Genomic DNA, 144179 nt, shown 5'->3' with positions numbered 1-144179 from the left:
TGGGCATCCAGCCTCGATTCAAAAGCTTCCAAGGAAGGAGCTTCCCCCACACTCCAAGGCAGAGAGTTCCACTGCTGAACAGCTCTTGCAATCAGGAAGTTTTTTCTAATGTAGCCATGCAAGACTATTTTTATTGCCTCCGTGGATCATTAGGGTCCATTCCCGGTCCCCCACCCCAAATGACACCAAAAAAGGTAAAGGTAGTCCCCTGATATTAAGTCCAGTCATGTCTGACTCTGGGGTGTGGTGCTCATCTCCATTTCTAAGCCGAAGAGCCAGCGTTGTCCATAGACACCTCCAAGGTCATGTGGCCGGCATGACTGCATGGAGCGCCGTTACCTTCCTGCTGGAGCGGTACCTATTGATCTACTCACATTTGCATGTTTTCGAACTGCTAGGTTGGCAGAAGCTAGGGCTGACAGCGGAAGCTCATGCCGCTCCCCGGAATCGAATTTGCAACCTTTCGATCAACAAGCTCAGCAGCTCAGTGCTTTAACCCACTGCGCCACCAGGGGCTCCAAGGACCGTCTAAATCAGAGTGTCAAACATGTGGCCCTTCAGAAGTTGTCCAGTGACAAAGAATTCTGGAGGACTGCATGTTTGATACCACTGTTCTAGATGATGGGGAACAAATTTACCAAATTTAAGACTACAGACACCTCTTTTTTAAAACAGTAGACTTCTGGGTTATTTCCTAAAACACTCTTGAAAACATATAGTGAAATTGCCTCCCTCACTTATAATGATGGCTGCTATAGATGTGGGCGAAATGTCAGGAGAGAATGCTTCTAGAACATGGCCATACAGCCTGGAAAACTCACAGCAATCCATATTAAGGATGTTCAGAAGCATTTAATGTAAAAAAAAAGTGAAGCATTTGGTGGAGCTCAAACCCCCAACAGTTGCCTACCCCACTTTAACCCCAATTTCCCAAACTTTTCCCTCTTGTTACTGCAGTGATAATCTGATTTTGAATACCAAACTATATTTCAGAGGAGGAAACTGACAAACAGTATTCATTGTCTAAGAAAACCCTATAAAATTCATGGGGTTACCATAAGTCAGGGAGCCCCCGGTGGCACAGTGGGTTAAAGCACTGAGCTGCTGAGCTTGTTGATCGAAAGGTCGCAGGTTCGATTCCGGGGAGCGGCGTGAGCTTCCGCTGTCAGCCCTAGCTTCTGCCAACCTAGCACTTCGAAAACATGCAAATGTGAGTAGATCAATAGGTACCGCTCCGGCGGGAAGGTCACAGCGCTCCATGCAGTCATGCCGGCCACATGACCTTGGAGGTGTCTACGGACAACGCTGGCTCTTCGGCTTAGAAATGGAGATGAGCACCACACCCCAGAGTCAGACATGACTGGACTTAATGTCAGGGGACTACCTTTACCTTTTTTTACCATAAGTCAACAGTCAACTTGGAGGTGTGCATTCATCTATATTACATACACATTCCATTCTTCTTTCAAAAGTCAAGAACTCGGTTCTGTTCTTTAACCCTTATCTTTAACCCTCATCTAGGGAGATGACACATTGTAGTCTCTGAGGGTCATATTTTGTCACAAAATGAGCAGAGAACTAGACCTTCAAAGCGAGCGTTTTATAACATCGCCAAGTGAAGAGTTGTTAGTAATACCCTCAATTTTCAGCCATCTGCTGTCTACAGATGTTGTTTTTAGTGCAGAGCAAAAATGCCTGGGAGAAAATTGTCCCTGCACATCTATCCCATTTACGTTGGTTACAGTTTTCTTGTTGTTTGCAGTTGACAATTTCCACCATTTCACAGAGAACATATTTTCTGGCTCTGGGAATGTGGTATTCTAAAAATGCCTTTGATTTTGCACCCCCAAACAGTCCTGTGTGCACAAGGTGCTTTATCTATCTATCTATCTATCTATCTATCTATCTATCTATCTATCTATCTGCTCTGTGCATAATGAGTACCTTAAAAACAAACGAACCAATGAACGAAGTCACACCAAATTTGGCAACAAAACGTCTCACAACACAAGGAGTGACCATCACTCAAAAAATTATGATTTTGTCATTTGGGAGTTGTAGTTGCTGGGATTTATAGTTCATCTATAATCAAAGAGCATTCTGAACTCCACCAACAATGGAATTGAATCAAACTTGAACTCCCATGACCAACAGAAAATACTGAAAGGGTTTGGTGGGCAATGACCTTGAGTTTTGGAATTGTAATTCACCTCCATCCAGAGAACACAGTGGAGTCAAACAATGATGGATCTGGACCAAACTTGACAGGAATACTCAATATGCCCAAATGTGAACACAGATGGAGTTTGGGGAATACAGACCTTGACATTTTGAAGTTGTAGTAACTAGGATGTATAGTTCACCTACAATAAATGAGCATTCTGAACCTCACTAACAATGGAATTGGGCAAACACCCCACACAGAACCCCCATGACCAACAGAAAATACTGTTTTTGGTGGTCTTGGATGACCCTTCTGACACCCCCCTGGTGACCCCCCCTCCGGGGGTCTTGACTTTCCAGGTTCAGAAATGCAGCCTTAAGGCCATCCAGTCCAACTCCCTTCACCAGGGCAAGAAAACATAATCAAAGCCCTCCTGACAAAGAGCCATCCAGCCATGCACACACACACATATATGTTGTTGTTGTTCATTCGTTCAATCGTCTCCGACTCTTCGTGACCTCATGGACCAGTCCACGCCAGAGCTCCCTGTCGGCCGTCACCACCCCCAGCTCCTTCAAGGTCAGTCCAGTCACTTCAAGAATGCCATCCATCCATCTTGCCCTTGGTCGGCCCCTCTTCCTTTTGCCTTCCACTTTCCCCAGCATAATTGTCTTCTCTAGGCTTTGCTGTCTCCTCATGATGTGGCCAAAGTACTTCAACTTGGTCTCTAGTATCCTTCCCTCCACACATATATGTACGAGGGGTATTTCTTAAGTAAGGTCCGTTTTGTTGTAGACACTAGTAGTTCGCACACATACTGCAACGAGCGCGTGCGTCGTGTACCAGCATGCCTCGGGAACAACTGTGCTCAGTTTCCGCTCTGTAGCTAACCTGTACGGTTCTGTTCTGTGCTTTAAAAATGTTTAGACTATCAACTCAACCTCCGCATGTGAGGTTTGCTCAGTGATACGGTTTTTGTCAGCAAGGAACCTGCCTGCTGCAGAAATTCATCGACAGATTTGTGAAGTGTACGGTGATACTGTTATGAGTGAAAGCAAAGTGCGAAAGTGGGTATGACAATTCAAAGATGGCCGTGACAACGTCCATGATGAGGACTGCTCCGGCCACCCTTCTTTGATTACAGACGGCAGTGAACTCTTGGTTATCAGAGCAGGTGGCAAGTTTTCATGAAGAGGGTATTTTAAAGGTATGATAAGCGTTTGAACAAACTTGGCAACTATGTCGAAAAATAGAGTGAAGTATGTACTTTCTGAAAATAAATTTAGTTTTTTGAAATAAACTTTCGTTGTGTACTTATGTTCAAACGGACCTTACTTAAAAAATACCCATCGTATTTCAGCTACACCAGTGGTTCACATCCTTTGGTCCTTCAAATGCTTTGGACTTCAAGTCCCAGAAGTCCCAGCTAACTTACCAACTGTTGGAATTGTGGAAGCTGAAGTCCAAAACACCTGGAGGACCAAAAGTTGAAAACCACTGATTATACCAACAGTCTAACACCTTAGGGACATAAACATAAGGGACATAACATCTGAGGGACATAAGACAGAAAATATTTACTTTCTGAAAATAAATTTACTTTTTTCGTTGTGTACTTATGTTCTTATGTTCAAACGGACCTTACTTAAAAAATACCCCTCGTATATGACAGATGCAGATGCAGTATCAAAGATTTGAAAGGGACCCCTAAAGAAGGACAACGATGTGTTGCATGTTCCAGAGTAGGCAAACCAGACACTCTCCACATCAACACTGGCAAAGAAACAGCAAGAAAAACTGTTTACCCACAAACATCAAGACATTACATATATTAGAAACCAACACTTTCTCATTACTTTATTTTCCAGATCACCAGACTGGGCCACAGCAACTAGGGCTGGTCAATTCGTTTCGTTAATTCGTATTTCGTTAAAAAATTCGTTAATTTTTGAATTACGAAACGATTACAAAACTTATTTTTAAACCTGGAAGTGTTTTTAAATATCGAAACGGCAGGCGCCAAAAATTTTTGTATTTCCGTCCATTTCGGAAATACGTAAGATGGCCGCCTGGCTTGCTGGGAGCTCTCCTCTCTCGGCGCCGGCTGAGCAAGCAAGAGGGTGAGCGAGAGGGCGAGGGCGAGCGGCGAGCGAGAGGGCGAGTGAGAGGGCGAGCGGCGAGCGAGAGGGCGAGGGTGAGCGGCGAGCGAGAGGGCGAGCGAGAGGGCGAGGGTGAGCGGCGAGCGAGAGGGCGAGCAAGAGGGCGAGGGCGAGCGGCGAGTGAGAGGGCGAGTGAGAGGGCGAGCGAGAGGGCGAGCGAGAGGGCGAGAGGGAGGTCTCCTTCTCTTTCTTTCATTGGCTCAATGCTGTAGCATCCTGGGAGTTGTAGTTTGGCAGCCTGGGAAAAAGAGCCCCTCCTGGAAGGAACCCATCCTAGCGAGAGGGCGAGAGGGCGAGCGAGAGGGCGAGCGGCGAGCGAGCGGCAAGCGAGAGGGCCCGCCAGAGTGAGTGCCTGCCTTCCCTCAATAATAATTTCTCCTCCCTATTCTACTAAATTAATAATTAAATTTAAAAAATATTTAAAAAATATTGAAAAAAAAGGGCGCCATCTTTACAAAATGTTTTGTAAATATTTACGAAATTTCGTAAATACCGAACTTTTTTTTTTGGAAAATTTTGTAATTATTTTAAATATCGAAACAAAAAAACACCCCAATTACAAATCGATTTTAGAAACAAATTTTTGCGTTGTTACCCAGGCCTAACAGCAACGCGTGGCAGGGGACAGCTAGTATACTAGAAGAACCTGGAATTCTCACTGTAGTCAGTAAATGTCTGCCATTAAGATATAAAAGGGAAAGTGGTATTTCTTCTGTTTTAATATCTGTCAGGATGAGGAGATTATTCTTTGCACAGCAATTACAATTCAGCAAACACTCCATCTCACCTCCACCACCCTGACTCTCTAGCCAAAGGAGGAAAAACTGGCTGGAAATAGAGGACAGCATTTATTATACAAGCTATGAGATCATAGGGCAAATGACACAAGCCCTGGTGATTTTTTTTTGTTTGAACAAACAAAAGAAATAGAAATGAATGGGGAGAAGGAGATAAGGAAATTGCCAGTGACTTTACAGAAATAGGAGCCCCCGGTTAAAGCGCTGAGCTGCTGAGCTTGTTGATCGAAAGGTCGCAGGTTCGATTCCAGGGAGCGGCGTGAGCTTCCGTTGTCAGCCCTAGCTTCTGCCAACCTAGCAGTTCGAAAACATGCAAATGTGAGTAGGTCAATAGGTACCGCTCCGGCGGGAAGGTAACGGCGCTCCATGCAGTCATGCCAGCCACATGACCTTGGAGGTGTCTACGGACAACGCTGGCTCTTCGGCTTAGAAATGGAGATGAGCACCACACCCCAGAGTCAGACATGACTGGACTTAATGTCAGGGGACTACCTTTACCTTTACCTTTACCTTACAGAAATAAAGCAATCTAGGTGGGAAAGGTGCCAGAAGAAACAGAAGGATATAATTTGAGAGATTTCGGTCTAATAGCCCAGGAACAGACTACACATGACCCACTACTGGTTCAGAAAGAAGGCTTTGAGCACAAATGTAAAAAGGCATTTGTAACTAGTCTATTTGTCCCTTCTTAGCAGTAATTTATAACTATAAATATGACCAAGGCACAATAGTAAAATTTCAGGCATCTGACAACTTTCAAGAAGCAAGGAATGTGTAACAAAAACTGATATAATGCAAACATCAAATAACTGGGTTATTGTAGGTTTTTCTGGGTTATATGGCCATGTTCTAGAGGCATTTTCTCCTGTATCTATGGCAAGCATCCTCAGATGTAGTGAGGTCTGTTGGAAGTAGCAAAATGGGTTTATATATTTGTGGAATGAGCAGGGTGGGACAAAGGACTCTTGTCTGCTGGAGCTAGGTGTGAATGTTTCAACTGGCCACCTTGATTAGCATTTGATGGCATGGCAGTGCCTGGGGGAATCTTTTGTTGAGAGGTGATTAGATGTGCCTGATCATTTACTCTCTGTTGTTTTGCTGTTGTAATTTTAGAGTTTTTTTTAATATTGGTAGCCAGATTTTGTTCATTTTCATGGTTTCCTCCTTTCTGTTGAAATTGTTCACATGCTTGTGTATTTCAATGGCTTCTCTGTGTAGTCTGACATGGTGGTTGTGAGAGTGGTCCAGCATTTCTGTGTTCTCAAATAATATGCTGTGTCCAGGCTGGTCCATCAGGTGCTCTGCTATGGCTGACTTCTCTGGTTGAAGTAGTCTGCAGTGCCTTTCATGTTCCTTGATTTGTGTTTGGGCAATGCTGCGTTTGGTGGTCCCTAAGTCAGTCATAGCAGAGCAGAGCTATTTAACTTTTTTTCTGGCTGCCAGGGAAACTGTTGCTTTCATCGTCTATCTCAGTGTTTCTCAACCTGGGGGTTGGGACCCCTGTGGGGGTCACGAGGGGATGTCAGAGGGGTCACCAAAGACCATCAGAAAACATAGTATTTTCTCTTTGTCATGGGTGTTCTGTGAAGTTTGGCCCAATTCTATCATTGGTGGGGTTCAGAATGCTATTTCATTGTGGGTGAACTATGAATCCCAACAACAACAACTCCCAAATGGAGTTCACATTTCGGCATATTGATGATCTGTGCTAAGTTTGATCCAGATCCATCACTGTTTGAATCCACAGTGTTCTCTGGATATAGGTGAACTACAACTCCAAAAACTCAAAGTCAGTGTCCACCAGACTCTCCCAGTATTTCTCTTGGCCATGGGAATTCTGTGTGCCAAGTTTGATTCAATTCTATCATTGGTGGAGTTCAAAAGGCTCTTCGATTTTAGGTGAACTATAAATCTCAGCAACTCCAACATTCCCAAATGACAAAATAAATCCCTTCGAACCCCACCAGTTTTCAAATTTGGGCGTATCGGGTATTTGTGCCAAATTTGGTCCAGTGAATGAAAATACATCCTGCCTATCAGATATTTACATTACGATTCATAACAGTAGCAAAATTAAAGAAGTAGCAACGAAAATAACGTTATGGTTTGGGGTCACCACAACGTGAGATCCTTTACTAAGGGGTCACGGCATTAGGAAGGTTGAGAACCACTGGTCTATCTGCAACACTGATGAAGTACTTCCACATTCCCCACATGCTTTGCTGGAGTGCTTTGCTTGAATCTTTTTATGGCCTCATAAATTAGTTAAACTAGCCTCACCACACATAGGTGGTACCTAATTTTCCTACTTGACAGATGTAACTGTCTGTCGGGTAGCAAAGGTTGACAACAAGCTACACAATTGGTTGGAAGCTCACTCCAACCCGGGCTGGCACTTTTTGGTCAGAAGTGACTTAATGCAGCTGACACTCAGACAGATGCGCCACAGTCCCAGTACTGTGGGCAGCTCCTACGATTCTTCCATCATTCCTTCCTTATCTAATATATTAATACTAAGAAAACAAAGAGGAATTAAACAGTGGAAATACAGGATTATAAATGTCAGACAATATTGCTTGGATTAAAAAAATTCCTATTAAAAATGCGGGTTGATTGTAAACTATCACCCACCCCTGACTGAGCTGGGAAATCTATCATTTAAAATACAGTCTTTTCCATTCACTGAATATAGAAGATGAGGGAAGAAAGATTTTTTTTCAAGCCCAGCCAAACAGACCTTGCTTCTCAAGGACTGACTGATGACTCATTCTTTCCTTGAAATGATCCAAAAGCAGCAAAGCTGATATAACTAATGATTTCTGGAATGATTTAGCATGCATTGTATAGACTTCTGAAGGAAATTGGTTAGAAAATTTAAAAAGCAGTGATTTATAATTCCAAGCATGTCCTTCAGTAGCAAATTGCCTTTATAACTGCAACATCTCTGCGTGGGGGGGGAGGGGGGGGCGGGATCCTCCAAAAAATTGGGTGCCCTAACAAATTTGTGAACATCCTGCGGCTCCTCCATGATGACATGATGGCAACAGTTTTGAACAGCAATGGCTCCCAAAGTGACCCATTTAAGGTGGAATCAGGTGTCAAACAGGGATGTGTTATTGCCTCAACTTTATTCTCAATCTTCATCGCTATGATACTTCACCTTGTTGATGGGAAGCTTCCCACCGGAGTGGAAATCATCTATTGGACAGATGGCAAGCTATTCAACCTCAGCAGACTGAAAGCCAAAACCAAGGTTACAACAACATCTGTTATAGAACTCCAGTATGCTGATGACAATGTTGTATGTGCGCATTCAGAAGAAGATCTACAAGCCACTCTAAACACCTTCGCAGAAGCATACGAGAAGCTCAGCCTGTCATTGAACATTGAAAAAACCAAGGTGTTGTTCCAGCAGACACAGGCCAATGCCTCTCCAATGCCAGAGATACAGCTTAATGGTGTAACATTAGAAAATGTTGATCATTTCCGCTACCTTGGCAGCCATCTCTCCACCAAAGTCAACATTGACACCGAAATACAACACCGCCTGAGCTCTGCGAGCGCAGCATTTTTCCAAATGAAGCAGAAAGTGTTTGAGGACCAGGACATCCGTAGGGATACTAAGGTGCTTGTTTATAGAGCTATTGTCCTCCCAACCCTGCTATATGCCTGTGAGACGTGGACTGTCTACAGACATCACATGCAACTCCTGGAACGATTCCATCAGCGCTGCCTCCGGAAAATCCTGCAAATCTCTTGGGAAGTGAGGCGGACAAACGTCTCATGCTCAGGGTTCAGAGTCCATATATCCATTCCATTCCATTTGTCCTTGTCTATCGTCAGATCCTTAAGTTAGTTGTCAGAATGACCAAAGGCTTGGTCCCACACCCAGGTCTTCAGTTTTTTCCTAAATGCCAGAAGGGAAGTCGCCGATCTAATCTCCCCGGGGAGTGAGTTCCACAGGTGGGGGGCCACCACTGAGAAGGCCCTGCTCCTCGTCCCCGCCAGCCTCACTTATGACAGTGGCGGGGTCGAGAGCAGGGCCTCCCCAGAAGATCTTAAACTACGAGATGGGATGTAGAGGTCCTCCGTCATCAACTCCGCTGGACCAACCACGTTGTCCGGATGCCCGACCACCATCTCCCAAAGCAGTTGCTCTACTCCGAACTCAAGAACGGAAAACAGAATGTTGGTGGACAGGAAAAGAGATTTAAAGATGGGCTCAAAGCCAACCTTAAAAACTCCGGCATAGACACTGAGAACTGGGAAGCCCTGGCCCTTGAGCGCTCCAGCTGGAGGTCAGCTGTGACCAGCAGTGCTGCAGAATTTGAAGAGGCACGAATGGAGGGCGAAAGGGAGAAGTGTGCCAAGAGGAAGGCGCGTCAAGCCAACCTCGACTGAGACCGCCTTCCACCTGGAAACCAATGCCCTCACTGCGGAAGAAGATGCAGAGCAAGAATAGGGCTCCACAGCCACATATGGACCCAGAAGAATACTGGAAGACAATCATCCTCTAAAAACGAGGGATCGCCTAAATAAGTAAGTAAGGGGGGTGGGGTTGGGGTTAAAAGCAACTTTCTGTTTCTGGACAACAAGTTAAACATGAGCCAACAATGTGATGTGGCAGCAAAAAAAGCCAATGGGATTTTGGCCTGCATCAATAGGAGCCTAGTGTCTAGATCTAGGGAAGTCATTCTACCCCTCTATTCTGCTTTGGTTAGACCACACCTGGAATATTGTGTCCAATTCTGGGCACCACAATTCAAGAGAGATATTGACAAGCTGGAATGTGTCCAGAGGAGAGCGACTAAAATGATAAAAGGTCTGGAGAACAAGCCCTATGAGGAGCGGCTAAAGGAGCTGGGCATGTTTAGCCTGAAGAAGAGAAGGCTGAGAGGGGATATGATAGCCATGTATAAATATATGTGAGAGAAAGCCACAGGGAGGAGGGAGCAAGCTTGTTTCCTGCTTCCCTGGAGACTAGGACGCGGAACAATGGCTTCAAACTACAAGAGAGGAGATTCCATCTGAACATGAGGAAGAACTTCCTGACTGTGAGAGCCGTTCAGCCGTGGAACTCTCTGCCCCGGAGTGTGGTGGAGGCTCCTTCTTTGGAAGCTTTTAAACAGAGGCTGGATGGCCATCTGTCAGGGGTGATTTGAATGCAATATTCCTGCTTCTTGGCAGGGGGTTGGACTGGATGACCCATGAGGTCTCTTCCAACTCTATGATTCTATGATTCTATGTTTACTTTTTTGGTACTTTTCAAGATATCTGAATGTTTTTGATTAAGCATCACCACACACAGCATCAACAGATACCTGAGCCATGAGAGATTGCTTCTTTACTACAGTTTGAGTGTTAAAATTATCCCTTGTTGAGTTACAAATTTAATCTAACATGGGTACACCTAATTTCTGGGGAAATAAATTAATTCTAAGTAACGTAGATTAATATGGAAATGTATGAAGAAGAATTCACTTCTCGTAGATCAAATGTGGAAACAGAACTGCAGCACGTAAGTGGGCTACTTTTCCCATCAAGCTAAAGTGTCAGCAAAACCCATCAAGCAATGTTACGGTTCATTTGAGTGATTGAAAACAAAAGAGCATGCACTAGGCTCATGTCTCTGAAATGGATGGCTCCTCTGCTCTGCCTGTTCTTTTCGATTTGCAAAAGGAGTTTGTTCAAATAAAAATTAGAATTGCCAATGAAGCTTCAGAGGTCTACGTACAATAAGTGTTTTGTTTTTAAAAAGCTTTTTGCCCTGCATTTTCACAGAAGGAAAACACACAGATCAATCTTTTTAGCCACTTCAACTGATTGCAAAGATTCTTTCTACAAAAATCACTCCAACGATGTGATGGGCCGCTTGATGTTTCCAGAAATAAGCCCAATCTGTGAAGAAGGGCAGCCTTAAGGACTGGCTGGGAAGACTGTATGTCAAAGTCCTGGTGGATATACACATTTTGGTTCTGATATCGAGCTGCTTTTAGGAGGTTCTCCCTGAGAGAGAGATCCCTGAGGACTGCACCAAAGAGAGTCCTTAATAAACCTTGGTGAGGCCAGAGAAAGCCAATTTCAGTGATAAAAAAATATTTAAAATAATAAATCCTCACCAAAGCGGAAGAAGTTTTTTTCAAGCGACTGAGGTGTTTTATTAGCGATTCAGCTGATATCGGATGCATTGCAGGAATCATTCCACCACAAGCATGCCAGAGCACACTGATGCAGGCATATTTATACAATTTTTGAAAACCCAGAGTTCAAACCTCCCGCCCCGGCTCCTCCGATGTTCCCTGCTGTGATTGGGTGATGGGCGGACACCTGGGAGGCAGCCCTCCCGCCCCCGGGGCCTCTGGACCAATCAGGAAGCTCCAGTGGTCTGTAGGATCCAATGGGGAGACCTCTGCCACCTGGTGGCGACAGCCAATCAGGAGAAATGGAGGCGGGATGAGGGAACACAAAGGAATCTGGGAAAGGAATCTGCAGACAAAGGAATGTCATGTGCTCTGAGACAAAGGATCAACATGTGTTCTGATCCTTCCTGGTTGTGAGACAGGAGAACAATGATGGCAGCCTGAGGTTAATGTTAAGTAAACAAAAGCAGAGGGGAAGATTTCCCCTTATGTTACAGAAACTTTTGTCAAACCATGCTTTACTCTAGTGGACCATCTCCCGAGGCTAGAGATAAGAATCTCCTTCTTTTATCCATGCAAGTGTGTCTTTGGCAGGAGGTTTCAGTCTTTTGTTTCTGAAGGCCAGGGGGTTCCCTTACATAAACATAAAAACCATATAGAAATTATACACAGGGAAATCATATGCAGCTATCTTCCCATCCAGGACCCCAGAGAGAGATTAATAATACCAATTATAAAAATCAGACGATATCAGGACACAGCATGAATTCATAAGTTGTTTTGAAGAAAGTTCATGGGTCCTTGAAGAGAGTGAAGTCCAGGAATGTTTGGGGCTTTGTAGTCCCTTTGGTGGAGTTGCTTCATGTATATAGGGGAAACAAAGGTCAGAAGAAAAGGGGAAAGGCTTCTGCCACACAAAGAAATCAGAAAACACATTTCATATATCTAAAGTTCATAAAAGGCAAGATTTCATAAGGTTTGTCCATGTGGGGGGAAAGCGTGTCCATAGGGGATGGCTAAAATGCATGGGTGTTGCACAAAGGTCCTGGCAGTCTCTGGAAACAAGCTTTGCTCCCCGTCCTTGGAGAACTACAGCTCCCAAGAGAGGCAGAGACCCCAAGGTCTAGCTATTCCCGAAGTTTCATGGGGTTCTCATTGTTGTTAAGGCCTTGGCAAATTGAGCAAGACTTAACCCCTATTGTGCAGTCTGGTACCTTTGTCCTTTGCAGAACTATAAGTCACCATCCCTTGTTTGGGGGGGGGGGGGGATGCTCGACATCAGTTCTCCTTTTTCTATTAAAATTGTCTTACTCAAATGCTAATTCAAGCTTGCTAATTGAAACATTCACATTTGCTTTAAACAGAGAAGAGTTCTTTCTTCCACCCTGGACATTCCACAGGTATATATAAACTCCACTTGTCTCACTACCTAGTGGGTTAAACCCCTGTGCCGGCAGGACTGAAGACAGACAGGTCGCAGGTTCGAATCCAGGGAGAGGCAGATGAGCTCCCTCTATCACTCCAGCTCCTCATGCGGGGACATGAGAGAAGCCTCCCACAAGGATGATAAAACAACAAAAATCATCCGGGCGTCCCCTGAGCAACGTCCTTGCAGACGGCCAATTCTCTCACACCAGAAACGACTTGCAGTTTCTCAGGTCGCTCCAGACACGACCATACACACTGCAAACAGAACTTCTGAAGATGCCTGCCACAGATGCAGGTTAAACGTCCCAGCTATGACAGGCGCTGTTCCTCGTCCCCACCAGATGCATTTGCAAGGCTGGTGGGATTGAGAGCAGGGCCTTCCTGGTGAATCTTAAACTACGAGGCGGAACGTAGACATGTTTGGACAAGCAAGCTGGACCAGAGCCGTATAGGGCTTTATAGGCCAAGACCAGCACTTTGAATAGCTGCATGATTTTCCACATCTTTTCTCTCTCTATATAACACTGTTCTACAAATTTTCAGTTTTTCTCAGTTACGGAAACGAAATGTGCCGTTTCTTAATAAATTTAACATGCTGAATTCAGATATAATAATTAAATGTGTTAATTGGCTCTGGTTTTTATGCAACAGCTATTTCAATTTTCTCCACAATAGGTAATTCGTTAATATTATGATAATTCGCCTAACCTTACTGCATGTATATAAACCGTGAATATTTACTACATTTTAGTCCAATTATATTGCCAATAGTGTATGCATGAGAAATATTTATTTAATTGGTCTATTGTTTATGTTTGTGCAGCAAGAAACTATATTAGTAGGCCTTTGAAAAGTCTGAAAGTTTAAATGTCGCTTTAATTGTGACTTTAGTTTATATCCTGTTTGCTTCTCTTGACTTTTCTTTTGTATTCAAGGAAAGGATTGTCTCTTCCAATGCTACAGCAGTAGTCTGACAGCATTGACGGAGTCCATTGGCCTTGATATCTTTTTTCCATAGTGCTTTATTTACACACGTGCGAGGCATAACTACAGTAAAAAGAACAATGTAAAATGATGTTTAACGATACTGTCTCAGTCTTCATCTGACTGACCCTCACCATTCAAAAGTCTGGCCTTATATAGGGCTTTCTGGCTTTTGCACACGGCACTAATTCTGCGTCATAAAACTTTCTAGAATATTCTATAATCTTCCATAGTGTAAGTCGCAACATGCATTTTTTCAACCATACGTGATCACGTGATTGCTTATATCATAAAAACTAGAGCCAATATACATTTTTAAATGTCATTTTCGTTTTCAGCACCCCAAAATCATAAAAGAACAACTATTTTCAGGCACAAAACTTTTTCTCCGTTGAACAGTGTAATGGATGCAGCTATAGGTAATTTCATGCAAGTCTTTTACCATAGCATTTCCCTGGCACAATCCAAGGGGGCTTTACGTCGTGTCACCCCCTTAACCCCCCTTTGATTTTCCAAGTGAAGAGAAAGGATGGCTGCAAAGTGACTTATTGCTGATAGCGTGATAAAGGCCTCATTTCAAACCATCTGCAGAATAGAGGGTGGGAGGAGGAGGAAGAAAAATCAGTATTCCACAGGCATTTCTACTGCTATAGTTGATGGCTAAAATTTAAAAACCAATGCAACAGAATGTTAAAGGGGAAGATTTTTGTGCCTGTTGTAGCAATCAGAGTGTCATGAGAACGGCATGGAGATGAAAAAGAGAGGAAATTGCAGAGGAATTGACAGGTGAGAGAAAGGAGGGGCAGAGCAGGGAGAAGACAGCGCAAGACTGACAGGCCTATTCAGGTTTAGTGATTCCAGCCAAGAGAACAACAGGAAGCGGTGTGCACTGAATACTAAAGGGCACCACTATCTTCTCTGAAAGCCCGTGACTTTGCAAGAAGAATAAATAGGAGTACACAGGTTGCCAAGGGGAAGAACAGCAGGAAGCATGGTGCACACACAGATGGCATATTGGTGGAGAGAATATTCAATGGCTAACCTACCAACAGGAGTGCTGCTCATTCTGGATCAAAACATAAATCTATCCAATTCAGTGGTATTTTCACACTGACAGCCAGTGCAGCTTCTTTAGGATCAGTGTTCTCTATAATACCGCAGTTCACAGTCTCAGTACTGCATTCTGGGCTGGCTGTAGCTTCTAAGCCATTTTCAAGGGCAGCCCCATGCATTGAAATTATGATAGGCATTGTAATAGCCTAACTGGGATATATCTAGATCAGGGGTCCTCAAACTAAGGCCCGGGGACCAAAAACGGCCCTCCAAGGTCATTTACCCGGCCCTCGCTCAGTGTAGAACCACCCTCTGTCATGTGTACTTCTACCCGGCCCTTCTCAACCCCCGAGGGGGGACTCAGGGCGGCTTACAAAAGGCACATCTTGGTGCCTACACAAATACAATAACATATAAAACCAGCAATTAAATGGTCAACAATTAAAACAATTAAAAACAACAATATATCACACAATCAATAGCCAATCTCAGACACAGCGTTTGCCAACTCAGAGTTCATATTTCGTTCCACCTTGTCCAATTCCTATCCATCGTCACAGTCCCTTATTCATCTGCCAGATTGCCCAAACGCCTGGTCCCACAGCCATGTTTTTAATTTCTTTCTGAAAGAAAGGAGGGATGTTGCTGATCTGATCTCCCCGGGGAGTGAATTCCATAGGTGAGGGGCCACTGAAATGGCAGGGAAATAGGTTTTGAGGAAAGGAGAGATAATTACCAAGAGACATCCTTTCTGGAGATCAGAAAAGAACGACTTTATTTCCAGCTGGCGACTCTGGTGTGGACTCATGTCCCAAAAGTAAAACCAGAGCCCCGATCAAGGTGCAGACTGGCCTTTTATAGTCTCCAATCGGAATGAAACAAAGAACATACGTCTTCATACAATCAGCATCATCCCTACGTCATCCTGGCATCATAAGAATATCAGGTTCCTCCTCCAACATGCAAAAACATGTCTCTGTGTCTTGCTGAAACCAGAGCAAGCATGGAGTATCCCTCCTCCCTCTTGGCTGTGCTTACGAGTCATCCATCAAAGACCACTTTGAGATGTCAAAAGGCTTCTTACTTAGAGGGGAGGCGGTGGGCTTTCTCGTACCAGCCTGTCTTATCTCTCTCTCCTGGAATGTTTAGATAGTATGCTGGACACAGCTTGCTTTTCAGCTAGGGTTTCTTACACACACAGAGAGATTTTCCTATGCATTTTAGTGCTTGTAAGATACATATGATTTTATGCATAGATCAATCAATAAATATCTATATTTTCCCAATATCTCCTCATCACCACCACTGAGAAGGCCCTGCTCCTCGTCCCCGCCAATCTCACTTGTGACAGAGGCGGGGTCAAGAGCAGGGCCTCCCCAGAGGATCTCAGACTCCGAGATGGGACGTAAAGGGAGATGCGTTCGGACAGATATGCTGGGCCGGAATCGTATAGGGTATCGTATGTATTTGTCCCATCCTCTTCTTTTTTTAAAAAAATATTTTGTATTAAGAAAGTTTTCAATATAATCAAAATAGAACATAGGTAAAAGTGGGAATGGGGCAGAGGAATATTAGGGAGGGACAGAGGTCTGGGGAGAGGTATAGGAAGGAGGGAGGGATTTCATCAGGGAATGGTAAGGAAAGAAAAGAGTGGGTCAGGAGATTGTTGACTTCCCTTCTTCTTCCTTTCGTTTATTTCTTGTTTTTTATACAATGAATTCCTTGTCAGAGTGAGACACCTGGGTCATGCACAGAGTACTTGAGGTTTTCAGATCAATTATCACACTGCAGACTTCTTAAGTTTCAAAAACAATAAAGTTTGAAAGCATTTCTATAAGCGACTACATCTTGATGGCTGAAAATGGCGACTCACAAAGTACAACACTAAACACACAGACAAAGAAACATCTGCCCTCTGCCTTATCTGTCTTCTAGCCGGTTAACTCCCTTTTCTTCTCAGGGCAGAGGAATCCCTGTTATCTAATTTCAAGGACTCTACTCTCTCTGCCTCTAGTGACTACAATTCTAGCACACAGCTGAACATAACTGAATCCTAACACATTGAAAAACATACATATAATACTTGCAATTATCCTGACATTCTTAATACTACTGAGGGTGTCCCCTTCCTCCCTCACCACTCCATGTCCATGAACTGTGGTGCAGCTGGCTGGGAGTCAGCTTCATTAAGATCACTACTGACAAAACAGCATCCACAAAAAAGCATCCATACGGGGGAAAACATGATCTGGATTCCCCAAGGTGGCTAAGAAGGTGGTAATGACTTTATAAATGGAAGCCATTTACAAGGCCATAAGAAATCTCCAGGAAGTATGCAAAGCATGAGGAAAGAACTTCATCAGTGCCACAAACGGACGGTGAAGCAAGAGCTCCCCTGGTGGCCAGAAGCTGGAATGTTAAATAGCCTCGGAGTGTCAGTCATGAGTTCGAAGCCAGCCCAGGTCGGAGTGAACTTCCAACCAATTTGTGTAGGGTGCTCGTGACCTTTGCATCCCGAAGGACAGTTTCATCTGTCAAGTAGGAAATTTAGGTACCGCTTATCCGAGGAGGCTAATTTACGACGCCATAAAAATCTCCAGCAAGCATGCAAAGAATGAGGAAGTACTTCATCAGTGTCACAAATGGACGGTGAAGCAACAGCTCCCCTGGTGGCCAGAATACCCTCATGAAAAAAAAGCTGGAATGTTAAATTGCCTCTGTGTGTCTGTCTATATATGTTGTATATATAGGCACAATTCAAAGTGCTGGCGTTGGCCTATAAAGCCCTAAACGGTTCTGGTCCAAGTTACCTATCCGAACGTATCTCCGCCTATGAACCCACCAGGACTTTAAGATCTTCTGGGGAGGCCCTGTTCTCGATCCTGCCTGCATCACAGGCACGTTTGGCGGGGACAAGGGACAGGGCCTTCTCAGTGGTGCCCCCCCCCCCCCCGGCTGTGGAACGCCCTTCCCATGGACATTAGATCAGCCCCCTCGTTAATAGTGTTTCGAAGAAGACTGAAGACCTGGCTGTTTGAACAGGCGTTTGGATAAACAGTGCAATGAATACAATGAATATAGGAAAACGGAATTACGGATGACGAGTTGGATCACGATTCTAGTACGAGATGTTAATGTGTTGTCTATTGATGTGTAATTACTTAGTATACTACGGTGTTAATTGTTTTTAAATAGTGTATGTTGTTGCATTGAATTTTTGCTCTTGTTGTTAACCGTGTTGAGTCGCCTACGGGCTGAGAAACTGCGGTATACAAATAAAGTAAATAAATAAATAATAATTGTGTGTCTATGGCATTGAATGTTTGCCATGTATATGTACTTGACAAATCTACCCTGAGTCCCTTGCAGGGTGAGAAGGGCGGAATATAAATACTGCAAATAAATAAATAAATAATGTTCATCCCTTCCGAAGCTGTGTGCTCGGTGGAAGAGGACGACATCCCAGGTATAGAAGGAGTGTACCGAGGTCTCCATTCTTCGGTGTCAGGTATACTATAGCTGCGCTCCCCAGCTAGAACCTTCAAACAAGCTCAGAATCCATCGTCAAGAGATAGTTTGAAGACAACTGACTTTATTTAGCTACAAGACACTTGTTAAATAGAAGAATACTATGACTTTCGTCTCTTCCAGACAGGCCCTCTATCTGATGATCTGATCTCAGGTTTTCTGCTTTAAACTGGATTATATGCGTCCACACTGCCAGATAATCTGGGATAAACAGAAAACCTGGGATCAGATCCTGGGATATAGGGCCTGTCTGGAAGGGCCGTGTGTGTTCATTAGGCCTGGGTAACAACGCCAAAATTTGTTTCTAAAATCGATTTGTAATTGGGGTTTTTTTTTGTTTCGATATTTAAATTAATTACAAAATTTTCCAAAAAAAAATTTCCGTATTTACGAAATTTCGTAAATATTTACAAAACATTTTGTAAAGATGGCGCCCTTTTTTTTTCCAATATTTTTTAAATATTTTTTAAATTTAATTATTAATTTAGTAGAATAGGGAGGAGAAATTAAAATTATTATTAAGGAGGGAAGGCAGGCACTCACTCTGGCGGGCCCTCTCGCTCGCCGCTCGCTCGCCCCTCTCGCTCGCCGCTCGCTCGCCCCTCTCGCTCGCCGCTCGCTCGCCCCTCTCGCTCGCCCCTCTCGCTCGCCGCTCGTTCGCCCCTCTCCCTTCCAAGGAAAAGTAAAAGCTCGCCCTCTCAGCAAGCATCGGCAGGCAGCCATCTTACGTATTTCCGAAATGGACGGAAATACAAAATTTTTTGGTGCCTGCCGTTTCGATATTTAAAAACACTTCCAGGTTAAAAAAAAAAGTTTTGTAATCGTTTCGTAATTCAAAAATTAACGATTTTTTTAACGAATTACGAATTAACGAAACGAATTGACCAGCCCTAGTGTTCATATATGGCAGTGGCTTGGAATGAACTAAACTTGTGGTCTCTTCCAACTCTATTATTCCATTCCACTCCATTCAGTTCTATTTCTTTCCTCTCATTTCCTATCTTTTCTGTTCTATCCTATTCTGTTATATTCTATTCTATTCTATTCAATGGAGCCAATTTAGACAGGCAGATTTGTTCACTGGTCTTTTCTGAAACATTGTTTTCTCAATCCTTTTTCTGCAATTTAGTATGAATCTGAACGCCACCCATTTTCAACAGCAAAAAAAAAATTGGCAAGGTCAGCACTACGTGTTGTTTCAGTTAAGCAAATGAAATGACTTGACAGAAAGTACTGTAATACTTCAATCACAACAATTTGGGAGTGTTAAAGAAAAACTCACAGCCTTGTCAGTTGTAGTCATTTGGTAGTGGAAATAAAGCCAGGAAAATACATATTATACGAGGGTTGAATGAAAAGTAATGCCTCCACCTTCGTAACTTGGGTTTGGATGGGAATATTTTAATTAATCAAAAGCGGAAATAATCTTAAGAATGTGCTCTTTGACTACCACTATTCACTTTTCCACATAATCACAAGACAATTGGATACATTTCTGCCAATGATGAATAAGTTTTCTGAAGCCGTCACGGAAGAAGTCGACACTCTGGTTCCACAACCAGCGTCTCACGGTTCTCTCAACGTACCCATTGTGCACAGATCTTCCAATAGCCAAGCAAAGCAATAAAGTGACCCACACGTTCTTGTGAAATGCCGATTGTGCTTGGAATTTCTCTCTGAGTGATACTACGATTGTCCTGAATCAATCTGTCAACCTTTTGCTTGTGAAACTCGGTGGTTGCTATCACAGGATGTCCAACTCTTTGTTTGTCATGCAAGTCAGATGTTCCCACCTCAACATCTTTAAACTTACTCACCCAACAATGCACAGTACTCACGTCAACACAATCACCATAAACAGCTTGCATTCTTTGATGGATCTCCTGGGGGTGACACTTTCTGCTGTCAAGAATTCAATGATTCCAGACAACACCAAATTGGGAGGGATAGCTAATCCTCCAGAAGACAGGAGCAGGATTCAAAACTATCTTGACAGATTAGAGAGATGGGCCAAAACTAACAAAATGAAGTTCAACAGTGACAAATGCAAGATACTCCACTTAGGCAGAAAAAAGGAAATGCAAAAATACAGAATGGGGGACGCCTGGCTCGTGAGCAGTACATGTGAAAAAGATCTTGGAGTCCTCGTGGACAAAAAGTTAAACATGAGCCAACAATGTGATGTGGCGGCAAAAAAAGCCAATGGGATTTTGGCCTGCATCAATAAGAGCATAGTGTCTACATCTAGGGAAGTAATGTGACCCCTCTATTCTGCCTTGGTTAGACCACACCTGGAATATTGTGTCCTATTCTGAGCACCACAATTGAAGAGAGATATTGACAAGCTGGAATGTGTCCAGAGGAGGGTGACTAAAATGATCAAGGGTCTGGAGAACAAGCCCTATGAGGAGCAGCTTAAAGGGCTGGGCATGATTAGCCTGCAGACGAGAAGGCTGAGAGGAGATATGATAGCCATGTATAAATATGTCAGAGGAAGTCACAGGGAGGAGAGGCTTTCCTGATCTCTCCAGATAATGAGTTCCAGAGTCGGGGAGCCACAGCAGAGAAGGCTCTCTCCCTTGTGCCCACAAGATGAGCATATGAGATTGGTAGGGGTGAAAGGAGGGCCTCCGCCAAGGATCGAAGGGCCCGGGTTGGTATGTGGAGAAAGATACGGTCATGAAGGTAGGCTGAGAGGAGACATGACAGCCATGTATAAATATGTGAGGAGGGAGCAAGCTTGTTTTCTGCTGCCCTGGAGACTAGGATGTGGAACAATGGCTTCAAACTACAAGAAAGGAGATTCCATCTGAACATTAGGAAGAACTTCCTGACTTTGAGAGCCGTTCAGCAGTGGAACTCTCTGCCCCAGAGTGTGGTGGAGGCTCCTTTTAAACAGAGGCTGCATGGCCATCTGTCAGGGGTGATTTGAATGCAATATTCCTGCTTCTTGGCAGGGGTTGGACTGGATGGCCCATTAGGCCTCTTCCAACTCTATGATTCTATGATTGCACATTGCTCAAGTCACATTGACCAACTGTCTGCGCAGGGTTCCATACTTCACACTTTAATAACACAACCGTTCAATGCTAAGGCTTCCCGCCAAAATGGAACTGTAGAGGAGAATCTACTGAACAAGCCAGTACCTGCCGCATACCAGTCCTGCCATCCGTTGAGGAGTTACAAAGCTGGAGGCATTACTTTTCATTCAACCCTCGTAAATCTGCAGGAAAAAAGGAGACTGGTCTCTGCGTGCTTGTAGATGGACTGAATTTAGCCCAAAGTAATTTTTTTCCTGCACACAAATTAACTGTCCTCCTTCAGGGCTATATCAAGATAAACAGAAATGCATATGTTTACTTAAAAGATTTTGTAATGGAATGGCACATAAATAAAATTATCTTACTATGAAGTTAATAACATTAAATGCACGCCATTCACCAGCAGAAATGTGTATTGAATCAGACTGATAAGTTAGAAAGGAAGACATCCTCCAGACTATTTAATTATTGATACATTTGCGCAGATGGTCAGAAGTGAGGGAGGAACTAGGGAATTTGGTGTGGCTGCTTCCAAGAGCATCTGATGCAGTCTAGCTGGAGGGTTTGCATGTTTTTTGTCCATGCAAACCCTTATAGTAATGCAAGATGATTGTGCAGATAATCCTGATTCACTTCAAATAGGTGTATATGCTGTGTCGATGTTACCCTATGCTTGACTAAGCTGGCTTAGTGCTAAAAGTGGAGTTGCTCATTGAGTACTTAGTTTGCATCACCTGTTTCCCTCTTCAAGGCAAAATCCAATGTTTTCGAAAATATGTCCAGTGGTATCACCCCTGGGAGGAAAAATATCTTCTTCCTAGCTACTTTACCAGATGGAGCCCCTGCATTAGCTCTCTTGCTGCAGAGTGGTTTTATATAAAGCTAAGCAAACAAGGGACCAGCTGTTGCAATTTCCATTTCCAAGAGAGCCTGGATTGCGAGTAATAATATCGGTTTTGCAATGATTTACACATAGCCAGAACCTCAATGTCATGGTCTGCTGCCACTTACCAGCTGTTCTGTGATCTGAATTATGTTGTTCTTAAAGGCCAAGGTGAATAAGGAATCTGACTTTTTCTATAGTCAGGGAAGGCGTCAGATGTGAAGAGATACAGCATCATCTCTATAGCAAGCTCAGCAGTGTAAGTGCAGAGGACAAGGAAGTTACTTTTTTGGACAACTACTCCCAGGCCCCTTGTCAAGACCCAGAAGCCTTAAAGGAGCCCAACACACAATGCAGGGTTATATTATTCACAAAATAGTCTTTGGAGCACTTGCTTCAGTGCTAAAAGTGCAAAGAAAGAGTTGATATCAAAAACAACGTGAAAAAAGCAACTGAAATATAACCCGGATTATCCTGGCGTATAATCCGGTTTAACTAAGGTATTCAGCAATTCGCTTTAAACTCACACAGTTCACAGAAGATACAAAAGCAAACTAGAAGCAGGCAAAAACACAGTTCCCAAAACGGTCTGAAGTTGTAGCACGATATAAACAGGTAAACAAAGTCCAAGAAGCAAAAGCGCGTTGTCCAAAAGCAGTCCGGAATCAAGCTGTAGAGTAGAAGTTGTAGTTTGCAGTCACAAGAAGTAAGCACAGGAACACAGGAACCAGGGACACAGGGATACTAGGACACCGGGACACCGGGACACCAGGACACTGAAACACCGGGACACTGTGACACTGGGACACTGCGACACCGGGACACTGCAACACTGCAACACCGGAACACCGGGACACTGCAACAATGCAACACCGCAACCCCGGAACACTGCAACACTGTGATACTGGGACACTGCGACATTACGACACTGCAACACTGGAACACTGCGACACTGCAACACTGGGACACTGGGACACTGCAACACTGCAACAATGGAACACTGCAACACTGGGATACTGCGACACTACGACACTGCAACACAGTGACACAAGAACACTGGAACACTGCAACACTGCAACAAGCAACACTGGGACACTGGAACACTGAAACACTGCGACACTGCGACACTGGGACACTGTTTCAGCCCCCCCCCCCCCGAAATTCTCATGGTGGTTCGCGAAAAGGCCTTACTGGTGCATTATTTAAACTGCTATGTTTATTCATATTATTATCTGATCACCCTACTCAATATATCTCAATATATCCCATATCCATGGGGGTATTGGGGTAACGATACAAAAGGTTTGCTAGGGTAGACCCTCTTTCACTCGGACTCAGCCCCCCCGAATCGAAATCCTGGCTACGGGCCTGTCTTGGTGTTTCTTTGTCAGTGATGATGTGGAGAGTGTCTGATTTGCCCTATGATACTATATCTTTGTGTGTGTGAATCATATCTATCTATCTCTATGGCTAGATGGCTCTTTGTCAGGAGGGCTCTGATTACGTTTTCTTGCCCTGATGAAGGGAGTTGGGTTGGACGGCCTTAAGTATTTTCTGTTGGTCATGGGGGTTCTGTGTGGGAAGTTTGCCCCGATTCTGTCGTTTGTGGGGTTCAGAATGCTCTTTGATTGTAGGTGAACTGTGAATCCCAGTGACTACAACTCCCAAATGTCAAGGTCTATTTTCCTCAAACTCCATCTGTGTTCATATTTGGGCATATTGAGTGCTTGTGCCAAGTTTGGTCCAGATCCATCATTGTTTGAGTCCACAGTGCTCTCTGGATTTAGGTGAACTACAACTCCCAAACTCTAGATCAATGCTCACCAAACCCTTCCAATATTTTCTGTTGGTCATGGGAGTTCTGTGTGCCAAGTTTGGTTCAATTCCATCGTTGGTGGAGTTCAGAATGCTCTTTGATTGTAGGTGAACTATAAATCCCAGTAACTACAACTCCCAAATGACAAAATCATAATTTTTTGAGTGATGGTCACTCCTTGTGTTGTGAGACGTTTTGTTGCCAAATTGGTGTGATTTCGTTCATTGGTTCTTTTGTTTTTAAGGTACTCATTATGCACAGAGCATTTTTAGATAGATAGATAGATAGATAGATAGATAGATAGATAGATAGATGGATGGATGGATGGATGGGTGGGTGGGTGGGTGGGTGGGTGGGTGGATAGACAGACAGACAGACAGACAGATAGATAGATAGATAGATTTGTCTTTTCTTTACAATAAAAGGCAAATGGCAACATTCCCCTTTAAATTCTAAAAAGACAATTCCAGTGATGACCTCAAAGTGCATCACCATCAGCCATACAAAGCATATACAACATGAGTCGCAACTGATTTACTTCTGTGGCTCATTCAGTGAGCACACAAGTGGAGATAGCAAAGGCAGATTTTCTGCCAGAAGCCTCCTACCCTCAACCTTTAAATATCATGCAGCTTGTGCCAGTTTGCAGTGAATCAGATTATTATTTTTATCTAGATAAAAATTCACAGAGCTTCGGCTTCCAGAGACTGTTGTGTTACTTTCTTCCACTATTATCTTACTTTCAGCTATCAACAGTGAAAGATATTATTCATTCATTCATTCATTCATTCACTATATTTGTATACAACCCCTCTCAGCCCGGAGGCAACTCAAGGCGGTTTACAGTCAGCAGTCAATGCCCCCAACAACATAAAATACAATTAAAAACACTAGAATCATAGAATCATAGAATCAAAGAGTTGGAAGAGACCTTGTGGGCCATCCAGTCCAACCCCCTGCCAAGAAGCAGGAATGTTGCATTCAAATCACCCCTGACAGATGGCCATCCAGCCTCTGCTTAAAAGCTACCAAAGAAGGAGCCTCCACCACACTCCGGGGCAGAGAGTTCCACTGCTGAACGGCTCTCACAGTCAGGAAGTTCTTCCTCGTGTTCAGATGGAATCTCCTCTCTTGTAGTTTGAAGCCATTGTTCCACGTCCTAGTGTCCAAGGAAGCAGAAAGCAAGCTTGCTCTCTCCTCCCTGTGGCTTCCTCTCACATATTTATACATGGCTATCATATCTCCTCTCAGCCTTCTCTTCTTCAGGCTAAACATGCCCACTCCTTAAGCCGCTCCTCACAGGGCTTGTTCTCCAGACCCTTGATCATTTTAGTTGCCCTCCTCTGGACACATTCCAGCGTGTCAATATCTCTCTTGAATTGTGGTGCCCAGAATTGGACACAATATTCCAGGTGTGGTCTAACCAAAGCGGAATAGAGGGGTAGCCATATAAACCATATAAAAGCAATAAAACAATAAAAACCTTAAAGCACAAGTCCTCAGTGTCTCATCAATAAAATCATTTTTCCATCGCATCGTCCAATTGTTCAGAGGATCTCAATTAGTCTATTAACATCTAAGTACAGAAATGTTGTTGTGACAGCGCGAGTGGCACCACCTATGCATAGAACTGTTAGTTGTAAGACTTAAACTGTTGTTGTTCATTCGTTCAGTCGTCTCCAACTCTTCGTGACTTCATGGACCAGTCCACGCCAGAGCTCCCTGTCGGCCGTCACCACCCCCAGCTCCTTCAAGGTCAGTCCAGTAACTTCAGGGATGACATCCATCCATCTTGTCCTTGGTCGGCCCCTCTTCCTTTTGCCTTCCACTTTCCCCAGCATAATTGTCTTCTCTAGGCTTTGCTGTCTCCTCATGATGTGGCCAAAGTTCTTCAACTTTGTCTCTAGTATCCTTCCCTCCAGTGTGCAGCCGGGCTTTATTTCCTGGAGGATGGACTGGTTGGATGTAGGTGAACTACAACTCCCAAACTCTAGGTCAATGCTCACCAAACCCTTCCAATATTTTCTGTTGGTCATGGGAGTTCTCCAGCAAAAGATCACCGCCTTGTTGTGGCGCTGGAGCTTGAGCACCTCAATGATGTCATGAGCGAAACCGTGAAGGGTCACCCAAGACGGGACGGTCGTGGCAGAGAGGTCAGACCAAGTGTGATCCCTGGGAAGGCAATGGCAAACCACCCCAGTATCCTTGCCAAGAAAACTAAATGGACTTAAACTGTTGTATCATGCTTAATCCTGCCCCTTTTTACACTGCTTATGTATAGTTGTATGGATTGGTTGCTTGTAGCTGTCAATCAGTACTGTTTGGCTCCACCTCTTCCTGCAAGAGGGGAGAACTTCCTTTTTCCTTTCATTCTGCCTTCAGAGTTCGTACCAGATGGACGTGAGTAAGAGACCTGACTCTAAAGGACCCTGATTTAAGTTACCTCTTAGCACCAGTTCTGAGGTTTTTTACCCCTGGGACTCATGCTTTATGTCCAGATCGTCCTGGACAATTATTGAGGAGACCCAGGCACCTTCAAGCCGGTTCTTTTGGCACCAAAGGAAGATCCTGAATCTTCAAAACATAGGCCATCTGAACTGGGGTTGTGGTTTGCTCCGGCATTCACAGCCATTGAGGAAAGAGGAAACTTGGTGAGGCTTCTCAGCTTCAAACCCCTTGGACCCAGGACTAATTGAGACTGTAAACGATGTTTTCCTTCACTCCTCTAAAGTTTTCCAGCTCATTGCTTTGAAGAAATGACTTTGTGATAAATAAAACTTATTTTGAGCTATTTATAGTGTTTTGGGTTTTTGGGAGTTCCAGTTTCCTATAGGAGGGCAAGAAGCAATCCCCTGGGGGAAAGGATGCCACGTCCAACCCTCCTTTCTTGAGAATAATAGCCCCCAGGCGTGACGGCACAGTTGTACATCATTGGGTGGTGTGGGGAACTTGGTGCCCCAAGCCCTGCATTGCCTGGCTCCAGCTGACAGTGATCTCGTGGGGGGAAACATTGATCACACAGCTTCCCCCCATGGATTCCAATGGCAACACAGGAAGCCTCCCACGTTACTGCAGCAGTGTCATGCACCAGCTCTGCCCTACTACACCCATGGAGCCTCACCGGCATTGTTTGATGGGAGCCGGTGGACTCTGTGGGTGAAGTAGGGTGAAATAGGGCGAAGGCGGTGCATGCCACCGAAACCCGCCCTTTGTGATGTTTATTTATTTATTTATTTACTATACTTGTATACTGCCTTTCTCAGTCAGTACACAGACATGTGCCTTTCATCTCAAGAACAGAGAAGCATCCCGAGCTCTGAAGATCACCTGGGAAGGAATCCCACTGGAGCATTGCAGCGCACCCAAATACCTGGGAGTCACTCTGGACCGTGCCCTTACCTACAAGAAGCACTGCCTGAACATCAGGCAAAAAGTGGGTGCTAGCAACAATATCATACGAAAGCTGACTGGCACAACCTGGGGATCACAACCAGATACAGTGAAGACATCTGCCCTTGCGCTGTGCACCTCCGCTGCTGAGTATGCATCTTAATAACAGACAAGCATCCCGAGCTCTGAGGATCACCTGGGAAGGAATCCCACTGGAGCATTGCAGCGCACCCAAATACCTGGGAGTCACTCTGGACCGTGCCCTTACCTACAAGAAGCACTGCCTGAACATCAGGCAAAAAGTGGGTGCTAGAAACAATATCATACGAAAGCTGACTGGCACAACCTGGGGATCACAACCAGATACAGTGAAGACATCTGCCCTTGCGCTGTGCTACTCTGCTGCTGAATATGTATGCCCAGTGTGGAACACATCTCACCACTCTAAAACAGTGGATGTGGCTCTTAATGAGACATGCCGCATTATCACGGGGTGTCTGCGCCCTACACCACTGGAGAAAATACACTGTCTAGCCGGTATTGCACCACCTGACATCTGCCGGGAAGTAGCAACCAATAGTGAAAGGACCAAGGCAGTGACATCTCCAGCCCATCCCTTGTTTGGGTATCAGCCAGCATGTCAATGACTTAAATCAAGAAATCGTTTTCTAAGATCTACATAAACACTTGCTGGAACACCCCGGCAAGCGAGAGTCCAAAAGTGGCAGGCTCAAACCCAGAATCTCCATCAATGGCTGATACCAAATGAGAGACTCTCCCCTGGGCACACAGAAAACTGGTCGACTAGGAAGGTGCTGAACAGACTGCGCTCTGGCACCATGAGATGCAGAGCCAATCTTAAGAAATGGGGCCACAAAGTGGAATCCACAACATGCGAGTGTTGAGAAGAGCAAACCACTGACCACCTGCTGCAATGCAACCTGAGCCCTGCTATATGTACAATGGAGGACCTTCTTGCGGCAACACCAGAGGCACTCCAAGTGTCCAGATACTGGTCAAAGGACATTTAATCAACTACCAAGCTTGCAAATTCTATGTTTTGTCTGTTTATTATTTTTGTCTGTTTGTTTGTTTTTGTTAAAAATGTAATACAAATGTCTGGTTGCTGATGACACAATAAATAATAATAATAATAATAATAATAATAATAATTATAATTATTATTATTATTATTATTATTATTATGTTTGTATGGGTCATTTAAGTTTTATCTTTCATAATTATGTATGTTATTAAGGTTAAAGTTAGACTGCTTATATATTGCTTGATGTGATCTGTTTTGATGTAATTTGTATGTTTTTCCTTTTTGGCATTGAATGTTTGTCATATATGCTGGAAACTGCCTTGAGTCCCTTCGGGGAGATAGGGTGGACTACAAATAAATTGTTGTTGTTTATGTTGTTTTTGTTGTTGTTGTTGTCGTCATCATTGTTATTAATTCATTCCAGATTGGCTGCTGATTTGTTTTTGATCCAGATGAAAAATGACAGTTACAACCTTTAATGTCCCAAATGGCGCAGGTACAACAGATCTAAAGGACAATTCACTCCTACATGATTACACCCACCTGCTGAAATTGGTGAGGGACTTTTCTCTGGGCCCTGGTATTGTTGTGTGGTTGAGCCTTGGAGCTGCTTCTCCCAGGAATCCTGGCTTTTTCTTGTCAGGTTTGAGAAAGGGCAAACTGTCTCAACAGGCATTTGACATTTAGTTCATGATTCACTTTTGAAATATTGCTTATGAAATATGCACAAACCTGAGCCTATATACTCTAAAGGCACCAGATGCTGTAGGATCGTGGAAACTGAGCAGGGTCAGCCCTGGTTAGTATATGAATGCGTGACTACCAATGAGTGACAGGTTCTGTAAGATATATTTCTGAGTATTCCTTGCCTAAGAAACCCCTATGAAATTCATGTTTGCCATAACTTGACAGTCTACTTGAAGTGACATAAACACAATTTTCATCATCATCATCATCATCATAGATGATAGGAGCCCCCGGTGGCGCAGTGGGTTAAACCCCTGTGCCGGCAGGACTGAAGACCGACAGGTCACAGGTTCAAATCCGGGGAGAGGCGGATGAGCTCCCTCTATCAGCTCCAGCTCCTCATGCGGGGACATTTATTTATTTACAGTTCTTATATTCCGTCCTTCTCACCCCGCAGGGGACTCAGGGCGGATTACAGTAAACACATATATGGCAAACATTCAATACCAGTTTTGACAAACAACGTTTAACACACAAATACACCAAGGCTATTTAACTTTTTTCTGGCCGCCAGGGGAGCTGCTGCTTTTCATCATCCATCAGCGACACCGATGAAGTTCTTCCGCATTCCACATTCCCCGGAGTCTTTTTTCTTTATGGCCTCATAAATTAGTTAAATTTAGCCTCCCACACAAGGTGGTGCCTTATTTTCCTACTTGACAGATGCAACTGTCTTTCGGGTTGCAAAGGTCGACAACGGGCTACACAATGGCTGGACACCCACTCCAGCCCGGGCTGGCTTCGAACTCATGACCTTTTGGTCAGAGTGATCTTAATGCAGTTGACACTCAGCCAGCTGCGCCACAATCCCGGTGCATGAGAGAAGCCTCCCACATGAGAGAAGCCTCCCACAAGGATGATAAAAACATCAAATCATCCAGGCATCCCCTGGGCAACGTCCTTGCAGATGGCCAATTCTCTCACACCAGGAGTCACTCCTGACACGACAAAAAAAATCATAGATGATAATTCATGGCCAAGTATTATTGTCCTCCAAAAATAGGGTCTTTTGTTGGTTTTTGGAAGACAACTCTGCAAGAATTTGTTTTATGTGTGGGGATTGGCGCACAATACACGATCATAGAATCATAGAATCATAGAATCAAAGAGTTGGAAGAGACCTCATGGGCCATCCAGTCCAACCCCCTGCCAAGAAGCAGGAATATTGCATTCAAATCACCCCTGACAAATGGCCATCCAGCCTCTGCTTAAAAGCTTCCAAAGAAGGAGCCTCCACCACACTCCGGGGCAGAGAGTTCCACTGCTGAACGGCTCTCACAGTCAGGAAGTTCTTCCTCGTGTTCAGATGGAATCTCCTCTCTTGTAGTTTGAAGCCATTGTTCCGCGTCCTAGTCTCCAAGGAAGCAGAAAACAAGCTTGCTCCCTCCTCCCTGTGGCTTCCTCTCACATATTTATACATGGCTATCATATCTCCTCTCAGCCTTCTCTTCTTCAGGCTAAACATGCCCAGTTCCCTAAGCCGCTCCTCATAGGGCTTGTTCTCCAGACCCTTGATCATTTTAGTCGCCCTCCTCTGGACACATTCCAGCTTGTCAATATCTCTCTTGAATTGTGGTGCCCAGAATTGGACACTTCAAAGAAAGAGTGTCTAATCCAATGGTATGGATACCATGATGACTGGTAGCCTCTTTTCTGTTGCAGCCTTCCTCTGCCTTCACAGCTGTTGTAACTTGCACCATGTTGTCATCCGCTTGTTCTGCCACTGAGGACTTCTTTGGAACATTCTGTGTAACACACAACACATGATGTAGCTGTGTTTTGCTAGCTGCCTCAATCCCATTCAGGGGCCATCAGAATAGAAGTTGGGGGTTAGTGGGAGAAGCTCACAACAGCTGCAGGATGAGACAAATATATAGACACATCTTGTGTGCAATTAAGGAAATTTAATAATAGGAAGGATGGCCCCATCCAAGAATAGCTAAATTTGTTGCACTTTCCATTACTTTGACACTTGATGCTGTTAAGGATGCAGAGGACATATAGGCTTTTGCCCTCAAGAGATTGAGAGACCTCTTCATACAGGCTGCCCGAATCACCATGTTCTCATTACTATTCTGGAACATGCAATATATAATTCTCCTTCTTTAGGAGTCCCTTTCAGATCTATGACATTATATCTCCCTGTGTGTGAATAATATATGTATATTATCCACACAGAGATGCAAAGATGGGGGGCCACCACCGAGAATGCCCTTTCTCTCGCCCCACCAACCATGCCTGGGACGGGGGTGGGAGCGAGAGAAGAGCATCCCCAGAAGATCTTAAGGATCGTATGGGCTCGTAGGGGAGGATGCGGTCACGAAGATAGGCAGGTCCTGAACTGTTTAGAGTTTTATAGGTAACTAACAGCCCCCTGCCACGCGTTGCTGTGGCCCAGTCTGTTGATCTGGGAAATAAAGTAATTAGAAAGTGTTTGGTCCAGATCCACATTTGTAATGTCTTGATGCTTGTGGGTAAACAGTATTTCTTCTTGTTTCTTTGTCAGTGTTGATGTGGAGAGTGTCTGGTTTGCCTACTCTGGAACATGCAATATACCATTGTCCTTCTTTAGGGGTCCCTTTCAGATCTATGATACTATATCTCCCTGTGTGTGAATAATATATGTATATCTATCTATATCTATGGCTGGATGGCTCTTTGTCAGGAGGGCTTTGATTACGTTTTCTTGCCCTGGTGAAGGGAGTTGGACTGGATGGCCTTAAGTATTTTCTGTTGGTCGTGAGGGTTCTGTGTGGGAAGTTTGCCCAGATTCAGAATGCTCTTTAATTGTAAGTGAACTATAAATCCCAGTAACTACAACTCCCAATTGTCAAGGTCTATTTCCCCCAAACTCCATCTGTGTTCATATTTGGGCATATTGAATATGTTCATATTTGGGAAGTTTGCCCCAATTCTGTCGTTGGTGGGGTTCAGAATGCTCTTTAATTGTAGGTGAACTATAAATCCCAGTAACTACAACTCCCAAATGTCAAGGTCTATTTCCCACAAACTCCATCTGTGTTCATATTTGGGCATATTGAATATTCATGCCAAGTTTGGCCCAGATCCATTGTTTGAGTCCACAGTGCTCTCTGGATGTAGGCAAACTACAATTCCCAAACTCAATGTTCATGCCAACCAAACCCTTCTAGTGTTTTCTGCTGGTCATGGGAGTTCTGTGTGCCATGTTTGGTTCAATTCCATCATTGGTGGAGTTCAGAATGCTCTTTGATTGTAGGTGAACTATAAATCCTAGCAACTACAACTCTCAAATGACAAAGTTGATTTTTTTTGAGCGAAGGACATACATTGGGTTGTTAGGTGTCTTGTGTCCAAATTTGGTGTCAATTTGTTCATGGTTTTTGAGTTCTGTTAATCCCAAATTACAAAATCAATCCCATCACAACCCTACCAGTATTCAAGTTATACGTATCAGGGATTTGTGCCAAATTTGGTCCAGTGAACTAGTGTTTTCTGTTGGTCATGGGAGTCCTGTGTGCCACGTTTGGTTCAATTCCATCATTGGTGGAGTTCAGTATGCTCTTTGATTGTAGGTGAACTATAATCCCAGCAACTATAATTCCCAAATGACAAAATAAATATTTTGAGTGATGGTCACTCCTTGGGTTAGTAGGTGTCTTATGGCCAAATTTGGTGGCAATTCATCCAGTGTTTTTTGTGTTATGTTAATCCCACATACGATCATTACATTTTTATTTATATAGACTGTTCAACAAAATGGTGCTCATTTCCATATAAATCCATCCAGCAGAAGAAAATGGCATTTTATTCTTCCAGTCGCATAGTGCTATCATTCATGTGAGTTTAAAACACAAAACTGCACACACATAAGAGTATGACATTTTTAAATTCAGGGTTGGACCATTTTCCCCCTTGAATATGTCACCAATATCAAAGCATGCATGAAATGGTTGCAGGAAGAAGGGAAGGAGACGAATAATTTTATTTCTGTGCACTTTGCAAGCCTGAATCATGAGACGATTCTCCATGAGACTGTTAAATCTAGCTGCATAGCCTTTAGGGGTGCCTCCAAAGACTATGGGGGGCACTCGGTATGAATATGCAAAGTCCTTTGGCAGGAGGAAGAGAATTGAAGCTAGTGTGACATAGGAGCAGAGCTGCAGCGGCAAGGGAGGAGAGGCACTGAGGGATTGGCATAAGGTATGTTTCGATATTGCTCTGTTATGTTGTAAACATTTTATTTTATTTTACTTAACTATATTAAGGAATACTCAGTCCAGTGTGCTCGATTATGCTGCTTTTAGTAACAGGAAGCCTAGGAGAACGTAACCACTTCCACTACTAAATAGTGCACACAAAATGCAACATAACACCACACTGGCATGTTTTATATGTTATTCTACCATAATATATATATAGCATAAGACACAAAAATGCTTTGTACCAGAGAACACATGTTTACCAAGGAAGATACGTCTATCCAATCGTGAAGGGACTCAACTAAACTGTACCCTTAAAAGTTGCAGTGCTTGGAGCAGGGGTCCTCAAACCTTTTAAACAGAGGGCCAGGTCACAGTCCCTCAAACTGTTGGAGGGCCGGATTATAATTGAAAAAAAAACACGAAATCCTATGCACACTGCTCATATCTTATCAATAATTCAAATGAAGAACAGTTTTAACAAATATAAACTTATTAGCCTTCTCTTCTGTGGCTCCCCGACTTTGGAACTCTTTACCTGGAGAAATCAAGAAAGTCCCTTCACTGGAAACATTTAAAAAGAACCTCAAAACCTGGCTTTTCCGCTGCGCCTTTGGCGAGTAGGTGCTCAGCATGATACGAAGGGTATTTTTTAAGTAAGATCCATTTTGTTGTAGACACTAGTAGTTCGCGCGCATACCGCAATGTTATGAGTGAAAGCAAAGTGCGTAAGTGGGTACGACAATTCAAAGATGGCCGTGGACACGTCCATGATGAGGACCGCTCCGCTCGCCCTTCTTTGATTACAGACGATTTAATTTGATCGCACACTCAAATCTTTTGTTTTTGTGGTCCTCTGTTAGGAGTTTCGGGACCCAATGGGAGCACAGTTTCCTAAACTTTAGGTGTTCAGAAACAATGTTGTAAAGCACTGATCTCGACACGTCAGGAAATTCGTTTGAGAGACCTGTTATTGTGAAGCGCCTGTTCTCATGAATCCTCGCTTCAACTGAAGCCACCAAATCGTCTGTAATCAAAGAAGGGCGAGCGGAGCGGTCCTCATCATGGACGTTGTCACGGCCATCTTTGAATTGTCGTATCCACTTACACACTTTGCTTTCACTCATAACAGTATCACCGTACACTTCACAAATCTGTCGATGAATTTCTGCAGCAGGCAGGTTCCTTGCTGACAAAAACCGTATCACTGAGCGAACCTCACATGCGGAGGGTGAGTTGATAGTCTTAAACATTTTTAAAGCACATAACAGAACCGTACAGGTTAGCTACAGAGCGGAAACTGAGCACAGTTGTTCCCGAGGCATGCTGGTACACGACACACGTGCTTGTTGCGGTATGGGCGCAAACTACTAGTGTCTACAACAAAATGGACTTTACTTAAAAAATACCCCTCGTATTTATTATTTATTTATTTAGAACTTTTATATACCGGTCTTCTTGACCTCCAGAGAGGGACTCAGGCCGGTTTACAACAAAGAGTCATAAACAATAGTTTAAAACATCACATCCCATAATACAGTAATACATAAAATACATTAAAAGCAATCATATAATTACATAAGGCCAAGTCGTCAAAATGAAATCACAATTCATCTCCATCTGTCCGTGTGGTCAAGAGTTATTGACTCACTCATCAAATACTAAATTCCAGAGCCAAGTTTTCACCAGCTTTCTAAAAGTCAGGAGAGAGGGGGCAATTCTAATCTCCAATGGGAGAGAGTTCCAGAACCGAGGGGCCACCACCGAGAAGGCCCTGTCCCTCGTCCCCACCAGACACGATTGCGAGAGTGGTGGGACAGAGAGCAGGGCCCCTCCAGAAGATCTTAACAACCTTGATGGTTCATAGGGGAGAATCCGTTCGGACAGGTAAACCGAGCCGGAGTCATTTAGGGATTTATAGGTCAACACCAGCACTTTGAATTGTGCTCGGAAGCTAATTGGCAGCCAGTGGAGTTCGTGCCCTCCCAATAGGATGTTCTGCCCCACAACTCTGTGTGTTTTATGAGTTCCATTTAAACTTCCTGCTCCTATTTTATCTCATCATGGTCTGTTAATTGTTTTTTATTCGGAATATGTGACCCACCCATTGTCATCTCTATTTTGATTGTGTCCATTGGAATTTTTATTTTATTTTTATTATTACTATCATTATTTTATTATTATTTTAATGTCATTTTGATAAGGTTGTTGTTGTCTGATTATATGCTTTGATTTTATTGCTGTATTATGTTGTCCGGGCTTGGCCCCATGTAAGCCGCTCCGAGTCCCCATCGGGGAGATGGTCATGGGGTAGAAATAAAGTTTATTTATATTATTTATTCGTATTTCAATGGGAAGTGTGGACCTGCTTTTGGCTGATGAGATTGTTGTTGTTGTTGTGTGCTTTCAAGTCATTTCAGACTTAGGTTGACCCTGAGTGAGGGCCGGGTAAATGACCTTGGAGGGCCGTACCTGGCCCGCGGGCCTTAGTTTGAGGACCCCTGACTTAGAGAGACCTCACACTTTGCAGTCCCTTTCTGTTGCTTCCATTTTGCTTATTTACTGTATTTTTTTTCAAGGATTCCTTTTGTTCTCTATGCGAGCAAGCACCTATGTAGCAGAAGAAGTTTATATATTACAGAAGTAGACTATATAAAGAAGGGCCGCATGCATACATCATGTTTCTCTCACATACGTCATGTTTCTGCTATCCCATTTCTACATCTATTTTTGTGTGTATTTTAATGAGTGAAAATTTCCACCTTTTATTTCCTCTTAAACGACACAGTTCTAAACTATTTCCTCTCAAAACATGCATTGGAAGGTTATTTTTCTATAATGAAAAACAGTGTTGCAGCATTGAGAAAGTGCAAAAGCAACTGGAAAGCTTTGTTCTTATCTGCCCATCGGTCTGGTAGGGACGGAAAAGCTCCATATACATTGGAATTCGGAATATGAAAAAAAATACAGCCATTGAGATTTCTTCACTCATATGGATGGAAGGAGGAGGGATGCAGCAGAATCCCCTCCCTTTTGATTGTGTTTTGCACTAAAAGCACAATAATTCTGTATCAGATTCTACTTAGCTAAGAAAGAAATGCAGTCATGCTGGCCACATGACCTTGGAGGTGTCTACGGACAACGCTGGCTCTTCGGCTTAGAAATGGAGATGAGCACCACACCCCAGAGTCAGACATGACTGGACTTAATGTCAGGGGACTACCTTTACCTTTACCTTAAGAAAGAAAAGCATGTCAAGGATGGGATCTAAGTAACTTCTCATGGCCTGACCTTTTCAAGCCTAAGTTGGGGAGGGGGTTACAATTGTGGCAGTAGTGTTGAAATTGTGGAGAAGTAGTGACTGTCAACGTCATCAGCTGTATGACAAAAAGGAGATCTATTCTGCTGATCAGAGCATAGTCAGACTAGAAAAAAGTTAGTTACGAGGGTTGAATGAAAAGTAATGCCTCAACCTGCGTAACTCCTCAACAGATGGCAGGTACTGGCTTGTTCAGTAGACTCTCCTCAAAGTACTCCCAACAGAAAGGACCAAGGCAGAGACATCTCCGGCTCATCCTCTGTTTGGATATCAGCCAGCACGTCAACAACTTAAATCTAGACATAGTTTTATAAGATCTACAGAGACACTCGCTGGAACACCTCAGCAAGCGAGAGTCCAAAAGTGGCAGGCTCAAACCCAGAACCTCAACCAATGGCTGATACCAAATGAGAGACTCCCCCCTGGGCACACAGAGGACTGAGCGACTTGGAAGGCGCTGAACAGACTGCATTCTGGCACCACAAGATGCAGAGCCAACCTTCAGAAATGGGGCTACAAAGTGGAATTCTCGATGTGCGAATGTGGAGAGGAGCAAACCACTGACCACCTGCTGCAATGCAACCTTAGCCCTGCTACATGCACAATGGAGGACCTTCTTGCAGCAACATCAGAAGCACTCCAAGTGGCCAGATACTGGTGAAAGGACATTTAACCAACTACCAAACTCACAAATGTTGTATTTTTTCTGTTTGTTTGCTTTGTTCTGTTAGAAATGTAATATAATTGACTGGTTAATCTGACACAACAAATAAATAAACCCCCAACAGATGGACATCCAGCCTCTGTTTAAAAGCTTCCAAAGAAGGAGCCTCTATTACACTCTGGGGCAGAGAGTTCCACTGCTGAACAGCTCTCACAGTCAGGAAGATCTTCCTAATGTTCAGATGGAATCTCCTTAGTTAGGTCTTCTTTCTATGGACTCAATGGGAGCCATCAAAAAAAACCCTACCTAATTGCCATGCATTAGAGGCACCGCCACATTCTGGGTTCTGTTTCTTGACTCAATTATAGGAAACTTAAGTCACATACAAGTGCAGAATTTTACTTAGCATGTCATCTCGTTTAAAGGACACAATTGTTTAGCTTTATTGTGACCAAGTAAACCTATGGATGTGAGAGCTGGACCATAGGGAAGGCTGAGCGAAGGAAGATAGATGCTTTTGAATTGTGGTGCTGGAGGAAAGTTCTGAGAGTGCCTTGGACAGCGAGAAGATCCAACCAGTACATACTTCAAGAAATAAAGTCCGACTGCTCATTGGAGGGACAAAGATGAAGTACTTTGGCCACATCATGAGAAGAAAGGAAAGCTTGGAGAAGACAATGATGCTGGGGAAAATGGAAGGAAAAAGGAAGAGGGGCCGACCAAGGGCAAGATGGATGGATGGCATCCTTGAAGTGACTGGATTGACCTTGAAGGAGCTGGGGGTGGTGACAGCTGACAGGGAACTCTGGTGCGGGCTGGTCCATGAAGTCACGAAAAGTCGGAAGCGACTGAACGAATGAACAAAACAACAAACTGTGACCTGGCTGCAAACACTACAAGAAGAGCCAATACTCCAGAGGACAGGAGCAGGACTCAAAACGATCTTGACAGATTAGAGAGATGGGCCAAAACTAACAAAATGAAGTTCAACAGGCACAAATACAAGATACTCCACTTAGGCAGAAAAAACGAAATGCAAAGATACATAATGGGGGACGCCTGGATCGAGAGCAGTACGTGTGAAAAAGATCTTGGAGTCCTCGTGGACAACAAGTTAAACATGAGCCAACAATGTGATGTGGCGGCAAAAAAAGCCAATGGGATTTTGGCCTGCATCAATAGGAGCATAGTGTCTAGATCTAGGGAAGTCATGCTACCCCTCTATTCCGCTTTGGTTAGACCACATCTGGAATATTGTGTCCAATTCTGGGCACCACAATTCAAGAGATATTGACAAGCTGGAATGTGTCCAGAGGAGGGCGACTAAAATGATCAAGGGTCTGGAGAACAAGCCCTATGAGGAGCGCCTTAAGGAGCTGGGCATGTTTAGCCTGCAGAAGAGAAGGCTGAGAGGAGATATGATAGCCATGTATAAATATGTGAGAGGAAGCCACAGGGAGGAGGGAGCAAGCTTGTTTTCTGCTTCCTTGGAGACTAGGATGCGGAACAATGGCTTCAAATTACAATAGAAGAGATCCCATCTGAACATGAGAAAGAACTTCCTGACTGTGAGAGCCGTTCAGCAGTGGAACTCTCTGCCACGGAGTGTGGTGGGGGCTCCTTCTTTGGATGCTTATAAACAGAGGCTGGATGGCCATCTGTCAGGGGTGATTTGAATGCAATATTCCTGCTTCTTGGCAGGGGGTTGGACTGGATGGCCCATGAAGTCTCTTCCAACTCTTTGATTCTATGATTCTAAGAGGGAGAAGCATGTCAAGGATGGGAATCTTCTGACGCAACAGATATTTTGAACTATAGACCCTGCAAGCCGTGACCATGCCACTAGGTCTTCCAAAACTGAGACATCTGGAGAGACAAAGGTTTTCACTCTTGATTTGCATGAGATATTGAACCCCATGGGATCCTGAATGAGCCTAACATTGGACATAAATTGACCATCATTCATAAATAATTCTAGTAATAGTGGAGTCTGACGCACACAAAATGTTAAGTGGATAATACAGTAAATAATGTAATGGCTTTTAATATCTTTGGGCTACGGCAATTTTGAGAGAATATTTGTTGGTCAAGGCCGAATGAAAGGAAAGATGCTTATCTTTGAGAAGATATGGGATAATAGAGGCTGTTACAATAATTGAGGTCCCATTTCCATTACTTGGATTTATTAATATGGGAAGAAAGCATTCATCCCAGGCCTGTTTTAGTGCACACGAAGCTGTGATGTTAGCATTACCGTCCACAACGGATGCCAAATTTCCCCCCATTAAAACGTGACTCTAAATGGGTTAGGCTATTTTTGTCCCCCTGTGTGAGTGTGCGCATGTGACCTCCTTACAAAACATTGTTTCAGATGAGATGCTTCCTTTCATAATAACTTTATAAACATTTTGAATCCCTTTCCTGTAAGCTGAGTAGTTGGACGAAAAGGAAAGCATGACACTGATGCAGAAAGCTTGTGCTAATATCCCACAATTTCCACAGGCGGGTGAGGATGGTGTTTTTAACATAGGCACATCATTCACCCTGCTATCTTAAATGATAAACATCCCAAGATGATATATATAATCTCAGAAGTATGTCTGAGACCCACATACTCTATGGGTCAGCAGCAAGCTGCACAAATTGGTCGGAAGCTCACTCTGACCCAGGCTCTTCAGGCTATAGTCTTACAAGACCTACTTGGAACTGAGACCCATAGAGTATGTGGGTCTCAGTTCCAAGTAGGTCTTGTAAAACTATAGCCTGAAGAGCCCGGGTCGGAGTGAGCTTCCGACCAATTTGTGTAGCTTGCTGTTGACCCATAGAGTATGTGGCTCTCAGTTCCAAGTAGGTCTTGTAAAACTATAGCCTGAAGAGCCCGGGTCAGAGTGAGCTTCCGACCAATTTGTGTCGCTTGCTGTTGGCCCATAGAATATGTGGGTCTCAGTTCCAAGTAGGTCTTGTAAGACTATAGCCTGAAGACCCCGGGTCAGAGTGAGCTTCTGACCAATTTGTGTAGTTTTCTGTTGACCCATAGAATATGTGGGTCTCAGTTCCAAGTAGGCCTTGTAAGACTATAGCCTGAAGAGCCCGGGTCAGAGTGAGCTTCCGACCAATTTGTGTAGCTTGCTGTTGACCCATAGAATATGCGGGTCTCAGTTCCAAGTAGGTCTTGTAAGACTATAGCCTGAATACACTGGGTTGGAGTGAGCTTCCGACCAATTTGTATAGCTTTCTGTTGACCCATAGAGTATGTGGGCCTCAGTTCCAAGTAGGTCTTGTAAGACTATAGCCTGAAGAGCCCGGGTCGGAGTGAACTTCCGACCAATTTGTGTTGCTTGCTGTCGACCTTTGCAGCCTGAAAGACAGTCTCTGAGTTGCATCTGTCAAGTAGGACATATAGGTACCACTTATGCTTGGAGGCTAATTTAACTAATTTACAAGGCCATAAAAATCTCCAGCAAGCATGCAAAGAATGAGGAAGTACTTTATCAGAGTCAAAAATGGTCGGTGAAGCGACAGCTCCCCTGGTGGTGAGAATACCCTCAAGAAAAGCTGGAACGTTAAATAGCCTCTGAGTGTCTGTCTATGTATGTTGTGTGTCTATGGCATTGAATGTTTGCCATGTATATGCACATTGTAATCCGCCCTGAGTCCCCTGCGGGGTGAGAAGGGCGGAATATAAATACTGTAAATAAATAAAGAAACAAACAAACAAATAAATAAATGTTAATAGTGCCAGTGAAACAGCTTTCCTGTAATTTGAACCCATTGCTCCAAATCCTAGTCTCCAAGGCAGTAGAAAACAAGCCTGTTCCTTCTTCCTTATAATATCCTTTCACCTATTTTATACATGGCAATCATGTCTCCTCTCACCCTTCTCTTCTGCGGGCTAAACAGACCCATCACTTTGATCCACTCCTCATAGAGCATGATAAAAATTCTATTTTTTTTTAAGTCATGAGAATTTTTCACCTTTGCCATCCATTTTTGGTGCTAACTTAGTTGCTATCTTGCTTAATTACAATCTCGATTCAGTATATTTCGTTAAAAGTATTGGCCTAGGTGACTTGCAAATAGGAGACCGCTGGAATAAATACATCTGGCATCCACAAAAAGCATCCATACGAGGAAAAACATGATCTGGATTCACCAAGGTGGCTAGGAAGGTGGTAATGACTTTATAAATGGAAGCTGTTTACAAAGAAATCTCCAGGAAGTATGCAAAGAATGAGGAAAGAACTTCAACAGTGTCACAAATGGATGGTGAAGCAACAGCTCCCCTGGTGGCCAGAAGTTGGAATGTTAAATATCCTCTGAGTGTCAGTTATGAGTTCGAAGGGAGCCCGGGTCGGAGTGAACTTCCAATCAATTTGTGTAGCTTGCTGGCGACCTTTGCAGCCCAAAAGAAAGTTGCATCTGTCAAGTAGGAAATTTAGGTACCGCTTATCCAGGCAAGCTAGTTTACAACACCATAAAAATCTCCAGCAAGCATGCAAAGAATGAGGAAGTACTTGATCAGTGTCACAAATGGATGGTGAAGCAACAGCTCCCCTGGTGGCCAGAAGGTGGAATGTTAAATAGCCTCTGAGTGTCGGTTATGAGTTCGAAGCCAGCCCGGGTCGGAGTGAACTTCCAACCAATTTGTGTAGCTTGCTGGTGACCTTTGCAGCCCGAAAGACAGTTGCATCTGTCAAGTAGGAAATTTAGGTACCACTTATCCAGGGAGGCTAGTTTACGACACCATAAAAATCTCCAGCAAGCATGCAAAGAATGAGGAAGTACTTGATCAGTGTCACAAATGGGTGATGAAGCAACAGCTCCCCTGGTGGCCAGAAGTTGGAATGTTAAATAACCTCTGAGTGTCGGTCATGAGTTTGAAGCCAGCCCGGGTCGGAGTGAACTTCCAACCAATTTGTGTAGCTTGCTGGCGACCTTTGCAGCCTGAAAGACAGTTGCATCTGTCAAGTAGGAAATTTAGGTACCGCTTATCCAGGGAGGCTAATTTACAATCTCCAGCAAGCATGCAAAGAATGAGGAAGTACTTCATCAGTTTCACAAATGGATGGTGAAGCAACAGCTCCCCTGGTAGCCAGAATACCCTTATGGAAAAAAAAAAAAGCTGGAATATTAAATAGCCTCTGTGTGTCTGTCTATATATGTTGTGTCTATGGCATTGAATGTTTGCCATGTATAAGTACATTGTAATCCGCCCTGAGTCCCCTGCGGGGTGAGAAGGGCGGAATATAAATACTGTAAATAAATACTGTAAATAAAATACTATAAATAAACTTCATTCACCCTGCTATCTTAAATAATAAACATCCCAAGATGATACACATAATCTCAGAAGTATGTCCCATAGAGTTTGTGGGTCTCAGTTCCAAGTAGGCCTTGTAAGACTATAGCCTGAAGAGCCTGGGTCAGAGTGAGCTTCCGACCAATTTGTGTAGCTTGCTGTCGACCTTTGCAGCTTGAAAGATAGTTGCATCTGTCAAGTAGGAAATTCAAGGTACCGCTTATGAGGGGAATAAAAATCTCTAGCAAGCATGCAAAGAATGAGGAAGTACTTCATCAGTATCACAAATGGTCCGTGAAGCAACAGCTCCCCTAGTGGCCAGAATACTCTCAAGAAAAGCTGGAATGTTAAATAATCTCTGAGTGTCTGTCTATATATGTTGTGTCTATGGCATTGTTGTGTCTATGGCTTTGTAATCCGCCCTGCGGGGTGAGAAGGGCGGAATATAAATACTGTAAATAAATATTGTAAATAAACATAATTCATTCTGCTATCTTAAATGATAAACATCCCAAGATGATACATATAATCTCAGAAGTATGTCCCATAGAGTTTGTGGGTCTCAGTTCCAAGTAGGCCTTGTAAGACTATAGCCTAAAGAGCCCGGGTCGGAGTGAGCTTCCGACCAATTTGTGTAGCTTGCTGTCGACCTTTGCAGCTTGAAAGATAGTTGCATCTGTCAAGTAGGAAATTCAAGGTACCGATTATGTGGGGAGGCAAATTTAACTAATTTACAAGGCCATAAAAATCTCCAGCAAGCATGCAAAGAATGAGGAAGTACTTCATCAGTATCACAAATGGTCAGTGAAGCAACAGCTCCCCTAGTGGCCAAAATACTCTCAAGAAAAGCTGGAATGTTAAATAATCTCTGAGTGTCTGTCTATATATGTTGTGTGTCTATGGCATTGAATGCTTGCCAAGTATATGTACATTGTAATCCGCCCTGAGTCCCCTGCGGGGTGAGAAGGGCGGAATATAAATACTGTAAATAAATAAATAAACAAACAAATAAATAAATGTTAATAGTGCCAGTGAAACAGCTTTCTGTAATTTGAACCCATTGCTCCAAATCCTAGTCTCCAAGACAATAGAAAACAATTTGTGTAGCTTGCTGTCGATCTCTGCAGCTTGAAAGATAGTTGCATCTGTCAAGTAGGAAATTCAGGTACCGCTTATGCGGGGAGGCAAATTTAACTAATTTACAAGGCCATAAAAATCTCTAGCAAGCATGCAAAGAATGAGGAAGTACTTCATCAGTATCACAAATGGTCGGTGAAGCAGGAGCTCCCCTGGTGGCCTTATGATTCAATCACCTATTTTCACTCCTGCCTCTTATATCTCATCAATGCATCTCAACCATAGGGGTTTGTACATCATATTTGCAAAGACATATCGCACAAAAGTTTATGACAGACGGACAAACAAAGAAACAAACATGCATTTCTCCTTTCCTGCGAAAGGTAGTTTAAGAACCCTGTTTCCTTGTTCTCTCTTTATTGCATAAAATCCCAACAACACCCCCCTCCCCACTCCCCCAAAATCCCAGCACAAAGTCTATTCTAAAATATTTGTTTTCTGCAGAGTCTGGAGCATTAGCAAACAGCAGATATTGACATAAAATCTATTTTAAGTTGTGTATCTTAGGTACTAAAATACAACATATGCATAATACATACATCATTGGGCATGCTCCTGTATTGTGAGGAGAGAGATGTAAACGCTGCACAATATCTAGTAGCTATATTCACATACTCAAACAGCTTCAAAACTTGGATTTTCATCTGCAAAAGATGGTTGTTTTCTAAGCAAGTACCATTTGAGCAGGAACTATATATGCTTGCACGTTTGCAGAGCACCAGCATGAGTTTGTGAAGAATAAATAACAGTCAATGATGATTATAAATAAAATAATAATAATAGAACCCAGTGCAACCTTTGTCCATTGGTGCAGGAAAGCAGGAGAATGGAAGTTTTCATTAATGTCTAGTGAATTATGAAAGGAATTTGCGGACTTGGATGCAACTCCTCCTTCTTTAAGACAGTTGGACAATTCCTCCCAGCCCTGGCCTGCAAAGGGCAATGACGACAATGATGAATCTTGTGACCCGAAGGCTTTCTGAAGATTGTTCCTAGCACCTGGAAAACCAAATCTTTTCTCCAATAGCAAAACTGGCCACAATTAATCAGGTGAGAATCTGTTATTTTAACCTTCATAAAGGCTAAAATAACAAGAGGAAACAAGAGCTAGGACATTAAAATCGTCCTAGCTCTCGGTCCCACCTGCATCACAAGTACGTTTGGCAGGGACGAGAGACAGGGCCTTCTCAGTGGTGGCCCCTCGGCTGTGGAAAGCCCTTCTGTTATTTTAACCTTCATAAAGGATAAAATAACAGATTCTCACCTGATTAATTGTGCAAGGACTTTAAGATCATCTGGAGAGGCCCTGCTCTCGGTCCTGCCTGCATCACAAGTACGTTTGGCAGGGACGAGAGACAGGGCCTTCTCAGTGGTGGCCCCTCGGCTGTGGAAAGCCCTTCTGTTATTTTAACCTTCATAAAGGTTAAAATAACAGATTTTCACCTGATTAATTGTGCGAGGACTTTAAGATCATCTGGAGAGGCCCTGCTCTCGGTCCCGCCATCATCACAAGTGCGGTTGGAGGGAACGAGAGACAGGGTCTTCTCAGTGGTGGCCCCTTAGCTACGGAACGCCCTTCCTAGGGAGAATAGATTGGCTTCCTCGCTCCTAAGAATCTTAAGATATGGCTATTTGAGCGGGCATTTGAAAAGACAGAGTAACGGAGATAATAACGAAATAACAATATGGCGCAAAGCCAGAAAGTTATTTTTGTTCTTTATGACATATAAATGCCGCAAATAAATAAATAAATAAATAAATTGTGTCTACTTGGTCTTTATGAAAGAAATTGGAAAAATCTTCTGAAATTACTGCCAAAGTTGCTGGCAGAAGATGCTGTCAGAGTCTGAAAATGTTTTATTATTTCATCTTAGCTTTTATAGTTATTTAAACTCAGAAATATTTAATACTGCTTTAACTGTCACACAGGATTGTGGCCCAGCTGCATTAAGATCACTCTGACCAAAAAGGTCATGAGTTCTAAGCCAGCCCGGGTTGGAGTGGGTTTCCAACCAATTGTGTGTAGCCTGTTGTCGACCTTTGCAACCCGAAAGACAGTTGCATCTGTCAAGTAGGAAAATAAGGTACCACCTTGAAGTGTGGGGAGGCTAAATTAGCTGATTTATGAGGCCATAAAGAAGACTCCAGCAAAGCATTCCAGCGGGGAAGCATGCGGGGAATGCGGAAGTGCTTCATCAGCGTCACGGATGGACGATGAAAGCAACAGCTCCCCTGGTGGCCAAAAACAAAAAAAGTTAAATAGCCTCTGTGTATGTCAAAAATTGGCATTGAATGTTTGTATGTCAAAAATTGGCATTGAATGTTTGCCATATATGTGTACACTGTAATCCGCCCTGAGTCCCCTGTGGGGTGAGAAGGGCGGAATATAAAAGCTGCAAATAAATAAATAAATAAATAAATAAATAAATAAATAAATTACTGTTTCTTAACTCTGCTTTAAAAAGCTGTATTTTAATGCCTAAATATGTTTTATTTATTGTTTACCATTTGATTTAATGCTGAGCATTAATCGAATATAAAATATTTGAATGCAAAGATATAAAGCAAAGGGGAATTGCTTGCAGGTTTCTTATCTCCTCAAATTCCAGTTGGGATCCATCCCAAGACTGGCTGTTGACCAAGGCCTGCCCCTAATATCGGACAGAGTGAGGCATCTGCCTAAGAAAGTACATTTTTGGTGTCTCAAAAGGACATTTAGTAGCTTAGGTGTTTTAGGGAGTTTTTGCTTCATGTGCCAAAACAATGTATCTGGCTTTAGTTATTCTGTACCTTGATTTGGATAGGGAAGTGTCACTGTTTTAGCTGTATAATTTAGCTGTAAATCGCCTAGAGCATTCTCGGATGGAGGGCGATTAATAAGTTATTAAATGATGATGATGATGATGTTTGCATCTAAATCTGACTCAACAAAATGCCTTGAGTCAGGTCTCCCATTCTTTGCAATAAATGATCAAATGTACATATAAGCTTCGGTCTTACTTGTCTTTTTTCGTCTGCTACCTGACAACTTGTTTGTTGCCTGCCACTATCCTATACCCTAATTTATGTATTACTAGCCGTCCCCTGCCATGCGTTGCTGTGGCCCACATGGGAGTTCTGTGTGGGAGGTTTGGCTCAATTCTATCATTGGTGGGGTTCAGAATGCTTTGTGATTGTAGGTGAACTACAAATCCCAGCAACTACAACTCCCAAATGTCAAGACTCTATTTTCCCCAAACTCCACCAGTGTTCACATTTGGGCATATTGAGTATTTGTGTAGAGTTTGGACCAGATCCATCATTGTTTGAATCCACAGTGATCTCTGGATGTAGGTGAACTACAACTCCAAAACCAAAACCAAAATACCCTTCCAGTATTTTCTGTTGGTCATGGGAGAACTGTGTGCCAAGTTTGGGTCAATTCCATCATTGGAGGGGTTCAGAATGCTCTTTGATTGTAGGTGAACTATAAATCCCAGCAACTACAACTCCCAAATGTCAAGACTCTATTTTCCCCAAACTCCACCAGTGTTCACATTTGGGCATATTGAGTATTCGTGTAGAGTTTGGTCCAGATCCATCATTGTTTGAGTCCACAGTGACCTCTGGATGTAGGTGAACTACAACTCCAAAACCAAAACCAAAATACCCTTCCAGTATTTTCTGTTGGTCATGGGAGAACTGTGTGCCAAGTTTGGGTCAATTCCATCATTGGAGGGGTTCAGAATGCTCTTTGATCATAGGTGAACTATAAATCCCAGCAACTACAACTCCCAAATGTCAAGACTCTATTTTCCCCAAACTCCACCAGTGTTCACATTTGGGCATATTGAGTATTCGTGTAGAGTTTGGTCCAGATCCATCATTGTTTGAGTCCACAGTGATCTCTGGATGTAGGTGAACTACAACTCCAAAACCAAAACCAAAATACCCTTCCAGTATTTTCTGTTGGTCATGGGAGAACTGTGTGCCAAGTTTGGGTCAATTCCATCATTGGAGGGATTCAGAATGCTCTTTGATTGTAGGTGAACTATAAATCCCAGCAACTACAACTCCCAAATGTGAAGACTCTTATTTTCCCCAAACTCCACCAGTGTTCACATTTGGGCATATTGAGTATGTGTGTAGAGTTTGGTCCAGATCCATCATTGTTTGAGTCCACAGTGATCTCTGGATGTAGGTGAACTACAACTCCAAAACCAAAATACCCTTCCAGTATTTTCTGTTGGTCATGGGAGAACTGTGTGCCAAGTTTGGGTCAATTCCATCATTGGAGGGGTTCAGAATGCTCTTTGATTGTAGGTGAACTATAAATCCCAGCAACTACAACTCCCAAATGACAAAATCAGGTTTTTTGAGTGAAGGACATACATTGGGTTGTTAGGTGTCTTGTGTCCAAATTTGGTGCCAATTGCCCCAGTATTTTTTGAGTTCTGTGAATAGCACAAACGAACATTACATTTTTATTTATATAGATTAGCTACTACTCTGGCTAAAGATAGAATTTGCAATCTGTATTGTTCTTTCTACATTGTCTTGAGCTTCCAGCCAATGATCTCTGGACTTTGCTAACAAGAGCAACCTCTTCCTACAGGTACTCGCTCTGCGATCTCTGCCTCTTGCACATTATTTACAGACAGGCCTGATGTAGTAACATTTTCAGCAAGCTTCACTTTGTGACTGGTGAATTCAGCATATAGTTTGGGCCAGATGTTACACTCCAAAAAGAGAGCATTGGCTGCAAATGATTTTGTTGCTGTGTGTGTACATGTGCTTCAGTTAAAAACAAGACATGTCTTGTGTGCACACAAATGAGGACCACAAAGAGACCATTGGACTTACATTGTGAAATGTTTTGACACATATACACAGCCCGGTTTCTCCATTTTCTTCCATTCCTCCTCTCATTCTACTGCTGTTGCAACACCAATGAACTTGCATTCACATATGGAAATGGATTTGGCCCAGTGCAGGAAGCTCATGGTGACTACTAAGGAGGGGTAAAGCTCCCCGGCTCCAGCCCTGCTTTAGCTGAGCCTCCTCTGGGTTTGAGATAGCAGGTCTGTGTAAATTTTGGACCTCAGGAACCTGGGATAAGAGTCTTTTTCCATAAGGCTGTGGATTTTCCCCTGAGCCTGGTCAAAGCATGAAGATGAAGGCTCCTGTATGTTCCGTCTTGTCACCTCCCGTGTCTGGAAGTCTATGTTCACCTTAAGAAAAATGTAAAAGAAAGTACTTTAGAAGGAGAAAGGACATCTCTTTTTCAACAATATATATCCATTTTGTCCCTCTTGTCGAGGTCAATCTATTTCTTTTCAGCTGAAAACTGGAGGGGAAGAACATTAAAACAACGACATACAGTGCCTTGTAGAATTCACACATCTCTCTGACTTTTCCGAACTTTGTTGTGTTGCAACCTGAAATTTGAATGGATTTAACCAGAATTATTACCATGATAGGCTGAGCTCTATGAAAATAAAAAGTGTTTTCAGGTACATCAAATCACCTCTCAACAAAGGATTCCCCCCAGGCACTTCCAAGCCATTTCAAGAGAGATATTGACAAGCTGGAATGTGTCCAGAGAAGGGCGACTAAAATGATCAAGGGTCTGGAGAACAAGCCCTATGAGGAGCGGCTTAGGGAACTGGGCATGTTTGGCCTGAAGAAGAGAAGGCTGAGAGGAGATATGATAGCCATGTATAAATATGTGAGAGGAAGCCACAGGGAGGAGGGAGCAAGCTTGTTTTCTGCTTCCTTGGAGACTAGGACGTGGAACAATGGCTTCAAACTACAAGAGAGGAGATTCCATCTGAACATTAGGAAGAACTTCCTGACTGTGAGAGCCATTCAGCAGTGGAACTCTCTGCCCCGGAGTGTGGTGGAGGCTCCTTCTTTGGAAGCTTTTAAGCAGAGGCTGGATGGCCATCTGTCAGGGGTGATTTGAATGCAATATTCCTGCTTCTTGGCAGGGGGTTGGACTGGATGGCCCATGAGGTCTCTTCCAACTCTTTGATTCTATGATTCTATGATTCTATGAAATGCTAATCAAGGTGGTCAGTTGAAACATTCTCATCTGGCTCCAGCAGACAAGAGTCCTTTGTCCCACCCTGGTCATTCCACAGATATATAAACCCATTTTCCTACTTCCAACAGACCTCACTACCTCTGAGAATGCTTGCCATAGATGCAGGCGAAACATCATGAGAAAATGCCTCTAGACCATGGCCATATAGCCCAGAAAAACCTACAACAACCCACTGTTTTTATTATGCCACAAAAATTAATACACAAACTAACTAAGTCACTAACCCCGGCATTTGTTGTTTCAAATATTCAATGTCTTTGCCATAACACTGGTACAGCCTATTCCCTCCAGAAGGCATGTTGTCGAATGGGATCCATCATAGAATCATAGAGTTGGAAGAGACCTCATGGGCCATCCAGTCCAACCCCCTGCCAAGAAGCAGGAAGATTGTATTCAAAGCACCCCTGACAGATACCCATCCAGCCTCTGTTTAAAAGCTTCCAAAGAAGGAGCCAGTACCACAATCCGGGGCAGAGAGTTCCACTGCTGAATGGCTCTCACATTCAGGAAGTTCTTCCTAATGTACAGATGGAACCTCCTTTTTTGTGGTTTGAAGCCATTGTTCCGCATCCTAGTCTCCAGGGAAGCAGAAAACAAGTTTGCTTCCTAGAATCATAGAATCAAAGAGTTGGAAGAGACCTCATGGGCCATCCAGTCCAACCCCTCTGCCAAGAAGCAGGAAAATTGCATTCAAAGCACCCCTGACAGATGGCCATCCAGCCTCTGTTTAAAAGCTTCCAAAGAAGGAGCCTCTACCACACTCTGACCAGAGAGTTCCACTGCTTAACAGCTCTCACAGTCAGGAATTTATTCCTAATGTTCAGATGGAATCTCCTTTTTTGTTCTTTTAAGCCATTCTTTCGCGTCCTAGTCTCCAGGGAAGCAGTTCCTCTTTAATATAATATGAACCACCGCTGCCGCTAAAATTTACCCTGTCTGATGAGGTCGTAACTCAGCTCTCCTCCACCAATCTTTTCCGAAGACTACAACATGAAACAGTCATTAATTTGAATTACAGTTCCTAGAATTTACCAGCCAATATGGTTACTAGTTCCTCAGGGGGCCATTCTTTCCTCTCTGTTGTTTAACATCTATATGCGACCACTTGCTCAGCTGGTTCAAGGTTTCGGGCTTGAGTGTTACCAGTACGCTGATGACACTCAGCTGGTGCTGAAGATGGAAGGCCGACCGGACTCTGTACCCGATTGTTTCCATCAGTGCCTCGAGGCCGTTACTGGATGGCTGTGTGCCAGTAGGTTGAGGGTGAATCCAGCAAAGATGGAGATCCTATGGCTGGGTCGACCGGGCAGTGGGGACATCCAGCTGCCTACCCTGGATGGCGAGGCGCTACGCCCGTCATCATTGGTAAAGAGTCTGGGAGTCCTTTTGGACCCTCTGCTGACGATGGAGGCCCAGGTCTCCGCCGTTAGCAGAACCGCCTTTTTTCATCTGCGGCAGGCTAGACGGCTGGCCCCCTACCTGTCCAGGGACTACCTAGCTACGGTGATCCAGGCTTCGGTCATCTCAAGACTGGACTACTGTAATGCCCTCTACATTGGCCTTCCTCTGTCGGTGATCCGGAAGCTCAAGTTGGTACAAAATGCAGCTGCTCGGCTTCTTGCGGGAATTCCAATGAGATGCCACATAACACCAATCTTCCTAAAGCTGCACTGGTTACCAATTGAGCACCGGATCACTTTCAAAGTGATGGTACTCACCTTTAAGGCCTTGCATGGTCTCGGGCCGATGTACCTGAGGGACCGCCTCACCCCCTACCAACCCCTCCGTTCTAAGGACCAAGATTTGTTGGAAATTCCCAGTGTCAAGACCTTGTGTCTAACAGCAACCAGATGCAGAGCCTTTTCAGCAGTGGCACCATCGCTCTGGAATACTTTGCCACCTGAAGTCCGTGCCTTGCAGGACTTATCATCTTTCCGCAGGGCATGTAAGACACATCTGTTTCGACAGGCCTTTGACTTTTAATATTGCTGTTTTTAAATTGTTTTTAAATTGTGTTCGATTTTAGCCTGTTCTTGTAAGCCGCTCCGAGCCCCAGGGGAGTGGCGGCATAATAAAGTTCGAATAATAAGTTCGAATAAATAAATAAATAAATAAATAAATAAATAAATAAGATTGGGGATGCTAGTAGCTGTAGTCCAAAATAATAATATGTCCAGTCTCTCGCCTAGTTACTGTTCAAAACTCATACAGCGAACATAATTATGCCTCCTTTCTGCTAACCTCTCGTGGTGCTTGCACATCAATAAATTCTTCAAAAATCCGCTGGGCCTTGGAAGCCAGCTTAGCAGTAGACCTTGTCTTTTTGAACTCCTCGCAGGCCAACCAGAATTCTAGGTTTTCCTCGCTGAATTCTGTCTTCAAAAAGGCACGAAATGCAGCCACTCCATCTGAGAAAAGAGAGAAAAGAATTTCATTCAGAGTAAGTGTCTCTCCCCTTCTCTGCTCTAATCTCTCTTGATTTTGGTATCATCAGTGGGATATATTTCAACAATTACAATAAAGAGAAATTTAAATATGCAGCTGTTTCAACAATCATACTCCCTCGCAGAGGCGGCCCTACGTAATTTTCAAAGGTAAGCAAACAGTATTTTGGCGCCCCCCCCCCCCAACCAATCATTGATATATATTTTCTGTTTGTCGTGGGAGTTCTGTGTGTCATATTTGTTTCAATTCCATCATTGGTGGAGTTCAGAATGCTCTTTTTAATTGTAGGTGAACTATACATCCCAGTAACTACACTTGCCGCACTTGCTCCCTTGCCTGGCCCGCTTTGGGTCCACGAGGCGTGCCTGAAGACCCCAGCGTGTGCACCCAAAGTCACCTCTTCTCCTGACTTTCTCCTCAGCCATTGGGACCAAGAGAGAGAGAGAGAGAGAGGGAGAGAGAGAGAGAGAGAGAGCCCCTCCGGCTGGATGTATCTTCGATTGAGTGCCGACTCTGCTCACGCACCCGATGGCCGGGTGGAGCAGGAACGAGAGGGGCTAGGCAAGGCTCAAGGGCCCGGCCCTTTTGGGAGGCAAGAAAGCCGAGGCTCCCCCCGGACTGCTAGGGCTGTTGTGAGCCCTAGCAGGCTCCCCCCGGGCTCCCCCCGGCGAGGCTCCCCCCGGACTGCTAGGGCTGTTGTGAGCTGAGGGGGCGCTCCTCAAGTGGCGATCAAGGGGCATTTACAGAGGCGCCTCTGCGCCCCTGGCAAAAAAAAAGTGTTCTGCGACTGCTTACTTCACGTAATGGACGAGCCGCCCCTGCTCCCTCGTCCTTTTGACGGCTTTATAATTTTGGTGAACACGCGTTCGTATTTTAGGAGGTGCCTGTACGTTATAAATGCTATTGGCTTTGGTCACTTTCTGTATGTAAGCATGATTCAAATCTGTTACTCAGTGCTATCTTTTTCTTTCTCGGTGAATAGTTCTCCACATGTCATGTCCAGAAAGCAGTCCAATGTGAATCAATGTCCGCAAAACTTTGGATTTTCAAAGAGTTGGTTGAGCAAATCACCCTGACTGTGTGTGCACATTTTCAAAATCCTGAACTGTGATAACAAGGCAAGAATAAAAGAGTGGCGGAAGAGCGATCTGTCTCCAACAAGGAGCTGGCAGTTGAAGACACTGCCTTGTGAGCCAAGTTCATTGGTTTACACATTTTCCACAGCTAGCTTTTCAGGGGATGTTTTTTAAAAAACCGAACATGTAAACAGCTTGTCATCATGTGTTTCCTAACTGTATTATTTTGTATCATTCTTGTCTTATTCATTTCCTCGCTACTTACATTCCAAAAACCAATGATCACCAGAATACGTGAGGAAAAGAACGGAGATGCTGATGAAGCAAGAGCACTTTCTCATGACTCCTACGCTGAGAAAGGCGTACCCCAGTGATGGACAGAGGTGTACCCTAGAAAGAAGTCATAGGGTAAAATCACCAGCTGGGGTGAATCATCAGCATCCCGAGCTCTGAGGATTACCTGGGAAGGAATCCCACTGGAGCATTGCAGCACACCCAAATACCTGGGAATCACTCTGGACCATGCTCTGACTCACTGCCTGAATATCAAGCAAAAAGTGGGTGCTAGAAACAATATCATACGAAACCTGACTGGCACAACCTGGGGATCACAACCAGACACAGTGAAGACATCTGCCCTTGCACTATGCTACTCTGCTGCTGAGTATGCATGCCCAGTGTGGAACACATCTCACCACACTTAAACAATAGTTGTGGCTCTTAATGAAACATGCCGCATTATCATGGGGTGTCTGCGCCCTACACCACTGGAGAAATTACACTGTTTAGCCAGTATTGCACCACTTCACATCCTCCGGGAAGTAGCAGCCAATAGTGAAAGGACCAAGGCAGTGACATCTCCAGCTCATCCCTTGTTTGAGTATCATCATCATCATCATAATCATTTAATAACTTATTAATCGCCCTCCATCCGAGAATGCTCTAGGCGATTAACAGCTAAATTATGAAAGATAAAATGCATACATACAAAAAATAAAAATTAACAGAGATCGAATGCTCTAGTAAAAAGCCAGGTCTTAAGTGCGAGAGTAAAAGGCCCTAAGTCATGCATGGCTCTCATGTAGGGCGGCAAGGAATTCCACAAGGCAGGGGCAGAAATAGAAAAGCCCTGCGTCTGGTCCTTTCCAAGTGCACTTCTCTAGGACCCGGTATATGGAGTAAGTCACGTTGGGCTGGTCGTTTCGACCTCCGATGATGGGAGAAGGAGAGGAGGTCCCTAAGGTACGTTGGACCCTGGCCGTAAAGAGTTTTAAAGGTATCAGCCAGCATGTCAATGACTCAAATCAAGAAATAGTTTTTTAAGATCTACAGAGACACTCGCTGGAACACCTCAGCAAGCGAGAGTCCAAAAGTGGCAGGCTCAAATCCAGAACCTCAATCAATGGCTGATACCAAAACGAGAGACTCCGTCCTGGGCGCACAGAAAACTGGGTGACTTGGAAGGACTGCGCTCTGGCACCACGAGTTGCAGAGCCAACCTTAAGAAATGGGGCTACAAAGTGGAATCCACGACATGCGAGTGTGGAGAAGACCAAACTACAGACCACCTGCTGCAATGCAACCTGAGCCCTGCCACATGCACAATGGAGGACCATCTTATAGTAACTCCAGAGGCACTCCAAGTGGCCAGCTACTGGTCAAAGGACATTTAATCAACTACCAAGCTTGCAAACTTTGTGTTTTGTTTGTTTGTTTGTTTGTTTGTTTAAAAATGCAATACAGCTGTTTGGTTTTCTCCTGACATGATAAATAAATAATAACCAGCTGGGGTTAGAAGATCCTACAGATGCCTAACTAGCCTCCGGCACTGGATTTACACCTTGGTCTTGTCAATAATCAAATTACAGAAAAAGCACTCGTACTTCAGGGTGTTTGTTTTATTATTTCTCTTCACCTTGCCTTTCTACTCCGACCTTGTGTAACCTGCATATTTTGTATCTCCAAGAAAGGCAGAAAACGTTAAAACAGTTGAAAGTAGGCTGAGAACAGCATCACCATGACCTCTGCTCACAAAGTGAAGGCAGGAGAAATGAGTACTCTTGTTTTGTTATCACAACTAGTCAAAGGTATTTTTTGTAGGTTTTTTGAAGCATATATTTTTTTATGAGCGATTAAAAATGCACTTTGATTTGATTTCTACCTTGCCTTTCACCCAAATGACACTTAAGAAGATTAATAGTTTTCAAATAAGATAAAACATACACATCTGAAACAGTAAAACAGATTGGAAATACAATTGAAACAAATTAGTAAGGGGAAGAATAGCACCCAGTTGGTTAAAGGCTTCCAAAGCTACCTGTTTATTTGCCAAATACCTGTCTAAATAGAAACGTCTTTGTCTGTCAACAGACGGACAACAGGGGCAGAGGCTGCATTGCTTCCTTAAGAAGGAAGTGTTCTGTTGCGCGCTGGGCCTGTAAATAATTGTCTCTAAACAGGACGTGTAACCTTTGCCCAACGGGAAGCTAGGGGGCCCAAAGAGAGGTTCTCAGAGGTTTTCCACCACAAATAGTCTTTAAATGGCTTGTGAAGTATAACAAAGTCCTTTATTAATGAACAATCAAACAGAAACTTCTCTTGTCTTCAGAAAGTTAAACAAATGATTTCAGGCTTTCAAGCAACCGGTGGCTTCCTAATCTTGTCCACGAAGGACAGGCAACTGTCTTCAAAAACTGATTCTTTGCTTTAAAGGAAAATCCCCTTTTTAACTTCTCTCAGGCTGTCTGTAATCTAATTCTTACTGATGTGGGCTCCGCTAATGGGTCGAATTGCGTCTCGAACGCCGAGTGGACCTACCAGAAAGGCTAGTAGATTCTCCAGCTGGAGTTCTTTGGTCTTTATGGCTGTTTCCTTGGAGATCTTTGGATGCTCTTAAGACTGTTCTCCCCCGGAAGGTCTTAAGGGTTGAAGCTTTTGTACAGGGGAAGCTTACACACGTCCTGTACATTAGCTTTCCTTGCTGAGACTGACTAAAAAATGGCTCCCTTCCCTTCCCAATTGCCCTGAGCAAGGGGCAGAACCAAAACTTAACAATGATGGATAGGTGACTTGCCCTATGACCTCAACCAAAGGAAGCCACCTTTCTGCAGAGCCCTGAAACCTTGGACTGTAAGCAAATATTTAATGCAAAGCAAATAGAGTTGGTGCTCCTGGTACAGCCGTACCAGCACAGGGAGGCTCACAGCTTGGAAAAGAAAATGCCATCAGTGTCTGTGGTGCAATGTGATCTGTCAGAGGCCTATGGTTCATGAAAGAGCTCATTTAGAATGGTATTGTTGTTGTGTGGCAACCCCAAAGCAACCCTATCTCTGTTTTGTTTTTTTAAGCAAGATTCATTCAGAAGAGGTTTGCCTTTTTCTTCCTCTGTGGCTGAGAGAGGTGACTTGTCCAGTCACTAAGTGGGCTTGACAACTGAATGGGAATTCAAATCCTGGTCTCCAGAGTCATCGTACAATGATCAAACCATTACAACACTCTTAATCATGTAACTATTGCGAAGGACCTCATCCGAAAGCCCTGGAGAAGTGTTGTGCTTCACCGGACTTTTGCTAGGAAAGAGGGAGCAGCAGCATGAATCTGCCACTTCCTCTCGGCAATGCTTTCCTCTTCACATGGGGAAAATGTCACCATTGCAGAGAGGCCCCATGCTAGCTCCATTGGAGCCAGCACAACACAAAAAGCCTCACGTGTTGGGGTGGAAGCGTCCAGCAATGCTTTCACCCTGGTTGGGGCTTTGCCTACGCTAGATGTCACACAACATCGTGTGATGTCTGGTGTCAGTCTCTGTCCCCCAGGTGAGGTGAAAGCATCTTACTATACTGACATCACCCTATCTGATGAGACTGTACAACCCTTATTTCACCACTGCCTGCACCCAATAAATTTCTATGTTCTGCCCCTCTATTCTGCCTTGGTTAGACCACACCTGGAATATTGTGTCCCATTCTGGGCACCACAATTGAAGAGAGATATTGACAAGCTGGAATGTGTCCAGAAAAGGGCGACTAAAATGATGAAGCATCTGGAGAACAAGCCTTATGAGGAGCGACTTAAAGAGCTGGGCATGTTTAGCTTGAAGAAGAGAAGGCTGAGAGGAGACATGATAGCCATGTATAAATACGTGAGAGGAAGTCATAGGGAGTAGGGAGCAGGATTGTTTTCTGCTGCCCTGGAGACTAGGACGCGGAACAATGGCTTCAAACTACAAGAAAGGAGATTCCGTTTGAACATTGGGAAGAATTTCCTGACTGTGAGAGCTGTTCAGCAGTGGAACTCTCTGCCCCCCGAGTGTGGTAGAGGCTCCTTCTTTGGAAACTTTTATACAGAGGCTGGATGGTCATCTGTCGGGGGCGCTTTGAATAAAACTTCCCTGTTTCTTGGCAGGGGGTTGGACTGGATGGCCCATGAGGTCTCTTCCAACTCTATGATTCTGTGATTCTATGGAGGTCTGTTGTTTCAAGCCATTTTCTCCTCAGCCTAGTTTCATTGTTACTATTCCACCTGGCGTTAGAGCCGCCGATGGCACAGCGGGTTAAACTGTTGAGCTGCTGTACTTGTTGAGCAAATAGTCTGTGGTTCAAATCTGGGGAGTGGGATGAGCTCACCTCCCACTGTTACCCCCAGCTTCTGCCAACCTAGCAGTTCAAAAACATGCAAATGTGAATAGATCAATAGTACCACTTTGGCAGGAAGGTAACAGTCCTCCATGCAGTCATGCCGGCCACATGACCTTGGAGGCATCTACGGACAATACCAGTTCTTTGGCTTAGAAATTGAGATGAGCACCACTATCCAGAGTCGGGCACAGCTAGACTCAATGCCTAGGGGAAAGCTTTACCTTTTATTCCACCTAGCCTAGAAACACTTTTTGAAAATGCAGCAATGTATGGGAAATTTGAAAAGGTTGCATTTCACTCCCAGCTCTTCCTGAACTCATGAAAGATAATAATTTCGGTTTGTTTGCCCTTTGGTCAAACCACATTTAAAGGCTAGGAGTCCAAACCTGATTCTCTTTCCAGGACTTTACAAACATATATGATGATGTTGTTCATTCGTTCAGTCACTTCCATCTCTTTGTGACCTCATGGACCAGCCCACGCCAGATCTCCCTGTCGTCCGTCACCACCCCCAACTCCTTCAAGGTCAAGCCAGTCACTTCAAGAATACCATCCATCCATCTTGCCCTTGGTCGGCCCCTCTTCCTTTTTCCTTCCATTTTCCCTAGCATCATTGTCTTCTCTAAGCTTTCCTTTCTTCTCATGATGTGGCCAAAGTACTTCATCTTGGCCTCTAATATCCTTCCCTGCAATAAGCAGTCGGGCTTTATTTCCTGAAGTATGGACTGGTTGGATCTTCTCATTGTCCAGGGCACCCTCAGAACTTTCCTCCAACACCACAGTTCAAAAGCATCTATCTTCCTTCGCTCAGCCTTCCTTATGGTCCACCTCTCACATCCGTAGGTGACTATGGGGAAGGCCATTGCTTTAACTATGCTGATCTTCATTGCCGATGTGATGTCTCTTCACTATTTTATCGAGACTGGACATTGTTGTCCTCCCAAGAAGGGTCGACTGATTTCCTGGCTGCAGTCTGCATCTGCAGTAATCTTTGCACTTAGAAATACAAAGTCTGTCATGGCCACCACATCTTCTCCCTCTATTTGCCATTTGTCAATCAGTTTGGTTGCCATAATCTTTTTTTATGTTTAGCTGCAACCCAGCTTTTGCACTTTTTCTTTCACCTTGATTAGAAGGCTCCTCAGCTCCTCCTCTCTTTCGGCCATCAAAGTGGTATCATCTGCATATCTAATGTTTCTTCCAGCAATGTTTACCCCAGCCTTGCATTCATCAAGCCCCGCACATCACATGATGTGTTCTAAATACAAGTTGAATAGTTTGGGTAAGAGTATACAACCCTGCCATATGCCTTTCCCAATCTTGAACCAGTCTGTTGTTCCATGGTCAGTTCTAACTGTTGCTACTTGGTCCTTACACAGATTCCTCAGGAGAGAGATAAGGTGATTTGGTATGCCCATCCCACCAAGAACTTGCCACAATTTATTATGAGCCACACAGTCAAAGGCTTTAGAATAGTCAGTAAATCAGAAATAGATGTTTTTCTGAAACTCCCTGCCTTTCTCCATTATCCAGCGGATATTGGCAATTTGGTCTCTCGTTCAGATATAATACGTGCCCTGTTTAGATGTTTTCTTGACCCTTGAAGTCATTGAAAACCACATCACTTTTATGGGAAGTACAGAGGACATAGGAATCTAAAATTTCCCTCGGTATGTGTGTCTGTGTGGGGAAAACAGAGGAAGGAAGAGAGAAAGTGGAAATTCCAGAAGGGGTAGAGGTCACCTACACAAAAACTAGAGGAGAAAAAGAGGAATAAATATTTCCAAAGCAATCCCAAGCATCCAATGGTTGTCACAGCTGCTGCCGTCCACTTTCAAGTCATTTTCAAGTTATTGTGACCCTAGGGCAACCTTCTCATGGGGCTTTTTGGGGGAAATCAGCTCAAAAGTGTTTGCCATTGCTTTCCTCAGTGACTGAGAGAATGTGACTTGCCCTAAGTCACCCAGTGAGTTTCCACGTCTAAGTAGTCATAATTCAACCCTGCACATGTTAGTTGCTATCAGACCGAAGATTTAAGGACAGACTGTCCTATTAGATGTTGGACAAATGATGAGCTACGTGTCCTTCTCTGTGAGGGATGAAATGTGAGATAGCCTTGTTTTCTGTCTCTTCCAGCATCCTGTCAAAATGAATCTTCATCCGTCTGGCCAAACCGTCACTCCTAGGCATAAAATCTACAGGGATATCAAGCCCTCCCTCCTTTCCCTCGCTCTCCCTATCTCTCATTTTGTTGTTGTGTGCCTTCAAGTCATTTCTGACCTTATCTTGCCAAGGAAACTTTGTGATAGGTTCTCTTTATTGTTATAAAGGAAACCTATCACAAAGTTTCCTTGGCAAGATTTGTTCAAAAGAGAATTACTCCAAATTGTCTTTATCTTACTTGCCCAAAGTCATCCAGTCATTTTCATGGCAAAGGGAGGATTCAGATCCTGGCCTCCAGAGTCATAGGACCTCATCCTACACATAGAATCATAGAATCAAAGAGTTGGAAGAGACCTCATGGGCCATCCAGTCCAACCCCCTGCCAAGAAGCAGGAATATTGTATTCAAATCACCCCCTGACAGATGGCCATCCAGCCTCTGTTTAAAAGCTTCCAAAGAAGGAGCCTCCACCACACTCTGGGGCAGAGAGTTCCACTGCTGAACGGCTCTCACAGTCAGGAAGTTCTTCCTCATGTTCAGATGGAATCTCCTTTCTTGTAGTTTGAAGCCACTGTTTCATGTCCTAGTCTCCAGGGAAGCAGAAAACAAGCTTGCTCCCTCCTCCCTGTGGCTTCCTCTCACATATTTATACATGGCTATCATATCTCCTCTCAACCTTCTCTTCTTCAGGCTAAACATGCAGAGAGTTCCACTGCTGAACGGCTCTCACAGTCAGGAAGTTCTTCCTCATGTAAGCCGCCTCAAGTCCCCTTTAGGGAGATGGTGGTGGGATTTAAATAAAGATTATTATTATTATTATTATTATTATTATTATTATTATTATTATTAGCTGTACCCACCACACATTGCTGTGGCCAACCTTCCCTCCCTCTTTCTCTCCTTCTTCCTTTCTCTTCTTCCTTTCTCTCCTTCTTTCCTTCCTTCCTTCCTTCCTTCCTTCCTTCCTTCCTTCCTTATTTCCCTCCCTCTTTCCTTCTTTCCCTCTTTTTCTTTCCCTTCTTCTTTCTTCCTTATCTACCTTTTTCTTTCCTCCCTTCCTTTGCTCTCAGGTTCCATCCTTCCTTCTCTCTTTCCTTTCCTCCCTCTTTCTTTCTTTCATCCCTTCTCTCCTTCCTTCCCTCTCTCTTTCCTTTCTACTTTCACTTTTTTATTTCCTTCTCTACCTTTCTTTCTTTTCTTCCCTCCTTCTTTCCCTCTTTCCCTCCTTCTCTCCTCCCTCCCTCCCTTCCCCCTTTCTGTATATATGTTTTGTGAGTGTATATATATGCATATATGTGTGTGTTTGTGTATATACGTGGTTTTGTGCATGCATTGTAATGTATTTTTTGTTTTTTGGCTTTTTAAGTCTCTTCTGTTGTGTTTTTCAGTGTTTTTATGTGTGATGGTCACTCGTTGGCCTGATAGGTGTATTGTTTCCAAATTTGGTGTCAATTAGCCCAGTGGTTTTTGAATTATGTTAATCCCACAAACAAACATTACATTTTTATTTATATAGACTAGCTGTCCCCTACCACACATTGCTGTGGCCCAGTCTGGTGATCTGGAAAATAAAGTAATGTGAAAGTGTGGGTTTCTAATATATGTAATTTCTTTATGTTTGTGGGACAACTGTATTTCTTGTTGTTTCTTTGTCAGTGGTGATGTGGAGATTATCTGGTTTGCCTACTCTGGAACATGCAACATATCATTGTCCTTCTTGAAGGGTCTCTTTCAAATCTAGGATACTATTTCTCTCTGTGTGTGAATCATATCTATCTATCTATATTTATGACTGGATGGCTCTTTGTCAGGAGGGCTCTGATTACATTTTCTTGCCCTGGTGAAGAGAGTTGGACTGGATGGCCTTAAGTATTTTCTGTTGGTCATGGGGGTTCTGTGTGGGAAGTTTGCCCCATTTCTGTCATTTGTGGGGTTCAGAATGCTCTCTGATTGTAGGTGAACTATAAATCCCAATAACTACAACTCCCAAATGTCAAGGTCTATTTACCCCAAACTCCATCTGTGTTCATATTTGGTTGATAGATCTTATAATTGCTGATGATTTACCAGCTGTGCTAAACCTCTGGCCCTTTCCTTTTAGGCACACTTTCCTTTTAGGCACAATGTGTCCTCTTCTGTTCAGTCACATTGTGCAAAGCATCCTGGTCATATTGATGTCAGCCTACTGCATCCCTTTGCTGTAGTCTTTCCTTGCTTGTTTTTTCAAATTTAATTTGTAGCGATTGGAGGTAATAAAACATAATTGAAATTGTCAGCTACTCTAGTTTGGAGAGGTAAGGTACCACTGAGACTTTTTGGAGTGATGTTGCCTTTAATTAATTGATTACTTTCTATCTTCATGGGTTGCTCATTAGTGCCCGTTTAGCAGATGTAGAACACAAATAGCCTTCTTGTTACTGTAATGTCAGTTTTCGTCCCCGTGGAGAAGGGGTGTACCATAATTAAGGTCTTCAGCTTGCTCAGTTTTATTTCTCAACTAGCTTGGGGACCCGGCGCTGCCTGGGTCATTAGAGAACGTGAGTAATGGCTGTTCTCTATGCCAAGTTTAGTCTTTATTGGTCATTGGCGAGAGTCTCAGTGGTCTCAGGAAGTGAGTGAAGTGACTGCAAGTCCCATCATCCATTGTCAAATTCTTCCAAACCGCACCAGGATGTAGAGTGGGTCATACGGGCTCTCTGTGTTAATTGTGGTCCTGATCCATCATTGTTGGCAGTTGTAATGGTCTTAGGAAGGGAGTGCAGGTATTGAAAGTCCCATCATCTATGGTGCATCCTCCTCCAAACTGCACCAGGATGTAGAGTGCGTCATGGAGACTCTGTGTGCCAAGTTTGTTTTTTTATCGGTAATTGGATGTGGGTTGCAGTGATCTCAGGAATTGAGCAAAGGTACTGCAAGTCCCATAATCCATGGTCCATCCCCAGCCAAACCACACCAGGGCGTAAAGTGGGTCATGAGAGGTCTATGTGCCAAGTTTGGTCTAGATCAGTCATTGGATGAGGTCAACAGCGGTCTCAGAAAGTGAATAATGGGACTGGAAGTCCCATCATCCATGGTCCATCCTCCTCCAAACTGCAGTAGGCTGTAGAGTGGGTCATGGGGGCTCTGTGTGCCAAATTTGGTCTTTATTGGTAATTTTCTGACACAGCATCTGACCTTTTCCTTTCATCTCTTTGTCCTCTTGGAATCTTGGAATTGAGGCTGGCCAGAGACCATATGCAAATTTCCCTCTGTCATGTCTCCATTTCTCTCATTAACCATCTTCGCCACCAGGGGGTCCTGTTGAGGTTGGCCAATCAGAGACCATATGCAAATAGCACCACAGTGGCAGCCAATCAGAAAGCTGCCACAAACACGTCCGCCCTACATCCTACCTACCTCTGTCCTACGTCGCATACAAACTTTGACTTTTATTATATGTATAGATATAGAGAGGAAATAGAAGGAATGAGTAACTACCATCAATCCACACATGAGAACAGAAACCCGCATTGAGTCATTAAGAGAAGAACCTCAAGGAGAATTATTAATCCACCTTCCTTGCTCACCAGTAAACAATATAACAGGTTGAACCTACCAGAGGAAAAACTTGTCATTAACCATTATATAGGAACCTCCGGTGGCGCAACAGGTTAAACCAGCAGGTCGGCGGTTCAAATCTGGGGAGCAGGTTGAGCTCCCATCTGTGAGATCCAGCTTCTCATGCGGAGACATGAGAGACATTGGAAAGTCGGATCTGGCCACGGTGGTCCACGCTCTTGTTACATCCCGATTAGATTACTGCAACGCACTCTACATGGGGTTGCCTTTGAAGACTGCCCGGAAACTTCAACTAGTCCAGCGGGAGGCAGCCAGATTGCTCACCGGAGCGTCATACAGGGAGCACCCCCCTGTTGTGTCAGCTCCATTGGCTGCCGATCCAGTTCTGAGCACAATTCAAAGTGCTAGTTTTGACCTACAAAACCCTACACGGCTCTGGCCCAGTGTATCTGTCCGAACAGATCTCCCTCTACATCCCACCCCGGAGTTTAAGATCGGCTGGGGGGGGACCTGCTCTCGACCCCGCCAGTATCACAAGCGAGGCTGGCGGGGACGAGGAGCAGGGCCTTCTCGGTGGCAGCCCCCTGCCTGTGGAACTCGCTTCCCGGGGAAATCAGAACAGCGACCTCACTCATCTCTTTCAGGAAAAAACTGAAAACATGGATGTGGGACCAAGCGTTTGGTCATTCGGGCAGGTAAAGAAAGGACTTGATATCATTTAGGAAATGTCTAATGCAATGGAATCTGGAACCCGGAAATACGAATACTTAGCACGCGAATAGTTTCTATAGGATGTGTTTACTGATTACTTTGTTTGTTTTAATTGTGATAATTGTTTTAATTGTTTTAACTATGACTGTCTGTTATGTGTAATTGTAACTGTATAGGCATCAAACGGTGCCTTGTTGTGTACGCCGCCCTGAGTCCCCCTTCGGGGGTTGAGAAGGGCAGGGTAAAAGTACCGGAAATAAAATAAATAAATAAAAAGAAGCCTCCCACAGGATGATAAAACATCCGGGTGCCACCTGGGCAACATCCTTGCAGACAGCCACTTCTCTCACACCAGAAGCAACTGGCAGTTTCTCAAGTCACTCCTGACATGAAAAAAAATTCTTAATTTTTTTCTAATATTTACATGCTGCCTAGAGACAGTGTTGTCTGAACAGCCTACTTTAAACAAAACCATACATTTAAGTGAAACATTAAATAAAACAACAAAACAAAGTAGAATTCACAGTATATTGAGAAATAAATAAATGCACTATATATGGGGCTCTCTTTGGGGAACATTTTGGAACTGTGCCTGGTTGAAAAACCGGAACAAGAATACCAGTGAAAACTGACTTATAGGATCCAATGACAGCTGTCTTTCAAAGTCCTATACTGCTGGCTATTTCCAGGCACAATTCAAACATTTGGGGATGAGTCTTAAATGGCTTAGTTCTTTTAAGTGGCTTAGTTCTTTTTGTTGTTCATTTATTCAGTCGTTTCCGACTCTTTGTGACCTCAAGCTGGAATGTGTCCAGAGGAGGGCGACTAAAATGATCAAGGGTCTGGAGAACAAGCCCTATGAGGAGCGGCTTAAAGAGCTGGGCATGTTTAGCCTGAAGAAGAGAAGGCGGAGAGGAGATATGATAGCCATGTATAATTATGTGAGAGGAAGCCACAGGGAGGAGGGAGCAAGCTTGTTTTCTGCTTCCTTGGAGACTAGGACGCAGAACAATGGCTTCAAACTACAAGAGAGGAGATTCCATCTGAACATGAGGAAGAACTTCCTGACTGTGAGAGCCGTTCAGCAGTGGAACTCTCTGCCCCAGAGTGTGGTGGAGGCTCCTTCTGTCGAAGCTTTTAAACAGAGGCTGGATGGCCATCTGTCAGGAGTGATTTGAATGCAACATTCCTGCTTCTTGGCAGGGAGTTGGACTGGATGGCCCATGAGGTATCTTCCAACTCTTTGATTCTATGATTCTATGATTCATGGACTAGCCCACGCCAGAGCTCCCTGTTGGCCATCACCACCCCCAGCTCCTTCAAGGTCAATCCAGTCACTTCAAGGATACCATCCATCCATCTTGCCCTTAGTCGGCCCCTCTTCCTTTTTCCTTCCATTTTCCCCAGCATAATTGTCTTCTCTAACCTTTCCTTTCTTCTCATGATGTGGCCAAAGTACTTCATGTTTGTCTCTAATATCCTTCCCTTCATTCAGCAGTTGGGCATCATTTCCTGAAGTATGGACTGGTTGGATCTTCTCACAGTCCAAGGCACTCTCAGAACTTTCCTCCAGCACCACAGTTCAAAAGCATCTATCTTCCTTCGCTCAGCCTTCCCTAAGGTCCAGCTCTCACATCCGTTGGTGACTATGGGGAATACCATTGCTTTAACTATGCAGATCTTTGTTGCCAGTGTGATGTCTCTACTCTTCACTATTTTATCGAGATTGGTCATTGCTCTCCTCCCAAGAACTAAGCGTCTCCTGATTTCCTGGCTGCAGTCTGCGTCTGCAGTAATCTTTGCACCTAGAAATACAAAGTCTGTCACTGCCTCCATGTTTTCTCCCTCTATTTGCCAGTTGTCAATCATTCTTGTTGCCATAATCTTGGTTTTTTTGATGTTTAGCTGCAACCCAGCTTTTGCGCTTTCTTCTTTAACCTTGATTAGAAGGCTCCTCAGCTCCTCCTCGCTTTCGGCCATCGAAGTGGTGTCATCTGCATATCTAAGGTTGTTAATGTTTCTTCCAGCAATTTTAACCCCAGACTTGCATTTGTCAATCCCCACACATCACATGATGTGTTCTGCATACAAGTTGAATAGGTTGGGTGAGAGTATACAACCCTGCCGTACGCCTTTCCCAATCTTGAACCAGTCTGTTGTTCCATAGTCAGTTCTTACTCTTGCAACTTGGTCCTTATACAGATTCCTCAGGAGAGAGACATGGCTTAGTTCTAACATATCTTATTTACTATCTCCTTTCCAAGGCCCTTAGGTCCGAAAGGGATGACTTCTTCTATAATACAACTTGAGTTGATATTTTTTAAAAAGGAAGAAGTGTATTCCCAGCAGCCACAATTAAATGATATTCATTATATGACTTTTCTTTAATTGGGCTTCTATTTACTGGCAACAACTTCCACTGAAATCATTATATTGTGATTTTTTTACAATTTTATTGTGTTTTAAGGATAGATTTGGATCATTACTTGCTGCTCTAAGTCATGCCTAAGGCTCTAAAAGATAATTGTTTTCAAACTTTAAACAGGGCTTGTAGCTCTCATGTTTGAAACACACTTTGTTACTATATTTTCTGCAGCAACCCCCACTCCATGCTATGCACTGTGTATGTGTGTGTGTTGGTAAAAGAGTGTTGTTAGAAAGGCAGTATCATTAACCGGTTAAAATACGCTTTGTGTTGTAAAAACTCACAGTAAAGGTTGTTTCCAATATCAACAGAAATTTGGGCATTCCCGGTGTGAAAACAGCTGAACAGAATAATATTTTCATGACTAGCACTGAGATAATTGATCAGTTTTAAATTGCGAAAAGGAAGCTGATTATATGGTGTGGAAGTTTTATATATAGCTTATGTGGAAATTACATACTGCAGGTTGTTCACTGCTAACATAAATTATATGGTCTAACAATGGAAATAAGTAGCAGAGTTGTGGGTGGAGAGCTGCAGCCTGCCTTGGAAACTTGAATGCCGAATTCCCATTCTTTCTAATTAGCTTGTTAAGCAGCTTGGAAAAATTGCAATTTTTTTCATTAATGATAATAATAATAATAATAATAATAATAATAATAATAATAATGACGAATATATTACCCGCCTCTCCCAGTGGCTCAAAGCGGGATACATCATTAAAACAAGATATAAAACACTATTGAAAGATATACAATAAGATACACAGAATTAAAATACAAGTTAAAATCCACTAATAAAATACAGATTAAAATTCACAGCTTAACATTGACCAAGTAGGCCTCGTCTTAAATGTGTCTTAAAATCCGACAGCTCATCTAGCTGTCAAATCTCTTTTGACAGGCCATTCCACAGTTGTGGAGCAGACAATAAAAAGGTCCTCGAGGGTGACGGTCACAAGTTGTGTCCTGGCAAGTTGTAGTAGATGCCCTCCCCCCCTCCCCCCCCCCCCCCCCAGAGGACCTAATGTGGAGAGTATGTTGTATGGGAGAAGGCAATCCTGTAGGCAACCTAGGCCCAAATCATGTAGGGCTTTAAAGATTTAAACCAATACTTTGTACTTTGCCTGGAAACTAACTGGCAACCAGTGGAGTGACTTTAGTATAGGGGTGATATACTCACTCCTGGATGTTTTTGTGATCAATCTGGCTGCTACGTTTTGAACTATTTGGAGTTTCTGAACTTGGTACAGAGGTAGTCCAATGTAAAGGGCATTGCAGAAGTTCAACCTTAAGATTGCCAGCATGTGCACCACTATCTTTAGATCCTCGAATTCCAGGAAGGCGCAGAGTTGGCATATCAGCCGAGGGTGGTAGCATATGCCCCTTGTCAGTGGCATCAGTAGCACAACAAGGCAGGAACAGACCAATCACAGCCACCTTAGGCTATAAACTACTTTATTTTACAGCTATATACATTAGAAGCTACTTAACACTCATCACATCGTAAACTTGCTTCTTTACCGTCCGACCATAACATCGCGAACTCATTAACTGTTATCAGTACTAGTCCACACCTCTTGCATTCCAGAGTGACGTATGAAGCATGACGCACGATGCTGCGTCCATTTGTTCTATACATTTGATTTATGACCTCTCTAGGAATGCCGTTCCCTCCATGGTTCAGTTCACTCTTTCCACACAGGAATACATTACACTCAGCACATAGCTACTGCATTTTAAACATACATACATACTTTGAAATCTACATTATAAATTGCAAACAACTTCAACACTCCTGACCATTGCATCAACTTGGGATGACATTTGGAGAGATGGATACAGGAACTCTTCCAAGAGGAGTGTAACCTGATCCAGACCTAATTGGCACATCCCTAGATTAAGATCCTTAATGGCAAGCATCTTTGTTTTGACTGGATTCGGTTTCAATTTGTTTTTCTTCATCCAGCCCATTAGGTCCTCCAGGCATTCATTCAGAGGAGACACACTATCCTTAGCTAAATCTGTTTTGGAAGGCATGGAAAAATATATTTAAGTGTCATCAGCGTACTGATAACACCCCACCCCATGCCTCCAGATGATTTCTCCCAGGAGTTTCATGTAAATAGTAGAAAGCTTTGGGGACAGAATTAAGGAGGGCTGCAGAAACGCACACAGGAGGTGAGGAGAATGCCATGTTGGAGTTGTTTTAATTGTGTAATGTAGATTTCAAAGTATGTATGCATGTATGTTTAAAGTGCAATGCTATGTGCCGAGAGTATTCCTGTGTGGAAAGAGTTAACTGTACCATGAATGGAATGGCATTCCTAGAGAGGTTATAAATCTAAGTTTATAGAGCAATGGACGCAGCGTCGTGCCACATACGTCATACATCACTCTGGAATGCAGGAGGTGTGGACTAGTACTGATAAAAGCGTGTTCGCGAAGTAGCTACCAAATGGAGAGGAAGCAGTTTTACGATGTACTACTGTTTATAGCTGTAAATAAAGTAGATTATAGCCTAAAAGGGGACTGTGATTATCATGTTCCTTGCCTTGCTGTGCGGCAGATGCCACTGACATGCCATACCTCACACTAGACATATAAACCCACATAGCATACAGAGTGGTGTAATGGTCACAGTCCTGGATTACAACTCTGGAGATCAGGTTTCAAATCCCTGACTTTGGACAAGTCACATTCTCTCAGCCACAGAAGAAGGCAAGCACAAATCCTTTCTGGACAAATTTTGTCAAGAAAACCCACATCTAGATTTGCTTTCAAGTCAGAAGCAACTTGAAGCCATACAACTACAAACCTTTCCATGGTAGCAGAAAGGGGAGGCAGCCTCCCCCAGTTTGAATTCAGTGAATTTAGAAGTGGAAGAAATGAACTTCTTCCCTTTTCCAGAAGCTGCCCACCCCTGCAGTAAAAAAACATAATTCGAGATGCTATTACACTACTTTCCCACTTGATAATATTAATAACGTGGGATGTCACACAGAAAGCAAATCAAATATATTTTCTAAATTGATGAAATTTAAGAAGTTTAAGGCGATATCAAGTTGAGACTTGTACCTGAAAAATCCCCAAGACCTACAATGTGCTGCATCTCTTAAAAGCTCTGGATCCTACTCCTCTCCACCTTCAGACCTTTATAGATCAATTAACTAAAATGCGTTGTCATTTAAAACTATTAGTAAATTGCAAAGGAGGGACCAAAAAGGGTATCCCACACAGAAGAAAGGCACTTCTACTCACATTTGTGGGAAAGGAGGACATCAAAAGAGTCTCCCCATCTTGTAGCTTCTTCTGTTGATAATCTTCTATGAGAAAGAAACAGACAATCAAGGACTGCGATCATGGGGTGAAAGTGGGGTTGTTTTTAAAAATGGGGGGGGGGGAGGTAAGGACTTTTACATAAAAACCAAATCTCGGAAAAGCTCCATTGCCTATTTTAGTAGTGGTATTTACCTAGTTGTTTATCCAATATTTCACATCATTCAAAGGTCTAAATTTGCCATTCCTTCAACCGCATATAACTCACAAATGATTTCTGTATGATATCACATAAGTCTTTTATTTCTCCTTTTGCTACTCTGTTTATAAATTAACTTTTGAGATAGGATTATAGCTCACATCTTATTTAACCAATTCTTTATTGATAAATTTTCCTATGTTCTACAAGATTTGACTATTTTGAGCTTTGATGCATACAATTCATACTGACTTAACTACTCCCACTATTACATCCAAAAGTACCTTGAGAGGCCCCCTGTGGACATTGTATAAATATTTGAAAGGAAGCCACAGGGAGGAGCGAGCGAGCTTGTTTACTGCTTCCATGGAGATTTGGACAATGGCTTCAAACTACAAGAGAGGAGATTCCATCTGAACATGAGGAAGAACTTCCTGACTGTGAGAGCCGTTCAGCAGTGGAACTCTCTGCCCCGGAGTGTGGTGGAGGCTCCTTCTTTGGAAGCTTTTAAACAGAGGCTGGATGGCCATCTGTCAGGGGTGATTTGAATGCAATATTCCTGCTTCTTGGCAGGGGGTTGGACTGGACGGCCCATGAGGTCTCTTCCAACTCTTTGATTCTATGATTCTGTGTACTGAATATTATATACTTTATGCACCTTGAGTATTATTTTTCTTTACATAGATTATTTTGTGTATTTTTAATCTTATTTTTATTGAGAATAAACATTTCTCAATTCTCAATTCACTCTCAACAAGAGATTCCCCCCAGGCACTTCCAGGCCATTGAATGCAAATCAAGGTGATCAGCTGAAACATTACCCTGGTCATTCCACAGATATATAAGCCCATTTTTCCTACTTCCAACAGACCTCACTACCTCTGAGGATGCTTGCCATAGATGCAGGCGAAACGTCAGGAGAAAAATTGCCTCCAGAACATGGCCATATAGCCCGGAAAAACCTACAACAACCCAGTGATCCCAGCCATGAAAGCCTTCGACAATAAATAGAATATACATTGCTCACAAAAGAATGGAGCATGATAGGAAAGCTTATTGGTAATAATGCGATAAAAAAGGAGGAAAAAAACAAAGGGAAGAGAAAAACTGTTTACATCAAAAGTGTGGGAACAATGTGTTAAGGAAAGTTGGAAAAATGGAAAGCAAACCTAAAGAAAATGAGGACAACAAAGAAAACAGAGAGGGTGGGGGAAACCACACCAAAAACCAAACAAAAGGTGGGGGGATATTCCACTTTCAGGCCCCAAGGGTTGTAGACTCTTTTCATTTCAGAAGACTGTATGTATTTTTTTCTTCTTCTTTGCCTTTTGACGTCAGTTGTTAGAAGTTCTTTCAGTCGTACTTTTCTTTTATGGCTTATGAATGTAGATGTTTTACAGGTGGTACTTAACACCTGCACAACTCTCTAAGTTCCATAAAGGAAGATCTGATGGGAAATGTTGGAATTGTGGCAAACATACAGATAGTTTTATCCACATGTGGTGAAAATGTAAGGAAGTTAAGACCTTTTGGTACCAGATCTACAAAAAAAATTCAATCAATATTACAAATAAAGTTTGATCTTAAACCAGAGTACTTCCTATTAGGTATCACAAATTTTGAAATGGATATGAATTCAAATAAGATATTTTTTTACTTAATAGCAGCTGCTAGAATGAAGTTAGTCCAGCATTGTTGTAGGTTTTTTCAGGCTATATGGCCATGGTCTAGAGGCATTCTCTCCTGACGTTTCACCTGCATCTATGGCAAGCATCCTCAGAGGTAGTGAAGTCTGTTAGGACTAGGCAAAAGCCATTGAAATGAACAAGCATATGGACAATTTCAACAGAAAGGAGGAAACCATGAAAATGAACAAAATCTGGCTACCAGTATTAAAAAACTCTAAAATTGCAACACCACAACAACAGAGAGGAAGCAGGCAGGGACATCTAATTACCTCTCAACAAAAGTTTGCCCCAGGCACAGTCAGGCCATTGTATGCTAATCAAGGTGGTCAGTTGAAACATTCACACCTAGCTCCAGCAGACAAGAGTCCTTTGTCCCACCCTGGACATTCCACAGATCTATAAACCCTTTTGCCTAGTTCCAACAGACCTCACTACCTCTGAGGATGCTTGTCATAGATGCAGCCGAAACGTCAGGAGGAAATGCCTCTAGACCATGGCCATATAGCCCGAAAAAACCTACAACAACCCAGTGATTCCGGCCATGAAAGCCTTTGACAAGGAATTAGCCCAGTTATGGAAATCTCAGGAAATTCCCACATTAGAACAATGGACTCTGAAAATCTTAGATATCATGAATATGGACTTACTTTCTCAAAAAATGTCACAAAGCAAGGGGAAAACAAAAACAACAAACTGGGAAAAATTTATTGAGTTCTTATTTTGTGTATTTTGACACCCAACAAGTATTCTGGGATAGTGTGTAGTATGAAGTTTTACTTTGGCATTTTGATGATGATATTTATAATTACTTTTAACTTAAGCAAGTTCTAATGTGTGTTAGTTCACTATTACAGGAGTTTTAGGATAGTGATTAGTGTCTATTTGTATACTTTTTGATTTTGTCTTTACTGTTGATATGGTCAGTGGAGTAGAATCATAGAATCATAGAATCATAGAATCAAGAGTTGGAAGAGACCTCATGGGCCATCCAGTGCAACCCCCTGCCAAGAAGCAGTAATGTTGCATTCAAATCACCCCTGACAGATGGCCACCCAGCCTCTGTTTAAAAGCTTCCAAAGAAGGAGCCTCCACCACACTCCGGGGAAGAGAGTTCCACTGCTGAACGGCTCTCACAGTCAGGAAGTTATTCCTCGTGTTCAGATGGAATCTCCTCTCTTGTAGTTTGAAGCCATTGTTCCGCATCCTAGTTTCCAAGGAAGGAGTAAACAAGCTTGCTCCCTCCTCCCTGTGGCTTCCTCTCACATATTTATACATGGCTATCATATTTCCTCTCAGCCTTCTCTTCTTCAGGCTAAACATGCCCAGCTCCTTAAGCCGCCCCTCATAGGGCTTGTTCTCCAGACCCTTGATCAGTAATCAATAAACTTGCTTGCTATAAAGATTAGGACTTACTTGAACCCTTGGTTTCCAAAACTATACAAACTATTTTCTTCACTCCCTTCAAGAGCAAAAAGCAAGGGCGAATAAGTCCACGTTTCAGGCAAGGAAAAGAGGGAAATGAAAAGTAAGAGGATGACTACTCACTTCAAAGCCCGGTTAGGTTTGTCTGGCAAGATGGCTGTGAAATCGCTGCATGAGTCCGATTTGTGAGACAGGCAGCCAAGGCGAGTCCTCATCCCTCTGTTTCTGCAGTCAGTCATACAAGGTAGGAGAGCAAATGGGAGAGAAGGAGAAGAAAGGAGAATTAGCCCCACAACCTAAGTCAACGTAAGACCCTTTTGACAAACATTGACCAGTGCCAAATGCCTTCAGGAAGACTACAAGCTGGATAAGTAAGCCACTCCCCTACTTTTCCCACCCCAGAAACTGGTATTTTTGTTGTGCCGTTTCTGCATTGTGAGAATAATGTGCCACCCTATTTGGAGGGTTGTGCAAATTTGTCAAGCAGGTAGAATTGTTTACAATTAAAATGTGAATTATGAATAAAATGCCAGTGTTAATATATTCTGGTTATTCAATTCCATTTTTGTCTATAATGTTTGTGCTCGAGAACTGAGTTACAAAAATATCTTAATTTTTAAGTACGTTTACAATTTTTTATTGGACCACATTTATAGGTGTTGTGGGTTGCAAGCGGCCTATGGGCGGTAGGTTAGACAAGCCTGATTTACAGGGTCCCTTCCAATTGTATTGTTAGAGACCCTAAATTGGGTCTTATTAGGTCCACATCACGGGAACACGTAAGGAAGGAGACAGTCCCAAAAAAGATTAAAAAACAAGGTTTATTTTAGTTTCTTCATGAAGAAGACGGACAGCCTGGCAGCATACGCAGATGCTACCCTTCAAGTGACTGCCGTGCCCCTCCTCTTTTTCTGCTGACTTTTATACTCAAGTAATAGGTCATGGAAAGTATTCTCTTTCCAGCCTCTCTCCCTTTACCTCTTGATGGAAAGTACCTTCTTGTACCTGCAGACTCTGCGCTTAACCACAACCTTTGAACTTAACCACAACACAACTTCCGACCTCTACATGTCACATCTTGTTTCTTAAAAACATTTTCTTCCCTTTTGCTCCTTTTCTGCAGAGAAAGGGTATGTTTCTCTTTTCATGTTAATTTCATTCAAAGCCCCCTGCTTAGCATTTGCAAATTTCACTCAAAGACCCTTTCATTATGGTCCCTCGACCTTTCTCTTCTAGCCGGGACTGTGGCGCAGCTACATTAAGATTACTACTGACCGAAAGGTCATGAGTTCGAAGCCAGCCCGGGTCGGAGTGGGTTTCCAACCAATTGTGTTGCCTGTTGTTGACCTTTGCAACCCAAAAGACAGTTGCATCTGTCAAGTAGGAAAATTAGGTACCACCTTAAAGTGTGGGGAGGCTAAATTAACTAATTTATGAGGCCATAAAAAAGACTCCAGCAAAGCACTCCAGCAAAAAAGCATGCAGGGAATGCGGAAGTACTTCATCAGTGTCGCAGATGGACGATGAAAGCAACAGCTCCCCTGGCGGCCAGAAGAAGTTAAAATAGCCTCTGTGTATGTCTGTATATGTTGTGTGTTAAAATTGGCATTGAATGTTTGCCATATATGTGTACACTGTAATCCACCCTGAGTCCCTTGCGGGGTGAGAAGGGCGGAAGATAAATGCTGTAAATAAATAAATAAGTGAGGGAGAGGGCCTTCCCTGTGGCAGCCCCCCGGCTCTGGAACTCACTCCCCAGAGAGGTTAGGCAAGCCCCCACCCTGGCAGTCTTCAGGAAGAGCTTGAAAACTTGGCTGTCCCAGTGTGCCTTCACTGAATGAATGTATAATAATCCCTAGACTTGACCAATTCTTGCACAATGCCCTTGGAAGCACTTTTATTCCTCCCGTTAGTGCAATCAAGCCTACTTTATCCTTCAGTTCCCATATCCAGATATATTACATTGCTGTCTCACCCAGTCTTTTAATTTTTTCATTCCATTAGAATTGGCCCTGCCCATAGTGTTTGACTTCTGTGTTTTAAACGTCGTGATTTTATATTGTTGATATGTTGTTTACAATTGGTTTTGAATTGTTATTTTCATTTTTACTTTTTATTGCTGTGTTCTGTTATATTGATGTATTGTATTGCTGCGCTTGGCCTCCTGTAAGCCACCCCAGGTCCCCTTGGGGAGATGGTGGCGGGGTATAAATAAAGTATTATTATTATTATTATTATTATTATTATCATACTAGCCGTCCCCTGCTACTCATTGCTGTGGCCCACATGGGGGTTCTGTATGGGAGGTTTGGCCCAATTCTATCGCTGGTGGGGTTCAGAATGCTCTTTGATTGTAGGTGAACTATAAATCCCAGCAACTACAACTCCCAAATGTCAAGATTCTATTTTACCCAAACTCCACCAGTGTTCACATTTGAGCAAATTTAGTATTCGCGTAGAGTTTGGTCCAGATCCATCATTATTTGAGTCCACAGTGATCTCTGGGTGTAGGTGAACTACAACTCCAAGGCCAAAGGACACTGCCCACCAAACCCTTCCAGTATTTTCTGTCGATCATGGGAGAACCGTATGCCAAGTTTGTATCAATTCCATCATTGGTGGGGTTCAGAATGTTCCCAGAACAAAAGGTATAACAAGTGATATCTACAAAATGCTGCTGGGAGTAGTCCAGGAGGAGGACCACCTTAAAAGAATGTGGGAGTTAGATTGTAATAAAGTAATACACCCACAAAACTGGAAAGGAATGTGGAATATGCGTATATTAAAAAATATGTCAATAAGAATAAAAGAGAATTATTATAAAGTGGTGTGGGGATGGTACCTCACACCAATCAGATTAAATCAAATTGACAAGAAACATTCTAAGCAGTGCTGGAGGGGCTGTCAAGAAACTGGCACATATATACACATGTGGTGGTCTTGCGAATATGTTCAAAAATTTTGGGAAAATGTGTTTCAAGAAATAAGAAGAATCACCCAAATAGAGATAACAGGAACACCGGAGATAGCACTGCTGTCATTTATTGACAATGTTAAAATACCAAAAGAACTGAAAGAATTAATTGCCAATCTGGTAACAGCAGCAAGATTATTAATAGCTAAAAAATGGAAAGAAGGAGGGGATACTCCACTTTGTATCCCCTCCACTGCAAGATACTCCACTTTGGCAGAAAAAATGAAATGCAAAGATACAGAATGGGGGATGCCTGGCTCGAGAGCAGTACGTGTGAAAAAGATCTTGGCGTCCTCGTGGACAACAAGTTAAACATGAGCCAACAATGTGATGTGGCGGCAAAAAAAGCCAATGGGATTTTGGCCTACATCAATAGGAGCATAGTGTCTAGATCTAAGGAAGTAATGCTACCCCTCTATTCTGCTTTGGTTAGACCACACCTGGAATATTGTGTCCTATTCTGGGCACCACAATTCAAGAGAGATATTGACAAGCTGGAATGTGTCCAGAGGAGGGCGACTAAAATGATCAAGGGTCTGGAGAACAAGCCCTATGAGGAGCGGCTTAGGGAACTGGGCATGTTTAGCCTGAAGAAGAGAAGGCTGAGAGGAGATGTGATAGCCATGTATAAATATGTGAGAGGAAGCCACAGGGAGGAGGGAGCAAGCTTGTTTTCTGCTTCCTTGGAGACTAGGACGCGGAACAATGGCTTCAAACTACAAGAGAGGAGATTCCATCTGAACATTAGGAAGAACTTCCTGACTGTGAGAGCCGTTCAGCAGTGGAACTCTCTGCCCCGGAGTGTGGTGGAGGCTCCTTCTTTGGAAGCTTTTAAGCAGAGGCTGGATGGCCATCTGTCAGGGGTGATTTGAATGCAATATTCCTGCTTCTTGGCAGGGGGTTGGACTGGATGGCCCATGAGGTCTCTTCCAACTCTTTGATTCTATGATTCTATGAGTGTCAATTGGAAGAGTGGTATAAGGAGATTTGGGACATCGCAATAAACGATAAATTGACAGGAAACATTAAGGTTAAAAGAGGATTATCAAAAAAAGATGATTTTGGGAAGATTTGGGGGAAATTGATAGAATATGTATATATAGAAGGTAAGGGGACCAAACCTGTAATAGAAACAACTGATTTTTGGGAATAAGTATTGTAATTGGCTGGTCGGGGGTAAAGGGTTAGCACTGGGTGATTGGATGTAATGAAGAAGGAGAATGAAATATTATAGGTATCAAGACATACATGTTCTGTACAATTGTTAATGGGAAGTGATAAGTATAAGAATGTTTAAATACCGAATACGTTAAAGCTACAATAAATAAAAAATTTAAATAACAAAAAAAGAATGTTCTTTGAATCTAAGTGAACTATAAATCCCAGCAACTACAACTCCCAAATGACAAAATCAATTCTTTTTTTAGTGAAGGACATACATTGGGTTGTTAGGTGTCTTGTGTCCAAATCTGGTGTCAATTCGTTCATGGTTTTTGAGTTCTGTTAATCCTACAAACGAACATTACATTTTTATTTATATAGATGACCTTATGGGGTATGCCTCATCAAAAAGTACTTTTATCCTGCCGCAGCGTTGCTTTATCAACTCTGTATGATAAAGCCTTTGGTCAGCCTTGACTTGGGATGGGAGGAAATGGGTTTTCAGCTTTACCACAGGAAGACGGTGGCCTCCTAATGGCTTTCCAAATTATATTAGCCTAGTGCTTATGGTGGCCCTGGGAGCCCTGCCAATAGTATGAGGATTTGGAGCTTTATCTCATTTATAAACACAACAGTTGCATTTGAGTGATTATAAGTCCACATTCTGTGCCAGATGGTCACTTCCACTTGGAATTCTGTAAATATAGAACCGTGGAAGCCTAACAATCCTGAGCTATGAAGGTGGATGGATGCAGAGCTTACAGCAGGCAAGAAGCTTATGTAATCTTACATCATGACTTAAAAACAAGGTCATGAGAATTTCAGTTTGACTGCATGTCGCTCCCGAATCCTCGTGACTGCAGAGAAAAGCTGACAAGAGTTTATTACAGTTTGACGTAAAAGTCACACACGCAAAAATCCTCCCAAACTCAAACAACTCATTTATATCCGTGCTTATGTTTAACTAGATAGAACTAATTAAAAGTGTCTGTGTTTTTGTCTAAGGTAAAGGTAGTCTCCTGACATTAAGTCCAGTCATGTCTGACTCTGGGGTGTGGTGCTCATCTCCATTTCTAAGCCGAAGAGCCAGCGTTGTCCGTAGACACCTCCAAGGTCATGTGGCCGGCATGACTGCATGGAGCGCCGTTACCTTCCCGCCAGAGCAGTACCTATTGATCTACTCACATTTGCATGTTTTTGAACTGCTAGATTGGCAGAAGCTAGGGCTGACAGCGGAAGCTCACGCCGCTCCCCGGAATCGAACCTGCGACCTTTCAATCAACAAGCTCAGCAGCTCAGTGCTTTAACCCACTGCGCCACCGGGCAGTCTACTCAAGACATAAAGGTAGTTTTTTTCTCTTCAGGTTGGAGGAAGATTAGGAAGAGTTCCTGTGGTCAAGATTAATGTCTCATTTACTTCTGGCTAATCTGTTAAGAAAATTGCTATGTTCTCCTTGAAAAAAAATATGTTTTTTCACCCACTTTCCAATCCTCCCACATCAGCCCACTGATTTAGGTGAAATGGACATCTAGCTAGTTCTGTCACAATTATTATGTAATGGTGATTTGGAAAGTTTAAACATTCCTCCCAAAAGGCAAGATAGAAGGATACTAAAAAAACACGGTTTGAAAGCAATGAGTATGTATATTCTTCTCTATTGTTAAGAAAAGGGGGGGGGGGTACATTTTTGATACAATCATAAGCAAATTTACTCAAAAGACCACACCTGGAATATTGTGTCCAATTCTAGGCACCACAATTCAAGAGAGATATTGACAAGCTGGAATGTGTCCAGAGGAGGGCGACTAAAATGATCAAGGGTCTGGAGAACAAGCCCTATGAGGAGCGGCTTAAGGAGCTGGGCATGTTTAGCCTGCAGAAGAGAAGGCTGAGAGGAGATATGATAGCCATGTATAAATATGTGAGAGGAAGCCACAGGGATGAGGGAGCAAGCTTATTTTTCTGCTTCCCTGGAGACTAGGACACGCAACAATGGCTTCAAACTACAAGAGAGGAGATTCCATCTGAACATGAGGAAGAACTTCCTGACTGTGAGAGCCGTTCAGCAGTGGAACTCTCTGTCCCGGAGTGTGGTGGAGGCTCCTTCTGTCGAAGCTTTTAAACAGAGGCTGGATCGCCATCTGTCAGGGGTGATTTGAATGCAATATTCCTGCTTCTTGGCAGGGGGTTGGACTGGATGGCCCATGAGGTCTCTTCCAACTCTTGGATTCTATGATTCTATGAAGGCTTCATTCAGTTCAGTGAGCTTACTTCTAACTTTGGTTGCATTAAATTTCACTGAAGGTATGTAAGATTGCAGCCTACAATCATTATATATATATATATATATATATATATATATATATATATATACACACACACACACACACAGACACACACACATACATACACATACATACACACACACACACATATACACACATACATACATACACACACACACACACACACATCCACACACATACACATATATAACACAAGTCTATTGAAAATGTTTTCATTGCATCTAAAATATGATTTCCAACCAATTATCCCTTTCATCCATAAAACCAGCGGTCCTCACACTTTTTAAACAGAGGGCCAGGTCACAGTCTCTCAAACTGTTGGAGAGCCGGATTATAATTTGAAATAAACATGACTGAATTCCTATGCACACTGCACATATCTTATTTGTAGTGCAAAAACACTTAAAAACAATACAATAATTAAAATGAAGAACAATTTTAACAAATATACACTTATTAGTATTTCAATGGGAAGTGTGGGCCTGCTTTTGGCTGATGAGATATGGTTGTTGTTGTTGTTGTGTGCTTTCAAGTTGTTGTATTGTGTCCAATAACTAAATAAAAACGCAATGTCAGTTTGTGAGATTAACATAACTCAAAAACCACTGGACGAATTGACCCCAAATTTGGACACAATACACCTATCAGGCCAACAAGTGACTATCACTCATAAAAACACGGAAAAACACAGTGGAAGAGATTTGAAAAGCCAAAAAAATTACATTACAACACATGTGCAAAACCACATGTATTCACATATACACATACATACACACACAAAACATATATACACAGACTGGGCCCACAGCAACATGTGGCAGAGGATGGCTAGTATAATATAATATAATATAATATAATATAATATAATATAATTTAATATATACATTTCTTGAAGCTCCACGAGAAACTTCTGCTTCAAAAACTTTTGCTTCAAAAATTTCTGCTTCAAAAAGGGTTCAGCAGCCAAAAGAGTCTTAGAACCCCTGCACTAATTCATGACAGCTTCAGTATGTAATTACAGTTTATTTCTGCTTTCTAAGTTTGGGGGGGGGGGGGGTTTAGTGCGTACAGGAGGGAGAGGTGAAATTAGCCCCCTCAGACAACCCATTTGAAGACCAGCAAGTAAACTAGGCTGGGAGAAGATGGCTGAAAGCAAGTAAGCATGGGGAAAGAAGACAGAGCAGATTTTTTCTCCCTTTCCTTAGCACTCACCTAATCTTTCTTTGTGTGTGTGTGTGTGTGTGTGTGTGTAAAAATGTAATGTTCATTTGTGGGATTAACATAACTCAAAAACCACTGGACACTGTTGTATTGTGTCCAATAACTAAATAAAAATGCAATGTCAGTTTGTGGAATTAATATAACTCAAAAACCACTGGACGAATTGACACCAAATTTGGACACAATACACCTTTCAGGCCAATGAGTGACCATCACTCATAAAACACTGAAAAACACAACAGAAGGGATTTTAAAAGCCAAAAAAAGTAAAAAAGATGCTACAGTGTATGTGCAAAAATGACTCCCTCTGGCAAACTAAAAACACAATAGCATATCCACACTCTCTTCCCGACTACAGTTCCCAGCATCCCTCTAGACCAGGCTCTTTAGGAGAGGACAATGATCCAAATGCACTGCTTCCAAGTTGCAAGCTTTCTTCTCCTTGGATTTATTAGAGAGCATCTCAATCCCTGCATATTTCCAATTTCCTATTCCTGGACTGCAACTCCCAGCAATCATCCGGATAGATAGATTAGATAGAGGTAGGTAGGTGTAGTGAAATTGCTACTCTATATTAAATTTTTGGTGTATAGCTCTATGTTTACATATGGCAGATAGGGAAGAATAGTTACAGGCAGGGTAGCAACAGCAGAGATATGATTCATTTGCATATGTGAAGCCGATTGGTCATATGCAGATTAGCGTAGGCCCAGGATTTGAAAAGGCTGCTAGGCCAAAATGACAGTTGGGGAGAGCAGAGCTGAACATTCCAAAGGGGCGGAGCCAAGGTTCTGAAAGAGGCAGTTAGAGTGAGGGAGTTTAAAAATGACAGTTAGGAATCTGTGTGTGAAAAGGATAGTTGGTTTTTGAGTGCCTGTTAGAAAGAAGCAGTTATGAAGATGTGTTAAAGACTTCTGATATAGAGAAGCAGTTAGTTAAATAGAGCTCGAGTTTTTTAAGGAACATAAAGAAAGCCAGTGGTGCTTTAGTCAGAACATAATTTCAGTCAAGAGTGTGTGAAGCAAGTACCATGTTTGTGAATGTGAAACATTGAAAGTCTATTCAGAAAAGTAAACCAAGTATATGATACTGACTATAAGCCTCAAGATTGCAACAAAACACAAATGTAACCACAAGCGTTGGAGACAGAAGTTATAAATAAACTGTGTTACTTGGTTATACAGAAGAGTGTCTCATTGTCTGTGATATAAAGTACAAAGATAAAACAGCACAGTAGGTAGAAAGCTCGATCAGGAGGACTTTTGGGAGTTGCAGTCCAAGAATAGACAGAGAAGGAAGAAAGTGGAGAAAGATGAAGGGAAAGAAAATGGGGGGAAGGAAGAGGAAGAGAAGGAAGGAAGGAGAGAGAGAGAGAGAGAGAAAGGGGAAAGAAGGAAGAAAAGAAGGAGGGAGGGAAGGAAGGAGAGAAAGAAAGGAGGAGAGAAAGAGGGAGGGAAGGTTGGCCACAGCAACGCGTAGTGGGTACTGCTAGCGTGTATATATATAATCCCTTTGGCTACAAGCACCCATATGTCTACTCTTGACCTGAAAAGGGAGCTGTTGCCCTTTGGCAAGTGTACTTGAACTCTCACCTATCTACCATACCTTGGTCTGTGTAGAGAAATGTTTATTATAAAGTGTTTATTATACTGTGTTTAAACTGTATTTATGTTTTACATTGGTTGCCATGTCCTAGCTGTGAGAGATAGGTTGCCATGGTGACAAGGCAGAAGAGGAGGTGGGCGGAGCTTAAGGAGAAAAAGGTTTGAAAGTGACAGTTAATTTTCAGTCAGGAGGATGAGACCCCGAGAGGAGGAGCAGAGTCAGATAGGACTCTGGAAAAATAGTTTAGTCAGGAGGAAGAGACCCTGAGAAGAGGAACAGAGTCAGTTAAGGACTCTGGGGAAATAGAAGAGTCAGATAAGGACTCTGAGATAGTAGCAGAGTCAAGAAGGGACTCTGAGAAGTGAAGCAGTGTAGACATCAGTTAGTTTGTAGTGTTTGTGAATATTTCTTCAGCAAGGGAGCTGAAGGTGAAACCTCGTTAGATTACTTTGAGGAAAAAGAATCTAACAGAGGGGGGTTTAGGATCGCCAGTAGTGGAAGACTGGAGATCAGTGGTTTGATCCGGTATAGGACAAACAGTGAGAATATTCACAACAAGGAACACTGAAATAATAAAGCACTTCACTGTAGAAGGAGTTTATAAGATTGTAACATCTAAAGCCTGAATGTATCTCAACCAAGCCATATTGTAACCATCAAGCATATGCCAAGCTCAACATCTCAATATTGCAACAATTACGCTTTGTTTAACAATAAACTTGTTCTCTTTGTATTTTAAACCTGCCTCCTCCATTGATTTTACGTTCGGTGCATTCCACTCTACCAAAGTTACCTCACAACGCAAATAGGGATAAACAGAGACTTTAAGACCAACGTCTCTAAACATATTGGTGGCAGTTTAATTTAATAGCAATCTAGGAACTTTCTTACATTTTTAGTGGTCCCATTTGGTGGGATTAACGCACGACTTTACTTTTTATTGGTGGCATTGATACGTCTTTACATTTTTGGTGGCAGACGACGGGATTCGTATAACAACTGATCGAGTGCCTTAAGTTTAATTTAGGAATAAGTTGTGAGGTAAAAGTTGTTGAAACAATGGCTACCAGGCGGCAGAGAAAGCTGGCTGAGGAAAGAGAGGGAGACCAAGAAGAAAGTTCGGGCTCTGAGGCAGAGACAGAGCCAGTGCCTATGTCAGAAATGGCTCTTAAGTACAAATTAGAGATGAGACGATTGGAAATAGAGGCAAAAGAAAGACAAAGAGAGAAAGAATTGGAGATGGAGAGAGAGGCGAAACAAAGAGAATTTGAAGAAAAACAAAGGGAAAGAGAATTTGAAGAAAGACAAAGAGAGAGAGAATTGGAACGGGAGTTAGAATTGAAGAGAATGGAGTTTGAGCTAGAGAAGCAAAGATTGGCTTTGTCTCAAACATCCAGTGATATCCAGGAAGGGAGATCTGGAGGGGATACCCCAGATTTGACAAAGAAATTCCCTAAATTTACCAAGGACGATGATCCCGAGAAATTCCTAATATCTTTTGAGAGATGTTGTCGAGATTTTGGGGTGGCTAAGGAAAAATGGATGACATACCTTAGGCCTCAGATAAGTGGGAAACTTTTGCAGATTTATGGACAGATGCCTGAGGAGTCTTATGGAGACTATGATCTGTTTAAGAAACAGATTCAACAAGAGTTTAGATTGACTCCTGAATATTACAGATTTAAGTTCAGGACATTAAAGAAAGATAAAACACAAAGTTTTGCTCAGGTGGCCTCTAGATTGTCTCAACTGTTCGATAGTTGGATAAGGACGTCTGAGGTGGAAGATTACCAACAGCTGAGAGAACTTTTAAAGCTGGAACAGTTTTTTCAGTTAGTGCCTTATGATATTCGCTGGGTGATTCAAGATCGCAAGCCATCCACTATTGTAGAGGCAGCGGTTATGGCAGATCAAATAACAACCTTAAAAGAAGGATTCAAAAGGGAAGATCTGCCAAGTGACAAAAGAACAAACAGGCAGCCATTTTATTCACAACAAACGCGCCCACAGCAAGAAAAGGGTTCTGACTTAGAAAACACCATCTATAGGAGGCAGAGTGTAACAAGACAAACTGCTCCTGAGGTAAAAAGACGGTGCTTTCAATGTGGAAAATTGGACCATATAAAATATCAATGTCCCCTGTTAAGAAAAGAGAAAACAACCCTCTTTGTGAATAAAATGAAAGAAACACCAAAGGCAGAACCAGATACTGTTTCAAAGGAGAGTTCAGGCTCAGAGCCTCAAGAGAAACAATGTTTGTTCATCTTGTCAGGCAGCCCATCTAAGGATTACTTAGAAACCATTTCTATTGATAACAAAGACAGGAAAGGACTTAGAGATACAGGCTCCGAAGTGTGTATAGTGCACCCCGAAATAATACCTCAGAAATTTCAGCAGCCAACCTCTGAAATAAGATTAAAAGGTTTAGGACCTGCGATACCAACGGCAGTGGTGACTTTGCCAATAGAATATGAAGGATGGAAGGGTATGTGGGATTTTGCAGTCAGTCCTGACATACCATACAAATGTTTAATTGGAAATGATTTGGCTGAGCAGATTGAGAGCTGGAGGATGGCGTGTGAGGAGAAAGAATGTAACAACGAAAGCCCTGAACAAAAAGCCATGTGTTTTGCCATACAACAAGATGGGGATGAGAGTCCGGAATCCAGCGCTACGGTTGCTGAACTTGTTAAGAGGACGGGAGGAGTTGAAGAGATTCGGCAGGAACAAGGAGCCGATGTTTCTCTTAAACCTCTATTCGCTTTAGCTCAAAACCCCACAGTATCGGCAAAAGTTTGTGTTAAAGAATGGTGTCTTATATAGAGAAACCAGAAGTGTGAACTCGACAGAAGGATCAGTAACATGTAGTCAAATTGTAGTGCCTCAAAGTTTTAGAGAACAGCTGATGAGGGTGGCACACGAAAACCCTCAAGGTGGACATTTGGGTGTGAGGAAAACCACAAAGAGAATCACTAAGAACTTTTATTGGCCTGGCATGTTCCAGAGGATCAAAGAGTTTTGCCAGTCTTGTGACATCTGCCAAAGATTGAGTACTGGAAGGAAAGCTCGTGGTCCATTGGATCTGATAAGAGAATATTGGGAAGAAAGTCCAGCGACAGATCCAGTTCCAGTGTCGGAGTATCTAAAGGATCTTCAAGCAACAATGCAACTGGCGAGGGACATTGCTCAAGAACATTTACTTGCGGCTCAGCAGAGACAAAAAGACTATTATGATTCCACTGCTAAACCAAAGATCTTCAACGTCGGAGATGAAGTTTTATTTTTATCTCCCAACAAAACCAACAAACTTCAATTGGATTGGTCTGGACCCTGGAAGATCATCAGAAAGCACAACCATATAAACTATGATATTTATGATGAACATTCCAATGTAGAAAGAAGAGTCCATGTAAACATGTTAAAGCCTTATGTTGTAAGGTCTGCTAATGTATGTTTTGTTGTTTCGGAAGAAGAATCCGGTCCCTTTTCTTTTTGGGAGGGTGATCGTGAACAGTACAAAAATTTAGTTCGGGTAGAAATGAACAGAGAATTGTCCCAACCACAGAGAAGAGAGGTTGTGGAAGTTTTAAGTAAATATAGAGACATATTTTCGGATTTGCCAGGAAAGGTCCAAGGAGTCCAGCATCAAATAAACACCGGTGATGCCACTCCTATAGTATCTCCACCCTACAGGGTCACGGGGAGAATTAATGAGTGTATTGAAAAGGAGATTAAAGAAATGTTGGACCTAGGTATTATTGCTCCATCGGTTAGCTCTTGGGCTTCACCTATATTGTTAGTACAGAAGCCAAATGGTTAGATAATGTGAAAGGTACAAATAACAAGTTGTTAAGATGGAGTTTATATTTACAGGATTTTATATTTGAAATTAGACATGTTTCAGGTAAACGGAACATAGTTGCGGACGCCTTATCTAGAATTTCGTAGGTTAAAGGTTTGTATGTATGTGTAATTGAAATGTATTTAACCATAATGTGTTTCCCTTTCAGGATTGATGTATATGTATATATTGTTGAATAATATGTGGAATTATTTTTGCCATTCTAGGATTGAGAATGGTCCAAAAATAATTTTTCTGGGGGGGAAGGTGTAGAGAAATGTTTATTATAAAGTGTTTATTATACTGTGTTTAAACTGTATTTATGTTTTACATTGGTTGCCATGTCCTAGCTGTGAGAGTTGACAGTTGGAGAGAGCAGAATTGAACATTCCAAAGGGGCGGAGCCAAGGTTCTGAAAGAGGCAGTTAGAGTGAGGGAGTTTAAAAATGACAGTTAGGAATCTGTGTGTGAAAAGGATAGTTGGTTTTTGAGTGCCTGTTAGAAAGAAGCAGTTATGAAGATGTGTTAAAGACTTCTGATATAGAGAAGCAGTTAGTTAAATAGAGCTCGAGTTTTTTAAGGAACATAAAGAAAGCCAGTGGTGCTTTAGTCAGAACATAATTTCAGTCAAGAGTGTGTGAAGCAAGTACCATGTTTGTGAATGTGAAACATTGAAAGTCTATTCAGAAAAGTAAACCAAGTATATGATACTGACTATAAGCCTCAAGATTGCAACAAAACACAAATGTAACCACAAGCGTTGGAGACAGAAGTTATAAATAAACTGTGTTACTTGGTTATACAGAAGAGTGTCTCATTGTCTGTGATATAAAGTACAAAGATAAAACAGCACAGTAGGTAGAAAGCTCGATCAGGAGGACTTTTGGGAGTTGCAGTCCAAGAATAGACAGAGAAGGAAGAAAGTGGAGAAAGATGAAGGGAAAGAAAATGGGGGGAAGGAAGAGGAAGAGAAGGAAGGAAGGAGAGAGAGAGAGAGAGAGAAAGGGGAAAGAAGGAAGAAAAGAAGGAGGGAGGGAAGGAAGGAGAGAAAGAAAGGAGGAGAGAAAGAGGGAGGGAAGGTTGGCCACAGCAACGCGTAGTGGGTACTGCTAGCGTGTATATATATAATCCCTTTGGCTACAAGCACCCATATGTCTACTCTTGACCTGAAAAGGGAGCTGTTGCCCTTTGGCAAGTGTACTTGAACTCTCACCTATCTACCATACCTTGGTCTGTGTAGAGAAATGTTTATTATAAAGTGTTTATTATACTGTGTTTAAACTGTATTTATGTTTTACATTGGTTGCCATGTCCTAGCTGTGAGAGATAGGTTGCCATGGTGACAAGGCAGAAGAGGAGGTGGGCGGAGCTTAAGGAGAAAAAGGTTTGAAAGTGACAGTTAATTTTCAGTCAGGAGGATGAGACCCTGAGAGGAGGAGCAGAGTCAGATAGGACTCTGGAAAAGTAGTTTAGTCAGGAGGAAGAGACCCTGAGAAGAGGAACAGAGTCAGTTAAGGACTCTGGGGAAATAGAAGAGTCAGATAAGGACTCTGAGATAGTAGCAGAGTCAAGAAGGGACTCTGAGAAGTGAAGCAGTGTAGACATCAGTTAGTTTGTAGTGTTTGTGAATATTTCTTCAGCAAGGGAGCTGAAGGTGAAACCTCGTTAGATTACTTTGAGGAAAAAGAATCTAACAGAGGGGGGTTTAGGATCGCCAGTAGTGGAAGACTGGAGATCAGTGGTTTGATCCGGTATAGGACAAACAGTGAGAATATTCACAACAAGGAACACTGAAATAATAAAGCACTTCACTGTAGAAGGAGTTTATAAGATTGTAACATCTAAAGCCTGAATGTATCTCAACCAAGCCATATTGTAACCATCAAGCATATGCCAAGCTCAACATCTCAATATTGCAACAATTACGCTTTGTTTAACAATAAACTTGTTCTCTTTGTATTTTAAACCTGCCTCCTCCATTGATTTTACGTTCGGTGCATTCCACTCTACCAAAGTTACCTCAGAACGCAAATAGGGATAAACAGAGACTTTAAGACCAACGTCTCTAAACATATTGGTGGCAGTTTAATTTAATAGCAATCTAGGAACTTTCTTACATTTTTAGTGGTCCCATTTGGTGGGATTAACGCACGACTTTACTTTTTATTGGTGGCATTGATACGTCTTTACAGTCTGTAATTGAGTGGCAGACGAACTAGGGCTATACTGTATGTGAAACCATACTTCTTAATTTTTCTCATGGCTTTTACTGTTGTTTTTACAGTTACTGTATCTTGGCAGATTTTACCCCAAGAATGATGTAAACATATTTTAAAATCAACAGCCTGTATGATACATTCAGAGTTGTGAATCCAGAAATTAAAGGGTGGTCTATTTTTGACCTAAACATCTGTGACTCCTTCTGCACATCTGTCACAGCAGAAGGCAGCGAGAGAGGGCTTCACATGCCTCACAAAGTCTTTCAGACCTTTGGCAATTTCAGAAACCTTTGGTCAGACCAAGGTCAAATCATTGGTCAGACTGGACTTGTTATGCAAGCCAGCTAAGGCTACACTTCCCCCTTTTTCTTCATCAGCCTGTCTTCACATACACATCCCTCCTCACATTCCAGGACAGGTCTTTTGGAACAACGGATTGTCTCTTCTTCTCATCATTCCCTAAAGGATCCCCAGAAATACAGTTTGAAAACCACTCCAGCACACCCTTTAGTATGTCACTGAGAATCGAACATCTAGGATAATTCAATTCATCCTGAAGTCATAACCTTGGACCTCAGAGGACTTTCTTCTGAATCTTCACTGTGAAACAACCTGCAAGATCTTTTTCTCACTGCACAGTTAAATATAAAATGACATTTCTTGATGCCATATGGGAAGTCTTTGCAAAAAGCTTTGGCGCTCTCTCCGAGACACTTTCGCTGTGCCCACTTCTCCCTTCTGTTATTATTGCTCTTGGATAGAGTCTATTTATTGACTATTTTACATATGATTTTAGTGCTAATCTAAGGGTTAGCTGCTTATGATGATCACCTCCCTAGCACCATACATTATACCCCATAGTATTTTTCTCCTGCATAAACAAACAAACAAATCCAAACAGGAGGATTATTAGCGTGCTCCACAATCTATATAAATAAAAATGTAATGTTCGTTTGTGGGATTAACATAACTCAAAAACCACTTGGTGAATTGACGGCAAATTCGGACACAATACACCTATCAGGCCAACGAGTGTCCATCACTCATAAAAAACATTGAAAAACACAGCAGAAGAGACTTAAAAAGCCAAAAAAAAAACATTACAATGCATGCACAAAACCACATATATACACAAACACACATACACAAATATATATACACACATATATGCATATATATACACACAAAACACATATACACAGAAAGGGGGAAGAAAAGAAGGAGAGAAGAAAGGATACAAAGAGGGAAAGAAGGAGGGAAGGAGGGAAGGAAATAAAAAAGTGAAAGAAGGAAGGAAAAAGAGGGAAGGAAGGAAAGAAGGAACAAAATAAATAAAGAGGGAAGGAAGGGAAAAAAGAGGGAAGGAAGGAAGGAAAGAGAGAAGGAAGGATGGAACCAAAGAGCAAAGGAAGGGAGGAAAGAAACAGGTAGAGAAGGAAGAAAGAAAAAGGGAAAGTAGAAGGAAAAGAGGGAAGGAAGGAAAGCGGGAGGGAAGGAAGGAGAGAAAGAAAGGAAAGAAAGAGGGAGGGAAGGTTTGGCCACAGTCACTCATAAAAACACTGAAAAACACAGTGAAAGAGACTTAAAAAGCCAAAAAAAAAAACAAAACCCCAACATTACAATGCATGTGCATAACCAAATAAATACACATATACACAAATATATAAATACACACATATACACATATATATACACACAAAACACATATACACAGACTGGGCCACAGCAATGTGTGGCAGGGGAAGGAAGGAAGGAAGGAAGGAAGGAAGGAAGGAAGGAAGGAAGGAAGGAAGGAAGGAAGGAGGGAAAGAGAGAAGGAAGGATGGAACCAAAGAGCAAAGGAAGGGAGGAAAGAAACAGGTAGAGAAGGAAGGAAGAAAAAGGGAAAGTAGAAGGAAAAGAGGGAAGGAAGGAAAGAGGGAGGGAAGGAAGGAGAGAAAGAAAGGAAAGAAAGAGGGAGGGAAGGTTTGGTCACAGTCACTCATAAAAACACTGAAAAACACAGTGAAAGAGACTTAAAAAGCCAAAAAAAAAAAAAACAACCCCAATATTACAACGCATGTACATAACCACATAAATACACATATACACATATATACACACACAAAACACATATACACAGACTGGGCCACAGCAACGTGTGGCAGGGGACGGCTAGTCTATATAAATAAAAATGTAATATTTGTTTGTGGGATTAACAGAACTCAAAAACCAGTGGGCCAATTGACACCAAATTTGGACAGCATACACCTAACAACCCAATGTATGTCCTTCACTCAAAAATTTTTGATTTTGTCATTTGGGAGTTGTAGTTGCTGGGATTTATAATTCACCTACAATCAAAGAGCATTCTGAACTCCATCAACGATGGAATTGAACCAAACTTGGCATGTAGGACTCCCATGACCAACAGAAAACAACAGAAGAGTTTGGTGGGCATTGGCCTTGAGTTTGGGAGTTGTAGTTCATCAACATCCAGAGAGCACTTTGGACTCAAACAATGATGGATCTGGACCAAACCTGGCACAAATATTCCATGATCACAGATGGAGTTTGGGGAAAATAGACCTTGACATTTGGGATTTGTAGTTACTGGGATTTATAGTTCACCTACAATTAAAGAGCATTCTGAATCCTACAAACGAAAGAATTGGGGCAAATTTCCCACACAGAACCCCATGACCAACAGAAAATACTTAAGGCCATCCAGTCCACCTCTCTTCACCAGGGCAAGAAAATGTAATCAGAGCCCTCCTGACAAAGAGCCATCCAGCCATAAATATAGATAGATAGATAGATAGATAGATGATAGATAGATAGATATGATTCACACACAGATATAATATCATAGATTGGAAAGGGACTCCTAAAGAAGGACAATAATATGTTGCATATTCCAGAGTAGGCAAACTCTTCACATCAACAATGACAAAGAAACAACAAGAAATACTGTTTACCCACAAGTATAAAGAAATTACATAGATTAGAAACCATTAATTTATTTTCCAGATCACCAGACTGGGCCACAGCTATGTGTGGCAGGGGACGGCTAGTCTATATAAATAAAAATGTAATGTTCCTTTGTGGGATTAACATAATTCAAAAACCACTGGGCGAATTGACACCAAATTTGGCCACAATACACCTATCAGTCCAACAAGTGACCATCACTTATAAAAACAATGGAAAACATAGTGGAACAGACTTTAAAAGCCAAAAAATAAAAAAATACATTACAACGCATGTGCATAACCACATATATATACACACACATATACACACACACAAAACACATATATACACAGTGGGCCACAGCAACGCGTGGCAGGGGACGGCTAGTATTTGATAAAAGAAAAAAAAATACCAGGTTTGTTCAAGACATTTCTAGGACAAGAAAAGAGAAAAATGCAGAACAATCCTATCTTATTTCAAGCCTTCAGAAAAGTAACAAAATAACCCAATTAATATATCTACAACTGTTAACCATCTAAAGAATGTTTAGTTTACGTGTCTTTTTTGATATTGCGGAAAATTTAAATTTGTCAAATGACATAAAAAAATAAACAGCACCACTCCTTAAAAGAAGGGAAAGCCACTGTGCCTTCACCAAATTCCACTGGAATCAGAAGAGCTTCAAAAGATGAAGAATTACACCTTTAACTTGTAGCAACCAGACCGATCAACAGATTTTTAGCGAATTACTCAGCCATTCAAACCTGATTAAAGCATGCTTATATTTTCTGCACATATATATATCATATGTCTGCCCTTTTCTTCCCGACACAATGAATGAGACAAACATTTGACAAAAGGTTAACATAAGTTTAAAAATCGTGAATTGAGGATCCGGTTCTCAAGCAAGGCAGATTGTATTTATCAGATGAATTTTATCACGTATTTCGTATTGCTGCTGATTTAGAGTGAATCCATTCATTTGTCAAAAAAAAAAATTGCCAGTGACATCTAATTTTTTCCATATTTGAATTTTCTTCCACCAAATCTCTCATGAGCTCATGGATTTCTTTCCTATTTTGTTTTCAAAACAACTTTGTGAGACAGGCTAGACTGATGGATAGTGACTATCAAACACAACCAACCGAACCTGCTGATTTGAGCCTCCCAGTCCTGGTCAAACGTACTAATAATTAGGGTCTAACTACTATACCAATTGGGAGGCCACGGTAGTGCAGTAGGTTAAACCACTAAGCTGCAGAATTTGTTGGTTCGAATTCATGGGACGGGGTGAGCTCTCGTTGTTAGCCCCAGCTTCTGCCAACCTAACAGTTTGAAAACATGCAAATGTGAGAAGGTCACTATATACTGCTTTGGAGGGAAAGTTACAGTGCTCCACGCAGTCATGACCTTGGAGGCATCTACGGACAATACCAGTTCTTCAGCTTAGAAATGGAGATGGGCACCACCCTCAAGAGTCAGACATGACTAGACTTAATGTCAAGGGGAAACCTTTATTTTAATATACCAATTAAAAGAAGAAATGTACTGAAGTGCCCTAATGAAGTTAAGTCAACTTAGAGCGGAGTTTCTCAACCTGGGGGTTGGGACCCCTGGAAGGGTCACAAGGGGGTGTCAAGAGGGGTCACCAAAGGCCATCAGAAAACACAGTATTTTCTGTTGGTCATAGGGGTTCTCTGTGGGAAGTTCGGCCCAATTCTATCATTGGTGGGGTTCAGAATGCTCTTTAATTGTAGGTGAACTATAAATCCCAGTAACTACAACTCCCAAATGTCAAGGTCTATTTTCCCCAAACTCCATCAGGGTTTGCATTTGGGCATATTGAGTATTTGTGCCAAGTTTGGTCCAGATCCATCATTGTTTGAGTCCACAGTGCTCTCTGGAAGTAGGTGAACTACAACTCCGAAATTCAAGATCATTGCCCACCAAACCCTTGTAGTATTTTCTGTTGGTCATGGGAGTTCTCTGTGCCAGGACCAGTTCAATTCCATTGTTGGTGGAATTCAGAATGCTCTTTGATTGTAAGTGAACTATAAATCCCAGCAACTACAACTCCCAAACGACAAAATCAATCCCCCCAACCCCACCAGTATTCAAATGTGGGAGTATCAGGTATTTGTGCCAAATTTGGTCCAGGGAATGAAAATGCATCCTGTATATCAGATATTTACATTACGATTCGTAACAATAGCAAAACTACAGTTATGAAGTAGCAACAAAAATAATTTTATGGTTGGGGGTATTAAGACGTCGCAGCATTAGGAAGGTTGAGAAACACTGACTTAGAGCAATGGGCGAAATTCTCGCTCTGCTCTATGCATTGATATTCTGGCCTACTTTCCATTGATACATATAAACAGAATTTCTGGGTTGTTGTAGGTTTTTCCGGGCTACCTCTGAGGATGCTTGCCATAGATGCAGGCAAAATGTCAGGAGAAAATGCCTCCAGAACATGGCCATATAGCCCGGAAAAACCTACAACAACCCAGTGATTCCGGCCATGAAAGCCTTCGACAATACATTAAACAGAATTCGTTTCCACCCTGGAAAGAAAGAGAAGATGGAAGGAACACATTTCTGGAAGTTACCTGTTAAGCATCAGCAATGTTGCCATGCAGGCATCCCAGTTAGTTAAAGTGTTCGCTAACTGTCTTGTTTGGGTGTAGTTTCCAGGAGTCAAGACTTCAGGTAAGAAAAAGCAGTAATGTCATACTCTGTTATTTAAAATCAAAGAATCCTTTGCAAAACGTGATAACTGTCTTGCCTCCTAGAATTCTCTTGCCTCCTGGAAGCGACAGCTGAATTTCCTTGTAAGTTGCTCAGAACTAATGTTCAGTCTTAGCAGTAAATGCAACTGCTGTTATCACTTCCTCTACGCTGAGGTTAAGATCCAATTTTCAAGTTGCCAATGGAGGCGCAGCAGAGCAGCAGGAGTAACGCAACGTCAATCAGCAAAAGGTGTTGTCTTAGCTCTGGACCAAACTGGATAAGGAGGACAAGCTACCCTCGTGCCCCTGTGATCCATTCATGTCAAAGCTGAGATTCCTGGGCCGAGCTGGCATTCAAATGGGAGAGCTGGCATTCAAATTTATCTGTAAATGAAATAACAGGAGGCCTTCACATAGCTGCCAAGGGAGGCGTTTAAAAAAACAGCTTCTAATAATATGCATACACACTATGATTGCATGTCAAGATAAGTCATGATCTAGGTTTTCATGCTTAACCTCTACAAAGAAGTCAGCTTCAACACACTATCTGAAGTTTTGATTTGTTGTTTTATTTAAACCATGGTTTTGTAGAGTTGAACTTGCAACCATGAAACAAGCAATGACAAAAACAGCTGGAAAGAAACCAGAAATAAGGGGGGATTTCTTATTTCGCCTATATACTCATGCAAAAGGAGGCCTGGTCTCTGAGAGGTCCCCTCTATCTTGTGGGGTTCCTCAGGGGGCCATTCTCTCCCCTCTGTTGGTTAACATCTATATGCGACCAGTTGCTCAGCTGGTTCGAGATTTTGGGCTTGAGTGTTACCAGTACGCTGATGACACTCAGCTGGTGCTGAAGATAGAAGGCCGACCGGACTCTGTACCTGATTATTTCCATCAGTGCCTCGAGGCCGTTACTGGATGGCTGTGTGCCAGCAGGTTGAGGGTGAATCCAGCAAAGACGGAGATCCTATGGCTGGGTCGACCGGATAGTGGGGACATCCAGCTGCCTAACCTGGATGGCGAGGTGCTACGCCCGTCATCATTGGTAAAGAGTCTGGGAGTCCTTTTGGACCCTCTCCTGACGATGGAGGCCCAGGTCTCATCTGCGGCAGGCTAGACGGCTGGCCCCCTACTTGTTCAGGGATGACTTAGCTACGGTGATCCAGGTCACGGTCATCTCAAGACTGGACTACTGTAACACCCTCTACATTGGCCTTCCTCTGTTGGTGATCCGGAAGCTCAAGTTGGTACAAAATGCAGCTGCTCGGCTTCTTGTGGGAATTCCGATGAGATGCCACATAACACCAATCTTACTACAGCTGCATTGGTTACCAATTGAGCACCGGATCACTTTCAAAGTGATGGTACTCACCTTTAAGGCCTTGCATGGTCTGGGGCCTATGTACCTGTGGGACCGCCTCACCCCTACCAACCCCTGAGATCCCTCCGTTCTGAGGACCAAGATCTATTGGAAATTTCCAGTGTCAAGACCTTGCGTCTAACAGCAACCAGACGCAGAGCCTTTACAGCAGTGGCACCATCGCTCTGAAATACTCTGCCACCTGAAGTCCGTGCCTTGTGGGACTTTCCAGTCCAACTCAGGTTGTTTCAAATCTCTGTGTTGCTGGAAGAAAGGGGGCTAGAAGAAGATGTGAGCAGTGAACAAATTAGATAAGTTGTAGTTAAGGGGGTACTGCACAAGCCCATTTGTTGTTATGGCCTTCAGGTTGTTTCCAGTTCATGACAATTCTATGATAAGAATCTCTTTGAAAGATTTATTCAGAGGAGGTTTGCCACTATCTTCCTCAGAGACATTGCAACTTGCCCAAGTCACCCATTGCTGAGCAAAGATTTGAACACTGGCCTCTCAGTCCAAAACTCAAGTCACTACATCACACTCGGTCTTTCTGGCAAGATTTATACGTCTTCCTTGGAAGTTGTTGTTTTTTTGTTTGTTTGTTTTTTTGTCATGTCAGGAGCGACTTGAGAAACTGCAAGTCGCTTTGGGTGTGAGAGAATTGGCCACCTGCAAAGATGTTGCCCAGGGAACGCCCAGATGCTTTGATATTTTACCACCCTTGTGGGAGGCTTCTCTCATGTCCCAGCATGGAGAGCTAGAGCCGACAGAGGGAGCTCATCCGCGCTCTCCCTGGATTCGAACCTGTGACCTGTCAGTCTTCAGTCCTGCGGGCAGAGGGGTTTCACCCTCTGTGCCACCGGGGGCTCCTTTCCTTGTAAGCTAAGACAGAGTCACTTCTCCAAGATCGCCCAGTGGGTTTCTATGCCTGAGTTGGGATTTGGAGTCCTAATTCATTACACAGACCACTGTACCACTTCTCAGGCAGGGTTACTAAATCGTCAAAAATGTCACAATAATATACTTTAGAGCATAATACTACAGGCTTCTTAATACTAACATAAGTTAGGGGCTCCACGTATTTTAACCATCTTCTGACTATGGGGCATTTGTGAGAAAGATAAAATATTGTCTATTGTGTAGATCAGGGGTCTTCAAACTAAGGCCCGGGGGTCGGATACGGCCCTCCAAGATCATTTACCCGGCCCTCACTCAGGGTCAACCTAAATCTGAAATGACTTGGAAGCACACAACAACAATCCTATCTCACAACAACAACAAGAACAACAACAATCCTGCTGTGGGATGGGCAGTGTATAAACCCTCTAGGACTTTAAGATCATCTGAGGAGGCCCTGCTCTTGGTCCCGCCTTTGTCACAAGTATGGCTGGCAGGAATGAGAGACAGGGCCTTCTCAGTGGTGGCCCTTGGTTATGGAATGCCCTCCCTAAGGATATTAGATCAGCCCCCCCCCCCCTTTTAACATTTCAAAAGAGAGTCAAGATTTGGCTCTTTGAGCAGGCATTTCCAAATACAGTGTAATAAACATAGGAAAATGGAATGGTTGGACGATGTGATTGGACAATGTTTTTAATAGGAGACCCTAATGTTCATGTTTTTATTGATTTTGTTATGGTTTTATTATCCAATTGTTTTTATTGTATTGAAATTGTATTTTATGGTCTTGGCACCAACTGTAAAACACCCCGAGTTGCAGGTCAGTAGCCAGGATGTTGATTCGGGGGGAGGGGGGGCTGAGTTTGATACAGGGTGGCTGAGTTTGATTTGGGGGGCTGAGTTTGATTCTGGGGGGGCTGAGTTTGATTTGGGGGGGCTGAGTTTGATTTGGGGGGCTGAATTTGATTCAGGGGCTGAGTTTGATTTGGTGGGGCTGAGTTTGATTTGGGGGGCTGAGTTTGATTCTGGGGGGAGGCTGAGTTTGATTTGGGGGGGCTGGGTTTGATTCGGGGGACTGAGTTTGAATTGGGGGGGCTGAGTTTGAATTGGGGGGGCTCTACCCTAGCAAACCTTTTGTATCATTATCCCAATACCCCCATGCATATGGGCTATATTGAGCATGGTGATCAGATCATGATATGAATAAACATAACTGTGCTGTCCCACGCTGGGCCTGTGGCAATGTTTATTTGCAGGACGTGCTTTCTGTATGCCCAGTGGGACGCCAGGGATGCCTCAGCTAAAGGGTCCCTTAGGTTTCCCAACAAAAAGTTCTATAGAGGCTTAAAATAAGCTCAACAAAGTTCTTTATTGGTGCTTAAATCTTCAACAAATGAATTAAATACTGTATAACTCTGGAAAACGGGTGGCTTTGCCTGCAGTTGCCTGTCCCTTGCCTGCCCACAAGGGACAGGCAACTGCTTAATAAAACTGTTCCTTTTCCTTGGGAAAACCTTCTGACCCCTCCTTGGGCAAATCTTCCTTTACCTTACTGGCATGAGGCCCCCACTCCTGGCTCCAAGCTGCGTTATGGATTGCCCGAGTGTCCCTTATCAGATAAGGTTTTCTGTGAATCTGCCGAGTTGGTGTCCTTTAGATCTTCCACGAAAGTTGTGGAACCATTCCTTTTGCCCAGCAAAGCTGGCTGTATTTCCCAGCAAAGGCTGGCTGTAACTATAACTTTATTCCCCAACAAAAGCTGTGAAAAATGAAGCCTTTTACAGGTGGGAGAGAAGTTTACACATCCTGTCTGTAAGGCTTCCAAATGCAAACTGAGCTAAAAGTCCCCTTTTCCCTCCAAACCTGGGAAAAGGGGCGGATCTAAGGATTCTAACCATGATTGATGGGTCGTTGGCCCTATGGTTGCAAACTGAGGGAAGCTACCTTATTGCAAAATGCATGGTTCAGATAAAGCTTAAACAAACTAACCATGCAAGAAAAAGAAATTAAAACTCTTGGAACAGCCATGCCAGCACAATAACAATTTAAATAATGTACCAGTAAGGCTGGGGGGGGGGGGGGCTTGAGGGGCTTCAGCCCCCCCCCCCCCCGAAATTCTCATGGTGGTTCGCGAAAAGGTCTTATTGGTGCATTATTTAAACTGTTATGTTTATTCATATCATGAGCTCATCACCATACTCAATATATCCCATATGTATGGGGGTATTGGGGTAACGATACAAAAGGTTTGCTAGGCTAGACCCTCTTTCACTCAAACTCAGCCCCCCCGAAACTCACCCCCCCCCCGAAACCCGCCCTGAAAAAAAATTACCCCCCCCCCCGAAACGAAATCCTGGCTACGGGCCTGAGTAAGGCCTTCTCACGGACACCTTGAGAATTTGGGGGGGGGGGGTGGCTGAGCCTGCCGAGTCGCCTACTGGCTGAGAGGGACGGTATATAAATATAGTAAATAAATAAATAATACATCACTGGACTGGTGGGACAGTTTCCTAGGATGCTTCCCAAGCCCCTTCTGATAAAGTCATTTTGCTCACACCACAAGGCAGACTTAAAGGTGAGATCTGACTGAGAAAGTGGAAGAGTGAACTCGCTATTCATACTCTTAAGCAGAGAGCTTCACTGCCTCCCAACCTCAACTTCATATGTGCAGTATGGAGATAATAGCAATTCCAGGTGAGTTAAAGATAAGAGGAAGTCGCCAATTCAAATCTTACCTCTGCAGTCAATGGCTTGTTGGCCTTGTACATATTGCTGTTATCTCCTGTGTCGGCAAAATGGCTATTTAAAAGGTGGCCAGCATTACAGGGTTGTGGCATTGAGAAGGAAAACAATAGATACAGGAGGCTAGCAATCTAGAAGCAGAGGGCGGCTCTGAAGGCCTTCAAAACTATAGAATAGGCTGCCCATCTTGGCCTCTGTTTAAAAATCTGATTATGTCACAAACATACACACACACTTCTTTTCTGACTAATGAAATATGGATTGCGTACATGCTTGTGTGGCATTTCAGCTGAAATCAATCTCCGTAATTCTCTAAGCCCCTTTGAATTTCCTCATTAATGTGGTCTGATGCTCTCCCCAACGCAGGATTCAGCTGCACGTGAAGCTGGAGCACATGACCCACCTTCCGCTGAGGCCACTAACTAGAACCTTTAGTCTTCTTTTTACCTTGTCCCATCTCTACACTGTTTCTGTTGCTGCTGTTCAAGCTTGTGTGGCTATGGAGACATGCAGGAATGGAAAGGAGTGACAGGAAGAGAAGCTCTGCTCCTTGTTGCCACCACAAAGTTGCAAAAGCACCTCAAAATTAAGCTTCATTTGGAGGGCATCTGAACTTCCACTGGTCCATACACATCTCATGGCGTTGCTGGACTTCTGGTGGAGGCCCTGCCCACATTTGGAGTGGAAGCATTGTATGGCACTTCCCTCACAGCCTGAGAAAATGTTGACCATTTCCGCTACCTTGGCAGCCACCTCTCCACCAAAGTAAACATCGACACCGAAAAACAACACCGCCTGAGCTCTGCGAGTGCAGCATTTTTCTGAATGAAGCAGAGAGTGTTTGAGGACCGGGACATCCGTAGGGATACCAAGGTGCTTGTTTATAAAGCTGTTGTCCTCCTAACCCTGCTATATGCCTGTGAGACGTGGACTGTCTACAGACGTCACATGCAACTCCTAGAACAGTGGTTCTCAACCTGTGGGTCCCCAGGTGTTTTGGCCTACAACTCCCAGAAATCCTAACAGCTGGTAAACTAGTTGGGATTTCTGGGAGTTGTAGGCCAAAAACATCTGGGAACCCCAGGTTGAGAACTACTGTCCTAGAACGATTCCATGTGTTGCCTCCAAAAAATCCTGCAAATCTCTTGGGAAGACAAACAGACAATGTCAGCATGCTGGAAGAAGCAAACACCACCAGCACTGAAGCGATGTTCCTCTGCCATCAACACCGCTGGAGCGGCCACATTGTCCGGATGCCCGACCAAAGCAGTTGCTCTACTCCAAACTCAAGAATGGAAAATGTAATGTTGGTGAGCAGGAAAAGAGATTTAAAGATGGGCCCAAAGCCAACCTTAAAAACTCTGAACTAGGAAGCCCTGGCCCTTGAGTGCTCCAGCTGGAGGTCAGCTGTGACCAGCAGTGCTGTAGAATTTGAAGAGGCATGAATGGAGGGTGAAAGAGAAAAACGTGCAAGAGGAAGGCACGTCAAGCCAACCCCAACCGGGACCACCTTCCACCTGGAATCCAATGCCCTCACTGCGGGAGAAAATGCAGATCAAGAATAGGACTCCACAGTCACCTACGAACCCACCGATCTTGGAAGACAATCCTACTCGGACAACGAAGGATTGCCTAAGTAAGTACACATAATACACCTTCCATGGTCTCCAGCCTTCTGCCCCTTCTTTCCACTTCATTCCCTAATGCATCCCATCCTGAATTCCCGAAATGATTTCCAGTCTATTGTCAAAGGCTTTCATGGCCGGAATCACTAGGTTCTTGTGGGTTTTTTCGGGCTATAGGGCCATGTTCTAGAGGCATTTCTCCCGACGTTTCGCCTGCATCTGTGGCAAGCATCCTCAGAGGTAGTGAGTGAAGCATCCTACCTCTGAGGATGCTTGCCATAGATGCAGGTGAAACGTCGGGAGAAATGCCTCTAGAACATGGCCCTATAGCCCGAAAAAACCCACAAGAACCTAGATTTCCAGTCTATTTGTGCTTTCATCGCTAGGATACAACAAGCAAAGCCTCCTTTTACTCCATCTTTTTCCACATAACCTTGTCCTTCGAAAACTGGGAATGAAAGGGCTTTTTTGTGAATGAGAAATCTGTAACTTTGTGTGGCGGAATGCCCAGCTAGTCCCACCTGACTCTCACATTGACTTTGCAAAGGAATCTATGTTTCTTTTTGCAACAAGGATAGTCAGGTACAGATTTCTAAAAGGCAATGGGGGAGGGGGAGAGAGTTTACCCACATCACGGCACATAACTCGAGCAAAGCATTACAACACTCATAGCTATAACATCATTTTCACTGTGCTCTTTCATGCAGGAAAAAAAACAGCAAAGGGTAAAATGGAAGCACATTTCAGGAAAAAAAATAAAATCTGTCCATTTTGGTTTTGTTATCAAGGGAAGGAGCAAGATTGGTCATCAAATGCAAACACAAAGAGGGCAAAATAATTAAACATGGATTATGCATCTCAGACAAATAAGCAAACACAGAAACCAAGAAAAGATACTCACTGCCTTTGACCTGTCCTCGTGCTCGGGAGCTCTTTGCCAAGAGTGTGGTCACAGAGGCTCTATGGAGAGAATAGAGCAATTGCTTAAGGGGGGCACACGCCACACACAGAGACACACACCTCTCTCTCCCCCCCTCTATTTGCCCCAAGCAGCCACTCAGCAGAAAGCTGTCATCCTCTCTCTTTTCTGCAAATTGCATCCAGTAAACACTCTAGCAAGCTAAACTGAGCAGGCTTGATGCTGGGTTAGCACTGCAGAGCCAGCTCACTCACATTTCTATTGGAGGGATTTCAGAGGCGGCCCACCTGATCGGAGCATCTGGGAGCATCTTCTTTCATCCTTCGCCTCCCCCTTGCTATCCTGGTTGCAAATCCCCTCTGTCTTCTAACAAATTGAAGTAGTCCACCACTCAAAGCAGACATTCAATGCCAGCAGGGAGAATATGCGGTGCCAAGTGCCACACGGGATTCTCTGCCCTGTAAAACTCTCCATGCATTTGCTAATCCTAGGAGTCTGAAGAGAACACCAAACTGCATTGCTTTAAATAAGTCCTTGGTGGGTTTAGAATACGAGAATAAACCCATGGAGATTTCCATGCAGACAATCCCTCTACCACGTGGGGGGGGGGGGGGGCTCTGCAGGGAAAGATAATAGCATCAGCAATGCCAGCAAAGTCAAATTGCATGTATTAACTGGCAAGGCAGGTTTCTAATTGGGTGCAATTATGTGATCAACATAATCATTTTTTTTTTTGGCTTGAGTGTTGCGTGTGCAAGTGCGATACACCTCCCACAGCCAACCCAAGAAGTACACTCACACGTCCCACCCCGGACTCTGAGATCATCTGGGGAGGCCCTGCTCTCGACCCCACCACTCTCACAAGTGAGGCTGGTGGGGACGAGGAGCAGGGCTTTCTCAGTGGTGGCTCCTCACCTGTGGAACTCACTCCCGGGGGAAATCAGGGCAGCACCATCCCTCCTCGCCTTCAGGAGGAGGGTGAAGACGTGGTTGTGGGACCAGGCCTTTGGGCACCTTGGCAATTAAATCAGACAATCAGGCGAGTAAGACCAGCAGGATTGATGAAATGGAATGTAAAACTAGATCTATGAGCGAAACGCTGACCATGTAAAAGGAGAAATTGGGTTTGTATTTGTTTTTATTGATTTTATTGATTTTATGGTAATTAATGCATGCACTTTTGTGAATTATATTATGATATGATGTAAGTTTATGTATGATTGTTTATAATGCAGGCATCGAATGCTGCCTTTGCTTTTGTAAGGCCGCTCTGAGTCCCCTTCGGGGTGAGAAGGGCGGGGTAAAAGAACCCCAAATAAATAAATAAATAAATAAATGATGTGGGATGAACAATGGCCACAACTACTTTATTGATAACAGGAACAAGGGTTGGCAGCCAAGCATGGGTCCTGAATCACGATCGGACAGCCCAATACTGCCCGATTCCGCACACACCAGGATGCCGCCGGCACAATACCGGGCAAACGCAACTCGGCACCCCTGGGATCACCGGGCGTCCCCCCTAACCGCTAGGGGGGATACCAAACCAGATCCAGGGCCCATGCCCCATGCCAACAAGGAGTTGTGACGAGAAGCATAACACAAACAAGTAACTGTTAACAGGTAACCATGACAAGGTAAACATCAACAAAATTAACAGCCAATGAAAACATAAACTGCATGCAGGGTGGGTGGGATGGATCAGCTGTTACAGGCCAAGTGCCTGCTGGGGAGCCTTGGGCAGCCTTATGAAGGCTGACCAGAAAGAGGAAGAGGCCAGCTCAGGCCTCACCTGAGGTGGGCGTGGTCAATTGGCCATTGGCCCCTTGACCCGCCGGCGGGAATCCTTCCCGCCATCAGAGGGGACTTCTGGGAACAAGAAGCCCCCCCCCCCCCGCTCAGGCAAGAATGTCGGTGGGGGACACCCTGCCACGCAATATCTTTGGCCCGGTAAGTCGGGCCATGCTTTTTACCAGTATGCTGATGACACTCAGCTGGTGCTGAAGATGGAAGGCGGACCAGACTCTGTACCCGATTACTTCCATCAGTGCCTCGAGGCCATTACTGGATGACTGCGTGCCAGTAGGTTGAGGGTGAATCCAGCAAAGACGGAGATCCTATGGCTGGGTCGACCGGGCAGTGGGGATATCCAGCTGCCTACCCTGGATGGCGAGGTGCTACGCCCGTCATCATTGGTAAAGAGTCTGGGAGTCCTTTTGGACCCTCTGCTGACAATGGAGGCCCAGGTCCCCGCCGTTAGCAGAACCGCCTTTTTTCATCTGCAGCAGGATAGATGGCTGGCCCCCTATCTGTCCAGGGACGACCTAGCTACGGTGATCCAGGCTATGGTCGTCTCAAGACTGGACTACTGTAACGGCCTCTACATTGGCCTTCCTCTGTCAGTGATCCGGAAGCTCAAGTTGGTACAAAATGCAGCTGCTCGGCTTCTTGTGGGAATTCCGATGAGATGCCACATAACACCAATCTTACTACAGCTGCATTGGTTACCAATTGAGCACCGGATCACTTTCAAAGTGATGGTACTTACCTTTAAGGCCTTGCATGGTCTGGGGCCGATGTACCTGAGGGACTGCCTCACCCGCTACCAACCCCAGAGATCCCTCCGTTCTGAGGACCAAGATTTGTTGGAATTTGTTGGAAATTCCCAACAAATTCCCAGTGTCAAAACCTTACGTCTAACAGCTACCAGACGCAGAGCCTTCACAGCAGTGGCACCATCGCTCTGGAATACTCTGCCACCTGAAGTCCATGCCTTGTGGGACTTATCAGCTTTCCGCAGGGCATGTAAGACACATCTGTTTCGACAGGCCTTTGACTTTTAATATCGCTGTTTTTAAATTGTTTTAAATTGTTTTAAAATTGTGTTAGATTTTAACCTGTTCTTGTAAGCCGCTCTGAGCCCCAGGGGAGTGGTGGCATATAAGTTCGAATAATAAATAAATAAATAAATAAATAAATAAATAAAAGGAAGACAGAGGCAACTACATAAAGATACATGAATTCGTCTCTGTGTCAACTCATCCAACTGACTGGGCCTTAATGTCTCTTATATCGGAGGTAACCCCCCACCCCCCAGGACTCTGTAAAAGATGGGTCAAAACCAAGGAATTCATAGTTTTACCAAGGACACCAGGCTGGAATGATCCCATAATCCCCTATCTCTCCCTAAGGCTCTTTCCATTGCCCCATGGCCCCACATGGCAATGCCCCTGTAACCCACACTTTATGGACTTTCTATGAACTTTTAGAAACCTTTAATCAACTTTTCATGGACTTTGGAACTCTTACTGGCCCTCTTTCTAGCCCTCGAGCTGACTCGGCTATTGTTTGCCTGACTCAAAAGTCAGCCCTTTTGTTATCCTTAGGTTCTGGGTTGGGATTTGTAGATGGTATTTTGAGTCAGTATTTGCCATCCAGGTTGACATAATGGAAGGAGGCTGAGGTGACCAAACACCTTTTGTGAGGAATGATTAAATTGTCCATGGGACCCATTTCACAGATAGATTAGCCTTTGGCCCTCTGAGGCCCAAGGAAATAGTGCCATTAGTTTTATCAGAGTTTTGGTGAGTCCTTTTGTCTAGGGATTAGCTGGCCCAGGAAGTGAGAGAAAGCTTCCCAAAGCCATAAGGTGCTGGGTTCATGAAAAGTAGCATTTCTTCATATTTCATATAGGAATATGGGGAAGGGGAAACAAATAAGGGGTTCATAAGGGTAAAATCATGCAAACTGCAAAGACAAACATGCCAGACCTCCCTCTCTCCTTCCCTCCCTCCCTCCCGAGTCCATCAAAGGTTTGTATAGATCAGTGAAATATCATAAAAGTTCATAAAGGTTTGGTATATTCAAAAATAAACTTCTCAGTGGTAGAGTGGGAGTTATATACCTTACCAAAGCTAGGCTAGTTTTTAATTCAGTTACCATGGGGGACAAGAATGAGACTACTCTAAGTAATAGGTCTAGAATAGACCTCTACAATCACTTATGGACCCACCACCAAGACTCTTCCTTTGGAAGACAATCATACTCAGCTTCAAGTGATAGCCTATTATATGACTCTAAGTAAAAATAGATTATACTGGAAGGTATGCATGGGAACATATTTATAAACCTATAATCCCATTGTTATAAGACACACTGAAGTAGTGTTATAACTGAATAAACAACATGCTGAAGAGAAGAGGTTACGGTCCAAGGCCATTCTATAGAACAGTGTGTAGGTTGAGTGACAGAGAGATTTGTGCTTCCAGTATTGACAAGCTGTCTTACAAACTACCAGTATCAGCCTTCTTTGTGGATCTAGGGGGAGGTGGAGTTCTGGAAGGGACAACTCAGATGATAGCTGCAGCAACTCTTTTGCCAGTATGAACACAGGCATTGCTGGCTGAGGGTTGATGGGACTTATATTTATTTATTTATTTATTTGCTTTATTTTTATACCGCATTTTTCAGCCTAATTCGGCGACTCAATGCGGTTTACAATGCAATTTATATAACAGTAACAATTAGTTAAAACACAACATACACGACAGACAATACAAGACAACACAACATAGTCATCAACGCCTCCGTAAAAATCAGATTCCGTTCTCATAATCCTTCTACCATTCCTTTGTTCATTTATACCGTCTTCATGAGTTCAGTTGCCTTATTGACCGAACGCCTGTTCATAGAGCCACGTCTTGACCTTCCTCCGGAACTCCAGCAACGAAGGGGCCTGCCTGATGTCTATGGGTAGGGCATTCCATAGCCGAGGGGCCACCACCGAGAAGGCCCTGTCTCTCGTCCCCGCCAGCCGCGCCTGCGACACAGGCGGGACCGAGAGCAGGACCTCCCCGGACGATCTTAACGTCCTCGTCGGTTCATAGGTAGAAATGCGTTCGGAGAGGTAAAAACAATTGGCCATGCTGCCAGAGGAATTATTGGAGTTGCAATCCAAAAGTGTAGGCTATATTTCAGGGGAAAGGACTGGCAAACCCACTTATGAGTACTCCTTACCAAAGAAAACCCTATGAAATGCATGAGGTCACTATAAGTCAACAATGACTAAAGGATAATGTGCTGGTAAGGCTGTACCAGGAGCTTCAGCTTCATTCTCTTTCTATTGAGTGTTTGCATATATTCCAAGGTTCCATGCATTTGCAACAAGATGGCTTCCCTTGGTTTGCAATCATAGGGCTAGCCACCTGTCTATCATTGTTAAGTTTTGGTTCCGCCCCTTTCCCCAGGGCCATGGGAAGAGAGGGAACCATTTTTAGTTCAGTCTTATAGTGGAAAGCTAAGCTACAGGATGTGGATTACCTCCATCTGTAGAAAAGCTTCATTTCCTACAGCATCCGGGGCAGAAATTCCGGGGAAAAACAGTTCCAAAGCTCTAGCTGGGAGCTTACAACCTCTCAGCTTTACAGCATCTGAGGGAAACAGTCCTAAAGTTTCAGAAGAAAACAGTTTTACAGACCCAAAGAACTCCAGCTGGAGAATCTACATAGCCTTGACTGGTAGGTCTACTCAGGACCCAAGACGCAGATTGGAACCGGTAGCAGAACCCACATCAGCAAAGCTTAGACAGTAGATTGCCTGGGAGGGGTTAAAAAAGGGTTTTCCTTGATAAAAAAAAGAAATAGTTCTCCAAGCAAGGTGCCTGTCCATTTTGTGGCATGTTAAGAAGCATTTGTTTAATCTTCTGAAGATCCAAGAAGCGTTTGTTGTTTTATTGAAGACCTTTGCAATAATAAAGAACTTTGTTAAACATTTCAAGCCCTCTAACGACTGTGTATGGGAAAATCCTTGAAGGCCTCTCACCCGTGACACTCCGGCTCCCCGTTGGGCACAAAGAGCACGTCTTGTTTAAAAAATCAATTATTACAGGCCCAGCACGTGGCAGCACAGATAAAATGCACAATCCAAAAGAATCTTCCTTTATTTTATTTACAGTATTTATATTCCGCCCTTCTCACCCCGCAGGAGACTCAGGGTGGATTACAATGTACATATACATGGCAATCATTCAGTGCCATAGATACACAACATATATAGACAGACAGTCAGAGACTATTTAACATTCCAGCTTCTGGCCACCAGGGGATCTGTTGTTTCACCGTCCATTTGTGACACTGATGGAGTACTTCCTCATTCTTTGCTTGTTTGCTTGCTGGAGATTTTATGGCTTTGTAAATTAGTTAAATTAGCCTCCCCGCATAAGCGGTTTCTAAATTTCCTACTTGACAGAAGCAACTGTCTTTCAGGCTGCAAAGGTTGACAACAAGCTACACAATTTTGGTCGGAAGCTCACTCTGACCCAGGCAGGCTTCGAACTCATGACTTTTCAGTCAGTAACGATCTTAATGCAGCTGACTCCCAGCCAGCTCCGCCACAGTCTCGGTGCTTTCTTAGACTCATCTATAATACATGACAACAACCTAGCACAGAAATTACTAGAGCACTGATCGCTATAGTCAAGCTATCCTTGTTCAAAAAAAGATGCAAATGTCAAACCAACTAAAGCTGGCAAAAGTTTTTCTGGGTCACTGAGAGCCCCTGAGCCTCTGGGGCAATATTGGTTCCAAGTATATGCAGAAGTTATGCACTTGCTCTTTCATGAAAATAGTGACCTCCCCTGAGAATCAGCGATACACCAGATTCTTGGATTCTGAAACTAGTTCCCAACAATGCACCACCATCTTGCCAGGATTCAGCTCAAGTTTCTTAACCAGCATCCATCCCATTACTACATCCAGTCCAGGCAATGAGTCTGCACCTTGCCAGCCTCATGTTGAGATGATATGGAGAAACCATGCTGGACACCATCAATAGGTACCAGTCACAGCAGTAGCATAACAACCAAAATGTATTTTTCCTTGGGTCACATGGAAAACCTACAGATCTGGTTTCTCAGTGGTTTTCAGGACTGGAAAACGGAAGCATGTGTTGCAGAGGCAGTGATGTTGCTGTCAAGCTGTCTTTGGCACTCCAGGAATGTAATGTCATTTTTCATCCCCAGGAAAACTCTCCTTTTGCATGAAGCAGATCAATTACTTCTTTTGCAACCATTAATGGCACCACTTTGTTTTGTTTTGTTTTAAAACTTCACTGTTTTCATTTCCAACTGATGAAGGGCCCTTGAAAATAGTCTGTGTCATATGCTCAATCCAAAACAACAGGGTCTGCCAAAAGATATCACCATAACCTTTTTTGTCTTGAGTACAATAAACATTGTCAAGTAAACTGTTTGTCACAGCTTTAAGTAGCTGTTTTTTGTAACTCAGTATTATTCAAGGAAAGGGATTCAATATTTTTCAGCTCGGCAGCTTGTAACTTTCCTAGCCAATATGCCTACCAATTTGTATCTGTAGAAACTGGAAAATATCACCAGTCTCACTCACCCTCTCTTCTCCCCCCAACCCCCAAATATATTTATATTAGGATTATGCAATGAATGGAAAAAAATCTTTCAAGACTCATTACAATATCAATGGGTGAAAAGAAATAGTTTCTAAAGTGATTCCAAAATTGGACTGGGTAGGTATCGTAACTATAATGATTTAACTACTATTTCATTACTTTTGAAAGTCACCTGGGAAGGTCAAGAGCTTGAACATGGTTTGCATCCTAAATATCTCGGTGTCACCTTATATACACTAGCATATAGGAAACACTTCTTGAACACCAAGTACAAAATAGCTGCACGCAATAACATCCTGTGGAAATGTACTGGCAGCACATGGGGTGCAGACCCAAAATTAGTAAGAACATCAGCCCTGGCCTTGTCTTACTCAACTGCCAAGTATGCCTTGTGACGACATGAGTGGCGCCACCTATGTGTAGAACTGTTAGTTGCAAGATTTAAACTGTTGTATCATGCTTAATCCTGCCTTTTTACCCTGCTTATGTATAGTTGGATGGATTGGTTACTTATAGCTGTCAATCAGTACTGTTTGGCTCCACCTCTTCCTGCAGGAGGGGAGTGCTTCCTTTCTTTTCATTCTGCCATCAGAGTTTCTACTAGATGGAAGTGAGTAAGAGACTTGACTCTAAAAGACCCTGATTTTTTATATATAATTAGAATTTTATTAATTTTTATATAGATTACAACAAAAGAGTGAGAACAATAAAGTATAGGAAAGTGAGGAAATAAAGAAAAAAGAGAAAAAAGAAGAAACACAAAAATTTACTAAAATCCCAAATAACCCCTAAAAAAAATTCTACAAAAATACACAAAAAACACCAAAAAAAAGGAAAACAAAAAAAAATGACTTCCATTCCATCTTCTTGGATCATATCTTCTTATCTTGGATCATATCTTCTTATAAAAGACCCTGATTTAAAATTCCTCTCAGCACCAGTTCTGAGGTTTTTTACCCTTGAAACTTGTGCTTCATGGTCAGACCAACCTGAATGACGTTGGAAGTCTCAAGCGCCTTCAAACTGGTTCTTTTGGCACCAAAGGAAGATCCTGAGTCTTCAACCATAGGCCATTTGAACTGGGGTTGTGGTTTGCTCCGGCATTCACAGCCATTGAGGAAAGAGGAAACTTAGAAAGGCTTCTCAGCTTCAAACACCTTGGACCCAGGACTAACTGAGACTGTAACGTATATATTCCTTCACCCTTCTGAAGTTTCCAGCTCATTGCTTTAAAGAAATAACTTTGATCAGTAAAACTTATTTTGAGTTATTTACAGTGTTTTGGGTTTTTGGGAGTTCCAGTTTCCTATAGGAGGGCAAGAAGCAATCCCCTGGGGTAAGATGCCACATCCATGCCTCCTTCATTAAGAATTATAACCCCCAGGCACGACAGCACATGCCTGCCCTGTCTGGCATAGGTCTGCCCATGCAAAGCAGATGAGCATAGCATGGAATGAAACATGCAGAATAATCACAGGATGTCTTAAACCTATACCTGTTGATAAACTACAAGCTAACCGGCATTGCCCCCCCCCCCCCCCGATGTGCGACGGGAAGGTGCTGCTAAATGTGAGGGCATGGCTACCAGCCTCCTCCCAGTAGACTCAAATCAAGGAAAAGCTTTATGAGAACTACCATTCCTCTTGGCGTCCCCCCAGCAACAGCAAGGGTATCCCTCTGGGAAGCTAAACCAAGAAACCCCAACTGGATGGCCCCCTGTAAGTGTCTTCCTAAAGGGGCAAACCAAGAATGGGCAACTTGGAAGTCCCTGAACAGACTCAGAAACGGAGTGGGCAGATCAAAAGACAACCTGGCAAAATGGCATTACCTAAAAGAATCCCACACCCTGTATGACTGTGAAGCAGAACAGACAACTCCACATCTGTATGCTTATTTATTTATTTATTTATTTATTACTAGTGCTTTTACCCCGCCCTTCTCAACCCCTGGAGGGGGACTCAGGGCGGCTTACAAAAAAGGCAGAATTCGATGCCTATACATAATAATACAAAGTATACAAAAATATAAAAGAACGATATACAAAATGTAATTAAAACGATTATCATAATAAAACATCCGCACTGGTACCTAAGACATTGTATAAATATCATATAAAAACATCATATAAAGTCATTCTTATAATCAGCGTTTCGGTTCCAGAGTTCCACATAACCAATCCGTTAGTCATTTCCTAGCCATCAGTGGAGTTCTTCTTTATTTACCCGCTTGTCCAAATGCCTGGTCCCAGATCCATGTTTTTAGTTTTTTCCTGAAAGAAAGGAGCGTAGCTGCAGATCTGATTTCCCCGGGGAGAGAATTCCATAGGCGGGGGGCCACCACTGAGAAGGCCCTGCTCCCCGTCCCCGCCAATCTCACCTGTGATAGAGGCGGGGTCGAGAGCAGGACCTCCCCAGAAGATCTTAGGCTCCGGGGTGGGACGTAGAGGGAAATCCGTTCGGACAGATACACTGGGCCGGAACCGTATAGGGTTTTATAGGTCAAAACCAGCACCTTGGATTGTGCTCGGAGCTGGATTGGCAGCCAGTGGAGCTGACACAACAGGGGGTGGTATGCTCCCTGTATGATGCCCCGGTGAGCAATCTGGCTGCCTCTCGCTGGACTAGTTGGAGTTTCCGAGCAGTCTTCAAAGGCAACCCCACGTAGAGTGCGTTGCAGTAATCTAATCGGGATGTGACAAGAGCGTGGACCACCGTGGCCAAGTCCGACTTCCCAAGGTACGGGCGCTTGTCCACTATGCCCTGCCTCATGTACAGAGGAAGAATTGTTGGAGGTTACAGACAATTCCATTGTTGTTGCCTGTTTTTGGTCAAAAGATATTTAGCCACCTGCGCTCCTTCTATTTTTATCAGTTTTATATGAATTTATGCAATGATTTTTATACGAAATAAATCAATAACTTTTCGTTATTTAATTGTGCCAATGGGGAAACTTCAGGGGCTCCTCTCTCCCTTATTGTTAGAGCTATTGGCATGAAACTTGAAGCAATTATAGAACACATTTACCACAGTTAGCTCATCAAGTTTCAGAATGTTTCACTTGTCCACGGATTTTTGGAAAAATTTAAAAGTTTTTACAAACAACATTTAAAAAGCTACATTGTATTGAATTTTCTAAACAATGACACGTGATAACAGGGAACAATTCCTCTAAGTAAATAAATATTCATACATCTACTGATTTATGGGATTTTTTTATGATTTATGGGATTACAGGAGCTGTCTTCATACACCTGTCAGCAGCCTATGATACTGTGAACCACCGCCTCCTCCTGAGAAAAATGTATAATATCACAACGGACTACCACCTCACCCGCCTCATAGGAAAGCTGCTACAAAACAGGAGCTTTTTGTTGAGTTCCAAGGCGGAAACAGAAGAACGGCCTGCCTCAGGGGAGCGTGCTTGCTCCATCCATGTTCAACATCTACACAAATGACCAGCCACTGCCAGAAGGGACAGAGAGTTTCATCTATGCTGATGATCGTGCCATTACTGCTCAAGCAGGGAGCTTTGAGACGGTTGAACAGAAGCTCTCCGAAGCTATAGGTGCTCTTACTGCCTATTACAGGGAAAACCAACTGATCCCTAATCCATCTAAAACACAGACATGCGCCTTTCACCTTAAGAACAGACAAGCATCTGGAGCTCTGAGGATCACCTGGGAAGGAATCTCACTGGAGCATTGCAGCGCACCCAAATACCTGGGAGTCACTCTGAATCGTGCTCTTACCTACAAGAAGCACTGCCTGAACATCAAGCAAAAGGTGGGTGCTAGAAACAATATCATACGAAAGCTGACTGGCACAACCTGGGGATCACAACCAGATACAGTGAAGACATCCGCCCTTGCGCTATGCTACTCTGCTGCTGAGTATGCATGCCCAGTGTGGAACATATCTCACCATGCTAAAACAGTGGATGTGGCTCTTAATGAGACATGCCGCATTATCATGGGGTGTCTGCACCCTACACCACTGGGGAAATTACACTGCTTAGCCGGTATTGCACCACCTGACACCCACCGGGAAGTAGCAGCCAATAGTGAAAGGACCAAGGCAGAGACCTCTCCAGCACATCCCCTGTTTGGGTATCAGCCAGCACGTCAACGACTTAAATCTAGAAATAGTTTTCTTAGATCTACAGAGACACTTGCTGGAACACCTCAGCAAGTGAGAGTCCAAAAGTAGCAGGCTCAAACCCAGAACCTCAACCAATGGCTGATACCAAATGAGAGACTCCCCCCTGGGCACACAGAAGACTGGGTGACTTGGAAGGCGCTGAACAGACTGCGTTCTGGCACCACGAGATGCAGAGCCAACCTTCAGAAATAGGGCTACAAAGTGGAGTCCTCGACATCCGAGTGTGGAGAAGAGCAAACCACTGACCACCTGCTGCAATGCACCCTGAGCCCTGCCACATGCACAAGGGAGGACCTTCTTGCAGCAACACCAGAAGCACTCCAAGTGGCCAGATACTGGTCAAAGGACATTTAACCAACTACCAAACTCACAAATGTTGTATTTTATCTTTGTTTGCTTTGTTCTGTTAGAAATGTAATATAATTGACTGGTTGCCCTGATACGACAAAAAATATAAATAAATGGGATTTTTTTAAAGTTTTGACTTTTTTTTTTATAAATGCCACAACTGCAATCTCATTGAATGTCTTTAACCAATAGAATTCCAATTTAGGGATTTATTCCCATCATAGCACAGATTTACTTACTAGTATTGAAGTATCAGTCAGTTCTCCTCTTTGCAGATTCAACATTTTTTTAGATTTCTAGCTGCTGCTAGGAGGGACAAATCTCTTCCCTATCCTGATTGGGGTTTTCTGATGCTGAGAAGAATTCTGGGAAATGTAGTTTAGAGCAGGGCCTTTTGTATTCTCTGCCATGGAGCTCCTCGCCTTCCCAAACTACATTTCCCAGAATTCTGCACTCTCTCATTCTCTTTCCCATCTCACCCAGCTTGTCCTGCCCTGCTGTTTTCTTCTCTTCATGGTGAGAGGTAGCCTACCTTGTCATAACTTAAAGAGAAATGGCAGCCTTTTTGGCTTCGCCTTCCTTGAGTTAAAAATGAAACTCACTTCCGAGCATTACAGAATTCAAATGAAAAGGTTTTTCTTAAGTTTTTGCCTGGACACCCCCCACTCCCATGTTTCTTAATATCTGTTTGTATATACAAAACTTACAACTAGATACAACTTATGAGTTTAATAACGAAGATTTGCACATCCCTAATATCATAGAATCATAGAATCAGAGAGTTGGAAGAGACCTCATGGGCCATCCAGTCCAACCCCCTGCCAAAAAGCAGGAATACTGCATTCAAATCACCCCTGACAGATGGCCATCCAGCCTCTGTTTAAAAACTTCCAAAGAAGGAGCCTCCACCACACTCTGGGGCAGAGAGTTCCACTGCTGAACGGCTCTCACAGTCAGGAAGTTCTTCCTCATGTTCAGATGAAATCTCCTCTCTTGTAGTTTGAAGCCATTGTTTCACGTCCTAGTCTCCAGGGAAGCAGAAAACAAGCTTGCTCCCTCCTCCCTGTGGCTTCCTCTCACATATTTATACATGGCTATCATATCTCTTCTCAGCCTTGTCTTCTTCAGGCTAAACACGCCCAGCTCCTTAAGCCGCTCCTCATAGGGCTTGTTCTCCAGACCCTTGATCATTTTAGTCGCCCTCCTCTGGACACATTCCAGCTTGTCAATATCTCTCTTCAATTGTGGTGCCCAGAATAGGACACAATATTCCAGGTGTGGTCTAACCAAAGCGGAATAGAGGGGTAGCATGACTTCCCTAGATCTAGACACTATGCTCCTATTGATGCAGGCCAAAATCCCATTGGCTTTTTTTGCCGCCATATATATCGTATCACCTTTCAACACAGCATAAGAAGATATAACAAGGGCCTGTTCTATCCTGGAGCAGAACTCTTTGATGGGTTTTTATGGGTAAGCTTTGTCCATTTTATTATCTAGTGTAGGGGTCCTCAAACTAAGGCCCGAGGGCCGAATACGGCCCCCCAAGGTGATTTACCCAGCCCTCACTCAGGGTCAACCTAAGTCTGAAATGACTTGAAAGCACACAACAACAACAACAACAACAACAACAACAACAACAATCCTATCTCATCAGCCAAAAGCAGGCCCACACATCCCACTGAAGTTTATACTTGTTAAAATTGTTCTTCATTTTAATTATTGTATTGTTTTAAAGTGGTTTTTTGCACTACAAATAAGATATATGCAGTGTGCATAGGAATTCATTCATTTTTTTCCAAATTATAATCTGGCCCTCCAACAGTTTGAGGGACTGTGACCTGGCCCTCTGCTTAAAAAGTTTGAGGACTCCTGATCTAGTGCATTAAAACATTAGGACCATCCCAGGGGTATATGAAAGGTCCTTGCCCTGGGCCAACATATCCTCTACCCTTTTCTATCCCTAGACTTTCTGCCATACAGCTGTTTTACTGGGTAAACCACATCTCTTTCAGACACTCCCATCATCTGTTCCCCATTTTGCCAGTTCTTCTCAGGCCATACAACTCTGTTCCCAACTTCATCTTATGTGATTCAACCAACAACAAGCCCTGCAAACTGGAATAAAGAAGTAGGATTATTTATAGCTAGTGCCAACCCAAATTCTATGCTACAGTCACCCACCTCTCCATAAACCAATTTTGGATGTTTTGACCCATATAAATGATATAATTGGCATGTGCTTATTTTTCATACATCTGTGCACTTTTAGTCATCATGAGGAAAGAAAAGGATCTTTGAGAGTACCCGAACATTGGGAATCTTAGCATATATATATATATATATATATATATATATATATATACAGATGCAATGTGGGAAAACATTAAAGGCTATACACACACACACACACTAGCCATCCCCTGCCACGCGTTGCTGTGGACCAGTCTGGTGATCTGGAAAATAAAGTAATGAGAAAATGTTGGTTTCTAATAGATATAATTTCTTTATGCTTGTGGATAAAGAGCATTTCTTGCTGTTTCTTTGTCAGTGTTGATGTGAAGATTGTCTGGTTTGCCTACTCCGGGACATGCAACATTTAATTGTCCTTCTTTAGGGGTCCCTTTCAAATCTATGATACTATATTTGTGTGTGTGTGTGAATCTTCTATATCTATCTATATCTTTGGCTGGATGGCTCTTTGTCAGGAGGACTTTGATTACGTTTTCGATTGTAGGCGAACTGTGAATCCCAGTGACTACAACTCCCAAATGTCAAGGTCTATTTCCCCCAAACGCCATTTGTGTTCACATTTGGGCATATTGAGTGCTTGTACCAAGTTTGGTCCAGATCCATCATTGTTTGAGTCCACAGTGCTCTCTGGATGTAGGTGAACTACAAATCCCAAACTCTAGGTCAATGCCCACCAAACCCTTCCAGTATTTTCTGTTAATAATGGGAGTTCTGTGTGCCAAGTTTAGTTCAATTCCATCGTTGATGGAGTTCAGAATGCTTTTTGATTGTAGGTGAACTATCAAAATCAAAATCAAATCAAAGGTGAACTATAAATCCCAGCAACTACAACTCCCAAATGACAGAATCATAATTTTTTTAGTGATGGTCACTCCTTGTATTGTGAGACATTTTGTTACCAAATTTGGTGTGATTTCGTTCATTGGTTCTTTTGTTCTTAAGGTACTCGTTATGCACAGAGCATTTTTATATATATAGATAGCTTATAACATGTGAAACTACACTCCAGCATAAAACCCTCCTTACTCCCAGTTTTTAGCTGAAATGGCAGATATGAATATTAAATACCTGAATCCACTATTACAGTGGTTCTCAACCTTCCTAACGCTGCGACCCCTTAATACAGTTCCTCATGTTGTGGTGACCCCCAACCATAAAACTACTTTAGTTGCTACGTCATAACTGTAATTTTGCTGTTATGAATCATCATGTAAATATCTGATATGCAGGATGCATTTTCATTCACTGGACCAAACTGGGCACAAATACTCAATACGCCCAATTCTGAATACTGGTGGGGTTGGGGGTGGGGGAGGGATTGATTTGGGAGTTGTAATTGCTGGGATTTATAGTTCACATACAATCAAAGAGCATCCTGAACTTCATCAATGATGGAATTGAACAAAACTTGGTACACAAAACTCCCATGACCAACAGAAAGTACTGGAAGGGTTTGGTGGGCATTGACCTTGAGTTTGGGAGTTGTAGTTCACCTACATCCAGAGAGCACTGTGGACCCAAACAATGGTGGATCTGGACCAAAATTGTGGGGTTTGGGGGAAATAGACCTTGACCTTTGGGAGTTGTAATTACTGGGATTTATAGTTCACCTACCATCAAAGAGTATTTTGAACTTCATCAAAAATAGAATTGGGCCAAACTTGGCACACAGCATCCCCATGGCCAACAGAAAATACTGTGTTTTCTGATAGTTTTTGGCGACCCCTCTGACACCCCCTTGCGACCCCTCCAGGGGTCCCGACCCCCAGGTTGGGAGCTGCTGCACTATCAGTCTTGTTTCCACTCTTCCCAGATTTTATATGTTGCTTCTTGTTTTGTGTGCGCACAAGTTGTATTGATTTTTTTAAAAATGTTTAAAGTGTAAAAAAAAAGTTTAAAACCGAGAATTACAAAAAAAAAGTTTCTTGGAAAACAGCCCTGTTTCATTTATCACCATCCCCATCTCAGAAAATGGGAGAAACAATGCTAGGTCTCTTAATACACATATAGGACTATGTAAGAAGAGACATGTGAAAAGCCTCCTGTCCATATACACATGTCTGCAGGTTGACCTCCTATCGGTTTCTCCCAACTAAAGAAGATCCATTCAATAGCTGAATTCCATCTTTATTTAATGAATCTATTCAAGTCAAGACCAACAATGGGCTGACTTCCTCTCATCATAGCTGCAAAGTTATAATTATTGATCATGTGGTATGTCATATATGGTATGAGATGAGCAAAGAAACGGACATAATGTATTCTTTCTGAAGCTTGTTGGAGATTTTTTTCACCTACTTTGAAGTTTCTTCCTCAAAGCCTCCAAGCAGGGCCGTAGCTAGAAAAAAATTTCGGGGAGGGTTGACAATTTCGGGGGGGGGGGGTTGAAAATTTGGGGGGTGGGGTTGAAACCTGCCTCCTAGCTCACGCTGAAGCAAAGAGCACAGCAGGACGCAGAGCAACCTTCAATAACCTGCAGCTCCACCCCTGCCAACCACCTCCACCAAGTCTGGCCTCCTTAATGAGAGCATTCAACACACACACACCCAACTTGGTTGCTTCACTACATTGGCTATTGCTGCAAGTAATGACAGTGTGAATAAATTGTCAATATTTGCTTGAGATAGTGCTTACAGTTCTGGAGGGACTCTTAATTTTTTGCATCTCATAGACTTAGCATGGGGATTTGGTTAACCAGTTAAAATTCATGAGTAAACCAGGTTTTTTAAAAAAAAATCTGAAACATTTCAAGGGGGGGGGGGTTGAACCCCTAAAACCACCCCCTCGCTACAGGCCTGCCTCCAAGCATTACACAAACTTGGTGCTTCTTTGTTGGCTAGCTATAGAATCATAGAACCATAGAATAAAAGAGTTGGAAGAGACCTCATGGGCCATCCAGTCCAACCCCCTGCCAAGAAGCAGGAATATTGCATTCAAATCACCCCTGACAGATGGCCATCCAGCCTCTGCTTAAAAGCTTCCAAAGAAGGAGCCTCCACCACACTCCGGGGCAGAGAGTTCCACTGCTGAACGGCTCTCACAGTCAGGAAGTTCTTCCTAATGTTCAGATGGAATCTCCTCTCTTGTAGTTTGAAGCCATTGTTCCACGTCCTAGTCTCCAAGGAAGCAGAAAACAAGCTTGCTCCCTCCTCCCTGTGGCTTCCTCTCACATATTTATACATGGCTATCATATCTCCTCTCAGCCTTCTCTTCTTCAGGCTAAACATGCCCAGTTCCCTAAGCTGCTCCTCATAGGGCTTGTTCTCCAGACCCTTGATCATTTTAGTCGCCCTCCTCTGGACACATTCCAGCTTGTCAATATCTCTCTTGAATTGTGGTGCCCAGAATTGGACACAATATTCCAGGTGTGGTCTAACCAAAGCAGAATAGAGGGGTAGCATTACTTCCTTAGATCTAGACACTACGCTCCTATTGATGCAGGCCAAAATCCCATTGGCTTTTTTTGCCGCCACATCACATTGTTGGCTCATGTTTAACTTGTTGTCCACGAGGACTCCAAGATCTTTTTCACACATACTGCTCTCGAGCCAGGCATTGTCCCCCATTCTGTATCTTTGCATTTCGTTTTTCCTGCCAAAGTGGAGTATCTTGCATTTGTCACTGTTGAACTTCATTTTGTTAGTTTTGGCCCATCTCTCTAATCTGTCAAGAACGTTTTGAATCCTGCTCCTGTCCTCTGGACTATTGGCTATCCCTCCCAATTTTCTTCTCTCCAAGCTGCAATAGAAGTGTGGGGACAGAGGAGAGAAAATATGTGGAAGAGAGAGGAAGAGTTGGGGAGAACTCTTTTCCATTTCATTCTTCTCCTTTAACTAACTGATACAACATCATAATAAATATATTGGTAAACATAATTTTCATCAAAATGAAATTGACCTTTTTGTGTGACAGAAAAATATGACATCTATGGGATCTTTGCTTTGGGGGTGTGTTTATGAATTAGGGGTGGAAAAGAAATTGTATGGAGAGATCCTGCCTAGCCATTTCGTCAGAGGTAACCAGTGATGCAGTGCAATGTTTTGTACACTGGGTTGTTGTAGGTTTTTCCGGGTTATATGGCCATGTTCTAGAGGCATTTTCTCCTGATGTTTTGCCTGCATCTATGGCAAGCATCCTCAGAGGTAGTGAGGTCTGTTGGAACTAGGAAAATGGGTTTATAATTGGTTCAACTCATTTCTCCGGAACCGGAGTCAACGCGTGGAGTACATGAATCAAGTCTCCGATAGATCCCCCCTCCTATGTGGGGTCCCCCAAAGTGCAATTCTCTCTCCTCTTCTCTTCAACATCTACGTTAGACCCCTTGCTAGTTTGGCTCAGGGTTTTGGCCTGGACTGCTACCAATATGCAGACGATACCCAACCCCTTCTGCGCCTGGAGCAACGTCAATTCCAGACAATTTCACCCTGTGTCTGGAAGCTCTGTCAAACTGGCTACGTGCTAGCAGACTGAAGGTGAACCCAGCGAAAAGATTCTCTGGCATGGCCGCCCGGCAGGTCTGACTCCTCCATTACCCACCTTCAATGGTGCCGCCCTATCTCCATCGACCACTGTTAAGAGCTTAGGTGTCATCCTGGATTCACAGCTGACAATGGAAGCTCAGGTCACTGCTCAGGTCATGCCTTTTTCCATCTATGACAAGCGAGGCAACTGGCACCCTACCTATCTGACAAGGCTCTGGCAACTGTCATCCATGCCACGGTCACGTCTAGGCTGGACTATTGCAACGCCCTGTATGTGGGCCTTCCGATGTCTACGACCCGAAAGCTTCGTATTATTCAGAATGTGGCAGCCAGGCTACTCACAAGAACGCCCATGAAATGCCATATAACACCAGTGCTGCAACATTTACATCGGCTTCCAACTGAGTACCGTGGCCTGTATAAGATGTTAGTTCTGACCTTTAAAACTCTTTACAGCCAGGGTCCATCGTACCTTAGGCACCGCCTCTCCTTCTCCCATCATTGGAGGTCGCAACGACCAGCCCAACGTGACTTACTCCATATACCGGGTCCTAGAGAAGTGCACTTGGAAAGGACCAGACGCAGGGCTTTTTCTATTTCTGCTCCTGCCTTGTGGAATTCCTTGCCGCCCTACATGAGAGCCATGTGTGACTTAGGGCCTTTTACTCTCACACTTAAGACCTGGCTTTTTACTAGAGCATTCGATCTCTGTTAATTTTTAATTTTTGTATGTATGTATTTTATCTTTTATAATTTAGCTGTAAATCACCTAGAGCATTCTCGGATGGAGGGCGATTAATAAGTTATTAAATGATGATGATGATGATGATGATGATGATGATATATCTGTGGAATGACCAGAGTGAGACAAAGGACTCTTGTCTGCTGGAGCTAGGCGTGAATGTTTCAACTGACCACCTTAATTAGTATTTGATGGCTTGGCAGTTGCTTTAAACCAAGATCGAAAAGAGGCATGCGTGTTGATACAAGCACTGGACAAACGTAATTAAATAGACCATAAAGAGAATTGGATCTCACAAGGTCCAATATTTTAGAAAGCCGCTTTTGAGTCCGGGGAAGAGGTTTATGGAAAATTCCTGTTCAGATAGCGCTAGTGCTTTCTGAGGTTGTTTGGTTTGTTTTTCCAGCAGTTTCCATGAAGCCAGCTTCTATTTAATAGGTTTTATTAAAACAATCATTTTAATATTAGGCTTGAACGCCATCCAACAAAAATTTTAAATCTCGTTAGGAAACCATTTTAAAGTAATTTCCTCATGACCTAGTAAACAGTCAAATGCACAAATCATAAATACATGCTGTACTGGAATGAGACCGTCAGTGAGATTCAAAGGGGAGCTGCTGGGTGCGGATTTAGGACTCAGCAATCTGCTTTCCTCCACATTTACCCAGACCCGGTCATTTTGAGAACCATTTTCCCCATCATCTGAGGGTAGAGCAGATTTCTCCCATTTCAGCCCTTCCCCTTTCTGTCTACCCTTCCTTCTCTACAGTAGTCTACATTTTCTTTCTTTGTCACACTTAGAAGCCTAGCTCAAATCTTGGTGTATGTGCCGTTGCGCCTGGGGGCTATAACTCATAACGAAGGAGGCATGGACATGGCATCCATCCCCAGGGGATTGATTCTTGCCCTCCTTTAGGAAACTGGAACTCTCAGAAACCCAAAACGCTGTAAATAACTCAAAATCAGTTTTATTGATCACAAAGAGTTATTTCTTTAAAGCAATGAGCTGGAAACTTCAGAAGGGTGAAGGAATATATACGTTACAGTCTCAGTTAGTCCTGGGTCCAAGGTGTTTGAAGCTGAGAAGCCTTTCCAAGTTTCCTCTTTCCTCAATGGCTGTGAATGCCGGAGCAAACCACCACCCCAGTTCAGATGGCCTATGTTTGAAGACTCAGGGTCTTCCTCTGGTGCCAAAAGAACCGGTTTAAAGGCACTTGAGACTTCCAACGTTGTTCAGGTTGGTCTGAATATGAAGGACAAGTCTCAAGGGTAAAAAAAAACCTCAGAACTGGTGCTGAGAGGTAATTTAAATCAGGGTCTTTTAGAGTCAAGTCTCTTACTCGTGTCCATCTGGTAGAAACTCTGATGGCAGAATGAAAAGAAAGGAAGCACTCCCCTCCTGCAGGAAGAGGTGGAGTACTGATTGACAGCTATAAGTAATCAATCCATCCAACTATACATAAGCAGGGTAAAAAGGCAGGATTAAGCATGATACAACAGTTTAAATCTTACAACTAACAGTTCTACACATAGGTGGCGCCACTCACGCTGTCACAGTGTATAAGAACTCTCTTACAGATGAATGCAGCCCCCTCCGGTACCATGACTTCATCCCATAGCAGCATCTGAATTGGTGATCAGATGGGAATTCAGCCTACTTTCTGCTCTAGCTGAGCAATGACTAAAGAAGCCTTTAACCCTCTGGGCACCTAGCAGTCATCATATGTCAGATGCTACTCCCAGTCTCCCTTATCTGAATTTCAGGTAAATACGTATCTCTGAAATACCTGATGTAAGGAACAATATTTCTATGATCAATGATGCTGATGATAATGATGATGATGATGATGATGATGATGATGATGATGATGATGATTCTGGCAGCCCAAGAACAAACCATTAGAACCAATGCCATCAAAGCCAGAATTGAAAAGTCCACAACAGATCCCAAATGTAGACTCTGCAAGGAAGCAGATGAAACAATAGATCACATCCTCAGCTGCTGCAAGAAGATAGCGCAGACAGACTACAAGCAGAGGCATAACACCGTTGCTCAGATGATCCATTGGAACTTGTGCCACAAATACCATCTGCCTGCAACAAAGAACTGGTGGGATCACAAGCCGGAAAAAGTTACAGAGAATGAACATGCCAAACTCCTCTGGGACTTCAGAATTCAGACAGAGTTCTGGAGCACAATACTCCTGACCTCACCATCATGTTAAAAAACATAGTATGGATCACTGATGTTGCAATCCCAGGTGACAGCAGGATTGCAGAGAAACAACGGGAAAAGCTGACACGATATGAGGATTTAAAGATCGAACTGCAAAGATTCTAGCACAAGCCAGTAAAGGTGGTCCCAGTGGTGATCGGCACACTGGGTGCAGTACCTAAAGACCTTGGCCTGCACTTAAACACAATTGGCGCTGACAAAATTACGATCTTCCGGCTGCAGAAGGCCACCTTACTGGAATCTGCATGCATTATTTGCCAATACATCACACAGTCCTAGACACTTGAGAAGTGTCCGATGTGTGATCCAATTGAACAGCCAGCAGAGTGTCTGCTGTGGACTCATCTTGTCGTGTTTCAAATAATAATAATAATAATAATAATAATAATAATAATAACAATAATAATAATAATAATAATAACTATTTTATACCCCATCAACCATCTCCCCTAGGGGACTCGGGGCGACTTATAAATTACAAAATTACAAGTAAAACACAACAGATTAACACCCCGTGATAATGCGGCATGTCTCATTAAGAGCCACATCCACTGTTTTAGCATGGTGAGATGTGTTCCACACTGGGCATGCATACTAAGCAGCAGAGTAGCATAGCGCAAGAGCAGATGTTTTTACTGTGTCTGGTTGTGATCCCCAGGTTGTGCCAGTCAGCTTTCGTATGATATTGTTTCTAGCGCCCACTTTTTGCTTGATATTCAGGCAGTGTTTCTTGTAGGTCAGAGCACGGTCCAGCGTAACTCCCAGGTATATGGGTGTGCTGCAATGCTCCAGTGGGATTCCTTCCCAAGTAATCCTCAGAGCTCTGGATGCTTGTCTGTTCTTAAGATGGAAAGCACATGCCTGTGTTTTAGATTTGTTAGGAACCAGCTGGTTTTCCCTGTAATAGGCAGTAAGAGAATCTAGAGCTTCGGAGAGCTTCTGTTCAACCATCTCAAAGCTCCCTGCTTGTGCCGTTGCGCCTGGGGGCTATAACTCTTAATGAGAGAGGCATGGACGTGGCATCTTTCCCCAGGGGATTGCTTCTTGCCCTCCTATAGGAAACTGGAACTCCCAAAGACCGAAACACAACAGATAACTCAAAATGGTATTTATTGTTCACAATGAGTTATCTTTCTCAGGCATAAGCTTGATGTTTCAACAGGGATAAAGGAAATATACTTTACAATCTCTGAAGTCCAAGGAGTTTGTAGCTGAGAAGCTTTTCCTGTTTCCTCTTTCCTCAATGGTTGTGAATGCCGGAGCAAACCACAACCCCAGTTCAAATGGCCTATGTTTGAAGACTCAGGATCTTCCTCTGGTGCCAAAAGAACTGGTTTGAAGGCGCTTGAGACTTCCAACGTCATTCAGGTTGGTCTCAACATGAAGTATAAGTCTCAAGGGTAAAAAACCTCAGAACTGGTGCTGAAAGGTAATTAAAACAGGATCTTTTAGAGTCAAGTCTCTTACTCGCGTCCATCTGGTAGAAACTCTGATGGCAGAATGAAAAGAAAGGAAGCACTCCCCTCCTCCAGGAAGAGGTGGAGCCAAACGGTACTGATTGACAACTATAAGTAACCAATCCATTCAACTATACATAAGCAGGGTAAAAAGGCAGGATTAAGCTTGAATTAAGCTGAATCCAGACAAGACAGAGGTCCTACTGGTCAGTCGTAAGGCCGAACAGGGTATAGGGTTACAGCCTGTGTTAGACGGGGTTACACTCCCCCTGAAGACGCAGGTTCACAGCTTGGGAGTGATCCTGGACTCATTGCTGAGCCTAGAACCCCAGGTCCTGGCGGTGGCTGGGAGAGCTTTTGCACAATTAAAACTTGTGCGCCAGCTGCGCCCGTACCTTGGGAAGTCAGATCTGGCCACGGTGGTCCACGCTCTTGTTACATCCTGATTGGATTACTGCAACGCACTCTACGTGGGGTTGCCTTTGAAGACTGCTCGGAAACTCCAACTAATCCAGCAAGAGGCAGCCAGATTGCTCACCAGAGCAGCATACAGGGAGCATACCACCCCCCTGTTGTGTCAGCTCCACTGGCTGTCGATCCAGTTCCGAGCACAATTCAAAGTGCTGGTTTTGACCTACAAAACCCTATACTGTTCCGGCCCAGTGTATTTGTCCAAACAGATCTCCCTTTACGTCCCATCTCGGGGTTTAAGATCTTCTGGGGAGGCCCTGCTCTCGACCCCGCCTCTATCTCAAGTGAGACTGGCGGGGACGAGGAGCAGGGCCTTCTCGGTGGTGGCCCCTCACCTGGGGAACTCACTCCCCGGGGAGATTAGATCAGCGACCTCCCTTTTGTCATTCAGAAAAAAAATGAAGACCTGGATATGGGACCAAGCTTTTGGACATTCTGGCAGCTAAAGGAAAGACCCGATGATGAGCAGGAATTGATGGAACGGAATGAGCATTCGGAACTCTGAACACTGAGCATGAGATTGCTTACTATTATATTATGTATTGATGTTTTTAATCTGTTAAATTGTTTAAATTGTTTTATTTATGTTTGTATAATTGACATAGGCATCGAATTGTGCCTTCGTTTGTAAGCCGCCCTGAGTCCCCCCTTGGGGGTGAGAAGGGTGGGGTAGAAGTAACTGAAATAAATAAATAAATAAATAAGCATGATACAACAGTTTAAATCTTGCAACTAACAGTCCTATACATAGGTGGCGCCACTCGCGCCGCCACACTGCTTGAGCAGTAAGGCATGAGGGCATGAACATGGGACATTCACAGATATATCAACTAGGGCTGGGCGGTTTCATTTCGTTAATTCGTAATTCGTTAAAAAATTCGTTAATTTTTCAATTACAAAACGATAACAAACCAGTCTGGAGCAATTTTTTTAAAAAACGAATTTTTAAATCGTTTCGTAAATGTTTTGTATTTTGTTACTGTATTCGTTTTGTTATCGTTTTGAGGTCGTTTCGTTATTATTTCCCCATGTCTGGGGCAAGTTTTATAGTTGTTTTTGGTTTTCTAAGGGTTTTTATAGTTGTTTTTGGTTTAATTAAGCTTCAGAAGTTCCCCCTGTCCCATTTGGAGGTTTTTTAGCGTATTGCGTGGTCGCGTCCGCCATTAACGAATCGATTCGTTATTGTTTCGGAAATCGATTCGTTATTGTTTTGTAATTTTTTTCACATTTACGAAATTTCGTAAATATCGAACTTTTTTAAAGGAAAATTTTGTAATTATTTTAAATAATGAAAGGCAAAAAAACCCCAAAAAACGAATCGATTTTAGAAACAAATTTTTCCGTTGTTACCCAGGCCTAATATCAACCCCACTTTCCTAGTTTCCAACAGACCTCACAACCTCTGAGGATGCCTGTCATAGATGTAGGCAAAACATCAGGAGATAACATTTTTTGAAAACTCACACCAACCCAATGATTCTGGCCATGAAAGCCTATTAAAAGGCATGAACACTGCCTGGTATTTTTAATTCTTCTTGTCTTTCAGTGTTAAGTCATCCCTCCTAGTGACACTTCTGCCACCAGGAAACAAGTTGTCCAGGAATACTTGGCTGCTCTAAATGAGTTCAATCCCCAGGGCCAGATCAACTACACCCCAGAGTACTGAAGGAACTAGCGGAAGTCATTTCAGAACCATTGGCAATCATCTTTGAGAGTTCTTGGAGAACGGGAGAAGTTCCAGCAGATTGGAGGAGGGCCAATGTGGTCCCAATCTTCAAGAAGGGAAAAAAGGATGACCCAAACAACTACCGTCCGGTCAGCCTCACGTCGGTACCAGGCAAGATTCTGGAAAAGATTGTTAAGGAATCGGTCTGCAAACACTTAGAAACAAATGCGGTCATCGCTAATAGTCAACATGGATTTATCAAAAACAAGTCATGCTAGACTAAACTGATCTCTTTTTTCGATAGAGTTACAAGCTGGGTAGATGTGGGGAATGCCGTGGATGTAGCGTACCTGGATTTCAGTAAGGCCTTCGACAAGGCCCCCCATGACCTTCTGGCAAGGAAACTAGTCCAATGTGGGCTAGGCAAAACTACGGTGAGGTGGATCAGTAGTTGGTTACATGGACACTAAAGAGGCTCACTAATGCTTCCTCTTCATCCTGGAAAGAAGTGATGAGCGGAGTGCTGCAGGGTTCTGTCCTGGGCCCAGTCCTGTTCAACATCTTTATTAATGACTTAGATAAAGGGTTAGAAGGCAGGATCATCAAGTTTGCAGATGACACCAAATTGGGATAGCCAATACTCCAGAGGACAGGAGCAGAATTCAAAACGATCTTGACAGTTTGAAGAGATGGGCCAAAACTACCAAAATGAAGTTCAACAAATGCAAGATACTCCACTTTGGCAAGAAAAACAAAATGCAAAGATACAGAATGGGGGACAATGCCTGGCTCGAGAACAGTACGTGTGAAAAAGATCTTGGAGTCCTCATGGACAACATGTTAAACATGAGCCAACAATGTGATGTAGCGGCAAAAAAAAGCCAATGGGATTTTGGCCTGCATCAATAGGAGCATAGTGTCTAGATCTAGGGAAGTCTATTCTGCTTTGGTTAGACCACACCTGGAATATTGTGTCCAATTCTGGGCACCACAATTCAAGAGAGATTTTGACCAGCTGGAATGCGTCCAGAGGAAGGAGACTAAAATGATCCAGGGTCTGGAGAACAAGCCCTATGAGGAGCGGCTTAAGGAGCTGGGCATGTTTAGCCTGAAGAAGACAAGGCTGAGAGGAGATATGATAGCCATGTATAAATATGTGAGAGGAAGCCACAGGGAGGAGGGAGCAAGCTTGTTTTCTGCTTCCCTGGAGACTAGGACGCAAAACAATGGCTTCAAACTACAAGAAAGGAGATTCCATCTGAACATGAGGAAGAACTTCCTGACTGTGAGAGCCGTTCAGCAGTGGAACTCTCTGCCCCGGAGTGTGGTGGAGGCTCCTTCTTTGGAAGCTTTTAAGCAGAGGCTGGATGGCCATCTGTCAGGGGTGATTTGAATGCAATATTCCTGCTTCTTGGCCGGGGGTTGGACTGGATGGCCCATGAGGTCTCTTCCAACTCCTTGATTCTATGATTCTGAATTCTGAGCTGTGTACTCTTGAGCACTGCAGCAGGACCGATCCCTAAAGCCACTAAAGAGCTTCCTCCTGGCTTCTGTCTTTGCATACTGGTCGCTCAGGGATCCTGCAGTTTCCAAACACAGAAACACCAGATTCTTTATAGCCCTGCCTCCCCCAGATAGCAGAGGCCGTGCAGACAGATGACAAACCGAAATGCTAAAAAATATGCTCTGCCCTTTGAGTGTGTTTCACTTTGATAATTATTCTTTGGGAAGCAGAGTCACCAAACTTCATGGGGATCGGTCTATTGATGTATGGCAATGAAGTGAAAATAGAACAGAGAGACTGTATTGTAAAGATGGAGACTGATGAGCTGTTGAGCATAATATTGGCCTCCCCCTGCAGCTTTCAGACAGATTGTTGTTGTTGCCGCTGCTGTCAATACATCAGTGTCTGAAATGCAACCTTCCTGGAAGGAAAATAAGTGAGCTTATTGTGAAATCTCTGAAAGGTTGTCTATTGGAGGTTGTACCGCCAGAGAACAAAAGAATATGAAAGGCATACTCTGCTGGAATTCTGCAAGCCACAATCCCTTTCTAAGTGAAAAACAAATGGGATGTGCAGATGTCATAGGCAGAGTGGCTAGAAAAAAAACAATTAATATCTGTTAGAGAGGAAAATAATGGTGCCAAAATTCAACCTGAAGAACATATTTGTATTATTTAAAGTTAATGACAAAAAATTGCACTCTTAAGCCTATTTGACCAGTAGACAAAAGAACAATGAAGTCAGGGATATTATGTGGGAAGAATGCAAAATAACACTCTGCAGGAAAAAAATAAAATAAGGAAAAGCCTCTCTGGGTAACAGATGAAACCTTTAAAGCAGTGTCTAGATTTCTGATTTTTTTTTCAGATTTTGGAACACCTATATTTGCATATACATGAAGTGACTGGACTGACCTTGAGGGAGCTGGGGGTGGTGACGGCCGACAGGGAGCTCTGGCGTAGGCTGGTCCATGAGGTCACGAAGAGTCGGAGACGACTGAACGAATGAACAACAACATATAATGAGATATTATGAGAATGGGACCTTTATTGTAAACATGGAATTCATTTATGTTCCATATATACACCTTTGTTGTTGTTGTTCATTCGTTTAGTCGTTTCCGACTCTTTGTGACCTCATGAACCAGCCCACGCCAGAGCTCCCTGTCAGCCGTCACCACCCCCAGCGCCTTCAAGGTCAATCCAGTCACTTCAAGAATGCCATCCATCCATCTTGCCCTTGGTCGGCCCCTCTTCCTTTTTCCTTCCATTTTCCCCAGCATCATTGTCTCCTCTAAGCTTTCCTTTCTTCTCATGGTATGACCAAAGTACTTCATTTTTTGGTTGTTGTAGGATTTTTCAGGTTATATAGCCATGTTCTAGAGGCATTTTTTCCTGACATTTCGCCTGCATCTATGGCCAGCATCCTCAAAGGTAGTGAGGTCTATTGGAACTAGGAAAGTGGGTTTATATATCTGTGGAATGACCATTGGGGCAAAGAACTCTTGTCTGCTGGAGCTAGGTGTGAATGTTTCAACCGACCACCTTGATTAGCATTTGATGGCCTGGAAGTGCCTGGGGCAATCTTTTGTTGAGAGGTGAGTCTACCGTATACCATGCAGCTCATACCATGCAAGCTTTTTTGTTGATTTCCAGGGCCAGAGAAGCAGATGGCGGGAACAGAAGAACGGCCTGCCTCAGGGGAGCGTGCTTGCTCCATCCATGTTCAACATCTACACAAATGACTAGCCACTGCCAGAAGGGACAGAGAGTTTCATCTATGCTGATGATCGTGCCATTACTGCTCGAGCAGGGAGCTTTGAGATGGTTGAACAGAAGCTCTCTGAAGCTCTAGGTGCTCTTACTGCCTATTACAGGGAAAACCAACTGATCCCTAATCCATCTAAAACACAGACATGCGCCTTTCACCTTAAGAACAGACAAGCATCCCAAGCTCTGAGGATTACCTGGGAAGGAATCCCACTGGAGCATTGCAACACACCCAAATACCTGGGAGTCACACTGCTTAGCCGGTATTGCACCACCTGACATCCGCCGGGAAGTAGCAGCCAATAGTGAAAGGACCAAGGCAGTGACATCTCCAGCTCATCCCGTTTGGGTATCAGCCAGCACGTCAACAACTTAAATCAAGACATAGTTTTCTTAGATCTACAGGACACTCGCTGGAACACCCCAGCAAGCGAGAGTCCAAAAGTGGCAGGCCCAAACCCAGCACCTCAATTCATGGCTGATACCAGATGAGAGACTCCCCCCTAGGCACTCAGAAGACTGGGCGACTTGGAAGGCGCTGAACAGACTGCGCTCTGGTACCACGAGATGCAGAGCCAATCTTAAGAAATGGGGCTACAGGGTGGAATCCTCGGCATGCGAGTGTGGCGAAGAGCAAACCACTGACCACCTGCTGCAATGCACCCTGAGCCCTGCCACATGCACAATGGAGGACCTTCTTGCGGCAACCCCAGAGGCACTCCAAGTGGCCAGATACTGGTCAAAGGGCATTTAACCAAATACCAAATTTGCAAAATCTGTGTGTTTTTTTTCCTTTTTCTTTTTAATCTGTGTGTTTGTTTTGCTCTGTTAGAATTGTGATACAATGGTTGCTGATGACACGATAAATAAAACCATGCAGCTGTGGAGAAGTCTACATAGGGACCACCAAACGCAGCATTGCCCAAACACGAATCAAGAAACATGAAAAGCACTGCAGACTACTTCAACCAGAAAAGTCAGCCATAGCAGAGCACCTGATGAACCAACCTGGGCACAGCATATTATTTGAGAACACAGAAATGTTGGATCACTCCAACAACCACCATGTCAGACTACACAGAGAAGCCATTGAACTACACAAGCATGTGGAAAATTTCAACAGAAAGGAGGAAACCATGAAAATGAACAAAATCTGGTTCCCAGTATTAAAAAACTCTAAAAAATTGAACAGCACAACAACAGAGAGGAAACAAACAAGGACATCTAATCACCTCTCAACAAAAGATTGCTCCAGGCACTGCCAGGCAATCAAATGCTAATCAAGGTGGTCAGTTGAAACATTCATACCTAGCTCCAGCAGACAAAAGTCCTTTGTCCCACCGTGGTCATTCCACAGATATATAAACCCTTTTTCCTAGTTCCAACAGACCCCACTACCTCTGAGGATGTTTGCCATAGATGCAGGCGAAACGTCAGGAGAAATGCCTCTAGAACATGGCCATATAGCCTGAAAAAACCTACAACAAACCAGTGATTCCGGCCATGAAAGCCTTCGACAATACAAGTTCTTCCAAATATTCAGGTGGAATCTCCTTTCCTGAAAGTTGAACCCATTGCTCCGAGACCTAGGCTCCAGGGCTATAGGGGGGGAAAGCCTGTTTCCTCTTCCTTATGACAGTCTTTCAGATATTTAAACATGATCATATTTCCTCTCAACTTTCTCTTCTGCAGGCTAAACATATCCAGCTCTTTAAGTCACTTCTCATAGAGCATGGTTTCCAGACTTTTGATCATTTTAGTCCTCCTCCTCTGGACCGTTTGTCTGTTCCTTGTAGCCAACCCCAGTTAGCAACCTGGCAGAAGTTCTTTGGACCAGCTGAAGTTTCCAAACACTCTTTGAAGGCACCCCCATGTAGAGTGCATTACAGTAATCCAAACAGATGTTAAAAAGGCATGTACCATTGTTCCGTCTTCCAGGAGCTTGGTTTGTATTGTCCCTTAGTTGCATAAAATAGCATCCCTTTGCATTTTCCCCAGGGTTGCTACAATTTCAGCAGCACCCTGAAAGTTAAACATCAACAGAGGCTGGAAGCCGGCCTGCAAGCCTTTTGAGTTATTGGTTTAAAAGGGTATCCTTTTGGTCTAGGGACGGCCCTTTTTCCTGGGGATGAGATCTCCATTTTGGAAAGGCTCTCCTGCCTTCTTTAGTATAGAAAAAGCCTCAGATGTGCTGGTGGCCAAGCTAGGCAGCTCGGACAAGCCATTGTGAGTACAGTTAAGATTTAGGTTACCCTCTCGCCTTTGAAACTGGTGCTGAGCTCAGATAGAGAAAGACCTGCTCTTTCTAAAGAACAGTAGTGTTGCAATCCAGAGCAGGGAACGAGGCCCTAAGATAACTATCCACCACACTTGGCTGTGAAAAACAATCCTTTTTTATTGAAGAAAAATGGTTACAAAATAAAGGAAAAATGCAAGTCAAAAGCCACAGCAAAATCAGCAAACATGAATTTAAATGGACAAAGCAAAACCAAAAGCCTCTCTGGGAAATACTTGAATCTGTTAGCAATCCACTAACCGTACTTGATATCCTAGAAATCTTTCCAAACTATGGCCAGGGAACCGGGAGAACTGCCAAGGTCTTCATCAATTCTGAAACGATGCCTGAACTGAGGCAATCAGCCTGGCGTATTGCAATTAAAACTCAAGAATCGGTTCCGTGAACCGCCCTTCTGTTTTGAAGCCAATGTTTTTAATTCTTGAATTCGGGAGGATCGACGCAAACTGAGTGATTTACTTCTGTCTTCCCAAATTTGGCCCCTTCTGTTGTCATTACAGTTAACAGGTGCAGAAGGGAGGGAAAGTTCAAGGTCTCCCTCTGCAACATTCTCATGAACACTGGTACTTTCATTTTCCAAATCTACAGAAGTTCCTTCCTCACTAATTTCGGGAACATTGGCATTTTCCAAACCTACAGCAGTTTCTTCCTCACTAATTTCAGGAGCAATGGCATCAAAAGGTACATTTCCACTAGCATCAGTAAATATACTTTCATTAGCATCAGGAGGAACAAACAGAGAATCAGGTTCAAGTTCAAACTCAGGCTGAACACCAACAAGTAGCTCAGTGCTGGGGCAGCGAATATCTCAGGATTTCTCTGCCATTGAGAGAGGCTCTATTACTTCATCTCCAAAACTAATCTTGAGCTTAGATAGGGCAAGACCTGTGTGCTGGTACCAGAAGCTCCCACTTTATTTGCCTTGTATTAAGTGTTTGCTTGCAGCCCAAGGCTTGGGATTTTGCAGAAGGGTGGCTTCCTGTTAAAGTTTGCAGTTATAGGGCAGGCCACCTGTCCATCATCATTAGGTTCCTTAGTTCCACCCCCTTTTGGGTTTTCAGAAGAGAAGGGAGCCGTTTTTAGTCAGTCACACACAAGGAAGCTAGTCTATAGGATGCAGACAGCTCGTCCCGTAGGAAAAGCTTCATTCCTCAGAATCATCCGGGGATCATCCGGGAATGATCTGAGGATCATCCAGGGAAATAGGAACAGAAGGAAAAGATCCCAAAGGCTCTGGCTGAGAGCTCACAGCTTCTCAGCCTCACAGCACCAGAGGGGAAAACAGCCCTGAAGTTCCCACAGGACATCATTACAGAACCACTGAATTCCAGCTGAAGTATGATCAAGCCTTGGCTGGTAGGTTTACTCGATGCCCAGAAGCAGTTGGGATCGGTAGTAAGACCCAGACCAGCGAGGCCCAGATAATAGACAGCCTGGGAGAGATTATAAAGGGTTCTTCCTCATACTGAGAAAGTACAGTTAATCCAAGTCTCTTAAAGACTAGAACAAGAAAACATTGAAGTGTTGTTTGAAGATTTGTTATTTGTTCCTTAATAAATACTTTGTTGTACCATTAAAGACTGTAAAGACCATCATTTCAGGAAATCCCTAAGAATCTCTCTTTGAGGCACCCCGGCTTCCCACTGAGTTTAAAGTATATGTCAGTGGTTCTCAACCTGGGGTCCCCAGATGTTTTTGGCCTACAACTCCCAGAAATCCCAGCCAGTTTACCAACTGTTAGGATTTCTGGGAGTTGAAGGCCAAAAACATCTGGGGACACCAAGTTGAGAACCACTGGTATACGTCCTATAGAATAAAGACAATTTGTACAGATCCAGTGTGCGACAACCTGCTCTTTCTGAAAGATAACAGCTCAGGGTTAGGGTAAAAGATCCCAGGATTTTTCTACCGTTGGGGAAAAGTTAACTCGGTAACTGAAGGAAAAAAGAAAGAAATAACATCTATATGGTTTCCCAAATTGACTGTTTGTGTTTGTAACTTCATCAAGCTGTGTCAAGTCTGTCAAGGACTTTGAAAAATAAATGTTCTGTTGCTGTTCAAATCTGGACTGGCCTCAGTTGCTGAGTATCTTGAGCTTCTAAGAAAGGCACCCACGGCTCACCCAGATAAAGAGAGAAGCACATCTTAGTTTTAACTTTATAGTGTCTGGGTGTGATGGCACAACTATCATAGCCAAGTCCTGCACCTCAAGGAACCAGCACAGCTGACACACAAGTTTTAAAAATACAAAGGTGCTCCTGACCACCGCAGAAAACTTGGCCTCCAGGTTCAATGCTAGGTCTAGGATCTAAGTCTTTGGGGGGAGTGTAATCCCATCCAGCACAGGCTGAATCTTTCTTCTCTGATCTGCCTTCCAACTCTGTCTTGTGTTGACATTGCACTATTCTAGGTGCAGCTCTGTTTTGTATTATCACTGCACTATTCTATTAGGACCTCATCCCAAAGAGCTATGGATCAGGGTTTAACAGGGCCTTCCCAGAAGATCTTAAACTCCAAGGTGGGACATAGAAGGAGATACGTTCGGACAGGTATGCTGGACCGGAGCCGTATAGGTTTTTATAGGTCAAACCCAGCAATTCGAATTGTGCTCGGAATTGGATCGGTAGCCAGTGGAGCTGACATAACAGGGGGCTGTATGATGCTCCAGTAAGAAATCTAGCTGCTGACCATTGGACTAATTGAAGTTTCCGAACAGTCTTCAAAGGCAACCCCATGTAGAGTGCATTGCAGTAATCTATTTGGTATGTGACAAGAGTGTGGACCAACCTTCTTTGGTCCCTTAGTCAAAGTAGACAATTTGTTTAGCATGTGTTAATTGCAGGGAATACACATATTCCTTAATATTTAATCAGACCTTCCAGAGCAGTGGTTCTCAACCTTCCTAATGCCGTGACCCCTTAATACAGTTCCTCATGTTGTGGCGACCCCCAGACATAAAATTATTTTTGTTGTTACTTCATAACTGTAATTTTGCTACCGTTATTAATTGTAATGTAAATATCAAATATCCAGGATGTATTTTCATTCACTAGACCAAATTCGGCACAAATACCCAATACGCCCAAATTGGAATACTGGTGGGGTTTGGGGAGGAGTTGATTTTGTCATTTGGGAGTTGTAGTTGCTGGGATTTATAGCTCACCTACAATCAAAGAACATTCTGAACTCCACCAATGATGGAACTGAACCATACTTGGCACGCAGAACTTCCATGACCAACAGAAATTACTGAAAGGGTTTGGTGGGCATTGTCCTTAAGTTTGGGAGTTGTAGTTCACCTACATCCAGAGAGCTCTGTGGACTAAAACAATGACGGATCTGGACCAAACTTGGCATGAATACTCAATATGCCCAAATGTGAATACTGGTGGAGTTTGGGGGAAATAGACTTTGACATGTTGGGAGTTGTAGTTGCTGGGATTTATAGTTCACCTACAATCAAAGAGCATTCTGAACCTCACCAATGATAGAATTGAGCCAAACTTCCCACACAGAACCCCCATGCTCAACAGAAAATACTGTATTTTCTGATGGTCTTCGGCGACCCCTCTGACACCCTCTCGCGACCCCCATAGGGGTCCCGACCCCCAGGTTGAGAAACACTGTTCCAGAGAGAGATTTTAACTTTTTATTGGAGCTGTTCTCTACACAAACCTGGGAAACTGGCAAGACAGTGGTATAATATGAAAAAGGGAAAGGCCTTCTCAGGAAGTCCACAGACTGGAACTCCAAGAAGTCCCCATTTGCGTTCAGCTTCCCCACCCTGTGTTCTTTAATGGACCCATAAACTCTCTGGAGTCATAAAAAGCTGGGCTCTAATGTATGACAACTGGGGGACTGCTCACCTTTTTTCCCCCTTCATCTCATGAACAGCTTTACAGTGTTCCCTCACTACTTCGCGGTTCACTTTTAGCGGACTCGCTGCTTTGCAGTTTAAAAAAAATTAAAATATATATTGCGGTATTTTCTCTGTTTCACGGGTTTTTGCCGCCACCGCTCTCCGAGGCGCTTTCCCCCCTCAGTCTTCCCTCCCTCCAGCCTTGAAGGGCCTTTCCTTCTTTTCCTTCACTTTATTTTAAGTTTATAAAGACTTAAAATAGTGTATAACTAATAAAATAATGTATAAATATTAAAATAAATATAGCGTTCCTACATTGTGGTTTTTCACTTATTTCACCACCACCGCCTCCTCCTGAGAAAAATGTATAATATCACAAAAGACTACCACCTCACCCGCCTCATAGAAAACCTGCTACAAAACAGGAGCTTTTTTGTTGAGTTCCAGGGCAAGAGAAGCAGATGGCGGAAACAAAAGAACGGCCTGCCTCGGGGAAGCATGCTTGCTCCATCAATGTTCAACATTTACACAAATCACCAGCCACTGCCAGAAGGGACAGAGAGTTTCATCTATGTTGATGGAGCCCCCGGTGGTGCAGTGGGTTAAACCCCTGTGCCGGCAGGACTGAAGACCGACAGGTCGCAGGTTCGAATCCGGGGAGAGGCGGATGAGCTCCTCTATCAGCTCCAGCTCCTCATGAGGAGACATGAGAGAAGCCTCCCACAAGGATGATAAAAACATCAAATCATCCGGGCGTCCCCTGGGCAACGACCTTGCAGACGGCCAATTCTCTCACACCAGAAGCGACTTGCAGTTTCTCAGGTCGCTCCTCACACAACAAAAAAAAATCTATGCTGATAATCGTGCCATTACCGCTCAAGCAGGGAGCTTTGAGATGGTTGAACAGAAGCTCTAGGTGCTTTTACTGCCTATTACAGGGAAAACCAGCTGATCCCTAATCTATCTAAAACGCAGACATGTGCTTTCCATCCTAAGAACAGACAAGCATCCCGAGCTCTGACGATTACCTGGGAAGGAATCCCACTGGAGCATTGCAGCGCATCCAAATACCTGGGAGTCACTCTGGACCGTGCTCTGACCTACAAGAAGCACTGCCTGAATATCAAGCAAAAAGTGGGTGCTAGAAACAATTTCATACGAAAGTTGACTGGCACAACCTGGGGATCACAACCAGACACAGTGACGACATCTGCCCTTGCGCTATGCTACTCTGCTGCTGAGTATGCATGCCCGGTGTGGAACACATCTCACCACACTAAAACAGTAGATGTGGCTCTTAAGGAGACATGCCACATTATCTCAGGGTGTCTGCGCCCTACACCACTGGAGAAATTACACTGTTTAGCCAGTATTGCACCACCTGACATCTGCCGGGAAGTAGCAACCAATAGTGAAAGGACCAAGGTAGTGACATCTCCAGCTCATCCCCAACACGTCAATGACTTAAATCAACTTATGTTGTTGTTTTCCTTGTCCTAGTTTCCTGTTAACAGTTACTTGTTTGTTTTCTGCTTCTCATCACAACTCCTTGTTAGCGTGGGGCATGGGCCCTAGATCTGGTTTGGTATCCCCCCTAGCGGAAAGGGGGGATGCCCGGTGGTCCCAGGGGTGCCGAGTCGCGTTTGCCCGGTATTGTGCCGGCGGCACCCTGGTGTGTGCGGGATCGGGCAGTATTGGGCTGCCCGATCGTAATCCAGGACCCATGCTTGGCTGCCAACCCTTGTTCCTGTTATCAATAAATGAGTTGTGGCCATTCTTCATCCCAACAACATGTGTGTGCGTACTTCTTGAGTTGGCTGTGGGAGGTGCATCGCACTTGCACATGCAACAGAATTGGGCCAAACCTCCCACACTGAACCCTCATGACCACCAGAGTGGGCCACAGCAACCCGTGGCAGGGGGTGGCTAGTAATAAATAAATAAACATCCTTCCGTTGGCTTGCGTTTTCTCTGCTTTATTTGCAAGCTTCCTCTCGGTCCCTCGGAGAAGTCATATTGATTCTTGCAACCACTTCCCCTCTCATTTCAAGTTAAAAGAAGAAGCCGACGCCAAGCCTATAATGGAGCACTAATCGCAGCTGTTTATCACAGCAGCCCGACGAGTCTGAATGTCAAACACCAAAATAACAAACAGCAAGCAACCTTCTTTCCAAAAAAAATACAAACAAAACAATTAATGCAAGGAAGGCCACATCGAGATTGGCAGAACCCATTATAACTATTCTTCTATTTGTTAGTATAGTTAGTATCATCATGAAAATCATTCATCTCACTGCAACAAATGCCCCCCACAAAAGCCGTATAGTTTGAGAGCCTTTCATCCCAGAATATCAAGGCAGAAAATCTTACTTTGAATTGGGTTATCAGAGTCCACATTCCGATAATGTGGGATTTTCTGCCTTGGTATCCTGGAATAAAGGGCTATGTGGAAGGGCCTTGAGTTTGTGCTGGCTGTCAGCTCGGAAGAAGTGTGATATGTAGGAAGGAGAGCAGCACTGTCTTGTTTGGAAGCAAGTCTCTTTCCCTTTTTGTTCAGTCATGCTGGAGAGGTCAACATATCCAGTGGAATGCATAAAGATGATATTTACGGAGGTGACAACTGAGGAAGGATCATGAAGCCCCTGCTTCCCACTCCGCTGCTAACACCCCGAGGAGGTTATATCTGGTCAGAGAGTTGCAGTGCCTGTCACATCACCACAAAGGTGCTAGACATATTCCTTGACCTAACCACAAATACCCAACCCTTACCTGTCTCTTTGTGGTCCGCACAGCCACGTCGACTTGGGTTTGGCTGGTGCTGGAGGGGCACGGCTCACTGAGGCCCTGCTGAACCACAGAATCTGTGGCCTCCTGGTACATCGGAGAGCTTGAAGGGGAGCCAGCCTGACCACGGTCTTCGGTCTACAGTAGCATGCTGCCGAGCCAGGCTTCTTAGCTCTGCAGCTCATGAAAAGAAGAAAAGGAAGGAGGAGGGAATGAACGAGAGAGAGAGAGAGAGAGACCAAGGAGAAGCGACCGAGTGAGGATGCTCCCTCAGATGTGTGTGCACAGAGAATTGAAATGCACAAAGGACAGGGCAAGATTGCACAGGCTCACAGCCTGCTTGCTCTCATTATTCCAGCACACTGACTTTTGCCCGAGGCTCCCTCCCTCAAATTCAGCTGTTTCAAATGTAAAATGGTAAGAAGCCAGGTGGGGGGGCTGGGGGGGGGAAGGTTGATCCCACTGGGGATCGCTGGATTATAAGAACTGTGGAAGGGAAAGGCTGAGCTGACGTTCTGTTTGCTGGGATTTGTTTTTGGCTTCACCACAAAAGCAAAAGACTAACCGAGCAAACAGAAGTGATTCATATTTCTAGATGGATTTACTCGTGACTATTGGGTTACCTTTTAGTGGGTGGAAGGATGCCTTATTCCTTCTGAGGAGTGTAAGAGGACATTAATTCAAGATATCTTGGGGTCCAGAGGAGCGCATGCAATTAGGAGCAACTGTGGGTACATTATATTGTCGAAGGCTTTCGTGGCCGGAATCACTGGGTTGTTGTAGGTTTTTTCGGGCCGTATGGCCATGGTCTAGAGCAGGGGTCCTCAAACTAAGGCCCGGGGGCCGGATGTGGCCCTCCAAGGTCATTTACCTGGCCCTCGCTCAGGGTCAACCTAAGTCTGAGATGACTTGAAAGCACACAACAACTACTACTACTACTACTACTACTACTACAATCCTATCTCAACAGTCAAACAGTGGCAAGGAAACTAGTCCAATGTGGGCTAGGCAAAACTACGGTGAGGTGGATCTGTAATTGGTTAAATGGACGAACCCAGAGGGTGCTCACCAATGCTTCCTCTTCATCTTGGAAAGAAGTGACGAGCGGAGTGCTGCAGGTCTCCGTCCTGGGCCCGGTCCTGTTCAACACCTTTATTAATGACTTAGATGAAGAGTTAGAAGGCAGGATCATCAAGTTTGCAGACGACACCAAATTGGGAGGGATAGCCAATACTCCAGAGAACAGGAGCAGGATTCAAAATGATCTTGACAGATTAGAGAGATGGGCCAAAACTAACAAAATGAAGTTCAACAGTGACAAATGCAAGATACTCCACTTTGGCAGGAAAAACGAAATGCAAAGATACAGAATGGGGGACAATGCCTGGCTCGAGAGCAGTACGTGTGAAAAAGATCTTGGAGTCCTCGTGGACAACAAGTTAAACATGAGCCAACAATGTGATGTGGCGGCAAAAAAAGCCAATGGGATTTTGGCCTGCATCAATAGGAGCATAGTGTCTAGATGTAGGGAAGTCATGCTAGGCCTCTATTCTGCTCTGGTTAGACCACACCTGGAATATTGTGTGCAATTCTGGGCACCACAATTCAAGAGAGATATCGACAAGCTGGAATGTGTCCAGAGGAGAGCGACTAAAATGATAAAAAGCCTGGAGAACAAGCCCTATGAGGAGCGGCTTAAGGAGCTGGGCATGTTTAGCCTGAAGAAGAGAAGGCTGAGAGGGGATATGATAGCCATGTATAAATATGTGAGAGGAAGCCACAGGGAGGAGGGAGCAAGCTTGTTTTCTGCTTCCCTGGAGACTAGGACGCGGAACAATGGCTTCAAACTACAAGAGAGGAGATTCCATCTGAACTTCCTGACTGTGAGAGCTGTTCCGCAGTGGAACTCTCTGCCTCAGAGTGTGGTGGAGGCTCCTTCTTTGGAAGCTTTTAAACAGAGGCTGGATGGCCATCTGTCAGGGGTGATTTGAATGCAATATTCCTGCTTCTTGGCAGGGGGTTGGACTGGATGGCCCATGAGGTCTCTTCCAACTCTTTGATTCTATGATTCTATGAAATGCAGGCCCACACTTCCCACTATTAAAAGGCATATAACAAGTACACACCAGGCCACACGAAGAAAACAAAGGTTAAAATTGATTAGTTGGGTCAAACTGCATTAATTCTACTGTGTAGAGAGACAGTGACAGATTTGCCCTTGTGCTTATGCTCAGGGCCCCGTTGGTCATCTTCCTGCCACCCCCACCCCTCAAATTGTATAGAATGCATATTGTTTATTTGGTGCAATTCTTAATGTGAAGGTGTCCTGTTTGGGAGCGATTCCAGACATAATGATTGAAAGGTTGTATTGTTGAATGGTTTCATGGCCAGAATCACTGGGTTGCTGTGAGTTTTCTGAGCTGTATTGCCATGTTCCAGAAGCATTCTCTCCTGATGTTTCGCCCACATCTATGACAGGCATCCTCAGAGGTTGTGAGGTCTTCACAACATTTACAGGATAGAAGCCTGTGCCACCTGAGGCAAGTTTAGACAACACATTAAGCCTGTGGTGTTGTTTTTTGTTGTTGTTGTTGTTGTTGTTAAGAGCAGTGAGCCCATTCATTTCTGTTTTCAGTGGTTGAATCGCAGATCCCAGAATGTCTCATCAATTCCCATATTAGTTAATGCTGCTGGCATAATACTAATAAGTTTATAGTTGTTAAAATTGTTCTTCATTTTAATTATTGTATTGTTTTTAAGTGTCTTTTGCACTACAAATAAGATATGTACAGTGTGCATAGGAATTCATTCATTTTTTTCCAAATTATAATCTGGCCCTCCAACAGTTTGAGGGACTGTGACCTGGCCCTCTGTTTAAAAAGTTTGAGGACCCCTGGTCTAGAGGCATTCTCTCCTGACGTTTCGCCTGCATCTAGATGTCCTAGTCATCCACAAACCAGATCAACAATTGGGTCACACTGTTTACAGAAAACCCACCCACACAGATAGATATCTAGATAAAAACTCCAACCATCACCCAAGTCAAAAAAGAAGCACCATTAAAGCCTTGGCAGACGGTGCAAAAAGAATCTGCGAACCCCTCCTCATCCAAGATGAACTGAACCACCTCAACTGGGCTCTCCAGGCCAATGGATACTCCACCTCAGACATCAGAAGAGCTGCAAGACCGAGAACAAGCCATGAGAGTAAAGATGAAGATCCACCCAGAGGAAAAGGGTTCCTGCCATACATCAAGGGAACCACTGACCGCATAGGGAAGCTGATGAGGAAACACAACATACAAACAATCTACAAACCCACCAAGAAAATCCAACAAATGCTACGTTCAGCAAAGGACAAGAGGGATCCTCTCACTTCTGCAGGAGTCTACCGGATATCATGCAGCTGTGGATAAGTCTACATAGGGACCACCAAACGCAGCATTGCCCAAACACGAATCAAGGAACATGAAAGGCACTGCAGACTACTTCAACCAGAGAAGTTAGTCATAGCAGAGCACCTGATGAACCAACCTGGACACAGCATATTGTTTGAGAACACAGAAATGCTGGACCACTCTCACAACCACCATGTCAGACTACACAGAGAAGCCATTGAAATCCACAAGCATGTGGACAATTTCAACAGAAAGGTAGAGACCATGAAAATGAACAAAATCTGGCTACCAGTATTTAAAAACTCTAAAATTGCAACAGCACAACAGAGAGGAAACAAACAAGGACATCTAATCATCTCTCAACAAAAGTTTGCTCCAGGCACAGTCAGCCCATTGTATGCTAATCAAGGTGGTCAGTTGAAACATTCACACCTAGCTCCAGCAGACAAGAGTCCTTTGTTCACATTTGGGCATATTGAGTATTCATGTAGAGTTTGGTCCAGATCCATCATAGTTTGTGTCCACAGTGATCTCTGGATGTAGGTGAACTACAACTCCAAAACCAAAGGACACTGTCCACCAAACCCTTCCAGTATTTTCTGTTGGTCATGGGAGAACTGTGTGCCAAGTTTGGTTCCATTCCCTCGTTGGTGGGGTTCAGAATGCTATTTGATTGTAGGTGAACTATCAATCCCAGCAACTATAACTCCCAAATGACAAAATCATTTTTTTGAGTGAAGGACATACATTGGATTGTTAGGTGTCTTGTGTCCAAATTTGGTGTCAATTCATCCAGTGGTTTTTGAGTTCTGTTAATCCCACAAACAAACATTACATTTTTATTTATATAGATAATGTACAAGTCGACCTTGTAATAAAAAAAAAACTACCTAGAAAGCTCCAGCTTGCCGGGCTAAAACTCGAAATCTAAAAAAGTAACTTCTACGCTATAATTAGAGGGAAATGGCCTATCTGTTCCAGTTGGCAGCAGCTGTCCAAGATTTCCAGCAGGGGCTTTTAAAACTCTAGCTGCCACCTGAGATCCTTGTCATTAAAGATGAACCTGGGACCTTCTGCTTGCTGAACATATGCTCTTTTTCTGTTTCTCAGAACAATTAGTTCTCTCTAATCAGTGCATTGGTTATTAATTAGCTTTGGGAATTTCTAAATCTGCTAGCCCTTCCTGCTACGTTGTGTGTTGGAAGGGGCAGTGTTGGTGTTGGAGACCAGCAGCATTTCCAGCCTGAGACCCCTTCTACACTTCCATATAAAATCCAGATTATCTGCTTTGAACTGGATTATATAGCAGTATAGATTCATATAATCCCA

The 144179-nt window shown here is 43.4% G+C and overlaps 1 protein-coding gene across 11 annotated transcripts; it reads right to left on the bottom strand.

Annotated features, from left to right (window-relative positions):
* Nucleotides 1-46073: 46073 nt before the first annotated feature.
* Nucleotides 46074-139833, bottom strand: RGS8 (regulator of G protein signaling 8). 11 transcript variants are annotated; one of them, XM_067467621.1, is made up of 7 exons: nt 139439-139456; nt 101994-102052; nt 94352-94855; nt 73586-73687; nt 70136-70200; nt 52102-52268; nt 46074-48985 (listed from the first exon to the last, which is right to left on the bottom strand). In XM_067467621.1, exons 3-7 carry the CDS (start codon nt 94375-94377, stop codon nt 48803-48805), a joined length of 543 nt encoding a protein of 180 aa, XP_067323722.1. In that variant the 5' UTR covers nt 94378-94855; nt 101994-102052; nt 139439-139456; the 3' UTR covers nt 46074-48802. The 11 variants fall into 11 exon arrangements, with proteins under 11 accessions (XP_067323722.1, XP_067323723.1, XP_060630462.2 ...); XM_067467622.1 differs by lacking the exon at nt 139439-139456 and adding an exon at nt 102927-103065; XM_060774479.2 differs by lacking the exon at nt 139439-139456 and adding an exon at nt 102266-102540.
* Nucleotides 139834-144179: the final 4346 nt, after the last annotated feature.

Source organism: Anolis sagrei, chromosome 4 (assembly GCF_037176765.1).
Source record: "Anolis sagrei isolate rAnoSag1 chromosome 4, rAnoSag1.mat, whole genome shotgun sequence".
Taxonomy (NCBI): domain Eukaryota; kingdom Metazoa; phylum Chordata; class Lepidosauria; order Squamata; family Dactyloidae; genus Anolis; species Anolis sagrei.
The sequence above is the reverse complement of the archived record's forward strand: the minus strand, read 5'-3'. Positions and strand labels throughout refer to the sequence as shown.

Coding starts and splice junctions, on each gene's coding strand:
- RGS8 (XM_060774472.2), bottom strand. CDS start 139,638: ATGAGCTGCAGAGCTAAGAAGCCTGGCTCGGCAGCATGCTACTGTAGA. Junction 73,688..139,438: donor TGCGGACCACAAAGAGACAG/GTAAGGGTTGGG, acceptor GACTGACTGCAG/AAACAGAGGGATGAGGACTC. Junction 52,269..70,135: donor TGTCCTCCTTTCCCACAAAT/GTGAGTAGAAGT, acceptor CTCTTTTCTCAG/ATGGAGTGGCTGCATTTCGT.